The 144,179-nt window shown below is 32.5% G+C and overlaps 2 protein-coding genes across 2 annotated transcripts; one reads left to right on the forward strand and one right to left on the reverse strand.

The window, feature by feature from the left end:
- The first annotated feature begins 15,026 nt into the window (after positions 1-15,026).
- On the forward strand, positions 15,027-49,436 carry LOC129233419 (transmembrane channel-like protein 7). Its single transcript, XM_054867452.1, has 20 exons — positions 15,027-15,123; positions 17,376-17,424; positions 17,641-17,710; positions 19,188-19,429; positions 20,355-20,467; positions 21,941-22,001; positions 26,806-26,884; positions 27,631-27,854; positions 30,198-30,446; positions 31,390-31,541; positions 32,171-32,318; positions 32,409-32,570; positions 37,575-37,744; positions 39,614-39,734; positions 45,074-45,171; positions 46,084-46,191; positions 46,297-46,372; positions 46,471-46,601; positions 47,519-47,674; positions 49,209-49,436. Exons 2-20 carry the CDS (start codon positions 17,398-17,400, stop codon positions 49,351-49,353), a joined length of 2,532 nt encoding a protein of 843 aa, XP_054723427.1. The 5' UTR covers positions 15,027-15,123; positions 17,376-17,397; the 3' UTR covers positions 49,354-49,436.
- A 273-nt stretch (positions 49,437-49,709) lies between these two features.
- Positions 49,710-114,667, reverse strand: LOC129233431 (histone deacetylase complex subunit SAP130-like). Its single transcript, XM_054867462.1, has 22 exons — positions 114,477-114,667; positions 105,135-105,306; positions 102,214-102,313; positions 100,098-100,130; positions 98,561-98,815; positions 97,603-97,730; positions 94,284-94,363; positions 91,369-91,531; positions 90,650-91,028; positions 79,712-79,819; positions 76,749-76,944; positions 76,069-76,247; positions 73,789-73,929; positions 73,535-73,709; positions 72,358-72,480; positions 69,666-69,778; positions 61,088-61,172; positions 60,418-60,512; positions 57,125-57,250; positions 54,438-54,541; positions 53,459-53,602; positions 49,710-51,118 (listed from the first exon to the last, which is right to left on the reverse strand). Exons 1-22 carry the CDS (start codon positions 114,485-114,487, stop codon positions 50,969-50,971), a joined length of 3,060 nt encoding a protein of 1,019 aa, XP_054723437.1. The 5' UTR covers positions 114,488-114,667; the 3' UTR covers positions 49,710-50,968.
- Between the last annotated feature and the right edge of the window lie 29,512 nt (positions 114,668-144,179).

Raw genomic sequence — 144,179 nt, forward strand, 5'->3', positions numbered from 1 at the left:
CACACAGCTATTCCATTCACAGTTCGCACTTCTTTTGACTCCCCATTTTTTTGGTTCACCAGCCGTCTATGATTGAGAGTATTTTGGACTTGTACAGGAAGGAAAGGTAATGGACAACACTGTACTAGAGGCTTTTGGGAAGAAGGGGTTGAGTCTCTCTCTTCCCCTGCTTCATTTTTTAAATAACAGAATTGCAGAAATAACCACTTCACTCGCTAAAGGGTTTTTAAGAAACTCTAAATCTAATTTTAATGTTTTGGAAAATAGTTTTAAATTCTATGGAAACTTGAATAGGTTTTTTTAAAAAGTGGGTGCGCATTTTAGTTAAAAATGAAAATTTCGTATAGCGGAGGGGGGGGGGGGGGTGTCATTTATTTTATTCAACGGACTTCCCTTTTAGCACGGGCATCGCCGTGCGGGTACTGCTAGTTATTTATATTTATCATTAAAGTTCCACTAAATGGAATATTTTTTGTCCTAGCAACTTTAAACCACACCAATAGAGCATCATTGACTTCCGGAAATTCTTCCATTCTACTTCTCTTCCTTCACACCTCGAAATTTGAAAGTTTCCCATTCTTTCCGAATTTGAATTTTGTTTTTCAAAATTTTATTAATTTGCGTTTTTCTACAACCAAAAACATCTGCCAACTTCCTTTCTGAACTATCTTCTTCATAAGACTCTATAACATCTACTAGGGGGCTATCGCCCCCTGCTCGCTATCGCTCGCCAACCCCCGGAACTGCTTACGCAGTTCCCTGTGGATCGCTTCGCGATCCATGCTCGCTTCGCTCGCTCGCTGTATGCCAATACATTAGCCTAGCTAAAATTTTCCGTAAAAATTAAAGTTGGTAATTGCATTTAGGTCACCATCCATTTAACCAATATGAAAATTACGTTCATAATGTTAATTTGTCTGCTTTAGCCAGATTTTCGACAGTTTAACTTTGCTGTATGTAAGATGACTGCCTTGGCAATGTGCACAACTTTACCATTATAGATACAAAAGTGTCTGTCATTGCTTTCGAGAGATTGCACTTCTACCTGTTGGTCCGCGGAAGGTATTTTATTTCCCTTCTACCACCCATTGGAAAACCAATGAAGGCATTCCCCTATCCGCCACCTGGGGACGCGCCCTCTAGGGGTTACAGGCTCCCCCGAGGGATGTATTTACATTATTTACACTCTTATATATATTTACATATTTACACTCTTATATATTCTAATCTGAGAAAACTTCCTCATATACACAATTAAAAATGTCCCGTTTGGGAGCCACAACTGACACTGCTTCAAAAGATCTTGTTCTTGATAATGCCACATAGAGCTGGCCATGACTAAAAACAGGCTGAGAGAGCACCAAACATATTTTCTCAAACGTTTGTCCTTCTTGTTGTTATTCTGAATCCTTGCCACGTCACGAACAAAAAATGGTTTAACTAAAAACGCGAAAACTCGCCAAGGCTACTTTGCTTGCACAATACTAAAACTACTATAACCCTAAACAAATTTGGCGAAACCTTTCAGCTGAGAATAAAAGGAATAAAGTAAATTCTTTCTCGGTTATTCATTTTGAACTGAACTGTCGTACTGAAGCAGAGAATAGACGACGCTCAAAGCGCCTACGCGTTCAAAACAACATTGCCGATGAACATGATTGTGGAGCAATGTGTGAAGAATGCGAATTTTGTGGTGCTCTTTATTGGCAGAAAGAGCGTAATACTGCAAATAAATATACTAAATGTTGCCATGACGGAAAGGTGCGGTTACCGGCATTGTGTGACGCACCTGATCTGTTGAAGGAACTGCTGACTGAAAATTCCCCAGCCGCTAAAAATTATCGGCAGCGAATCAGAGAATACAACTCTGGAAATGGCTCGTCTTAAATTGGATTCAAGAACGGTTTCCTGCCTTCTTTGAGCTTTTCTTTGCTGATTAAGGTTGAAATGGGCCACAGCCCGACTCAAACTCATCTCAAAAAAAAAAAAAAGTTCGTTGAGTATTCTGTGATTCAAGATTTCAAAACAACGTAGAAGTTTGTTTACATGATTTATCGGCGAAGTGTTGCCAACAGAGGTTTAGAAATTCACCCCTTCATTTGCCGGCACGTAAGAGAATTATATATATAGATTCGCTGCTCTAACGTTAAAGTAACTCGCTTATTCGATATGTTTTAGCACCGGCATACACAAGACTAGTCACAGAAGTGAACAACAGATATTCCTCATACATGCTCCTTAAATTCACACCAAACCAGTGGCGGATTTACTAGGGGGCGGTGGGGGCAATCGCCCCCTCCATGACCGTCATTTGTTGAAACCAGTTACATTGATATTACTAGCAATCGATAGTATTTTAATGAAATAAATTCCATAGTTTTGCTATAAACTTGTTTTAGGCAGTTTTGTAGTCCAGGATGTGCGGCATTACCCATTTTTTCACGTTCGCCGAGCTCGCACCCTCCCTGTTTAAAGTTTAATAATTTTTATATTTGTATATGTAAGTCCACTTTTCCATCATCATCTTCCAGGACCAAACTATACATGTACAATAAGGCGTTGCTATGATTTAAAATGTAATGTGAGTAGTGTGGGGCAAAACTAGTAGATTCAGACTGGGGGGGGGGGCAAACCCGTCATTTCGAATTTCTTCGGGGGGGGGGCATTTCAAATTTTATCGGAAAACAACAAAATCCACGCTCAATTACATGAAAAAACATTAATTTTTCAAATGCCGAGGTGAAGAGGGGGGGGGGAGCAATATACTCCCTACCCTACTGTGTGACGGATTTGGGAGAATGACTTTAGCAGTTTTCAACCGCCACCCCCTTGAATAGACTCTAAATCCGCCTCTGCACCAGACGTGCTTATCTTGGGACAGAGAAGACCAGGGGGACTTAGCTATTATCATCTCTTCCTCACACCTGTTGTCCATCGGGAAACAAAGCATGAAGGTCGACTGACCGGTTTGGAATGTGGATTTTTCTTCTTTCTACTTTTTGAAGGGAAAAGAATCCAGAAAAATTTTCGGACAACGGGTGAGTTAGTGGTCGTTTGTGCGCGAAGAGTGAAGGAAAGATTTTCGACTGGTTTAGTGAACAGTAATCAAGTTGATTCCAATGATTTATTATTATTTTTTTTTTATAGCATCAAACATTTCACACCTCCCAGAAATTTCAGGAAGGTGGGGGGGGGGGGTCACACTCACTGACCATCCGACGTTTTTTTTTAAAGCATTTAAAATTTTGAAATTTTTTTGGGGGGGGGTTCTGACCCCCGGACCCCCCCTCCCCCCGCTGGCTACGGCCTTGGGAATATTGCTTCCTCGTCAAGCATGGAGAGGGATCAGAAAAAAAAAAGAAAAATATAGAAGAAAGTTTCGTGATGGCCACAACATACTAGTTTTTAATAATACATCTATATATATAAAAATCTCGTGTCACGATGTTTGTTCGGGGTAAACTCCAAAACTACTCAACCGATTTTTCTCAAATTTCATATCTATGTGTCATTTGGTCCAACTTAAAAGATAGGATAGTTTTTATAATTTTTTACTGCAAATTTCATATTAATTATGCAATAATAGTGTGAATTAATTGTTTAGTTCTAAAAATTCTTAATAGATGGCGGTGTAAGTTAATTAATCGATATAACTCTAACATCGTATGACTTACTGCTAAAAACACCATGATAAAAAAAACTCAGAAATGTTGCTTAGAATTTCCATATAACGTTTCGGGATATTGCAGGTTATTATTTACTTCCTGAGAAAATCAACTATATTTTTCAAAACGTTTCCTTGAATTGCTACAAATTGCAGATTTCACACCGTTGTGAAAAGTATTTTTCTCCACCAGTATCAAGATTAACTAAACGTATTTAATAGGTGTATCGGTTTCGGAGTGGTTGCGGTTTGTCCAGATTGACTCAACACCCAATAAGTGCGAAAAGTTATCTGGATCACGAAGGTTTGCAAGAGTTGCAGGGGAACCACATTCGAGCTACTTGCTTGAGAGTCTGTCTTCGCGTTGGCAATGCGTGTATTAATGCTTTGAGAGCTTTCTTAGAAAAGCAGGAAGGTTCCAGGCTATTATAGTAATCCTGCGTTAGGCTTCTCTGCAGGTGCCAGAATCATAACTGCCCTTTTAACCAAGAAGACTACTGAATTCTTCAAAAATATTCCAGGTTTATTTCAGGATATAAAATGAATTTAAGCGGAAAACAATTATTTTCTTTATTTTGTTCCGCAGGAAATTTTTAATATCATTAATTCTTGCAAAGATACATTCGCAACAGAAAATTGCAGTGACAATTGCATCGTCAGGCATTGCTGCTACATTTTTTAGATGGTACACGAACAGCACATTCAGCTTTAAAGTTGCCTGTTAGATATTCATAACAAACAAAACGCAATGTGTACAATAAAGAAAAAAAAGACGTGGTAAGGCTGTAGTGTTGCAAGAGAGTGAAATTATAATTTGGGATAAGTGTACTATGGCTCATGAGTAAAAGCATTCATTCGAAGCACATCATAGGATTATGCAAGATTTGAACGGCAACGATAAACTTTTAGGCGAAATAGTCTAGATACTGTCTGGAGACTTCCGGCAGACATTGCCAGTTATTCCGATGAAATCAACGCATGTTTAAAAAAAAACGTTTTTTATAGCGTAATGACGAGATAATGCGATTGGCCATGAACATGCGAGTGTAAACGCAAAATAATCTAATCGCACAAGTATTTTCTAAGCAATTGCTGAGTATTGGAAACGGTGAAATTGAACTGTATCAAAATATACAGTACAACAAATAGCCAGACAATTTCTGCACTGCCGTTGAGACGAAAAGTGAACTAATTGAGAGTCTCTTTCCAGATAAATTTAATTTTTTAAAAATCATAATTGCCTCTGTAATCGCGCTGGTTTTGTAGCAGTTTTGTTTTCGGTAAACATTCCCGAACAGACAGGAATATTTGTGGATCATCAATTGTCGACTGTCAAATACATATTCTGATGCATGTCGCAAATTGTATTTATTGGTAGCACAAAGTCATTGGGAGTTGACACTTTCTAATGCAGGTTTGACATAAGGAGAAACAGTATTCGTCAACTGTTTAAAACAATTTTGACGACATACTATCCAACACAATCATTATTTTTTAAGGAGAAACTATATTACTTTCACGTTTGAAGACGTATTTCATAAAGTTTAACAAACACACAAATGTCCAAATCCAGATTTTACACCAGAGATGAATATGAAGCTTTAGTTTTTAACTGAAGGTTTTTGCGTTTCAATTTAAAATTTGCCACTTAGTTATTATGATATGCCGTCACTTGATAGTTGGGCCACCGACTTAGTTAACACTGATTTGCAACGTATAACAACAGAGCAATGACTCTGTCTTAGCTACAATTATTGCGAATAATGAGCCATTACTGACGGCTTTAAAAAAAAGCTTCCCATTGATGCTGAAAAAGCCTATACAGTTGTCGATGAAAACAAAGCAGTAAACACTCCAAATGAATTTTTAAATTCCCTGGATACACCAGGAATGCGTCTACACGATTTCCGGTTAAAAATTGGCTCAAGAATTTATTCTTTTTCGCGATTTAAACCCACCTAAATTACGCAACGGTACACGTTTCTACATTAAAAGTCAACAATATTTGTCGGAAAAGTTTAAAAGAGAAATGTTTGTGTTGCCACGTAATCCATTATTAGCGTCATAATTTTCAAACACATTTGAAAGGCTTCAATTTTTGATTCGTTTAGCTTTTGCAAAGACCATAAATAGATTTAAAGAACAAAAAATGTCTTCTTTCGGTTTGTACTTGAAACATAAATATTTCTCTTATGGGCAACGAAATATTGCCTACTCACACGTGGAAAGTTATCATACTTTTCGTATTAGCAAAAGACTGGGTGATCAAGAACATTGTGCACAACTTAGTGCTTAGACAGTTTTCAGTTTTCAAATAATAGAAACAATAGTTCGAAGTCAACGTTATCTACTTCATTGAAAAAATTTAATTTTTATACGTTTTTAATTTAGTTAGTGTATTTTGTAAAGAAGTTATTGATTACAAACTATAGAGAAAGCTAATGTGAATAAAATGTAGTGTAGAATCTAAAAGTGTATGGTGGTTTACGCTTAGTTTCTACATTCGGTTATTTTACAATCAGTTTCGATATTTACTATCACTTTCAAGTTTTTTTTTTTTTTTTTTTTTTTTTTTTTTTTTTTTTTTTGCGGAAGTTATACTTACAAAATTTACTAAGCGTAAGTATAGTGCTTTTTCCGTACTTTCTTCAGCCTGCACGGTAAAAAAAAAAAAAAAAAAATCCGAAACGTTACTGAGTAAAAATTTTCGATAATTGCTTGCAGTTCTGGCTAAGCTTTGGCTATGTTTGCATTACTGCTTATAGAAGTTCCTTAATAAATCAGAAAGGTGCTAGCTTTTTTTTGTATCCCTTCCTAATTTTACATTAAAGTTTCAGAAACACGACTAACTTCAAACGGGAAGATCTTCGAATTTTTCAAGAGGCTTCCAAGATGATTTCAGGAAGGTTATTAACTTTTATCGGAAAACTTTCCGGGTTTTGGATTGACATGATACTGGCAGAAATTGGCCACATCAGCTGCCCATAATTTTCCAGGAACATTTAGGAATCGTTTTTACATTGAATAACGCCCATTATCAATCTCATATGTTATAAAATCGGCTATACTATTTTAAGCTCTATTAAAAATATTTATTTGATTCTATCAAAATAATGAGTTCAAGTTTATTTTAATCCATTTTCTTTGCCACAGCAACGCGTGGCTGGGTCAGCTAGTATAGTATAAAAAGAGGTGAAGCAAAAGTAGAACAATATGACAACATTTGAACTAAAAACAAAAAGCTTATCTCCTGAAGGAAGAGGAACTATCTGAGATGGAGTATACCCAATAACAACCCCTTTAACGATCTATTAAATTGATTGAAGTATTTAAAACGAGAATGATAAAATTTGGACAAAATAGCAATCGCAGAGGATATCGTCGGCTTTCTGGCAAAAGTCATTAAGTCGTCAAAAAGAAAGAAACAAAACTTATGAATCAGATTTCGCACTTTTAGATTTCATGATGTAAACCAATCGTACAGTTTAAAAGTTACTCGAATAAGCTTACTGTAAGCAGTATGGGTCTATTAAATGATTTCTGCTATTTTTCATAGCGATTTGAAAGTTTCAGTTGGATATGTCTCAAGTTTTGGACTGTTGCGACTTCAGCCTGAAAGTTGGCGATATGCAACACTGTCTGGATCAGATGCAGAAAAGTACAGACGATTCCGGTTAATAGGATCATATTTTGGGACTGGGACATTTTGGTCCTAGTAACTGGCTGGTCTGATTCATGGATGTAGGACCTGTGTAGCTTGACCGAATATTCTATACACAAAACATTGAAATGCCTTTATGCTTATTGTGAGCCCCATATGTGTGGAGACTGAGAGCATACAAAGAAGAAAAATTGCTGTTTGCGAAATTTTTCCATTAAAAAATAAATTAAAATATAGCAAATAATATTTTTCTACTCGTTTAACAGCGTGTTCAAACTGATACGGTTTTAGTTAATCCATTCAGTCAGTATCGATTCAATTCAATAACCAGAAGTAACTAAAAATGTGATAGTGGAAATATAAGTGATAAAAAGTACTAATTTGTCATTAAAAATTTCAATGAAATGTAAATTACGTATTTTACAACTAAACTTTTTTTTCGATAAACAATTCATATCTTTGAATGTGCTAATTGAACTGAAGGAGTTTAAAATTTCACTAAAATTGTGATTTCTACTAGAACAGTGTCACCATGCAATGGGAGTCTCTTTAACCCTTTTTTTCCTTCAAATATTTCTGAATTTAATTCGAAGTTACAAGGAATCGGTTTAAATTTTTATTGTCCTAATTATTAAGTTCATTGACCCACTTGGAACTCACTTCAAGCGGGCGATTTTTTATTTTTTTCTAATGTGTTCTCATGTTCCTTGGTCCGAATAAACAGATTTTTGGTCCCAATAAGCGAATAATATTATGCTTGTGAAATGGGGTTCGTTTCGGGTCCTCAAAATTTGGTACGAATAAGTGGCTGGTCCGATTAACCGGTAGTCCAACTAAGCGAATTCCACTGTATAATGTCCAACCACGGATTGTATGGAATTTTCAAACGTCCAGATAAGACGAATCGATCTGAAGGAGGTTGAAAAGTAAAAATTTGATACGCGTATTCCGCTCATTTGAATGAAACTCTGCTTCTGCAAAAGCTGACATTGCTAAAAAAATAATAGATTCGTCCATTTCCGGCAGTAAAATGGATATTTGTCTTTCCATACAATCCGTGGTCAGACAGTAGGTTATTGTATTTAATTATTTCTCACCTGATTTTTGCAGAGCTCCAGGTAATTCGTTGAACCCTGCTCCGATTATAGCCGCTAACGAAAGAATAGACGCTTTGACTGCACTAAGTTTTTCCTCTCTGCTTACATCTTCCACTTTCTTTTGATCATCAAATTCGTCCACGGGTCGAGACACAGATAATTTTTGAAAAAATGTATCAGATTTGATTTTCTCTTCGTATGATATCAGTCGTCCTACCGTATCTGAAAAGTCAATGTTATTTCTTTCCTCTCTGGCCTCCTTTTCGTACAGTTCACTTTCTGATACACTGCTTTTCCTTTGATCACCTTCTGTGCTTTCATTTACGTCTCTCTCCCTTAAATTACACTTTGATTCTGATTTCGATGTCTTTCTTTCATTTTTCTTCGAATTTTCCTTAGTAACCTGATCCGTATTTTCATCATCATTTGACAAAATACCAGCATGAGGGGAAAATGGGGATGCATCCGTCTCTTGAATTTTATCACTTGAGTTGCTATTCTGAAACTCCTCTTCCCACGGTATTTTAATTTCCTTCAAATCACTTTTAGTCTTTTCCTTCGACTCTTTTTCATTTTCTACTTCTTCTTTCTTAAATCCAACTTTTTTTTCTGTAGAAGAAGTATTTTTTGATCTTTCTACCTTTTCACTCTCAGGACCCTCTTTTTCATGATCATTTAATGAAGAACTCATTTTTTAAGCTTGTTTTCTGATGGGAAACAAATTACAACGCATAAGCTTTTGTCACTTCCCAACACACGCACACACACACACACACACACAACCCTGCGAACGCACGTACACTCATGCATATTAGGTAAAATTTCATTGCTCCCACACTCTTATCTTTCCAATGAACAAAAATGCAGTCTACAAAATCGTCCTTCATTTGGACAATTTCTAGGCAGGGGTGCCTAAATGCCTTAAAGTTCAATCAGTTCTAGAAATCTCATAAAATATTTTAAATGATTACATTAAAAAAAAAAAAAAAAAAAAAACTCAGTAATTTATAGAGAATAATATATTTTACTATTAGAAATGAGACAGTGAAAAGCAAAGGAATGTAAGTTTTTTTTTTTTTTTTTTTTTTTTTTTTAAGTTTTGAGTAAAACAAGCTTAAAGATAAGATCCTAGGTAGGCTTTCATTGAAAAGTTTGTCCAACGTAAATCATGGTGTATAACAGAACCTATCAGAGCTACTAGTACAGTAAAACCTGTGAAGTTGATCACCCTTGTAAGTTGACCACCTGTCAAAGTTGACCGCTTTTTTCAGGCACGGAATTAGCCCTTATCATATAAATTTTAGACAATGATCGAAATGTGACTACTACCTTTGAACAATAGTTTGTTTTCCACTAGCATTCTAAATATTTACCCTGTATCAGCTTATATATAAATGTCCTTCCGTTACCATATTTTTTGTCCTTCCGTTACTATTAAAAACCATGTAAATTAAATCTATATTAAAACTCTTACTGAGCCTCCTTGATAAGGAACATAATTCTGCTTTGAATAAAAAAAACATGAGTTTCTATACCCAATAGGTTCTTGGTGAACTAACTGAGATGTGGTACTTTGGTAAAAGAAGGACATCAAACTATCACCTTAGTAATGAACTTATTTCACGGTTGAAAAAAAAAAAAAAAAAAAAGAAATTTACAATTATTTACCGAAAAGTTTAACGAGACATTCAAAAGGTAAAAGTTAACCTAAATATTATATGCTGAGATAAGTATATTGAAATTACAGTACGTAACAAAAAAGAGATTTTTTGTTCTATAAAAACACAAAGAGAAAACTTGATTTTGCACTTGATTTTCTGAAAGTCATCAAACTATTGGGAAAAAACAGGTTAAAATTCAAGAAATTCAGTCATTTCTGAAGAGAATGTTACATGGCAAGTGACAGAATATTAATTTTTAAAATTCAAGTGTCATGTCCCCCTTTTCCCGGAATTCACCAGCTTGGTCGCTTGATGACAAATAATGGAGTTTTAATTTATCTTACATTTCGATTGAGCATATGTTACATATTGGCTTTTTAGTAATTTGGAGAAGAATGTTACATCGCGATGAAACTTTGAGTAGTCTTATATGGCTTAATTTTTTTAAGTGGCGGAATTTATGCATTGTAACTTTAAAAATGACTGTGGTGCCAAAATGTTTGAAAAGTTGCCACGACAAACTAAACTCTAACTCAATTGTAACTATGATTTTTGAGCAATCACATTGCTTATTGTTCTCATTTGACTGTTTTGAATTCTTATGATTTTATTTTCCCCCGCCTCCCTCTGCAGCACCACCGTCGATCGGCCTCACGATGCTCCTCCAGCGAAAACCGTCACCAGGTTACGTGCATATCCTACACACACACGCATACATACACACACACATACATACATACACACACACACCTACACACACACACCTACACACATACATACATACATACACACCTACATACACATACATACACACACATACGTACACGCACATACGTACACACACACACCTACGCACACACAACACACACCGACACACACATGCATACACTATCACACACACATACCTACACACACGCACACACACACACTCATGCCTGCTCGCAGACACAAACACACTCGTCTACACACACACACTAATGCCTTCACACAGACACAAACACACATGCCTACACACACACACAAAACACACACAACACACAGCACACACGTACTCGTGATTGCGAAAAACATAATTTGAATTCAATAAGACGTCAAAATTCAAATTATTATCATTATTATTTTTTTTTTCAGATTTCAATAACTCATCTTTAATATAATCCCCGGGTTGGCTACTTTTCAGCTTGGCTACAAAAAAAAAAAAAACTAAACGCAGAATGGCAATAAAGGAGGAAGGACTGTAAATAACAACCTTTGCACCAGCACACCACAAACATACTTGACGAGTAACCACCGAAAAAACTCACTAAAAAAAAAAAAAAAAGAAAAGAAAAGAAAAGAAAGAAATTTTGAATTTTTGACATCTTGAATTCAAATTATGCTTTTCGCTGTCACGGGTGTGTGGCTGTGTGAGTATGTGCAGGCGTGAGTGTATGTGTGCGTGCGAGCAGGCGTGTTTGAATGTGCAGCAGTGTGTGTGCAGGCCTAGAGAGGCATGTGTATGCGTGTAGGATATGAACGCCACCGCCCAGCAGCTCTCTGGAGGAGACAGTGTTCGCCCGTGGAGCTGGTCGATGGTGGTGCTGCAGAGGGAGGTGGGGGCAAAAACAAAATCAAAGGACGGACGGACTGCTAAAACGGGGATATTTCGATAATTGGGAATCTGGCGCGGTCGTCTTATTTTTGGCGAAAATTTTTTATTTTGGTAACCCTGCCTATTTATAGTAACCCTATGTGAATAGATGTTTCCTTTCTCTTTGTTTAGATTTGTAATGAAAAATACCTCTCATGCAGGTGCTGGAGCCAAAAATTGACGCCAAGGAAGAAAGATCGCCAGCTTCCCAATTATCGAAATCTTCCCGCTAAAACGGTCAAGTGAGAACAATAATCAATTCGTGATTGCTCAAAAAAAAAAAAAAAAAAAAAAAAAATGGTGCCAACGCGGAGATTATATTTAAGCAGTACCAAAGTCAATATAGATGTAATGAAAAACGAAAAAAGAAATCTGGAAATGAGAATAAATATTTTGAATCTTTAAACTATATACGAACATTTACTTCTCGAAACTCAAGTCAGAAACAAATCATTCTTCCAGTTCAATACTAAAATTGAAAACAGTGGCGAAAACTGACAAAATAACCGACAAATAACTTTTGTGTCAAAAACCACAAAAACATTTCTAAAAAAGACAGCACGTGATGTTTCTCTTGGGAATTATCATAACGTGGAACGTGCTAAATTGGAGAAAAAGTTTGCCATTGCTGAAATTACTGTTGCCAACTTTTGGTCTTCATGAACTTTATATTTCAATAAAATTTTCATTGCTTTTTAATGAATTGATTAGGACATGACGGTCTGAGGCCCCATCTCTGCAAAATTGGAATCGCTGATTCTCCCAATGTACTCTGTGATTTCGATCAGGCTATAACCGCTGATCATTTGGTCGTGTGCAAAAAGCACTGAGTGATTTTAGTGTTGCTATTGAAAAGTATTGGAGAGCATTTGCACATATGGCATTCGAGCTATTTTTAATGTGGTATATTTCCAAAAAAAAGGACCCAAAATCTCCATGTTGTATAATCATTCTGCAATTAATATTCGCATGGCATCCGAGTACCCCCCCCCCCACACACCAATCCATTTAATTGGTTTATCGGGATTAAATGCCACATCAAGCGGTGGCACATGGGTCTCAGAGATCTCCATAATTTTGTCATGGTACTGAAGGAAGGGGTGTGGTGGAGAAGTCCAAGGTAACTGCTTGTGACCGACAGTAGGACTTTTAGGCACATATTTTAGTGGTCCGAATGTGGCCATGGACGAACAAGATTATTATTGGGTTTCAAAACACGGTGTTGAGAGACATACACCCTACAAAGCAAAGACAAGTAAAAACTTAAATTTATCCAAACAGTTTTGGTAACTTAAGCTACTAGATCTCGTTCAGTCTTGTGCCAAGAAAATACATACATTATACTTTCGTAAGAGAAGGCGTAGTCCGCATTTTTTTTTTTTTTTTTTTTGCATTTTTGTCAATGCTGTTGTTGTCAACCACAAAAAAACTGAGTTTGAAAGTTTCTGCCCGAGCACATCCTTCACTTCATTTTAAAAGCTTTCTAATTTATAAAAATGTTCAAAGTGAAGTCTTTTTTTTTCTGGTTATTTTGGTTTTTATGTTTCTTCCAGTAATTCCAATAATTTCTAACAGCAAGTTGTATGGAAAAGCAAAACTAACATCTAATGTAGATGCATATTTTTAAATTTCTGAAAAAAAAAAAAAAAAAACTTGTTTGAATTTTGAGATTTTGAATCCTCAAAAGTTATGTTTCTCGCAATCACAAATTGCGATCGGACCCTACTCGTTGGGTTTCTTGTTTCTGTCTACCAATGGCTTTTATCGCAACCACAATTTAAATTCAATACGTCAAAACTCAAATGAGTGCCAGGGGCTGGATCTGGATGTTGCGTGCTGTTCTGCCGGTCCAGATCTGCATACCCGCAAATCCCACAGTGCAGGAAGGTGGGAGGGCACGTCCTTAAAGAGCCCAACGGCCCAAAAAAACTATCACTATATTTATAAAAGTTACAAATCTGGCCTCTGGGGAGGGACCCTACAGATTTTGTTGCAGAGGGGAGGGGGGAATTTATAGATCCGCCCTATGGTGTGCTCGATACTGTTTTTGCGTAAAGAGGACTGTGTAAAGTCGAGAAGGTATTTTTTAATAATTTGATTCCGAGGCTCATGAACTTATGGACATGGTAAGCAAAAAATAAAAGTAGTTTGCAAAATACAGTGGAACCTGTGTAATAAGTTGATCATTTGCGGTGCACTACTTAGTGGTCAACTTAAACAGGTGGTCAACTTACAAAGGTTAATTTATATGATAAGGTTTAATTCCGTGCCTGAAAAAAGTGGTCAACTTCACAGGTTTTAACTGTAATCCGATTTCGAGTCACTTGGACGATTGCATTAAGCATTAAAAAATAAAATCAAATGACGTTTACGTGGACGTCATTCAACGGTCTGGTGAACACGATAAGCAATTCGTTATTGCTCAACAATAAGCATTTCGTGATTGCTCAAAAAAAAAAAAAAATTGAATTTTGAAATTTTGAATTCAAATTATGTTTTTCGCAATCACAAACTGTGACAAGACCCTACTCATTCGAGTTATTGCTTCTTGAAACCGCTCCTGTCCCCCCAAACCTGCCCCTCCTCCTGGGCGGTTTCGTGTGCATGGTTGTGTGTGTGTGTGTGTGTGTGTATGCATAGACCTGTGTGTATGTACGTAGGCGTGTGTGATTGTATGTGTGTGAAGTCGTGAGTATGTGTGTGAGCGTGCGTGTAGGATATGGACACCTCCGACCGGGAGAAGCGGATAGCTCAGGAACGGAGGAACCGTGCCTGCAGAGGACGGTGGGTAGTGGTGCTGCATAGGCCCCTGGTCCAAGCTGAAAAAGGAACCAGACGCCAAGAATGGTCAAGTGAGGACAATAAGCAATCATGATTGCTCAAAAAAAAAAAAAAATCACGTGCTTAAATTTGAGGACTTTTGCTTTGCATACAAGGAGGACCACGAACAAAGCGCCTTTACTACCAGATATAAAAGAGAATTAAAGAACACCCAGGGATAGGGATCCACAGCGAATCAAACGGTGTTTGTTTGTTTGAGGGAGCGGGTAGTATTTATTTCTTTATTTATTTATACAGAAAGCTTATAACAGCTTCAATAGAGGACTGCGTACAAAGCACCTTGCCTCTGGACGCACACAGCAAAGATTTTCAACACAAGAGAAGGAAATAATTTCCCATAGCACCAGCGAGAATCAAACACACTACATCCGCCACTTGAAGGATGGAGGGTAGTAGTTTCACTAATTTGGTTTCATTAATTGAAGAGGAGGAGCTTGAGCTTGATACCTCTTACTTCTTTTCCCCTGACGCTTAGAAGCCTAATATAGTGTAGTGCAATATGCTATAAAAGAAAATAAATCACAAAGCTGTAAAAAATAATGTTCTTGTCATGATTTAAATATAGCCTGGTGAGTCACTTTTCTATTCATGTCTTGTTTCGGCACTATAACCATTTTCATGAAAAAGGAAAAATATTTTTGTCCTTAGTTGGCAAATTGCTTTTGAATCGTCTAAAATTGTTTGAGCCATCTTGATATTTTAAAAGTTGGTTTCCATAATACATCAAGGACTTTGAAATGTCACTTTACAAGGAAAATTTTTACCATATGTGACAGAAAGAAAGAGAGAGAGAGAAACCGTTTATTTTGGTTGCTTTGAATATTTTTAATAATAAAATTAAAAAAAAAAGTGTAAAAGTAAAGGTTTCCGCAAAGTGCTACATCGAGCACTTTTCGGTGCAGACAAATGTTTCGATGCAGACGAACATCGAATGTTTCAGATGAAAATTTCTATGCTTTTCTCCAGAAAATTTCAAACTTTGCGCAATTTTAAGCCTTTTTCAAAATTAAATAACCTAAATGTCATAATTTGTTATAATGCTTTTCAAAATATCCTTCTAGTTTATAGAAATGTAATTGTATTCAGAAATACACATTAGCTCACACCACCATATGAAAATGACGTAAGCCCCCTTTGAAATTTGTTTTTTTTTTTTCCAATTTTGAACTAGTTACAGGTATGTTAAAAAATAGACTAACCAATGACTAACCAGGCATGTTCTAATACAGGGGTTCCCAACCTGTGGGTCGCGACCCCTTTGGGGCGCGACCCAATGCTTCGCGACCCCTTTGGGGTCGCGAAGCATTTCTTGGGGGGTCGTGACATTATCCCTAAATTAAAAAATATATCATTGCATAGTTTAAAAATTAAAATACACAGGGAAAAAATAGCATCATTTTGGAGTAGTATTAATACTTGAGCGGGCAGTGGTGAATCCAGGAGAGGAACTGTGGGGCTGCACCCTCTCCCCTCATACTAGAGTAGCAATGTCGTCCAGAGTAGAGTTGTCAACATCCTCTAATATTATCTTGAATTTTAGTTTAAACACTGTAAAAAAATTCTGAAATGTTGCTGAGTATTTGCGTGTAACGTTTTGGGATTTCAATGGTTCTTATCCACACTCTGGAAATATCAAGTATCATTATGAAAAAGTTTTCTGAATTGCTGCAAGTTGTCCGAATACAGACTTCTCTCTGTTGTAAAAAATATTTTAAGCTCCCAGTTTAAAGATTAACTGAGAGTATGTATAAGATATATCGGTTTCAGTTTGATTACGGCTCGTGCATGCTGATTAAAGTCCCAAAGGGAGCAAATAAGTATGGACTATGTAGCGTTGCAAGAATTGCTATTAAGTGAGATGCTTGATACTTGCTTGCAATTCTGGCTTAGCTTTGGCCATGGTTGCAATACTGCTTTTGGAACTGTCTTGATGAATCAGAATGGTGTCAAGCTGTTATATTATCCCTCCCTAAGATTACTCTGAAGTTTTACAGACACGACTGGCTTTAAATGAGAATATTTCTGGATATTTCAGAAAGATTACTGAATTTTAGTAGAAAACGTTCCTGATTTTTGCGAGATATGTTACTGGTAGAAATCGGGCAAATCAGCTGCCTACTATTTTCCAAGAACGTTTCTGAATCATTTTTACAGTGAAGACTGAAGACTTCAATATCTACAAATTTCCCCGAAAGAGTACTAAATTTTTCTCCCTCTAACATCATCTAAAATCATCTAAAACTTCCTTTATGGAACTTCAATTCCGAATAATTTCTTTAAGAGATTTTCTTCAACACCCTTATCCTGAAAAATGTCCTGTAATTGCGTTTTTAGAACTTAATTTTGGAAATATTCTGGGGAAGAGCCCCAAACCCCATACTGTCCCCTAACTTCATCAGAAATAACCAAGAAATTGGTTTTATGGATTTTGATATTGAAAACGATTCTAGGAGATTGCCTACTGTTCACTTTCAGCCTTCACATCACTAATCATTGTATAAATTTTTGCTTTTATAGGCCTTAAATTTCAAAAGAAAAAAAAATTCAAGTAAGGGTCTCCAAACATTTCTTTTTGCTAACAAAAAATACTATTCTGTTTTTTTGGACTTAAATTTCGAAAAATTTCTGTGGAAGTACTACCCCTAAACCTCAAACATGCTCATTTTTTAGTAACTTAAAATGAATTTCATTTTAATTAGCAAATATTTAGTCATGGCTTTTTGTCTTTTGATGTTGCTTGCTAATATGATTTTAAAATAATATGCGTAAAATAATTTCTTCTATCAAAAAGTTTAATTTTTATTTTTTAAACCCTTTTAAGCTTATGTTCTGCTTGGATAATAATGGAAGAAAACCATCATAGGAAAAAAGTAAGACATGTTCTTTTTATTTTTAAATCCTGTTATAAGAATTTTTTTTAAAATTCATTCTTTAAAAGCTTAGTTTTATTAATGTTATAATATTTATGTTGTTTAGTTATTTTGAAAGAATGTACATCTTTTCATATTTCTTTGTAAAAAGTTTATTCTTTTAGTTGCTTAATGTATTAAAACTTTGGTGCATACATCATTGTTATGTTTTTGTAGGGCGTTGTAAAATCCAAGAGCATTTGCTTTGTTCCTGCAAATCATAGTGCAATCGATGAACCCACAGATGGTATGCTTTTCATAATAAAACATTTCCAATGTGTTCTCTTCTTGATAATTTTTCACATTTAATTATTTATGTGGAAATGTCACTTGTTTTATTTAAACTAAATCAGTGAATAATTTTGTGACAAAATATTATTTCTATCATTTAATAAGCATGATTCATTGATTTGTGATTTTATTAAAATTTTTTAAAATGACTTTTGTCAATAAAAAGGATTGAGGCTATTCTTTTAGGCATTTGCTCTGAAAAAGTTTGACTAATTCAGATGTTATTTTTGCTGTTGGAGTGCACTTTTAGTGATATAAAATTAACTTTCAATACTTTCTTTACTTAAACTATATCAATAGCTTTAAATAATTTTATGACGAGAAATTATTGCTATAATTTAATTAGCATGATTCATTGATTTATGATTTTATTAAAATTTACATTAATGACTTTTGTCAATAAAAATGATAGCTATTCTTTTAGGCAGTTGCTCTGAAAAAGTTTGACTAATTCCGATTTTTTTTTTTGCTTTGCTGTTGAAGTGCACTTTTAAGGATATAAACTTAACTTTCAATACTTTGAAGTTCAAGTACTATAAAAAAAATTTGAACTGTAAAATTTTTAAGAGATTGTGGTGGAAATAAAAAATAGAATTGTAAAAACATGAAATATATACCCTGGAACCAGTGGCATAGCCAGGATTTCATTTCGGAGGGGGTTCAATCTGTGGTGTAGCCATGAAGTTTTTTTTTTTTTTTTGGGGGGGGGGGGAGCTAAGAAAATTTAACAAATTGATATGGAGATCTTTTTAAAGATAAGCAAAATAAATTTTAGAGAGAGAAATTTATTTAACTGTCAATAATGACAAGTAATGATTTTGAATGCATTTGAATGTAAAAAACAAACATCAAACTTGAATCCAAAATAGATTCCCCACTTCGCCAGGAAGCTCATGCAGGGACTAAATTCCAAGAAACTTGGAGCAAACTAGACAAAGGAGAAGTGCCTTTTGTTAGATTCTAAACAGGTATATTCTCAGAATTTGCATCTACTTCAATGATGCAAGGGAAACCAATGTTTTGGAGACTGCAGAGAGAAATATTTTCACACACTAGGGAAAAATTGAGAATCATTGCAATAAAGCACTAAGCCTTACAGCGCCCCCTCATTTCGTACCTCTCCCTTCCCCCGCACATTTTAGTTTATCAATTTTCTCTTCATAATATTTTTGCATGTTATATATTGTACAAGAGCAATATATATACATATTTTTTCTTGTTCCATTTTTTTACTTGTGTAAAATGCTTGTTTTCAACACAATGCATTTTTTCTTCAATCATATATTTACACTTAGTCATTTCAGAGAAGGTCCGGACGCCCTGGACCCCCCTTGGCTACGCCACTGCCTGGAAAAATTCAATTTAAACATTAGTTTCAGAGTTTTATTTCTGCTGCTAAAAACTAATAAGGTTTTTTTTTCTCTTGAAAATAGAATCCAGCCTACGAAATAATTTAACTTTAAAAAATGAGATATACAGCTACTTACCTAGTCAAACACTTTATCGTAGAAAACATCCCAAAGTAACAGCTCAAGTTAACAAAGGTCTTACATTGCCCAGAGCATCCACCTCTTCTGAAACATCGCTGGATACCTTCAGAAGAAAACTTTCATCAATTCAGCGAAAGACAAGTTCTTTAGATGGACACCAAAGAGCTCCCCAAGAAAATGCTGATGTAAAACATTTTTTTTTTACCATCAAAATGTTTAGTTAATTTTGTTGCTTTGCATTAATTATGGGCTAGAATTGGTATCTAAAATTTTCTTTTAAAATCTAGCCAAGATCTTTTTACTTACCACCTTTGATTTTATTAATCTGTATGTGTAAAAAAACCTGTACTTTTGGTGCTATATTGACTGCATTAGTGATATTTTCACAAAATCTCCAAATCTACTGCTGAAGCTGTAATTTTGGTTCTTTACTTTGTTTTCGGCTATAACCTGCCTAAGACTGCAGGACAAATTGATGCAAGGGAAATCCACTGATGCTTGATGCATGATGTTTGATGCATAAGGTTATTCCTATGAATTATTATATATATTATTCTATTGCATTTTAGTTCTACTACAATTTTTTTTTTCGATGATAATATATTTAAAAATTAAGCATTTAATTCAAGCAGAACAATTGTGTGTTGATCATAATCAAGAATGATTCGTAAAGAAAGTGTTAGTTACTCATCGGTATGAATAATATTTGGAAATCTGTTTTTATAAATGTAATCAATTTTTACAAATATTAATAGAATGTTGAATTTATTGTATTGCATATTAATAGCAGAAAAAGAAAAAAGGTTGTTTGCTTATGATATAAATATTTCGGAATAAATAATCATAATGTTAATAATAAGAAATAAATACACAAATTACAATAATAATAATAGTTATAAATAATTTAATTAAAGGCAAATACTGTCACAGCTTTTTAATAAAGCACATTGTAGTCAAATATATTATGTAAAAGTATTAAGCATTTTTACCACTAAATGTTTTTAACAAATTATACAATTAAATATTAATTTTAGTTTTTTATATTTAGACTCATTGTACATAATTTTTTATTTGCAACATTTTTTTTCTGAGTAAAATACTTTTTAACAGGGGATTGAAATGTTTGGAGATCAGGAGTTGTGTCTTACTCTTGAGGAAAAAAATGAAGAACTAAAAAATTTGCGAAATCTACCTATCACAATGAAAGAAAAAAGGAAATATAGGTAAAAGACCTCAACGTTTTTTCAAATTTTCTAGGTATTTTCAATGACAAAAAAAAAAGGGGGGGGGGGGAGGTTTGGTTGTTCTTAAGTAATCTTAGCATTTGGAATAGTATACATTAGCCTAGGCTAAAAAAAGGTTTTACTTTGACATCACATTCTCATTCAGTGAAAGTTGTCTCATGCAATGAAACTAATGGGCAAAAAATGTTCCATGCAGCAGCAGATTGATATCTTTTGCCTCATTAAAGGAGTGCAAATGCACGAAAACTGTAAAAATTTGGTATTTTTAACTAAAAACTTAATAAAAATGTGTGCACTATAACAGTGTGTGCAAAAGTGTAATGTGTTCAATTTTAATGGTAAAAGAAAGAAGGATTCAGATCAGTAGATATCTTCTGCATCCCGAAGTAATCAAATTAAAATAAAAAATGCAAGTAATGATTTTGAAAAATACCAGTTCTTCCAAATATTCTGAAAACATTTTTGGAACTTGTACTTTGTGGGGAAACTGTTGATCTACATCTGAATATCAGAGTTTGGGTCAAAGCTTCATAAGCTTTCAGAGCTTAATCAAAAGCAATATTCTTTAGATATGGCAAGAACTGCATCTTGATGACTCAAATATGTTCTAAATACTGATAGAATTTTCAGAAAGCTGAAAATTTTCAATTGTGGATCAACATTTGTTTTATTTTATTGAACTGCAACTTTTCAGTTTATTGTGAAACAGTTTGTTTTTCCTCCGTTATTTTTTGACTAATACTGTTTGATTGATGCATAAAAAGGAAGTAAATCAAGTATGTAAAGATGACCTACTCGGAATGTTTTTTTTTCTTTTTCATATCAGTCATATTTACTTTTGTATTTTCACCTATATACTCTCTGCATAGTTTTAATATATTTGGAACATTTAAAAAAATATTGGTGAATAATTTATGATTTCTTCATAGAATTACTAATTATTATGCTTATTAGATTCTGATTATCAGGGATCAATACTGGATACATGGTCAGTTCACCTATTCACACTTTGAGGTTGATAGAGGTATTACCAATTTGCTTCAATAATTAATTGGGGGGTTGGCACTGTACTACTTATCCTAAACAATTGTGACTGACCACAGTACGAACTCAAAGTTAGAAATATGTTTGTATGGGGAATTGTATTTCAGATATTTTTGACGTTGGTGGATCTTTTTAAAAAAATATAGCAGTTACATGGTCAAATTTCATATAAGTTTTCCTTAGTGTCATTTTTGTAACTAATGTCCAACCATTAGTTGTTAAAGTATACTGTGTAAAGTTTTCTTCAAATTTATTTTACTTCTTTTGCCCACATGGATTCAATCAGTTTTGAGTGTTTAGAAAGTTCATGCAAAGATAAACAAAAAGGTTGTTTGCTATTTGAAAATAAAGAAGTTAATAATGTTTTTGTTTCTTAGTTGCCAATATATATTTTTTTTTAACTTTCAGGAAAGCGTTATTTGAAACTTTTCCTACTGGTGCTGAAAGTCCTGCATCTTTGAGGACGCGAGTAAGCATTAAAATTCAGTGTTTTAAACAATTAAAAGTTAAAAAAACTCTTTAGCAATTCACTTTCTGGTTATTGCAAGCTGTTGTTTAGTGTATTGTACCCAGGGGTCTGGCCAGAGGATATTTGGGTCCGTTAACGGACCCTTCACAAAAATCCGATCAACCAAAACGGACCTTTCACAAAATCCCGATTAAACAAAACGGACCTTTCACAAAATCCCGATCAAACAAAACGGACCTTTCACAAAATTCTGATAAACAAGATCGGATGTCAAATTGTTTATTGAAAGAGCAAATCTGAAAGCAAAATAACGCATAATTCTGTGTATAAACCGATAATTTTTGGAACCTTTTTTTAAGTCAAATTAGAGGGATCAGCTTATACAAAATCGGCTAATTTTGAAAAAAAAAAAAAAAATAAATCGGCACTCTTGGGATGCTCCTGCAAGCGATAAATAATTGCTACTGCCAAATAAATATAATGGTTGTTTGTTTTATCACAGCTAATTAGCAGCGGTGTTTTTGTTAACTTTTCTGAAAAGGCATTGGTAAGCACTTTTCTCCGCTCATGATTTAATAAACAATAATAATATATATCTGCGAAATGAACTTAGAACTGCAAAGGGATAGTAAAGGTGAGGAAAAAATACGATCGCTTCAGATAGTGTTACCAACTTCAAAATTATCACCACTTAGCGTCTGGCGTTGAACCTTTATAATGACTTGATTAGAAAATATTCTCGTCATTTTGCCAGCTTGTCAATATTTGCGTTTTTATGGTGCGGTGCGATGTTTAATTGTTATTTTGGGAGAAAATTATATGGGTTTTGATTTTTCGATGCTAACACAAGGATGATTAACTTTAAGTAAACTCTTTTAATTACCTTTTTTTTTTTCTTTAGATGTCTACATTTTGAAAAATGCAATCTTTTAACATCCGATATGAGAATCATATTTTGTTCTTTTTTCAAGCTAACTTAGCTTTATTAGGATTCAAATAAATGAAAAGTCTCTTTATTTCTGTTAGAACTCTCATTTCAAGTTTTTAAAGCAGAATTCCATTTTCTGTTATGAGTCAAAAATTAAAATGCTAAGTAGATGGTTTATTTAATTTTATTTTTTGGGTCAACTGTGTCCACAGATATTAATGATATGTTTATCATAGGACTCTAAAATGCAATTTTAAAATAATTTTATCAAAAATATTTCTTTTACAAGCCGTTTTTATACTTTTGATGCCTTCACTTTGAGAATTGCGATCTCTTTGCATCCGCTATGGGAATCCGATTTTTCGAATTTTTAATGATTATTACGCTTTGTTAAGAGGTAAACAATTGAAATATCTTTTTATTTTTGTTTAAATCACGGAATTTATAAGTTTTAAACGAAATTCTGTGCTTTTTAAGAGTGTCTTGGGTCAAAAAGTTGAATGCTGATCCCTATTCTGAATTTTATTTTATTTATTTATATTTTTGTTACAATTATTTTAAGTACTGTACAGAAATATATCTAGTATAATTTAACGTAATGTAGAATGGTAGATAAATATTGATACTTGAAAGAGCAATGCCCCCCCCGCCAAATATTAGTAAAAAAAATCCATAATGATTTTCTCGATGTAGAAGAGGAAAACACTCAACTTTAAGTTTAATTGATGCAGTTTGTGCCATCTCTAAATTCTAAAATTTCGTTTTAACAAAAAAAAATTTTTTTTTTTTTTTTTTTTTTTGCGAAATTTTTTGATTTTTCACAAAATTAATTCACTTTTCACAAAATTATTTGATTTTTCACAAAAAACGGACCCTGTGAAAAATCCTGGACAGACCCCTGGGACCTTATATTAAGCACTATATATAAAGGTATGAATAAAAAAAATACAGACACCTATTTAAAAATAAGCTGCAATTTGACCATCCAATAAACCCTGCCACGTATTGCTACAGTGTGCCTCCTAGTGGCCATGAAAGATGAGGTATCAGTTGAACATTTCGCAATGGGAGAAATGCGTGAGAAAATTCCAGTGACGTGCGGTCTGCCCAAGCAGAGCTGGAGCACTCCAAAAATAAATTTTAATAACTGTCATGTGTGCTTGTGGGTAAACCAAAGCGTTAAAGTTTAAAAAGCATTTCAAATGCCAACTAGTATTGGCAAGGAATTTAAATAGCATGAAAATTATCTTTTGAAACTAGTATGGTAACGGCACCATTAAGTCATTGCTCTCAGGTTAACTCAATTTTCTGAGCTTTTCAATGTATTTAGACTTTTAAAACTATTTTTCTCTCATGCAACTACATCTCATCTAACATTTGACTGCTTCTGGATCCTCTGAAGTAGTTAATTCCATTTTTATTTGTTTAATTTCAAATGAAGGTCCGACTCCCCAGTAATAGACACCAGCAATTCTGATGATACCCAGGGCAGAAGTCCCTTTTTCTCTTCAAAATGTGCTAAAGTTCTTAATTTTTAGAACTTAAGCCTTATCAAATTCAAATGAACGTAAAACACCAGCTGATCTTGTGGTGGCTGTTCATTACCTTCCACCACTGCCTTGTAAATACCAACTGGCTCATAAAAGCCACTCTGATAACACTAAATAGTTTCACCGTATTCATGGGCCAGAGCAACATCAGTTTAACCCACCTAAAATTCTTATTATTTAAATTCAAACTTGTGACTGTATGTGACTGGACCCCTGTCTGTTACTGGTGCTGTTACCCTAGTACACTGCCGTGCTAAGCGCAAAAGTCGTATCTGCAGCTGAGGTCAAACCGAAAAACTACTATTTAAAGTTTTACGCCTCCATGTATTTGATCCAGATTTCACTTTTTTAGATTTTTTTAAAAAATAGTTCCAGTTCACAAATGACAATAAAACATTGCATAGGGGTAAAACATGTTATAAAGAACCACCTCGTGACAATAACTCAATTTTGACAAAAAGTGTAGATACCACTTTTGTGCTTAGTACGGCAGTACATGTGTATTTTACTTATTGAAATGTAAAACCTGATAGCTCAACATCCGCTTGAATCAGTTTGTTTGGTCGCCTCAAGATAACAAAGTTTTACTCTATTTTGGCCTTTCCCAAGAATTACTGTTGAAATCTGTTGTTATGCCCTTTACAGAGGATACATAATCATATAAAATAAATGATAGAATAGTTTTATGTTCTTTCATGGGCATGTCCAGAAATAGGCAATAAAGGTTGCCCTCTTTCAAAAATAGCAAATATTTCAGATGAAACAACAACAGAAATTAGAAAGATAACTGCTTCAGTTTCTAAGCTTATCCAAGAGTTTGGCTCTGGTAATTTGGTGCCTGATTTTGAAAGCGTACATTTTTTCTTTGGGAGCTCAATGAAAAAAAAAACGTTACTAGGATTAAGTTGGGTTACTGTCACAATATGGCTATGCAGCCAACGTAGTGTAAGGTTAAAAAAAAAAAAAAAAAAGAAAAAAATTCTTTTTTCACTAACTCAAAGTGAAAAAGTTCTTCTGGCTGCAAATTTGTGTTATTACACCTCCTCATACACAGTGAAAAAGTTTAAAAAAAAGCCTCCCTCCAGGTCTTTTCTAATTTTTCAGGGGGAGGGAAGAAAACTTAATGCATTTTATGGGGAAAAACAATAAAATACTTACAGAATTGCACAATTAAATTGTTTTCAAAATCAGCATGGAAGGGGGGGGGGATTTATCCCCTGGTTTTGTCCCCCCCTTCTATTTTTCTCTGGATTATGTCCTTGATCTCTCTAACACAATCATGCATATTGCTATCTGTTGTACAAATAAGTTGTAAAGGATTTTTAAGACATGGGGTCACTGGTACTAAATCGAAATGGACAAAGTTGCTTCCAACTTCATTTTATAACCTCATTATTAGGTTTTCATTTTCAGTATGTGACATTTCACTGAAGTGGAAACAATGCAGTTTTTGTGTGCTCCGAATATGTCAACTTTTGTGCCAACAAAGCACAATTTGCAGGAAAGTTCATTTTTCTGCTTCCATTTGAAGAAAAGTGCGGCTGAAAACAATCGAATGCTACAAGGAGCTTTCGGGGAACATGCTTCATCGATTTCTATTTGTGAGTTTTGGTATAGGCGTTTTAGAAGTTGCAATTTTGATAAAAATGACAAAGAGCACGATGGACAGCCACAAAAGTTTGAAGATGCCAAATCGGAGGCAATATTGGACGAAGACTGGTGCCAAACATTATTACGGAACTCAATTGATGCGTTTGAGCCGAGCACTGCAGAAAAAACGGCCACAGTATAAGGAGAGACACGACAAGGTAATTTCGCAATATGATAACTCTCGGCCACGTGTTGCGCCGCCGGTCAAAACATACCTCAATACCCTGAAATGGGCAATCCTACCCCACCCGTTATATAACCCAGACATTGCCCCTTCCGACTACTATTTGTTTTCATCGATGACACATGCTCTTAAGGATCAGCACTTCTGCTCTTTTGAAGAAGCCCAAATTTTGATTGATTCATGGATTGCATCAAGACTTGTTGTTTTTTCGAGTAGGCATCCGAAAATTGCCAAAAAGATAGGAAAGGGTAGTGGCCAACGATGGACAATAGTTCAAAAGCTGAACATGAAACTTATCTTAGAACAATAAAGTGTCAAACTTGTGAAGAGAATCCTTTAAAACTTATTTGTACACCAGATGATTTATATAATTTAAAATTTTAATAATATTTTCTAAATAAAGGAATTTATATACAACTTTAGCCTTTGTTAAATAATGGAAGTAGGAACTATGTTTGAGACATTGAAAACTTTAAATTTATTGTAATTTAGGTTTCAAATGCATTTTCGCATCAGAAGAAATATCTTTCAGACCTGGATTTGTGGAATGAGTCTTTGAAGCAAATTGAAGGTATTCAGCAGGATAATTACTATTTTAAAGTAATGAAAAATATTTTAAAGTTGAAATTTATATGAAGCACTATTGAGCTGCATGTGTGTATCATACTTATAGATTCTAAAAGGTATTCTGGCGAGAACTATAACTTTTAAAATCTTGTGTACAATTTCTTAAATTGTACATACTTTTGTTGTAAAATTTATCTGTATAAACATAAGCGTTTTTTTGAACGATACAAAATAGTAGATTTTTGTGATGTAGTTGATCTTCTTCATACAGATTACAGCAGTACCTCCAAATAGCAGACAGTTATGGAACTGAATGTTTTGTCTGTTATTCAGCAAAGTCGACTATTAGGGAGGATTACTTTAAAATTTTTGTTTTTTTGAGCTTATTGCAATTAACTTAAAAAATTGCAATATAAATGAAAAGAGTACTATTGTCGCTGTGCTCTGACAGACTTTTCATGATTACGTCTTATTTACTATTGCTTTATTTTCAAAGCATAAAAAAATCATTTTGTCTTGCATAAAATTTCATTAGGAACTAATTTAAACAACTTAAATATTCATTTATCAGTATATATATATATTTTTCGTTAGTTTGACATAGAGTGACATTTTTTTCTTACAGAAGTGTCATGCCATAGTTGTTGTAACATAGTTATTGTTCTTCAGAGAGTAAAAAATTCAAATTAAATATTAAAATTATTTACATTTGTATAGTAATTTGTACAGTTATTTATTTATTTTTTGCAGGTCATTTTGGGACTAGTGTGGTATCTTATTTTGTTTTCTTGCGTTGGCTGATATTCTTGAATCTGTTGACGCTTTTAATCTTCCTCCTCATTGTAGTTATACCTCGTGTCGTATTTACTACATTACCACATTTGGATCTGCATGTGGTCCCAAAAGAAAGTAGAATAAATGACAAATTTTTGAGTCAGTTTCCTCAGCATGACAGTGGAAAGCATATTCCAAAGGTAATTAATTATTCTATTGTTAGTAACTTATGTTTTAATTGTTAGAGTTTTTAACTGTGCAACTTTTCTTAACTAAACAAAACTAGTGGTTTGTTCCCCAAATCACTTACAGAGTGATTGTAATTTATATGAATAAAACAGCATTTTTGAGTCTGATCTTTCACAAGTTTTGCATGGAGGTACTTTGGCACCAAAGAGCACTGTAAGAGTTTTTCTATGTAATTAACATCAATCTAAACATAAATATTAAAGAAATAACTGTGATTATGTGTAGAATAATTTTCTTTTGCTTAGACCTTTTGAGTTAGTTATTTCTCAAACTGCAAATCATTTCATGCAAGTATGCCCCAACAGAGCATTTTTTTCCTTTTTGCATTATACATTGGATGCTTTCTGAACATTTTATGCTAGAGGATTTCATCAGCATTACCCGAGAAAATTTGTATATAACTTATTCTAATATTCATAAATTTTTATGCAGTGACTTTGTAAAATAGTTGTTGTGTATGCTCTGAGGAGAAAAGAGGCAGACATTAGCTATAACTGGCCTTTTAAGGTTTAGGCCTTTTTCTTTACTAATTGTTCTCCTATTTGGACTTATGTTTTGCATTTATGATCCAAGCAGAGCTGAGTGCTGCAACTAGAACTTTTATAGGCAGAATATATTACATGATCTGCACAATTTTAGCTAAGACAAAACCTATTTGATGCATTGAACGCTACTGTCTGTTACCATCTAAAATTATAGCATCCTGTGTTAGGTAGTAAAAAGTTGTGCATGAGCACCTATAGATGTGGTGTGCCATTCTGTCTTTAAGATCTACCTGATATTTTATGGCATCGTAGTTTAGTCCTTTAGTCCATAGAGCTTGATTTCAAATTTATATGAATATGATATTCATTTCATTCTCTTACATGTCAGTAATACATCTTAAAAGACGTACTGTGTGGGTGATTTTTAGGACTAATATTTTAAATACAGCTAGCTTACTGTACGTAATTAAATAAGTAAGTGAAGAAATGCATTCATTAATTAAATTTAACTAATTAATTAATTCCAGTTAAAAAAGTCTTAATAGTATTAAGCAAAGGAAAAGGGTTTTGATTGGTGCTAAAGTTTACTGGAATGAAACATGTTGATATGTCGAAAGTTTTGCACCAAAGGAAGGGCAAAAAATGTTTAGAGCTACTGTAGAACCTCATTAATCAGGACTAATAGGGGATCCAGGTCGTCTTCATTAATAAATGTACGGATTATACAAACTAACCTATAAATTGGGCCGAAATGCATACAAGAACTACCATGCACTATAAAAATTGAATTTTGTATTCAAGACGGTCAAACATAAAACTACATAAGAGAAAATTACAAAAGTTCATTGCAAGAATACAAAATGCAGTTTACAAAAATTTATTATTGTGCTAACTCACCTTTTATTTATACACTATGTACATCTAAATAGCTGTCCAACTTAAGCAGACTCTGGTTTACTAAGATCCAGATTAATGAAGGGTTTTTGTATTCAAACGTGTCTCTCCAGCAACTCCCTACCTTTGATCATGAAGCCTAGATTGCCATGTAGCATGAGAGAAGCAGCGAATAGCAGAACATGCTGGAGACAAAGCCTAGACCACCTCAGCAAAAGATAGCAGCCCTAACCACTGAACTACATGGGACTATTTAAATCCTAAATTAATCTTAAATTTAAGAGAAATTATTACTTCTGGTGTATTGTAAGTATTTGGAATTGCCTACTAGAAGCAGTTATTTGCTGTAGGGTAAGTAGTTGGGAATACTTTTTTCTTTCTGTGGTTGAGAAATTTACTAGGATGATGGTAATTAGGTAAACAAACTGTTTAGTAATCTTTTTTTGTAATTGAATATCTTGGTGCAACAAATAGGCAGCTTTATTTTAAAATTTCAAGGATCACAAAATAAATAAATAAATTAATTAAAAAGGAAAGTATTTAATAAAAAAAATGGCCTGTACATTTAATATGTTAGAATTTTCCTCTGTTAAACCAATTTTAATGAGATTTTTTTAAAATATAATGTTGCCTATGTATAATTAATTGTTATGTATTTATACTTTCTTTCCTGTCATCAAGAAGTAGAGCTGTTCCCTTCTTACATCAAGGTCGTTAATTGTGTTTGAAATTTGTTCAGTTATTTTTCCAAGATTTTTATTATATTGACTGAAACAAGCTTTCAATGCATTTATTTTAGTGTGAGATTGTGAAGGAAAAAATGTCACTTTCATATTCCGCTGAAACTCTATCTGCAATTTAATTTTTATTATTGAATTATGTTAAGATAACTAACTGAACTTTTCTTTTTAACAGGACATACAATTGAAGAATTGGTCTTCATCTTTTATGAAAAATGATGATTTATTGTCAAGTGTTGGCCAACTTTTTGATCAATATTTACCAGATGATATATTAGATTTAACTGTAAATTATGGTCGGAAAAACTTTACTTTTGAAGAGCGTAGCAATTTATCTGCATACTGCAATGCAAAGTATGTAAAAGAAGCACAAAATGTTACGTCAGGGCTCTTAAGCTTTGCTCAAGATCTTCTTCAAGGAACGGTAACTAACCTAAATCATTAAAATAATTTTTTTTTCAATTAATTTTCAGTTTTTATAAAGTTTACGAATATGAAAATACCTGTAACATTATGTTGAAGATTTGTTGAATTAAGTAAGCATGTTTGACTTTAAAACTTCATGTACTTTTAAAATTAAAATTTGTTTAGTTTATTTTTAATCCCTATAAAAGCTCAAAAGTCAAATGACACTTTTTTTCCTTTAAAATGCATGAAGTATGTCTTTGTTACAGCTTTATGATCATACACATGAAAACACTAAATTTAGCATAAACATTTGCTGCAATTTTGTATTTGCAGAAAATGATGAAGCATCTATTGTTAGGGCAAACCTAACCTGGCACATTGGAAAGGCTACGCAGAGTCTAATCGCAGCATTACGATGCTGCCGGATTAATTTTGTCCAAACTATAGTCCAGTTAAAAATGGTTTTGGATCAGAAACCATTTCAAATCTTTACAGGGGGGGGGGCAACCTGCTTAATACAAGTTACATTAAAAAATTAAAAAAAAAGAGCTGAAACTAAAAACATTCACACATATATGTTAATACCATTAATTTTAAAAGCCAGAGATTTCAAAACTAGAGATTCAAGTTTGGCCTAGAATAAAAACTCCAATATTTGAATGTTGAACCTAATAAACCTGCTGGTTTATAATTAAAAACTGATATATTCGCTACTATTACTAGCACATTACTTTTGTTTGCGTAAAAAATTAAGGAAAAAATAATTTTTGTTTTTACTTGGAGCTGTCCTAGGGAGTTGTGCTTTTGAGGTAAGATCCTTTTACTTGTAATTGTATATAAATTTAGTTGTATCTGTTAAGTAATTTGCTTAATTTAATTCCTTTTCATTGTTTACAATGTGTTATCATATTATGAGTAATGCTTTCTTTGATTTATTAAATATTTCTTTACTTTTTCAGGGTTGGTTGGAATCAACGATTCTTTTTTTGGGATATTATCCTCCTGAAGAAATTAAGTTACCATTTATAGGATTGAAGTTTGATTTGCCTGCAGCTCTGCTTTTTGCCATTATAATATCATTCTTCTTATGCTTATGGATGATGATTCGATAGTAAGTATTTTTATATTGTGTTTTGAAAGATTTGTAAAGGTGATATCAAAATGAAAACTTTCCCCATTGGGGAGGGGTCCCATCCCACAAATGGTTAATGCATGTAGTATGACAAAAACTGAAGCTGGTTTGGATTACAAGGTAATTTCACACACAAAGCTTAACGTTACTGCACAAAACTTTATTTTTGAGCTTAGTTTTATTAGAATTAAAGAAATCCAAGAAGCAAAGGAATTGGAAAAAAAAGAGAGGTAATTTAGGATCTAGGAGAGGTTGACATGTACGTCAGTCACTTTCAAACATTAATGAGAGAGGGCTGTCATAGTTATTTCATATTCATATGGGACCACAAAATTTAATCCATTAATTTTTCTTTTACTTTTATTTATTTCATCTTTTATATTCTCATGCTTTCCATGAAATTTTTCTATGCTAAAATGGGGGGGGGGGGGGGAGGGCAGGTTTGGATTACAAGATAATGTCCCATACAAAGCTTAATATTACTACAAAAAAATGAACTGTTGCATTAAATCAAGATAAATAATCATTTTGATCCATAAATGTTATTTGTTTGTTAAATATTCTACTTTCAGTTGATTAAAATATTTTAATCACTTGTGTTTTTTCAGTTCCTCCCAAGGTATTCAAGAACATCTATTATCTCGTAAAAATAACTACCTCGTATATTCAAATATATTATTTTGTTCTTGGGATTACTGTATTAGAGATGAAAAAACTGCTAAAGTTACACACAAGAGCATCCTTCGCGAAATAAAGGTTTGTATCTGTAAAAGATATTTATTTTTTAATTTAAAGAAATCAATTTTTTATTGTAAGTCTAGAGCTATGTTTTATTTTAAATAACAGAGTAGCTTAGCTGAGGAGCAAAGGAAAGAGGAAGTTGCTGGTTGGTCTGCTGCTGAAAAACTGAAATTATATTTCATTCGAGTTTCTGTACACGTTTTCACTTTTTTGTCATTATTTGGCTGTTACTACCTGATATATACAGTTGTCTCTATTCAACTTGAGGTAAGATATTAAAAGACCATATCTATTTAAATATTTTTTGTTGCTTTACTCAAATAAAAAATACTTTGTTCTAAATAAAAAAAAGAAAGAAGCTGCATGCAAAAAATTTTTCTTGTGCCATTACAAGTTTATTTCTATTTTGTTTTAAAAAAATGTTTTACAGTAAAACGTCTTTTTGTATTACTTTAAAATACTTTGATTTTACTAAATAAAAAGAATTAAGATTTTTATTTTGTTTTCTTTTCGGACTGCGTGTGAGCGACGCAAAGGAGGGTAATGTATTTGTATATATATATATATATATATATATGAGTCTTATGTATGTATGTTTGTTCCTATGTGGCATTGTACAGGCTAAACCTCTTGGCCGATTTTGATAAATGTTACGTCAATCGATTTGTCTTAACCTTTCGAGTGTCACTAAACACATGACAGTAATCAGAATTCACCATATCAACAACCAGTTGGCATATTGTCAGCTTGGGATCGTGTTGCATGCTACCTGAGTGCTACACAGCATGCGACAAATGCAGGTAGCGTTTTTACTGCCTGAATTTTTTGTTTACCAAGTCTACTAATTCAATTTTCGTCTCTAACATGTTGCATTTGTTTTTGTAGTGATTCAGGGGACTGAGTTTCGTGATGTGTACTCTCTGGGCGGGCTTTTTTAGTTTTGGGAGAAAGATTTGACTGACGACTTTTCTGCTCTTTTAATGTAGCTGAGGTTGGCTTAAGTTTGAGCATTTTTGCTAAAGGTCAAGCATATGTAGCTGTGAGCCAAGTAAGGTCCCTAGAGGGACTAATAATCTGTAGTTTAGACCACCGCAAGTTACTGAATAATCCTCACAATATAAACTTTCTCAATAAGATGACAAGATTGCAAAATTTGCCTTCTTATGATCATAATGACTAAGTCAATGAAAATTGACTAAAAAGGGTAAAATAAAAAATAAGTATTAAATCAAAACAAAAAACCTGACTAGGTACCTGACCAAAAAAACTAAAAAGAAAAAAATATAAGCCCAGTGGTTTGGAATTTTATTAAGTACTAGCTGCGTGCCTGGCTTTGCACAGGCTAATTAAAAAATGAAAGAGATGTCCAATTGATGTTTTTGTATTACTTTGACATCAGTTTCTAAAGCGCTAAGGAGTAAATAAATACGCGTAATGCAAGGTTTGCAAAACACCAGTAGAGCATATTTTTGGCAAAAATCTCTTTAACGCTAATCATAGTTATCAATGATACAAGTTATGAGTAATTTCAATTAGCACAAAAGATGAAAATATGTGCGTTATTAACTATAATCTGTGCTCACTTTAAACTGAATAAAATCTGATAGACTATATCTGAAATATTTATGTACAACTACGATCAGCTTTTTACATAAAATGACACATACTTTTTGGTTGCTGACGTGAAACTAAAGTACCAAGACTGAATAAATACCAAAAAGCTTTAATTTAATACCAAGTCATCAGATTCGAATTAAGCTTTAGTTAAAATCCTTAAAAACAATCTTTTTTGTTCAACTCTGTTTCACTTAAAGAAATCCAAACAGTCTTAATTTAACGTGTTCTTTTAACAATACAAACTGCATTTCAAAAATAGAAATAGAAAGGAAAAAGAGAGTTATTACAATTCGAAAACTCACCCATGTGACGGGAAAAAGTACAACAAAATAAACATAATTAGTCGCACATCTTAAATGTACCAAAATATGAGGCCGGTGAATGATAAACTTACACTACAATCAATAAACATGTCTAAAGAAACAACTTTCATATGCTGAAAAGAGTTAAGAACGTTGAGTGTAAAAAAAATAAAAAAGGGACAGACGATAAAATAAAGGCTATGTCCGAAAAGAGTAACCAATTTTAAACTAATTTAAAATGAAATTCTAGATGGAAACGTTGTTTTAAGATTTGGACAGCAGTTAAAAAATCTCTTTTAAAGCAATTATTAGAATTTTATTTGCTTACCCATACGCAAAATGGCAACAGGAAAGAAATAACTCCTGAATAATGTTATGTTAATTAACGTTTTAATTAATATCTCTGCTAATTAAAGTCGTACAGTTACGACATTGGTTCTATTGTTTTCTTTGGAAAATTTCAAATTGATCGGTATCTCGTTTGACTCTCGATTCGCAACGGTTCTCGAGAAGATCGATCTTCAGACAGACAGACAGACGGACGCGAACAGATTTTAATATTATAGTGGATTACTGAATAACTATTCCATTCAAATAGCTTTATAATCGATACACACATAAGACAAATCATAAATTCAAAAGTAGAATAGAAGGATCAACAATCGGGCCCATTCAAATTTTACGGGGTTCCTTGACTGGTCAAAAGGAATGAGCCCTGACTGTATTTATTAACCTTTATGTAACTTTTAATTACTTTGAAGACAAAGAAAATCACTTTTCAAGTTGTACTCAATCTTCAAAGATTAAAAAATTGTTTTGTTGTCGATTTTTATGTGCATGCTTAAAATGTACTAGGGTATATAATTAGTTATGGCCATGATTAAGGATGTTTTATTTTTGGGTTGTTGTTTATCTGTAATGTTGAGGTTTTTGTTCATGGAAAACAACTCATTCACATGGTGTTGCACTTTGGAACTTGGAAATTGCACTTTTATAGCTTGAAATTCACATTAGTTTTTCACTATGATTTACACTTTTTTTTTTGACTTAAGTTAGAATACACTGGTTTGACCAACTAATAATGGTCATGAAAGCTAAATTCAATTATTTTCCGAAAATGCCCACAAATACAGGGGTAGAAGTAGTCCTATGTATCCTATCTTTCCTATATTTTCAAAAAAGCATCAAAAGTGTCCTATATTTCCTATATTTTTGAAATTGTCCTATATTTCCTATATTCTTCTAGTTTGTTATAAAAAGTGTAGAAAATTACCATTGAAAAGCCTTTTGGTCACTTGATTCGCACTTTCTTTCCCAACTTGACAATTCAAGACTGCTTAAAAACAAGATGCTTGTTTATAATTTTTTTTTTTTTTTTTGGAATCTCTGCCAGCATTGGTCTCTTTCAATTTTGTAGAGTGTTTTTGACCAAATTTTCAATTTGTTTTAAGAGAAAGCTTCAATGATCTATATTTTATAACAAGTTTTCCAAACTATTGATGAAGCACTTTGCCAATGAATTTTCACTAACAACAAAATGTGAGAAGATTCAACCACTATTAATGTTTAAAAAAAAGGTCTATTTGAAATATTTAAATGCAGGTAATTATGCAAAAAAATAAAAAAGATAAATTAACCCTGCCTGGATTCAAAATTTGAACTTCTTACTAAAATCAGAATTTTACATTATTTGAACACTATATTTTTAGCAGAATTGATTATTGAAAAAAAGGCTTTTCAGAAAATTAAAAAAAGAAATAAAATTTTTACAGGATCCTTTCATTGATACGTCACCATCTTGTTAAAAATTTTGAGGAATGGGGATTGGATGTTACTTGGATGTAAATTAATTCATTTTGGAAAAATACTTCGTAATGATAAAAATTGATCAGCTTTCTAGATGCAAATACTTAGTTTTTTTTAGTAGTGAAAATCTTAAGCACCTTTCATAAGATGTAGCATCATTTGAAAGAGGTTTTTCTTGCAAACAAAAAGATACTGACATAAGAAAGATCATCTTAAAGCATTGACTCTATAATATGAGTTTTAAGGTTAATTAAGGTACTGCTATTGGGAAACGAATAAATAATGCATGCATTACCAATAAAAAAAGTTCTGTTTTATCATGATTTATTATGGTACTAAATACAAAATTCATAAAGAAATGGGAAATACTTGTAGAGATGCATAACAATCAGAGGCAAAAGAAAAGGTTCATGTACCTTCCAAAAAAAAAAAAAAAATAGTGAAACTTAGGGAAAAAATTGATTTTGCAGTCTGATTAACATAGGCAGTCAAGGTATACAAAATGGCCTTAAACATAAATACATATGCATGTATAAACTTTTTTTTTTTTTTTTTGAAGCTATTCATTCAAGAACTGCATACCCATTCTAAGTAAAAGTTATAACTTTTATTTGGGTTTTTTTTAACTGTATGCAATATGATTAATTGAAGTCATTGATAATAATTTATGCAAGAATATCTAGATTATATATACTATGTATCGTTTATTTTTTCATATCAGTATTATTCATAAAACGTGTCCTATATTTGTCCTATATTTTTGGTGGAAAATGTCCTATGTATTAAAAGTTGACCACTTCTACCCCTGCAAATAGTATTTAGGCTTATCAAATCATTTATTTTTCTTACAATATAATCAAATTTCACCCTTACCAACTTGAGCAACGTTGAAATTAAAAAATGGATAACTGGCAAATTGCTTCTGGAAGGTTCTTCCGAACATCAAGAGCAAAAATAAATAGAAATGTCACCACATTTTTAAATTATCATCTGCCAAACATAACTTTTGCTTTTTCATCAATTTTAATTAATTTTGAGTAAGGATGGCCAAAAAATCAGTTATGGTCATATATGCCCCTAACTGAAATACTTAATTTTTTTTGACTAGTAGCTTAATTAATAGCAAAAATATACAAGCTAAGGACTACGTATATATCAATAAAACAGAACCGATAAGAAACAGCAACGCGAGGTCTTTAAGAAAAAACCCCTTCAAAAAATTAAATGCAAAGAAAATTGCATTTTTCTTTTTGAATATTTTTTTCAAACTTAAATGAAACTTATATTTGGGAAAAAAATGTAGTGGGGGAGTTCTTAAAAGATACTGTTTTGAAAATCCACTGATGGTGTTCCTGCAATGCCAACTGCAAACTTTATTTTGACAATACAAACCTGTCCATTACTGGTTTGGTGCCCGTAACTAGTCATTTACCCTAGTTGTAAATAACATTTACAAAAGAAAGTTAACTGCAAATATCGATTTGTAATTTTTGACTTAATAATGAAATTCATGTTACACTTAAACTACACACTATTCATCTTCTAGGAACTAAGGCTGCATCGATTACACGATCCTGGGATTAGTACTTTATTTGTACAATTTTTATCTCCTATAACTATCACAGGATTGAACATCTTTATGCCAATTATTTTTTACAATGTTGTCCGGTTTGAACGTTATAACCCTCGTACAGAGATAAATATGGCACTTGTTAGGTAATGTTATTTTTTATGTTTGCATGCTATTTTTAATTACATATTGAACTAATTATTTTATAGCAGCTATAACAATTCATATATATTTGTTGTTCATTGTTTAGTATTATTTTTAAACTAAAAATATTTATTTATGTTTTAGATGCTAGTCAAAAGAAATTAAATTTTTAAAAATGTTATTTAAAATTTTAACATATTTGTATCATTCCTAATGTGATTTAAAAACCTGCCCATTATAAAAATTAAGGTAGTAACTCCATGATTTTATTTAAACTTTTAAAATTTTTAGACACTTTTGCAAATATGAAATTGCTATTTGTTTTGATTTAATTACACAACTGTTCTACTGCACCGTGTAGAGAACTTCATGCATATACAAAATGATAAATGTACATTTAGCTTGCAAATATAGTTAATAAATGTAGTTAAAAGTTTTGCGCTTTATTTCCAGAATAGTATGTTTTAACAAAGACTTATATATTTTTAACCTTTTTAATATCTTGTGTTTTAAATTATTAGTTTTGATAATACCTAGTTTGTAAGTTGTAGCATGTGTGTTAAAGGGGGTGGTGAACGTGAGCTCCTTTAAAAGCATTAAAATGTTTTTTAAGATTTTATTTTATAATTTGAATGTGTAAAAAAGGATACCTGCACATTTAAGGGCTTGACATTGCCCTTGAGTTATTGATTGGCTCAAAGTCATAGTCAGAAATTACTTAAAGTTTCAGTACCAATGACTGGCATCTATTTTTGAGAAAATGAAAATATTAATAATCAATACAATTTTAAGCAAAAAAGAGGAGAAAGAAAGAATATTTAAAATTTAACAAAAAGGAAACATTTATTAAATTTCAGGTATGTTTGATGGATCCTCACAACATCAGTATAGTTGTGACTTTCTACTGATATTTTTTGGAAACTGCCATTTGTATTTTTTTTTTTTTTTTTGCTTTAAAGGCAGTTTTTATTACTTTTTTGTTTTTAAATGTGTATTCAACTTCTGCCCGAAGATAAATGTTTAATGTGTATTAGTTATTGTACATAATTTAATTTAAAGCATAATATAGCCTCAAACATGGAATCTAGATCGCTCACTCCTTTCAACAACATCATATCTCAAAAAACATGATTTTTCAGAAGAGCCATTTTACAAATTAAAAGTGAGAGATCATGTAGTAAAACTATATTTCAAGCCACTGATTGAACTTTTTCTTACGTATAAGTTTTTTTTCAAAAAAAATCTGGTGTTTCTTTGTTTCATGAAGAAGTGTAAAAAGTAAGTTGTTTTATTTGTGACGTTTTCGCACCAAATTTCAGAGATACTATTTGAAGTTTCTCAAAATATGTCATCATTGTTACTAATTGTTGTCCTTACAATACCGACAATTCGAACATCAATGCAAATAGTGTGTTCTTGATTAAAAAATAAGACTGAAAAATGCTCTTTTTTGTCTTTTCACTAAACGACACAAATGTTTCATGCGTAATGGATTATGCACAACCCAAGATATGACATTCTTGAAAAGAACATTCCAAAATACTTGAAAATGCAAATACGGCTCCTTTGCTTCCTAACGGCAAAATATTAAGTTATAGAAATGCAAGTCTAGCAGAGATATGTCACCCATTCATTGCAGTTCAATTAAAGGCATAACTCAAAATCGCCAATTTTTGAGAGATGAGGCTTTTGAAAGGAGTGAGCGGTTTGAGATCCAGTTAATTTAATCTCTGCATCCCTCAACGTATTTAATATATTAAAATCTTCAGATTATAAATAGATAAAAAGTTATGAATATCTGAATCTGTCATCTATTTATGTTCTAAACCCAGCTTTTTATAAATTTAATACAGAAAAAATTGTTCTTATAGAATTGTGTTTCTAAGATTATCTTCACTTTTTGTACTGGTTGGATTGCTTCATAAAGAAATAACTTGTGAACCTAAAGATATGTGCAAGGCTGGTATGAACAATGATTGCCGTTCTCCTTTGGTAAGTTTTCAAGACTTTTTTTTTAAATTAAGAATTTATAACAAAGTTGCAGTGATTATATTATTGAATTAGTTATACAAGGTGATCCAAAGGTCGTACAACCTGTCATAAAATATTTTGTTTTTAAGATATTAAGGTAAAAGACTTCAGCCATGTGCTTGCAGACATCACATTATGGAGTTAAAACACTGTACAACACAAAAAGAAAAAACTCTCTAAGTGTTTTTGACACCAATTTTGCTGATTCTTACATAAAACAACCCCCTGAATCCAAATTAGACCGCAGTTCCCCCCCCCCCTCACCCACCCCTTTTTGGAGATTTCTCCAGAAGTTTGGACCAGGGATTTAATTTCATGCTGTTGCAAAGCTAGTAGAAGATATAAAGACAGGAGACAATTAAATGCTCAGAAAATTAAAGCTGAGAGGATAACCAAGAGAATTTTTAGTAGTCGTAACTCCTTCTTGGTGCTGTTACAGCAAGAGGAGTAAGAACTTGGATTAATTTGCTATGCCCAGTGAATGTCTTAAGACTTGGATTTCAAATTTCAGTTTAAACTTCAAGAAGGAGTAAGTGATGTGTGCATTTTTGTAGTTTGTCTATACATGGAAACTTGGGTTTCACCCAGGGATGAGAGTGGTCAGAGAGCAAAAAGGAGGAAATCCAAAAGAATTTTGTAACAGGGATGATATTCAAAACCTCATCACAATAGAACCTGAAAGCCATGACATTCAAAAAATTCAACAAAAAATGGCTAATTTACCAGTTTTAAAAGTCATGTTTATTTAATTAAGTATAAGTAATAATTTTGTACAATTTGCTGCATTTGTACCATTTCTTGCAAGTGTTCATTTCTAAATAAATCTAAATTTTTGAAGAAGAGGCAACAATTTCTAACCTCTGAGATCTTGAACAAAGGGTTGGGGGAGCCATAGGTCAATCTAGGCTGCATCACACAATAGTGTCAACTTTTCATATTTTTTAGGAAAAAACATTTTTTCATTAAAAACATTTGAGTTTATAGTGTTACACGAGTGAGAACATGCATTTTAAAATTAGGTCTATTGGTTTCGTAAAAATTTACAACAGAGAGAAAAATCTAAAATTTCTTTACGTGGTAAAACATACTTTTCATAGTAAGAATCGAAAGTATATATGTATATAAACAATTTGTTATCTTTTTCCTTGCATTGGAACCCAAAATTTGTTTTTAAAAACTTCCTAATAGGATTTTGGAATCAAAAGAACAACTTGCAGGCTCCTTAATTAATCATGAAATCTCAAAACATTTACCAGGCTGTAAAGCCTAATTAATTTGAGATTCACCATAAATATTTTTTACACTTTTTTAAATACACAAAAAAGTTACCATGCCAAGTTTCAATAAAATTCGAGACTGTGGGTGCTAAGCCATTTCTTGATTGACTTTTGCATTTTTTCTAAAATAAATTAAAGAAATAAAATATTATTGAAATGATGGATAAAAGAAGCAGATATAAGGAAGCATGAAGTAAAAACTCACCCAACATTAAAAATAATTGAAATACTTGCAGGATGCAAAAAGATTGAAATCTCAAACGAGGCACACAACTTTCGGCCCAGCACGTGTTTGACGTCGTTGGCATGATTCCAAAACTTACGTTTTTGGCAGATATCGCTTAGGATGACGTTTCGAGGGGAAAAAATAGAAGGAATAAGAAATTGGGGACCGAAAATTTTTAAAAAATCGTAATTTTTCCGATTTTTGAGAAAAATAAGGCCTAAAAGAGGCAAAAAAAGGAGGAAAAGGAGGAAAGGTTTTAAAAACCGACAGAAAAAGCCGGAATTCCGGCAAAAGCCGGAAAAATCTCATCCCTGGTTTCACCACAAGCTTCCTGCTTTCCTAGTAATGAATTGTTGCTGAAATTGCAGATCGAATATTGATTGATACATTTAGCTATTTCAAAATCAACATCATTTAATTTTCTTAAACATTTGTGCTATTTACCAGAAGGAATTGTTTGTTTTATAATGAAGTCAATATATCAACTAAAATACAGATGGTAAGACGAATGCTATGCAGAATGAATTTTCTGCTAGAAAAGGTAGAAATTACTCTTAGAAAATCACTAAAGAGTAAGAACATGGAAGATTTCATTGCAGCTTAGCAGGGTTGGGTTTGGACTGTCCAAAACTGGTTTAGGACAGGACAGGTGGTTTTTACTGTCCAAAACTGTTCTAAAGTGTCCAAAACTGTCTTAAACTGTCCAAAACTATGCTGAAGCTAAAGGGGTGTAATCTAATCAATTTGTATTTGCTGCAATATTCATAATGCATTAATGAGGTTTAATTAATGAGTATTTGATATTTCTCCCCAAAATGTAGTTTAAAAACATTTTACTTAAAAAAATTGCCAATAACTATTACATAAAAACTTCCTTATGTAAAAACTGGTAAGAGTTTTGAAAGGAAATTCACAACACTACCGAGACAGCTAATTTCAGTTCCACTTATAACTCAAAGGAATGTTATTAAATGTGCAATATTTAAGTGGGGGGGGGGGGGAGGAACTTAATTTTTTTAAAAATGATTTTTGCAAATAATGAAAATTATTTTTTAAATCATAGGCTAAAGAACAAGAAATTGATGATTAAATACTTATTTTATAAAACTTGTACTATTTTTTTTTAAAATTCATATTTTTAGCCTACTTTCCCAGTAAAAGTCAGAAAAAGGAGAAAAAAGCATGAAAGAAGGCTTAATGCATCTTTAAAATATCGCAAAAACCAAAAAAAAAAAAATCAAAAACAAATAAAATAATTAAATAAACATCGAAAAATTAAAAATTGGAAAGTAGGGTATTGAGATGGAGAAAAATATCTGTCGGTCTGTCTGTCTGTCACCCCCCTAATAACTTTTGAATGAATAGTCCAATTCAAACAAACTTTTTTTTGTTCGAAAGATCTCGGTGAGGACACCTCATTCCCATATTTTACTTTTTGATTTGAACTATTTTTTGTTCAATTTTGAACAGTTCAAAGAAACTTAACATTAGCGCCTACGGGGAAATTCAAGGCAATTCCCAAACTGTGAGGCGAATTTGCTTCAAATTAACTTTGTAGGAAAAAGCTTTTGATGAAAAACTTGTATCTGAAATATCTTTTTGATTTGAACAATTTTCCATTTAATTTTGAACAGTTCAAGTCCCTTAACATTAGCGCCTACGAGGAAACTGAAAGTCAATGTAGATTCCATACTTGAAGGCGGATTTACTTCAAACAAATTTTGTTGGAAATAGCTCTTGACACCAGACTCCGACTCCGAGAATTTAGTGGCACTTGACTCCGACTCCTGTGCTCGATAATTATTTGGACTCTGACTCCCCGACTTCGTAGCTTTGGCAAAAATTTATACATGGAGGACAAATGACTGACTCCGATTCTTGGATATTCGACTCCGACTCCTTTATCCCAAAATGAGATTGACTGCGATTCCGATTCTGCAGCTATGGTTTTAACTGTGAAATAATTATTGTTGATATGACTTGTTTTTATTTTCACGCCAAAATTTTAATTTACGTATTCAGTTTTCGGCGAATAAACTCGAAGTCATTTATGTTTCTACATAAAGATATGTGCAGACGATTTTTTTTTTTTTTTGACAATGAAAATTATTTCTTTAAGTTGACATTTCATTGTTTTTATTTATTTTGGTAAGTGCATTAATTCATTTAAAAAATTATTTTTGGCAACAGGGTAAAAAAGAAGAAGGGTAAAGAAGAAATTTTTGATATGATGTATTTATTTTAATTATTATTTTTTCGTTTTGAAAGCTGCTAAAGCACTTTTTTTTAAATGAAAAAAAGTGTATTAGCTGCTTTGTTCCGGATCCGTTACAATATTTAAAAAATATGTCTGAAACAATTTGCGATTTTAGCTATTTTTGAGAATATTGATCAGGTACTAGAAAGTAGTATGGGTATACAGGAAAGTAGGCTCATTTAGTTCTAGACCGAACTTCTTGTTAATAATAATACATTCTGTAACTGAAAAAAATTGTAATTTATGGCATTTAAGTCAATTATTGCACTGTGTTTTGATCACTTTCTTTTGCTCACATGCATAAATGTCAAAAAATTGGGTTAATTAAAAAAAAAAAAAAAACTCTTGCATACAAATTGAAATTTTTAATGAAGAATTTAATTTCTATGTAACTAATTAAAATCAGCTGCATAAATAAGTTACATGTATATTTATACTTAAATGTTCACATTGAATAAATATATTAAATAGTATAAAAAATAATTTTGATACAATTTGTTCTGTTTTTGATATTTTCTCACAAAATATAATTTCTCAAAAAATAGTTTTTGACACTTTCAGGCACAAAAGTTTTGAACAGGATGGTAAAAACTTTGCCGACCCTGCTTTCATTTGCACACATGCATAAACATAGGGAAATTTGGTTACCATTATCCAAAAATAAAAAATAAAATAACTCATGCAAGTTGCATACAAGATTGAAATTTTAATCAAGGATTCAACTTCTATGTAACTAAATTAAAATCAGCTGCATAAATAAGTTGAATGTTCTCATTGAATAAATGTTTAATATAAAACATTACTTTGATACATTTTAATGGGTTTTTAATGTTTTCTCCCAAAATACAATTTTTCCAAAAATATAGTTTTGGACACTTTCGCACTCAAGGGTTTCGGACAGGACGGTAAAAACCAGAGTTTTTATTGCCGTGTCCAAAACCTATATAACCCTGCAGCTCAGTCAATGATATTATTTTAATTGTTAAAACATCCAATAAGGTAAGATGTTACCCAGATTTGTGGGAGTTAAGAGATGGTTATAAACAGCCTAGGGAGGTAATTAAGACCTTAGGAGTTGAAAATGATCATGCCATATGCAACTGTTCTTATTGAGGAGAATAGTAGGAAAGTAATCCATTATAAAACCAAGCTGCAATTATTGTTAGAAGCTGTTGAAAATCCATGGAAAAAGTTGCATGGCAGCAGGAAAAAGGCTCTTAATTTTTTTCCAAACCAATATAGTTTTAGTGTAAAATAAAAAGTTAAAGTCAATCTGTATAACATAGTAAATAAATTGCTTGAAATTAGTGCACTAATTTTTTGAGCATGTTCATTACAACTAATCAATTTTTTGAGACCTTTTTAAAAATTAATTAACAAATCTTACTACCACATTAATAGAAATAAATTTTCCTGCTGGTGTTTGTAAAATGTTTCACAAGTTTGTTGTTGGTTAAATTATAACTAAAAAACTATTTCACTTGTATTTGCTAAACATTTTACCTACTTTTGATATAATTTTATATCTTTCCTTTTTTAGTGCTGGGAAACCTATGTTGGCCAACAAATGTACAAGCTCGTCATTACTGACCTATTTGTATACATTTGCATTTATTTTGCAGTTGATTTATTTAGAGAGTAAGTTTATTGTTGTTGATATTGATATCCATGTGCAGTTTTATGTTCAAATTTCCAGCACATAAGTGGAAAATATGAAAAATCATAAAAAATTAAACTGTGAACAAGGTAAGTATAAAGGGTGTGAACCCCTTTATATTGTGCAAAATCAGTTTTACAACTTAATAAAAGAAAAGCTTGTTTTTGATGCAGATGTTACCTTTTGTACAATATTTAAAAATAGGTTAATTGATATGTTGTTTATACTAATTTAAGATATATAATTATTAATGAAATTATATTAAAAAATTGCAAGTAAATTGTTCAAAAAACCTCCTATTCTGGTAACGTGAGAGCAGTAGAGCAAATTCCTTGAAAGAGGGGGGGGGGGGCACTCCTTTAACGACATATATTGCAAAGGGGTTGGGGAGACTTTTTCACCCCCACTTAGTAAATTAAGAAATTTTTGCTTAAAAAATGAATTTAAAAAAAGAAAAAAAAACTAATTTGAGATCCAATAAAAAAACGCTTCGAGGAGCAGACCTCCAGGGTACGAATTTTGCGCCAAATTTCAAACTGAGGTCACCTGGGCATCACAGACAAAGGAACTAACATTGTCTCTTTTATATAGCATTCCCAGGACTTAGTGACAAAAGGGTAGTTGTCGAGTTATTGTGGGGAACTGTATTTTGAAAATTGAATGATGTACTATAAATTAAATCTTTTGTATTCTTAAAAGTTTGAAGTGTAGTTTTAAAATTCTTATAGTCTGCATTTCTCTCCACCCTCCCCCTTTTTTTGCACTTTTAGTTTAAATCACACATACTATTCAATCCAATTCTTTTGCAAGTCTTCCATTATTGTTTTTCCTTTTATCTTTATCAAAACAAGAATTTAATAGATATTTTTTAAAATAAAATGTTTATTTTCTAGCTGTATAGTCCAAAAATTTCGAAACAAAGTAACTGAATTGGTTGGTAGACAAGTTTTTGATATCCCCAGTCAAGTGTTATCTTTAGTTTATTCTCAGACTTTATGTTGGTAAGTTCAATATTTAAATAAAAATATTGATGTTAACAAAATATTCAATTTTTTTCTAAAAATTGTCGTTTGACTTCTGTGTTAATTTAATAATTGTTATTTCAGGCTTGGAATCATATATTCACCACTCATTGTTGTTTTCACTATTATAAAGTTCATAATAATATTTTATTTAAAACGAGTAAGTGAACTTTTTTGTATGTGACTTTATGATAAATTATTGAAGTTTTTATGTTTAGTTTTATGCAGTAATGTTTTATTTTATTTATCATCTTATAGAATGCTGTTTTGAATCATACAGTTCCTGCACCTACAGCTTATAAAGCAGCCCGCATTAATGCTATCTTTATGATAATTTTAAAATTGTCATTTTTTGTTGTTACTGTTGTCCATGGATATGCTCTTACAAGGTATAAGTATTATAAGGAATTTAAAAACAATATTAATAGTTTAGAATTTATTTCACTTACTCCGTGAAATTTTATTTAGCTGTATTAAAGTTTAAGTTGAATTCATTGAAACACAATTTCAAATATCAGTTATCATTAATTATTTTAATTTTTTTGAAATCTGACAAGAGTATTTTCTTCTGTATTATTATAGTTTTCTTAGACTGATTAGTATAAAAAAAATAGTTGGTAAAGTCATATTTCCGATGTCCGTCATCTTTCATTTTGTGACTAAACTAATTATTACTTTTTGCTTACTCATTTATAACCACTCTTATTGTTACAGACTTTTAATTCGGAAACCAAATACTTCAGACACATTTTGTACTTTTGATCAAATTAACTTGTGTTTTACAAGCATTCTTTAATTGAATTTAAACTAGCGTACTGAATACAACAGATCTCATGTTTTTATCATTTAATTATCCAGTTGGGGGGGGGGGCTGAAATCCTTTTTCTATTAAAAAAAAAGGTAGAAAACGAACTTTAAAAAAAAACCAAGTTAAAACAGCTTATTTCTTTTGAACTTCAGAGAAAAGAAAAAAAAAACTTATGATGGTTGCCAATAAAATTTGCTGTAATAATGGAATTAGAAATGTGTTGTGTTCTTTTTTCTCGGTAAAGGTTTAAAACTAAAACAAAATATTGTAAGTTTAGAAATGCACAATTGGTAAAGCAGAATATTTTACATTTTTTTTCACATTTGTTTTAATTTATAGTGTATTAGTAGATTTATTATAGTTGACTATGTATTTTAAACCTCTTTCCCATTGCATTGTCTTGAATTTTTCAAAATGAAAAAATATTTTGCCTACTAGATTTTAAACTAATCATGAATTTTTGGAGTTGAACATTCATGTTGTATTACATATTTGCAGCATTGAAACATCTCCTGGATGCAGCCCTTTTCGGTATTATAATGTCATGATGGATGCAATTACAAACCTATTACATCAGTGGTCACCATCATTTGCTGATTTTACTTGTTTTTTGTTTAGTGCATTCTTCTTCATACCAGCCTTCATCTTATTGAGGTAACATATTTTCTACAGTTTTAATAGAGCCTTTCCTTTCTTTTTTTTTTTTTTAAGCAAGGAAGTAAAATGTAATGAACATATTCACAATCATAAAAATATAATGTTCATACTTCAGTACAAAACCTTTCGTTTTTGTATTCACGATTTTCATAAGGGTGTAGGTTTTGTGATCGTAATTTTTGCAAACTTTGCTTGCACTTCTTCTATTTTTGTTTACTGTTGTATGTATTCCAAATGAATGTAAGTAAATTTTTGTTTCTTTACTTTTTGTAGACTTATTACATTTATTTTTTGAAAACAGATGCTATTTTCTACATGATCAGAAACATTACAAATGTGGCGTTTCGGGAACTTTTTATGCAGTCAGTCTTTTACTTATATTTTTTATTAACAGTGAGATAATGTGATATTATACCAGAATTTGTAATCGTTTGTTTCTTTTGAGTTCAGTGTTTATTTAAAAGTGTTGGACTAAAGTCTGACAGCATTTTTTCAAGTTTTTAAATTCTTCGTAGGGTTGCTTAGGGACACTTTTCTGGAAATGTACCCCACACATAGGTATAGCCCCCCGTTTTGAGTGCTCCCCCTTACATAACACACAGCAAAGATGTCTGTTTATCAAAGTATTATGACATAATTTTTTTTTAAATAAGAGCATCTTTCAAAAACTTTTCTGCATCTGGCGACTATTTTACACTATTTTTCATATTTGGGGCTACAAAAGCAACTGTTTTAGTGGTAGAACTCAGTGTTAGTCCTGAACCCATGTCAGAAACACATTTTTACTTATGCAACATTCAAACAGCGGCCGCACATCACGTTCGCCACGTAAAGCGGACAGAGTAACGTTTTCCGAAAAGGGAGAAGCATTCATACTTTGCGGAACGCGGAAAAGGCACATGTCAGTCTCTCATCCAATAGAGAGAGCGGGCTCATCTCGTAGAGACCAATGCAATGCGACGCCCAACTCTACGGACGTCAGAGCCGTCAGAAATCTGGCTTCTCGTCCCGTCAACAGGTCCCGTACAATACGGCTTGCTGTCATGGCAACGCCGGTCGAAAACTGGTTTTAGGGGGAAAAGCATACGTCGGTGACGGATCTGCGGACGTAGTGTGAATGTTGCATTACTCTTAAATGTTCATAACTCAACCCTCCGATTTAGAATACATTGATTCTAAATTTTACAAGAAATGTCTTAAATGTTCTCTTTCTTTGTAATTTATTTCACCAATTGTTTTCGAGACTTGTTACTAAAAGCCGTAGGAATTAAGTTTATGTTTTGGAATTTGTTGATAATTTGCAAATTTTTAAGTTGCTGTTGTTACTATAATATCCAAATTTTATTAGAAAAGTCAATTATTTATCTTATTTAGAAAGCAGCTTTAAGAAAGAAGTCCTGTTTGTCAGCTAACATAGTAACTTTTCAATGCATTTTGATAAGTTCATTTTCTGAATTGATTGAGTGTGAATGTTAATGGTCATATAAATTTCTTATTTTAGATTTTGATCTGTAACTTGATTTTATTGCAGCTTATCTATTTATTACTACTGGACTGTAGCTGTCACTCACCGAAAAATGACCAAAATAATAAGAGCACAAATTGCTCTTGAAGCTCGTGACAAAGACTTTTTATTGAACAAATTAGTTGAATCTGCACAAAAGAATATAGATTAAAATCTCTCTCGAATTGGAAATCGTTACATTTCAATGGAGAAATATTCATATATTTTTCAATAAAGATGAAATCATTCTTTGTAGCATTCTTAAATTTGTGGTTAATATACACTAATTTTATCTTCTTTTGTACCATCTTTCATATGCAACCCAATTTAGATAAAACATATCAAGTAAATGCAAGCAATTTTTGAATATTTAGAGAGCTTGTTCTTTAAGTTAAATGTGTCATGCTTTTAACTGTTCAATTAAAATTTTCTATACAAATGCAAGAATAAATTGTGTATTTTTATTTTAAGGATACGATCTTTAGTGTAAACTATCAATACAACAGCATTATACGAAGGACCTTTTGAGTGTAGGTTTCGTTTTGAAATAAAAGAAAAAGTACAAATACAGTAAAGAAATTTATAACAGAAAAATATACCACCTTTAACACTTCCTTTATTAGTAACTTATAAGACATTCTATAAAATTTCTTTTCTGTAATAAATTTAAAAAAAAAAAGTTAATTCCCCCCCCCCCATTAGATTGAATGGGATTGACAGTAATACATATTTCAGAAAAAGCGTAAATTAGTAATTGTGTCTCATATGCTTAGAGTTCAGTAAAAAGTTTCAAAGTCGATTTCTAAGGAATTGTAAATGTACTTAGAAGAATGATAAATTTAACTAGTTATTTAATAAACTTCTACACGTACACGACTAAGTGCTGGTTTTATTATTAATTTGTTATTGCAACTAAAATTAGCAATATTTAAAGTGTAAATCCAATTTTTATTGATTGCATTTATCAGTTAAGATTTTAAAAAAATGTTGAGCACTATTTGATTTTAAAATGAAATAAAAGTTTTCAAAAGGTACAATATCATTCAAAAGAAAAGAAAAATGAATCATGGGTTGATGATCATTTACACTGCATTTATTTTGTTACAAATAAGACAAATATTTACAACAGGCTTTCCACATTTATGTTAAAAATATATACACTGCTAGGATTATTGTGGAAAATGCATATAAATTGTCATTATTTAAAATGTTAAGATCTTTGACATGATCTAAAAGATAGTTTACAAAAAGCAATTGAAATTTGACACAGGCAATGAATAATGACAATTAAAATTCATATATACATTTTAAAGCCAATATGTGTACATTAAACATAATTCTTTTAAATTAAGCTTTCTTTGTTATTCAAAAATTAATAATTATTACTTTTTTATTTTAGAAAATTAAAATAAATTGAATATATAATTTGTTCATATATATTTATGCGATAAAATCTCCAATGTACAATAAACCAATATTGCATTTTTCTTGCCAATAAATTTTATGTACAACATTTCATTAAAACACCCTTTTTATATATTCACATTGATTTTATATTTTACAGATATAAACCTATCAGATATTGAAGGGCTATACAGGGCTAGAAAATAGAAACTGATTAAAACAATTACAGTAAAATACAAACATCTCAATCTGACAAAAATCAAGTATTTAAAATATGAAATGCCTCAAAGTAGAATAAAGAATTTCTATACAAATATTCATGCATATAAAAAGCATGATGTAAAATAAAATCTTTGTGAGAAGAAAAAATGTTAATGTCATAGTCATGTCTTTTCCTTTTTCTTCAAAGGACGCTTACTGATATACTTGTTTATCATTTCAACAATGTTCATTTTATGGTCCAGAACTTTTATTGCCTGTTGTTTTGATTCGGACACTTGTTCTTGAACAATTTTACTTCTTTGCAAATTACCCTAAAATAGTTTAAAAAAAAATAACGATTTGCATCTTTATTTATTCAATACAATAAATGCAGACATTAATTAAAAAATACCTTCACCATAGTTATTGTAAAAAAATGAAAAATGTTTTTACTTACCATTCAGGATGTGTCACAATTCCCTCTGAGGATTGGGAGGTTTATTAAAACAAACATATTACCAATACAACAACAACATTGACTTTACTAGAGAAAGAAGCTGTACAAGTTGTGTTACCCTAATTGTTCGATATGGGAACCTTTTACAATGCAGGCAGACATCAAATCTCATGTTTTAATTGTTTCATTTGCAGTAACATGTCTCAATCAATGGTCATTCATTTTCCAACAATGTGGAGCACTACTCCGTTATATAACAGAATCCTCAATAATGAGCTTCCTGGTTGCTGGATTGGACGAGTATCTAGTGACAATAGTCACCTTCTTCCCTGGCCACCTCGTTCTTGGCCTAACTCAATACAATTTTTTTTATGGGGTTACATCAAAGATCGCATATTTGTGCCACAGGGTTTACACGATTTACACCAAAATATCACAACTGCATTTGTTACCATTAATAGTAATATGTCACAGTGAGTGAAACAAGATATAAACTTGACTTGATATCTGCCAAATTAGGAAAATTCGGGAAACAAAATTTATACTCTTTGTCCAATAAAGTCAACGTTGGTGCTGTATTGGTAACATGCTTCGTTTTGGTTGGCCTTCCAAATTCGGGAGAGAATTTCGACACACCGTACATATTAAAGTCGATTAAATACAATTTACTATAAGTTTTCGTACAATATTTTGAAGCACTTTAAACAATAATGTGTGTTATCGTAGTCCTAATTCTTTTTCAGGTTCAATAATAGCTTATATATATTTACCTCATATAAGATTTTAAATGTTTGCATGAATTATTTTTTCTTTACCTGGGATGAAGGGTAAAATTTTAACAACTTGATGAAAATTTCATTTACAAAACTATCTGAAGGTATAACGAGCTGTCCTTCGTCAATGATAGAAGAAGATTTGGTTTATCGAAATCCATTCAGAAAAAACCTTGAAAAGGGTCAGGCAATGATAGAACAAAACTGCTAAAAAACGAACAAAAGAGCTCAAAATAGGGAAGCAACCAATGTTAAACATTCTGGAAAAAAAAAAAAAAAAAAAAAAAAAAAAATCTAGGGTGCAAAGTTAATAGAAAAATCAAATTTTCGAGTTTCAGACTCTACTATGATGAATAGGAAGCAGAGGGTGGAAGAAAAACTTTTTTGGGACGTTAAGAATGATTTTCTTTTAATGAGAGAAACTATTCATAAAACAGTAGAGGTTCATCCCCCAAAATGATAAAACATGGTCAGTATCTAGTTAACTGTTGATAACATGTCTGAGAGCCAGCATTATGTTCCCTATTATCAAAATGCTTCGCCTGTACTGGTTTGCGGGTCTATTTCAACTCTGGTTAATTTTCATTGAAAAGGGGGTAAAAATCAATGCTCATTATTATAAAGACTAAGACTTTACTCCCCAATATCCATTGCATTCATGGGACAGAATAATGCTAATTCCAACAATACAGTGTCCCTTTTCATAGCACATGTTTCCTTTAGAAGTGGTGCCGCAAAAATTAGCTTTTTGCTCAAGAATGGATGCCACAACCACTCAACTTCCCTGACCTGAACGTGCTTGATTATTTTGTGTAATCAAATATCACAGCTATAAATCCAAAAATTGAGCAAATTCAAAAGTAATGCAAAAGATAAAGCAGGAAATCCGAATGGAAGGGTACATGCCACTTGTGATGGATCTGATAAGAATCCAAAGCTTATTAAGAAAGTAAAAAGCAGAACTATTCTAATAATCTATTGTAAAAATACAATGAATGATATTTCAACTAGCTGCAAAAACTTTTGGTGTGCTTTATTTTGTCTTACTGAAATAAAAATTTCAAAGTGTGAGAATTTATTCACCCCAAGGGCGCCCATATGCAAAATTGTAAGGGAAAGCTCAGATATTTTCCCCATGGTTTAACAGGATTGTTTTCCCATGGAAACTGATTTTAGTGCAGATTAGAGTTATTAAAAAATTTGATGTATTTAATAACTTATTCATTAACGGCTGGAGAAGAAATGTTTTCACATTTTTACAATGAAAAAAGTACTAAAAGCAAGGAAGTTCAAATTTCAAAGTGGGGGGGGGGGGGATTGAGCCCTCTGTTGCTCCCCTATACGGGCGCCTTTTGTTCACCCTACAATATTTGTTTGTTTTGGGATGTTTAGAGTTAAACTAAGATCTATGTTTTTTCTTAAATGATTATTAAAAAGCTTACCTTAATTAAATCTGTTAGTTTATTCAAGATTTTATCTTCATCTGAGTTTGACAAACTCCTGGTTCTGAGTGCTGCTGGTGGGTCATTTTCTACAAAGTCTAATAAATCAGTCAACCGAGAGTACACAGATTCTTCTACATTGATCTTTTAAAGAAAATATATATTTTTAAGTTACATAGTTTCATATTTGATGCAATAATATTTACATTATGAAATAAAAGTTATACCAGAGATGCCACTCTCATATTAAAGCTTTCAGTAGCAATCTTGGCAATTTTCAGTAGTTTTCAGAATGAATCAGTAGTTTTACCAGACAAATACAGATGCAACAACTATTCAACATTCGAGTAAACAAGATCCAAAGAAAAAATAATTTAATTAAACTAAGCTCTACAGTTTTCATTAATTCAATCATTTATTTCTTCATTCTTTCCATTTGGATAGAAATACAGTCCCTGAAAGTTTCTATTTATTTGCATGTTCCTAAAGTTTTTCATAGGATCCTACAACATTCAACACAGATCCTAAATCATATTGTGATACCTATGTGATGACACATAGGGACAATGGTAAAAGCTATCGTGCCAACTATGCAGCAAGATACAAGAGCAAAGGTCTAATGTTCAAAGTTGGCTCAACCTTATTTTTACCCTCTTGATGCAAAATTCAAGGAAAGGGATAAAAATTTAAAAAAAGCATTAAAGAAGGCTTAATATCTTATGAAAATATTGTTAAAGCAAAAACTCTGCAAGTAGTCTTATGAGATGGGGGAATGTCTGTCACTTGACTACCTCCCCTCCCAGAGAAACTTTTGACCTCTGAGCAGGAAACAATGTCCATCTTTTTTTTTTTTTGAAAGGTCTTGGCTAACATATTCCTTTTCATGTATCACTGAAAAAATGGGCAATCTTCCTGAAAGGGAATTTATTTTTCCTTCAATCCCCGGAAAATATTAAAATATAGATTTCAAAAAACTTACAACTTCATCCATCTGAGCTGTTAAATGATATACTTTCCATCCATTTACATGCTGCAATACACCTTTCTGATTAGCTAATTCATTCACTGTAGGCTTCTTTTCTTCTAGTAAGAAATATTAAGGCTAATTAAAGTAACTTTTTAACAGTAGTTAAAAGCATTTAAAAAAATCTATGTTGGAGGAATTGGTCAACAAGTTGGAGTTTTTCCCCATACAAAATTGACTTTTAATTTCATTTTAGATTTAACTGATAAATGTAGTTAGACTTTTTCTTATCAAGCACACAACAATAAATTCAAAGCTTAAAGTACAACTTCTTACCACATTGCTTGTATATCATAGCAATAAATCAATAAAGTAACTATTAAAAATATAGTTGAAATGTAATTTTATTGGATTATTGAGTTCATTTTAAAAGTTTTCTACTACTGAAACTAAATATCAACTTTTTTAGCACATTGGAAGGTGCAGTAAGTGTCATTAAATACAACAAAGGAAATTTTCAAATTTTTTGCAATATTAATTAAAGTAGTAGTTTGCTAAAAAAAATATTGTAAACTGGTATTTCTAACTAGTGATACTTACTTTTTGCAGTTAATTTTGAAACTAATACCAGGTTGAGTTAAAAGTTTTTTCGTATTTTCCCTGTCCTGGATTGGCAGGCCTGAATGTAACATATGCAAATTACAGTTCCTGCACAGCTGATCTAAAATGGTAGAGCGGAGTTTGTCCTTGATAATCCTTATCAGTTGCTGTGATTTCTTGTACCTGTGTAGACATTGCAGTCTCTCAAATGGCAGATGATAAGCTAGCAATGTGTTATTTTGTGTTTCCTCTCGAAAAAAGGTCTTAACACAAGGGTAGCGGCAAAAGAAATGAATGATGTTGAGGGTCCAGGTTCTGTGAATGAGTGCACTGCTCATAATTGGTTTAAGTGTTTCAAGGAAGGTGATACGACCCTTGAAGAGAAACCAAGATCTGTAGTCGATAACAAAAGGAAGCTATCCAACACCAGCTGAGTTCTAGCACCCGAGCATTAATTATCAGCAGAACTTGGTCCTTCCCAAAGTACCATCAATCGACACCTCCACCAACTGGGGCTCGTTGTGCATTTCTTTTGTAGGTGAAAATATGAAAAAACTTTTGACTCAATCTAGTACTAGTTAGCAATACCTGTTTAGGAAATTTCCTGAGCAAAATAGAACCCTCAGACACATTTAGTTTTACAACAGTAGTGGTTCAATAATTTTATTACTCATATTTCAGTCTTCTTAAATTTTAGATAAAAAAATTCTTTAAAAAAGTTTTATCTCTTCGTACATAAAAATGTTTTGCCAAAGTATTCCTGCTGAAACCTAGTATACATAAACTTGTATCAAATCCACTACTCTCTTTTTCCAATAGGGTTAAAAAAAACAATGAATAATAAAAATAGTATGTTTAGACATTGTTTAAAATGTTAACTTATAATGATGTGCATTCAATTTGAACTAGATTCAACAATCAAAAAACTGAAACGGGTGTATAGTAGACTTCCAATTAACCATCTTAAACGGGACTAGGGGGTAATCCGGTTGAAGTGGAGAATGAATAAAATAATCATCTATTTGATGAAAATACACTATTTAAAACAATATTAAACAATTAAACCAGCATCAAGTTGCATTAAACAAGCATAAAAATAAGCATTTATTAAGTGACTAAATTAAATTAAGAAGCTTTTTGTTTAAAAAAATTCTTTTTTTTTTCTGCTGAAGGTTTGAATCTTGACGACTTGCTGCATAATTTTGCCATTTTTTAAGTAGCATGATATCAATAGAGGAAGCCAATGCTTGTTGTTCCACATAGCATAATGCCATTCCCAATGTATTTGTTCCTTCTATATGTGTTGGGATATGATGGGAGTCATTTTCATTGATGGTGGAGTCATGGTGATCGTGAAATATGTCAGCAACTGCTAATATCAGGATTTCCCCCCAACTAACCCAGGACAGCACTTAGTGCAGGAGGAGTTATACTCTCTTCTGATTGGCCTATGCACTTGCCAATCGCACATATTAGAGGAGCTACTAAACTCGCAATAACTTTGAGGCATGAAGTAAAAACGTTCAATGTTTACCAAAATAAAATATTCATACACTGTTTTTTAAAGTAATTTTATGTATTCATCTACAAAATCTCACTCCAAGTGTTAGTAATATTTCTCTCTTACATCACGGCATAAAGGCGCTCAAAGGACATTTGCACGACAGCGCCGCTCAGGCTTGGAGTGGGCGTAATCATATATGCAACATAGTTAATGAGAATCGCTTTTAATAAATCAGTGAAGTATAACTCACAGCTTCATCATTGAGAGCAGTTCATGATCATCTCTATAATTTATCTGAATACTAATCATTCCATTCCTGTACACATATTCTGGAGCCTATTTATTAAAAAAATTAACAATTCCCTTTTTTCAAGTTTATTTTTTATTTTATAATTATTATACATTTTGTCTTTTTTTGCTAACTTGTTTTTTGATTTTCCTTCTAAAGTGAAATACGGCTGGTCAAACCGGAGATCTGCTTAAATGGAGGCCGGTTAAGTGGGAGTCTACTGTACAAAGTAACCAACGTAACATATAATGAAAAATTAAATTTTGTAGGAAAAGTTACATATTATAATGTTAATTACTATGCAATTACCTTTCGGTTTGACATCCGAGTATCTAGCAAAATGATTATGTCTAGCCTTCCATGATTGTCGGTAACTACTCAAAAGTGACATAGATGGCCTTTTGTAGTAAGTTACATATTTTGATTTTTCATCATCTGAAAAGGAAAATAATTTGTAATATCAAATGGCCAATTACCTGGTAAACTTATTAATAGCTATCATCCAGGGTTTACTTTTGTAACTTGTACCAGATTTTAGATCACATAAAATTGGTAGCTCCAACAGCTAAGTCAATTCTATTAATCAAGTTAAATTTAATTACTGAGCTGCCAACCTAGCAAGTTGAATATTAGTACAATTTCATCTCATATATTCTAGGATGATTAGCTATTAATTGTATACATCAGGAAAATAATATATTCCCCAATAAATATATTTCCCTTTTTTTACTTCCTAAAAATAAAAATGTAGACCATTTTTTACTGAGCACTAATGAGTTTACTTCAACATTTAAAGAAGTTTCAGACTGCAGATTATCCCTAGTCAGGGGTCTGGCCAGAGGATATTTGGGTCCGTTAACGGACCCTTCACAAAAATCCGATCAACCAAAACGGACCTTTCACAAAATCCCGATCAAACAAAACGGACCCTTCACAAAATTCTGATATACAAGATCGGATCTGTCACAAATTGTTTATTGCAAGAGCAGATCTGAAAGCAAAATAACGCATATTTCTGTGTATAAACCGATAATTTTTGGAACCTTTTTTTAAAGTCAAATTAGAGGGATCAGCTTAAACTAAATCGGCTAATTTTGAAAAAAAAGAAAAAAAAAAATCGGCACTCTTGGGATACTCCTGCAAGGGATAAATAATTGCTACTGCCAAATAAATATAATGGTTGTTTGTTTTATCACAGCTAATTAGCAGCGGTGTTGTTGTAAACTTTTCTGAAAAGGCATTGGTAAGCACTTTTCTCCGCTCATGATTTAATGAACAATAATAATATATGTCTGCGAAATGAACTTAGAACTGCAAAGGGATAGTAAGGGTGAGGAAAAAATATGATCACTTCAGATAGGGTTACCAACTTCAAAATTATCACCACTTAGCGTCTGGCGTTGAACCTTTATAATGACTTGATTAGAAAATATTCTCATCATTTTGCCAGCTTTTCAATATTTGCGTTTTTACGGTGCGGTGCGATGTTTAATTGTTATTTTGGGAGAAAATTATATGGGTTTTGATTTTTCGATGCTAACAAGGATGATTAACTTTAAATAAACTCTTTTAATTACCGTTTTTTTTCTTTAGATGTCTACATTTGGAAAAATGCAATCTTTTAACATCCGATATGAGAATCATATTTTGTTCTTTTTTCAAGCTAACTTCACTTTATTAGGATTCAAATAGATGAAAAGACTCTTTATTTCTGTTAGAACTCCCATTTCAAGTTTTTAAAGCAAAATTCCATTTTCTGTTATGAGTCAAAAATTAAAATGCTGAATAGATGGTTTTATTTTTTGGGTCAACTGTGTCCACATATATTAACGATATGTTTATCATAGGACTCTGAAATGCTATTTTAAAATAATTTTATCAAAAATATTTCTTTTACAAGCCTTTTTTATACTTTTGATGCCTTCACTTTGAGAATTGCGATCTCTTTGCATCGCTATGGGAATCGGATTTTTCGAATTTTTGATGATTATTACGCTTTGTTAAGAGGTAAACAATTGAAATATCTTTTTATTTTTGTTAAAATCACGGAATTCATAAGTTTTAAACGAAATTTTCTGCCTTTTAAGAGTGTCTTGGGTAAAAAAGTTGATTGCTGAACCCTATTCTGAATTTTATTTTATTTATTTATATTTTTGTTACAATTATTTTAAGTACTGTACACAAATATATCTAGCATAATTCAACATAATGTAGAATGGTAGATAAATATTGATACTTGAAAGAGCGATACCCCCCTCCCCCTTGCCAAATATCAGAAAAAAAATTCAGAATGATTTTCTCGACGTAGAAGAGGAAAACGCTCAACTTTAAGTTTAATTGATGCAGTTTGTGCCATCTCTAAATTCGAAAATTTCGTTTTAACAAAAAAAAAAAAAATTTTTTTTTTGCAAAATTTTTTGATTTTTCACAAAATTAATTCATTTTTCACAAAATTATTTTATTTTTCACAAAAAACGGACCCTGTGAAAAATCCTGGACAGACCCCTGCTAGTTTAAACTACCTTTTTAATCATATTAGGTTCAAAGAAAAAAAAATTGCAAAGCTACATGGCAAACTTAAAAATTGCTACATACATGGAAAAATAAAATAACTAATTAACAAAGGGGAGGGGGAGATTCTACAGCAATAAGTTTCAAGTAAAATAAAATTGTATTGTCGCTTGATAGGCTTTGTAATGTGCAGAATTCAAAACATTATTAGGAGGACAAAACAGAAGTAAATGCCATAAGTTTGCTCATTCATTACAGACAATGTGTGAAAATTACATAAGCCTGTTCACACAAAAAGGAAAAAGAAAATAAATAAATGAAACGATTTAACTAATAACAAAATAGTTGAACTCGCAGGTTTTTTGCATTTAATTAGTTAACATTTTCATTTCCAAAACCAATTTTGCTTCAAGCAGGGTAATAAACTCTTTTTTAATAATACATTTTGCCAAAATAGCAATTTTTAAAAATCTTTGCGATCATACAGATATTGCTAGCACTATTTTTGTGAAAAATAAACCACCAATAAAGGACAGCAACATCAAAATGTATTGAGGCCTGGTGTATTTGACGTCCCAAAAGCGAAATACTACTAAATTTGTGACATATCTCGCATAACAGATGTTCAAATGTGAAAGGAAAACTTCGACAAATTTTCTGCAGAAATCTGTAGAATTTCTGCAGTTTTTTTTTTGCAAATATCTTCAAACCAAAGATATTTAGCAGATATTTTGCAATTTCTGCAGATTCTTTCAAATAAGAAAATTTAAATATGCTATAAATTACACTCATTCGGCGGAAAATTCGTTCAAAATGTCGAATTTTATGCATCATTTGCATCAACTTTAGATTTTCTTTGAACTTACAGAAATCTACAGAGTTTGCAAAATAGGGATATTTGTGGTAATTCTAGACTTCAACAGAAAATCATCTTTGACTGCCCTTGAGGGGTCCAGGGCATCCGGATCCTCTCCCTTGTGTGCGCCACTGCATGGCATGAATAGAACAATATACACAAAGTGTATGGTGTAATGCAAGACAAAATTTACTGTAATAATAATAAATAAAACAGAAATTAAATGAAAAAGTACCTTTCAAGCCAAGTTCTTCCTTAATTCTCATTTTTACATCAAAATTATTTTCTTCACCATCAGAGGAATGTGTCTCCATCAGCTCATTAGCAGCGCTAAAGGGAAAAGGTTTAATAAAAATTTTCCAACAAATAAATTTGTAATTTTGGCATAAATTATTAAAAGAAACAATGTTCATGAAACAACACCTAAACTTTTCACTTTCAGTGGGTTTAAATCAAAAGGTAGACTAATTTTAAAAAGGTGATTTGAAACTAATTCATTTTAAATTTGCATTATTGTTACAATAAAAAACCAAATGTTTTGGAGAACGGTGAACCCGGCGTTCTTCCCCAACTACAGCACTGACTGACCTACATATGAACAATTTCATGCATAGGACTACATATCTGTACCTCAGAGCGAAACTAATGTAAGCACGACTTTAGAGGAGAGGGAAAAAACAAATTATTGGACTCTCGCTCTTTTAACACTGTTAAATAATTGCAAAGAATTTTATTTTAAGGATTACATTCACATGGCTTGATGCAGAATAATGTTCCACATACAACGCACTAAAAAACAGAAAATCGCAATTTTTGGACTTATGTTAGTCCAGCTCTGAGGTACAGATATTATAAATCAGTTAAACAGTTTAGAAACTGCATGAAAGTTCAAAGAAGTTTCTTACAGAAGTTGCTTTCTGGGCTTTTTACGGGGTGATGCTTCCATTAGCTTTGAATCTTTAGTGGAAGATTCCGACATAGGACAAGAATCTAAAAGAAAAAAAAATGGATTTAGTCAATAAAAGTTTAATTACTTTCCAAAAATCAAAGATCCCCCCCCCCTCCAATAAAAAAATGATTTTTATTTTAATCCATACATACTAATAAGTGCTTTTGTTATTTTTGAATATGTCCAGAAAAATTTCATTATGCACTAATCCGTACAAAAAACTTCCAAACATTGGGAAGATCACGTGCATAATGCGGTGATAATGTACATAATTTTGAAAGAAATCAATCAAACTTTTATTCACTGCCCCTCCTCCTTTTGAATAACAATGGAAAATAATTGAAATTTGATTATGGATACTAAGCGTTTGGTATTATTTTTTGCAGCAGGTCAAGACTTTTTGAAAAATTAAAAACACTGCTTTCAGTGTTTTTCTACAGTTGAGTTTAATTCTGTTTTGGGCAGAAATTTTGCGAGTCAATGTTTGACTCATAGTTTCAAAAAACAAGACAATCTTTTTTAAAAATATCAATTTACACGTGAAGCAGAAGAACCTATTTTTATTTGTACCTCAGAACAACAATGACAACCAAAGCTGAGCTGCCAGATCATATATTTAATGAAGAATTTCTTATATATAGCAAACAGAACCTGTTCATGTAGTTAAATTTAAAAAAAAAGCATGAAAACTGAATCAAGAAATCAGATATTAAGAACTTTTACTCTCAATTTCATTGGAATTTTATTATTTAATGAATTTAGAAATACAGTAAACCCTCGTTTTACGCGGGTTTATTTTACATGGTTTAAGATTTGACACTTTTATTTTATGCAGATGAATTTAGATTTTATGTGGATGCGGCAATGCAAACAGCCAAAATTTTCTCCTCTTTCAAAATCCAAACTCCTAAGGATTGCAGATTACGCTAATCAACTGCATTTTTGTGTGCTAATAATCGAGCTTGGGCCACTGGAGACATTTTATGCAATTGGTTCCAGAGCTCCTTCCAGAAGTAAAGTTATTAAACTCACACAGTTCAGAACACACTGGAAGAAGAGCTTTTAGGAGTGACAAAGGAAGCCAAAACCAACGATGATACGGACGTTGGTGACGCACAACCAAAAACGTTCACATTGAAAACTTTGAGCCATTCCCAGACAATAGAAATGATCTTTCTGATTTGTTAGTGAAAGAAGATTCTATCATGGAAATGACGCAAGTGATCATGGATGTGTGTGCTCTGCAAAGAATTAGAGAAAAATTCTTTATGACTGCCGAAAGACTAGCATAGCCAGCTCCTCTTTATAAACTGAACACAAAATTAATTTATTTTTCTTTATTTCATGTTGTGCATAAAAGTCGATATAAGTACACATTAAGCTTATTATACAATTAGTCATCACTAGAATGAAGTATTTTGTTATCAATGGAACCAAACCCCTATTTTAACACTAGTATTAGGTCTCAATTTATGCAGCATTTCCGAGGAACATAAGCCCCGCGTAAAAGAAGGTTCTACTGTATTCAGTTTTTCACCTTCATTTTGTAACTTGAGTAGAACCTATTATGAAAAACTACCAGAGAGATTTATTTCTGACATCTCAAATTCTGGGACTCATTGTTACACAAAGTATATCAAAGATGATATTCCCTCTTTTCTATAGGTAGCTTCAAAAATCTTCTGCCTACAAAGTTGTACACAAAGTGTACTTACTGGTTGTGTACTGTGTACAAAGTGTATTGGTTCTTTTTTACACATGCTTGCTACTTGATGAAGTCATTTTTAGTGCTGATAAAACAGTTCCTTGAACAGCTGTTTGCAGATTTTTAGAAACTATTTGGTACAATAGTGTTCTGTTTAATTTACTGTGTGTACACATTTGATGACTCTTGAAATTTATCCAGCCAAAATCAATCCCTACCTCAGGGGTGCCATAACTATTTTGATTTGCAGCACTTTTGAAGCAATTTTCTCACGGCACCCTAGGCAATCACTGTGATATGAATATATCGATACCATGGAGATTTTGCAGTACCCCTTGCCTCTTGTTACGGCATCCTAGGGTACCAGGGCATCCACTTTAGAAACCCCCGTCCTACCCCATTCAACTTCAGAAGTAAAACTTGCAGTCTTTTCTTTTGGAAAAAAACTCTGTCAAGGCTAGATTTTTCTTTTTATTTTTTAATCTTAAAAAAGAAACAAAGCTTATTAGAAAAGGATATTATATAGTTCTGGAGAATTTCATAATCCTCGGACTAAAATCCAGAGAGAAACATTCAAGTTTAATTTATATTTACAGACATAAAAAAAAAACCCCTTCAATAATGAGAAGCTAAAAAGGCTTTAATATTTCAAGAGTTATCATGAAATATTAAAGCCTTCTTTCCTTTAATTCCCCTTAAATTATTTTCTTTCCTTTAAATATATATTAATTATGAAATATTAATGAATATCAAACTGCCAAAGAAATATTAAAGGTTCAGTCACAAATATTAACTTATAAAACTACTTGTTTTCTAGTAAAATGTCTTTATACAAATCATTACCCAATTACATTCTTACTTAGTTTTAACATATAATTTTAAAGATAGCTAAAACCTTCCTCTAAATCTCTCCAATAAATCAGCATTAAAACGGATTGCAAACTCGGAAAGAGAAATCTCAAATACAGTTAACACTTGAAGAACTGTTATGCCAGAACCAAAATTCCTACCTTATTACTTAGAAGAGCAGTCTCTGGTTTCTGTGATAAGTGACGTTTAAGTCAGATGTCTCCAAGAGGATCTCACAGAAAGCCAGGCAGTACAAAATGAAGAGGCTGCTGCCTAGAAGGACACTCACTGTTTAGTAGTGTCGTGCAGCCATCACATTTCAATGATGACTATTTCAAAAATGTTCTGTCATTTATTAAGATGCGTGTGCCAGAATTTCAAATGAACACTTTGATCCCACAACAGCACTCAAATAAGCAGAAAGTAGAAAATAATGATACACAGCTACTCCTCTATTATTGTACAGCCCAGTTGTGTAATAAGAAAGAAAAAAAAACCTTCTGGGTCAAACCAATAAGACATTCAACATGACCATTGCAGGTTTCATGGAGTTCCGAGAACTCTTTTAACATTTTAAATTTATACATACAGTGAAGCACCGTTTATATGTTTTTGAAGGACTGTATGAAAAAAACCTATAAAGGGAAAAACTTACAATAGGTACACTTTAATATGTATTGGACTCTGCAGGATCAATTTAAGGAACGCAAATGTATATATAAAGGTGACGGTGTTTCTTTGTTTGTACCCAATGTCCAGAAGACCCCATAGCACCTACAGCCGTGAAACATGGCACAAAAAAAAAATCGAACGTACCCCAGGCCCGTGCACCTTGAAGCCGAAATTCTAAATTTTGAATTAGTTTTTTCTAATTCACTAATTAAGTTAAATTTCGGCTAATTAAGGGATAAAAAATCCCCTCACCCCAAACATTATATATCGTTGGAAAGGGTTTTCCTTCCCAAACAAGATGATGTTTGTTCCATTTTTCTCAATCAACTAGAACAGGAGATATAAGCGATTCTAATTGAGCCAATTTTGAAGGCTTCTCTTTCGAGAAATTGCTATAACACTAGGTTCACTTTCGAGACAATTTTCAACTATAACGCTAGGTCCATTTTCCAAACAATTTTTCAATTACGTTCTTTTAAAACATTTTGGAGGAAGATGCCTTTGTTGCTTATGAATATTTTACTGTTATTACTTTATTTTAAATTCATTGTGCCTATGTTAATTGATTTTCTTTTTAATTAGAAAGTCGCTTGGCGAATTTGGCGATGAATTACGGAGTTTTTTACATTTGAAATGTAATTTTGATGTAACTTGTTTTTCTTTAATTCAATGGATTTTCTTTAGATTTTTAGTACAGGCATTGCTGTGCGGGTACTGCTAGTAAATGATAAAAATGCATAAAAGAGAAACGCATAAACGATGCTTACTGTAATTTAAAATGTTAAAGAGAGTTCAAACACAGGGGCACTCTGATAGGAGGCCACTGTGACATTCCAAAAAGTTTCTTTATTAAGCAAATTTGAAGACAGCCAAAAGAGAAAAGCATGTTTTTTAATGCTTTAATTACAAAAATTGCATTATTATTTTTTTTTCATAATGATGCTTTAATGTCTCCTCATCAAATGCAACACAATCTATGTGTGTATGCTGAAAGTGGAAGTTTCATTAGGCAAATTGAAGATTGTCGCTCTCCCAAAAATTGAGATTTGAGATGCCTCTGTTCAAACACACATTTTTGAGCTATCATGAACATTTTAAAATTGAAATTACAGGAGAAAAAGGAAAAATGACTATAAATTACAATATGGAATATAAAATAAAGATATGGTAGAAATACAAATGAGGCTTTTTGGAAATATGAGCTTGACTGCATATTCAACGGCACTTAGCAAATCACACACATCTAATGTGCGCTACAGTTCTTTTTTCTTTTTTTGTGCTACACATGATATACATCTGACTGGAATGTGCTCAGCAAGTTTTAGCCCTTTTTTTTTGAAGTGTAGTGAAACTTTGGTAAGTCGAACTTCAATGAGAACTTTGAGAACTGAGTCGAACTTTGATAAGCGGAAGTGAATATTTATTCCCGTCTAACTGTATGGAGAACTAATGTTATTTATTTTCGATAAAACGAATTTCGTCCAGTCGAAATATTCGCTAAGTCAAATTTTATTTCATGACTGTCGTCAAAGTTTCCTTGTTAACCTAACTCATATAACTCGAAATCTTTTCTCTTTTTTCTTCTCCCCAAAAAGTGTGAACAAAAAGAAAGAAATTGGCGCTGTTGCGTCTAGACAAAGTGGATCAAATAAGTCTCTGAAGCCGATTATTACAGCATAAATTGGCCAGGGTTTTTTTCATTTTGTTTTAAATTATTGTTTACTTCATTTCCTTCCATAGAAAAGAAAAAACAGCTCATAGGGGAAATCAAGGCTTTGATTAAGGACAGCCCGAAAATGGGATTTAATAAATGATCAAGAGGAGTGCGTTTATTCGGGATTGTGGAATAATTCCACTTTTAGTGAAAATGGGGAGGGAGGTTTATGAACTATTTTTGGGAGATTTTGTGGTATTCTATGAAGCTGCTGGTTTTTGCAAGACTGGCTTTTTTCTTTCATTTTTACAGAAAGTTAATGTTTATTGCACTGTTTCATTAATTCCTGAACAATTAGAATTGAACTTAAATAATTGCCTAAGAGAATATTTAAAATTTTAAACTACCAAGAAAAAGTTGAATTTATTCGATTGTACCGCAGCAAAGAAGAGGAACATTTCATTAAATTTTGATGTCCCTCTAAATTTTCATCAATTTTAAAAAATCCCAAAAAAAAAAAAAAAAAAAAGCCTTTTGATCGGCGGTGCTCCCTCTTTGATGTTTTTCCTCCTTCTCTGATGGTTTAAAAGTATCCAAGGACTATTTAACGAAAGAACGAATTTCTGCTTAAAGTAATGTTTGATAGCAGAAATATGTTTTTTCCCTGGTAGTAAAAACTCTTGAATTCATATTCTACATTAATTATGTCAAGTATGTATTGTCGCCTCAGAACAAGAGTAAGACATCTAATCCCAGGAATAGATATCAGGAATAGACAGTAAGATATCCTATACAGTTGCTTTGAGGTGATGATTTTTTATCTTTGATACATTATTCTATCGCTATTTTGCTCATATATTATAAATTTAACGAGTGTCAGTGGTGGAATTTGTATTACTCTACAGTTTTGTTTTCGTATTCGATAAGATGAATTTTCGATAACTCCAATTATTTTCGCATTCCCTGCATCTTCGACTTATTGAAGTTTCACTGTAATAAAGGCTTGAGTAATTTTATAGAATTTGCTTTTTCTATTTGACACTTCCTCACACTAATCTAAATATGTTGATGCTGTGACAATATCTCTACCAAACTTTTTGGGACATTTTTTTTGCTACATATTTTGAATACTTATTTTTAAAATAAGAGTTATGCCACCATTTTTTACTTTCTCAAACTGATTCAGTTATCTTTATAAAAGGTCAAAGTGATCTGCTAGCCTTTTTTGTACATGCCATAGTTTTAGGGCAAGGAAGTGTTTGACTAGTTCCATTTTGTTTCTTTTCTAGCCACCTAATATACCCAAAGTTTCACAAAAATCAGAACTCCTCCCCAACAGCTGTGAAAGCATTTAGTGAAACAGAGAAAAATACTCAATGAAAACTAAACACTAGCAGTTATACTGCCATTAAGACCTCTCTAGGGGTGCTGGTATATAATTTATATTGGCTTTTGAAGTTATTATGTTATCTATCTTTATAAATAATTCTGATAAAACAAAACTTCAAAATATTTGTAAACTAAATGCAGAACTAAAAACTAGTGCACTTAATGTATGATTTAATTACAGAGTTGTTTAAGCATAAAACAGAGGGGTATTGTAATAGAAACACAATAAACTGAGTAGTAAGAAATAGAGTGTCTCAAGACTGCTGCTGCCACTTTGTATTAAAAAAAAAAAGTTTAAGGGGGGAGTGGATTGATTTTTAACAAATTTCAATCATCAACAAAAAAAAAGATGAAACTTGGGGTTGGGGGGGGGGGATACATTTAAGAGTCATAGATTACTTTCTGAGAGTTCCATAAAAATCTGAAATGGTCACGTTAAAAAAAAAAAAAACTTTTTGTTTCATTTGACATTGGAATGAAAATGAACCTTGTGAAGAAATAGGAAAAATATATTTCAATACCTGTTTTTGAAAAATCTTAGGAAAAAAAAAAGTCAGGGCAAGAGGAATATAAATGCATGATTATTTTCTTTATAGACAATTCTAAGTTTATAGGATAGTAAACAGAGTCATTTAGACAAATTTTTAAATTAAACAGCATCCCGATAAAGCAAAATGGTAAATGTGTAAGCAAAACATCTAGCTTTAACATGTATAAACATCCAACTGTTGAATATTAATAAAAAGCAAATTCAACAGCAACAATTTACTTCTGTGCAAAGTAGCATCTTTATTAGCGTTTTATTAATCAGATTACATTTAAAAGAAAAAATTTATTTTCAAAAAATCTTTAAGTGCCTGAACATACATTTATATAGACTTTTAATAGTGATTTTAAATTCAAATCAAACTTTTCCCTCAGTTTTAAACTTTGTTGAACTGTCATCTATTCTCTTTTCTAAAAATGCTCAAAAAATTTTGAAACTAAATTTACTCATTTATTTAATAGTAGTAATGAAATGCAATGCATAATTTTAATAAAATGCTACATTAATCTCTACTTATTAAAGGCAGTATCTGCATGTATTCTATGTTCGCACTACATGATCATGCTTATAGCCATAAAATTTGGTTCTGTGCCTAAAGGTGGCTTCGTGCATCTCAAATGCTGATATGTAAAATTCCATTTAGAATTTTTTAAAACTATGTTTTGTGCAATGTACATGTGTTCTTCAAGCATAGCTTCTGATGATTGCAGAAGAAAAAAAAATGAAAGTGGCATTTTAGATGGGGAAAGGGGGGGGAGGCATTATTATAATAATGTTTATTTTGAACTTCTGACATAATTTACCACATTTTGGGAAGAGAAAAAGTCATTTTAAATAAAAATTAAAACTAAAGTTTTGCATCAATGATTAATGTTTCTAAGAGTTTTAGAGATAACTATTTCATTATTCACCCTACATGTAAATCAAAAATGCTCAAATTAACTTCTTTTCATAATTTTCAAATTATTTTTTCTGAGTTGAAATATTTAATTAGTTACCAAGGACAAATTCCCTATACCTGTGTTTTGCTTTTTTACTGGCTGAGTGCATTACATAATATGAATTCTGCTTTGTTTTCTTTGACTAGAGCCTTTTATTTATTTATTATTCTTATTTCAAATTTTCTTTCTGCTAAACATTATTTTAACATTAAACCAAAATGATGGTTTACTTTACTCATTTTTAAGGCTGCAACCGTTTTCCATTACTGTTTCATTATTACGGACTCTGCAGATATGGATAGCTATTATACATAGAGGTGAGACTGACTGCTGAAGGATGCTATTGAACAATAGAAATTGTAACACTGACATTAGCTAACTTTAAAACGTTATTGAAATGAACAAAAGTTTATCAAGGTTCTTAAAGTACAAAATTTCAAAACTGTAGAGCACATGTGTTTACATGTTTCAGGGTTACAATATCCCTTTCTGAAAGCAGTTTTTTCCTCATTTTTATTTACTAAAACTAAACATTGTTCATCAAAGTTTTTTTTTTTTTTTTGGAGGGTACTGTTTAGTATTTCTCCAAAAAGGAACCATAACAACTTTAAGGCATTGAACATATATAGTGTATTTGAGATTAAAAAGATAAATAAATCCCAAACAATAAACATGTTTTTCTGTAATAAACTAAACACATTTGATGCATTTGAAAAAATGTTCACTCCTAAATACATTAAAAAATAAATGCTCAAAGATAATAAGAAAAAAACAAACTTTCAACAAGGCCTGGTTCTTTTTTGATAGCTGAGGGTGGCATAACAGGTATTACTAAGTTTTGACTTTCAGATGCAGGAATCAGTGGAGGTAGAACTTCCTTTATTTTGTCGCTGCAATTAAAAATATAAATAATTAATTCAAGGTAATACAAAGTCTACAAAGAAATATACAATTGTCAACTTAATGCTATAACTAGTGTTTAGCTGCCACATTCATGTAAGAAATGCAGCACAACATGCAATAGATTAAAAAAAAAAAACTAGTATTGGATCGGCATTTAACTTCCCCTTTTTGGAGAGGGTACTGTGTGAGTTGTGGTCCGGATACAGTGGAGGAAGGGGCATCAAGAGTCATCATGTGTGCACCCCCGGTAGCAGAAACAGTTTGATGCTGTGATGCCCATTGCAGATTGTTGGGCAAATCTAATAAATTACTACAACTGCCCCCTCATTTCCAAAAGTTAAGGGGACCTAGCCTCCTCACTTTTCAGAGTTAAACATTAATGATTGACTGGAAAATGATTTTGTACAGGGTAGATTAATCCATTTCATGAAAATAAAAACTCAAAATTCCAAATAAATGAACTTGTTATTTCATTAGAATGGAACTTTGATTGGAAGGGCTACAGTAGCCACTACCCCCCAACCCTTCTTTTAACAGCACTTTTTTTTGGGGGGGGGGGGGCTCAGCTGCCTATGCTTGTGGTCACAAAACCCTCCAAGTTCCCATTCCAAATCAATACTGTCGAGTGTGTTGGATCAGGGGTTGCTCAGTCTCAATCAAAACACAGAGCTACCTCCAGGGCCCCATCCAACTTGCTAAACTAGGTATATTGCCGTGCTAAGTGCAAAAGTCATATCTGCAGTGGAGCTCAAAATGAGAAATTCATGATTAAAGTTTTACAACTCGTTTCTTTAATTTGTGACTTATCTTACTGTTCAACTCCCAGTAATTGTTTCGTAAACGATTGATCTAACCCAAGCAAGTGCGTATTTTTGTAAAAGTCTTTATTTAAAATTAATGTAGTTACGGCAAATTCACTCTTCAATAATTAATTCTTCAATAATATGCGGTTAAATACCATGCTTTGCCATCAATATTTGAGTTGAACCGCACCATTGCTGCAGCCGCTCATCTGGTTTGCTAATTCTGCATTAGCTACCAGTTTGTTTGGCTCTCTTGGCTCCCTTAAGAGGTTTTTGGCCTCTAGCTCATGTGATTCCTATTCCGGGCTGATGAGTGCTAAAAAGCATGAAACTGCAGTCTTCAGATGGAATAACTGAGCTGGTGGTGTATTTTAAGTATATATCTGTTCCCGAATCGTCCGGTCTTTCGACAGGTTATCGAGTCCAATTTAAATCTTTTACTTTTTCAACTTTAGAGGTAGACGTGTGTTTGATTTCTGAACTTTCACTACTACGTTCTTGCCCCTTTTCGTCTTCCGATTCACTATTTTCAAATTCCGAATCGTCTACATGAAAGTTAATAACTGTTTTTGGGCACAGGACCACTTTCACAACTTTAGGATTTTCACTAAATTTTATGTTACATGTTTCAATTACTCTATTTTCATTAGGTATCAACAGGCGATAACCTTTTGTGTTGCTAACATAACCGATCATTATGCCCTCCTTAGTTCTCATTTGCAATTTATTTCTTAACTGTTTCGGGGTTCCAACATAAGCTTTACATCCAAATACTTTAAAATATGCTACAGAAGGTTTTTGATTATAAAACATTTTGTACGGAGTTTTTACAATTTTATGACATACCCTATTCCAAACATGTACAAAACAATTTAATGCTTCAGCCCACCAAGAATTTTTCATTTTACTAGAGTTTAAAGTCACTTTAATCCCATTTAAAGCGGTTCTGTTGAATCTCTCACAGGCTGAGTTTTCTTCAAGTGTGTAAGTGTTTGTGCGTTCGGCATGAATTCCATGTTCTTCTAAATATTTCTCAAAATCACTATTACGAAATTCTTCACCATTGTCTGTGTGTATGTTTATAATTTTGTTCCCTGTTAAATTTTCAGCTCTTCTATGAAAGTTTTTGAAATGTTCGAAAGCTTCATTCTTTCTTTTCATCAAATGTACTGTCACAAACTGACTGTAATCATCTATAATAGATAAGAAATATCTACTTCCCCCTTTAGATGGTTCAGGTAAAGGACCCATCCATATAACATAATTGCAAACATTTATCTGACCTTTTGAAAGATTGTGATTTAAATGATATTCTGTGTTGTTTTTAAGCTGAGCTCGGCCGAGCACCCGTCCTGTCTGTTCATGGTACCAAATAAATGAATCTTGACAAAAAATGAGGTAATTCATTTCTACAAGTCACACACTAACCAGGGGTAAGCCATTCCTTTTCGCATTACTTCACAGTTCGCATCAAGACTGTGGTCTTTCTTCGACGTGCTGCGAGAAAACTTTCCTGTTAACTTCCACTACGATTTTTGGCCATGCGTTCTAATATGTTATTAGCAGGGGAAGGTTGTAAACTTTATGGGGTATAACATTTTACCTCAAAATCATTAACAATGCATTTAAAGTTTAAGCTCATTTACTTCATTTCTGACCACAAAGTTGCTGGAAAACTTCAAACATTTGAATGATGTTTTAAAAGTACTTGAAATTAAATGAACAAAAGTTATGAAACAAAAAATTATTAATAAATTTCGTACTTAATTGGTTTCGGAGATAAGACTGAAGTAAAGTTGATATTGTTGCTCACATCTGAACGAGGGCTAGCCGGTTCAGCAGCACACAGTCTATCAGTCAGGTTCTTTTTAGCAACTGAACAAACACTAAAAAAATATCAATGAATAAATCAAATCAGTTAAATGAACCAAAAAAAAAAATAATTTAGATATTGAAAACAACTATACCAAAATTACATTTTATTAAACAATTATTCCTAAACCTAAAACTAAAAGAAAATAATAATAAATAATACAAAGTGTTGGCTATTTTATTCAGCATAATGTTTCAAAATTGTTGATAAATACTAAAGGAAGGAGGTGATAAGAACATATGTCGAGCGCAAATCAACAGATACCCTGGTCCATCTCTAATTGCTCTCTAGTTATTGGAGATAGGCCAAAAAATGTCTAAATATTTTTTTTAAAATGTTAAATTAAGTGAGCTGAAAGCCTTGGTGATCATTTTCAGGTGACATCTTGGTGATCAGCCTTACCAATTGTAAAAAAGACTTCCTTGCGAGGATTGCTGTTGATGCTGAAGTTATCCAAGAAATGACAGGTTTTCTGCAAATGCACACAGTTCGCTATTGTGCAGATGTGAGGCCTGTATCACAACTGTTGGTCCATCTTGTTAAGCTATTTCATATCAATAACCTTGTGTATTCGCCAATTTTGATAACTTCAACACACTTCAAGCATTCTAGTTTTGTATCGTGTTTTAATAACTTTAGAAAATAAGAATTTTTATGAATTACAAATTTATTGATCTAACGTCTATAATTTGAGAACGATTCGAGAAAATCAGGTTATCTGTATTGATTTGTGCTCCAAATGAGTTAAGAAAATGAGCCTTGATGTCATTTCATATCTTGTTAAAAATAACACTGTGAGCTCACTTTACATGAATTAAATTTGTATTTGAAAGAAAATAGTTTAATATAAAGGAATAAGTTAATGCAAGCAATTGATAGGAGCTATAGGAGATTTTTGAAAAATTACCTTAAAGTTACTTAACAAGTAAAGATTGTTACAGCATAACTGATGACTAGGAAAATGTATGCCAAATATAATAACTCAAACAATGTAATAATAAAAGTAATAATAAAATAGAACATAAATAAGGATATATTTTCAAAACTAAAGATTAATCATAACATACTTTTCACTTGTTCTTTTTCTTAAAATGCTAGGTCGTGGTGAAGTATGGTTATTTTGTGCTTGTAAAGAATTAAAGGTAGTGGTGACTGCATTTGTTGCAGAGGTAGCAGCAGAAGAGCTGGTGCTACTAGAAGGCATAGACACAGGAGCAGATAACTCAGAACCTTTGGGGCCTCCTTTGAACAAAAAGGAAAACATATATATTTTACACAAGAAAATTAAGAAGAAAAGAAAACAACTTGAGGGAATTCTTACCTGAATTCTGTGAAAAAGGCGAGTGTAAAGACACATGATGACGGGAATCCACAGCAACCATTACAGAATTCAAAGGCTGTGATGAATTGGAAACAGATATGGAAGGATGACTGGCTGTGTTACTTGTGCTATGATGAGCAACTAATAATAATAGAAAGATTAATGATGTACTGAACATTTTGAAAAGTTGAACACGTAGAAAAATAAATTTAACTTTAGTATATTTTCAAAATTCAATACAGTGTTTTCAACACAATATAATATTGTTGCCTCAAAGCAACAGTAGGATACCTTATTGTTATTCCTGGGACGAAATGTCTTACTGTTGCTCTGAGGCGACAATATGATGAATAAATAATAATCTGAACAAACGAGTTTCAGAGATACTGACTTTATGCCAGTCTTTAAGTAGTATACAACAAGGGTTTTGTAATAAATATACTTTTTACCAACTTTAAATAAAGCTCTTTAAAATAATAATAATAATGGTTTTAAGGAAATAGCATATTTCATAAATTAATACTCCACTCAAGCCTTTTGAGCTCACCAGCAAAAAACTCGCCTAGTTTTTACATGATATGTAATGCATGTATGTAATTACAATTGAACTCGCTTATAACAAGCACAAAAAGGATTGCAATACTTGCTCGTTATAACTAAGTGCTCGTAAAAAACGAGTTCATGAAAAAATCCTAAAACTTCATCAAAGTTGCTTTTTTTCTTCATTTTAATCACAGTTTTCTAAATGAGTTGGTTACTTTGCTTTGAACTGTCTTGAGTGTCTCTTTCTTTTATCATTGCTTTTGATGAATATGCATACACAGACAAATGTAATTTTTAAATTTTTCTTTACTCCATAAATGAAAAAAAAAAGTGCTGTAATTGCTTGGTCTCAGGATTTATGATTTATCACTAACTTAGGTTAACTTTGGAATGTTAAAGAAAATTCGCCAAAAAAGGCTAAGCTGAGCTGAAAGTCAAATTTTATGAATAGCAAAAATACTGCTCGCTTTAAGCAGGGTTTGCTCGTTAATAGCAAGTTATGCTCCTACAGACTTAAAATTGTACCAACCAAGTATTTCTGATTTCCTCGCTAAATCAAGGCTTGTTATAAGCGAGCTCGACTGTATTTATTTAAAAAGAGCTTTCTTTCTGTATTTTTTTTTTTTTTACTTTTTTGATATTTTAAAATAGAAATATTCAATTTACGTCAAACAAACTTGAACACTGAGTAAAATATTGAATTTTTGAAAAATTCTTTGCATCAGAATATTTTAATATTTACAGCTAGCTGCATTGCCCGACTTTGCGCGGTCTACCTAGAAAACAAAAGTTGTGTCAAGTGAAGCATGTTCAACAATCAGGTTTCAATTAGAGGGGGGAAAATCTAAAATTTCCTGTCCAAACAATCATTTTTTAGAGAAAAAAAAATCAAATAAAAAATTCGGAACAAATTAAATGCAACGTTCCTGATTATCTTCTGCTGGCGATACAAAAAAAAAAAAAAAAGATAAATTGCCAAATAATAATCAAAAGGAGAAAATTTTCCTTCAAAACAAAAACAAACTTTTATTAATCACAGCCAAGAAAAAAAAGTGGCAACCTTCTGAACGCTAATTTAAAATAGGATCCAGCAAACAATCATTTTCAGATTTAAAGTTTCTGTTCCATAAGGCTTAGCAGTGCTTTTTAATTTTTTCCTGGTGATTTTACAGTCTTTTTTTTTTAATTTGGAGGAAATGAATGAACTCTATGGGTGTTTTTTGCACGCTTTCGAATGGTCTAAAAATTGAACTGATTGGATAATTATTTCTCGTAGAAAGAGCCATTTAATACCATTTTCGGACCCTAAAATTAAAATTTGGACGGTTCGGTACTTTTTGGGGTTTGAAAACCCCCTACGTTTTTTTCTCAGGTGCCCCAAGTACCTCCCTGCCAAATTTGGTCGCGATCCGACGTAAACTGTGGATTTGTATAGGGAACATACATATATATATATATATATACACACACAGTCTTTGTTTCATTTACATAGATGTAAATTATAAATTGCACAATTACTATATGCATGAAGGGAAGCTGAGGCAGGGGAGATTCATACAACTTCCTCCTCAATTAATGCAGAATTGCTTAGTAGTTGATATAAGAGTTGTATATTTTTCTAGTTCATGTGGAATCTGGTGTTGGAGGTTTGGTGTGCCAGGTATGTTAATAACACTAAAAAAGAGCATCATTGGTTTAACTTTTCGGATTCCATAATAGTTTCAAAACAGAACTTACATGAAACAGGTCTGAGGTGGGTTGTTGTAAATCCTTGATTAGGACTTGAAGTATAAGGATGCATAGCTAAATTTGTAGCATACTGATCATGATACAAATATGTCGTAGGAGATGGTGCATATGATGTCGGATTCCCAACTTGAGGCTTTGTAAGAGAAGTAAACCGAACCGAAGAACCACTAAAAAGGCAAAAAGTAGTTTTACTCACAAAAATTAAAGAATAAAACTTAACAACAAATTAATAAAATTATTAAAATTTTCAAAAATAAGGAAAAATTTTAGGGAACTTTCCCACAAACACTATTTTATTAAGAATGACTTTTTATTTATTTATCAAGCATGGCATAAAATATCACATTGTGCCTCAGAAAAATTTCTAGTCAATTTTCAATAACTCAAAAACACTGATGTTTCATCTAATAATTTCTTAAATAATACCAATGATGAAAAACTAAATAAATAAAAATTTTAAACTCTGAATAAAACCCATGTTTCATAGGAATTTTTTATAAAATATTATCTTTGAGTAAATTCTAAAAATAAAACAGTTTGCAATTTTTTTTAAAATCTTATTTTATTTCTTTGTGTTTATTTTAAAATAGGCAGAACAGCAAAGGGAAAGAAAGAACTTGTTTATCTAAATAAAACCCTATGCATAACTAAAGGTTCTTGCACATTACCTATCAACTTTATTTTCAGATAACATAACAGTTTGTGGCATAGATGAAGATGACGTTGTTGGAGTAGCAACTCGAGCAGAATTTGAAACAACAGGCTGAGGAGTAAAGTTGGTGGATCGATTATTTTCCTGAGTATTAGTGCTTGTGGAATCATTGTTGGAGCGGGCACCTGTTGTGGACTGAGGATATACTTTTGCTGAAACAAAAACACGTAGGATATATTAGCTTATTAATTTGTTTCATTTAAAAAATCTTTCTTTTTCATACATTTAAAATTTTTTTCTGCTTTGTGATTCATTTTTCACGGGTTTCTCTTTACATTAGCCAAAAGTACTCAATTCTTGTCAATAGTTATAATACAAGTTGAATATCTGGTGCTGTGATGGCTTTTTTGAGTACCTCAATACATTCATGACACACGCTTGTAGCCAGGAGTGCATTGCATTTGTAACATGTTTTATTACAGACTTGCATGCTTTTCTTTCCCTTTTTTTGAAGGGGAAAAAAAAGGAGAGAGAGCATCACTACCGTTTAGGCACCCTGGGTGTTACTCCTTTGGGGAATGATGCCCAAAATTAATTTGCAAATTAATAAATAATAATAATAATAAACAAAATAAATAAAAACTTCAATTCTGAAATTTTTTTTTGACGAGTTCAAATATTTTCATTTATGCAGAATTTATCAAATGTCGCAGCATTACTGGGGGGAGAGAAAGGGCGTTTGAGGGAGATAACCTTCCTTTTTTGGGAAGGGGGATGACGACACCCAAAATGGGTTTATTTTGTGAATACACAACTACTTTAATTTTCAATTTTTGTCACAATATTTCAAATTATATTTAATCCATGAAATGCAGTAGCATCACTAACTGTGTTTGCGCTGGGTGATTCTTCTGAGAAGCAACACAAAAATGGATTTTAGAGTTTATAAAAAATATAAATACTCCAATTCTGTAAATTTTCGGCTTTGTGGAAAGTTGCAGAACAATGGTTCTAAATCTGTTCTAAGACTGTATATTGTGAATTTCAGATGTTGTTAAATAAACTTTTGGTGGATCACGGCTTTAGATCAGATCATTATTTTCTAGGTTACTATAACATTTTATCGGGGTAGGAACTCCGGAGGTTGGTGTACAGCTTTTGAACATCTCAAAAATGCTCATGTAAGCACTCCTTCTGGCTGAAGTGTCTTGGAGTGCTCGAAACTAAATGATGAGCAAATTATCAACAGTTTAAAGTGTGGGAACAATGCTCCTGATTACAGCTTCACCTTCCAAATAATTTGTCAATATTCAGCTTAATATTCTACTAATGAAGACATAAAGATTAACATCGAAAAATCATTGCGAATTAGGTGTTTGAATATATTGACAGCAATTTAACATCTTCCTAGTTGGTCCAAAATAATTTTTTGTTGCTTGGTGCAGCTTTTTTTGTCTTAAGTATTTTTTTTTTTTTTTTTTTTTGGTCTTAAATTCTCTACAAATGCAGCAAATAAAATTCAGCAGTAACAAGGCGCATAGTCTTAGAAAAAAATGTACTCTTTTCTTTTAAGTAAACTAAAATTATAAAAATTAATGCTAGAATTTTAAAAATAAGTTTTGGAGTAACATTAAAATAAGTAATGATGAATTATTGAGCTTTTGTGCAAACAGTATTAGTTGTCTCCCTCATATGCCATATTAAATGTAAGAGAGAGGGGCAATAAGTTAAGAAATCAAAGGCACCTTCTGAAAAAGAATGGGTTTCCCAGCAAATAATTTGAGGAAATCAATATCAATGAAATCAAAACCACAATAACATTAAATTTACTCTTGAAAATCAAACATACTCTGAAAAAAAAAAGAAAAGAAAACTTGAATGAGATTGATAGGAATAAAGCTGCTTTTTCGAAAGCCATTCTCCAATAGATGCATTCCAAATGCATATATGATTTGCTTACATAAGAAAAGGTTGCTAATGAATAATGCTTTCAGATCATTTAAAAAAAAAAAAGAAAGAAAGAAAGAAAGAAATTAAAAAGAAATGAAAAGTTTCTTAAATCTTTCGAAAAAAATAGATTTTTTTTTCCAAAAAAAAGCAAGCAAATGTAAAATCATATAGCAAGCATTAACAAATCAAAGATCAAAGCTACTTGCATATATGAATGAAATTTTTAAATGTATTAAAAAAGAGATAGATTAAAAAACAATTTAAAACTATTTTTAACTAAAAAAGAGCACACAAGCACCTACGACAAGTTTAACATAAAATGTGTTGACAAAATACTTTTTTTTTTGTCTTTTGTATATTAACAAGCTTAAACTTTTGTTACACCACGATAATAAAAACAAGTTGTCGCTGAAAATTGTATGAATTTCATGATTTTTTTTTTTTAATTTAATTTTTTTTATTGGTGGTGATGGTAGAGTGTCACCTGTACAAGGTATGCTACTGCTGTAGTCAAATATTTACTACATCACTACAAATTTTGCTTAATAGGAATCAGGGCCCACTTATGTTTTCAAAATGATTTTCCATCATTTACCAGTTAAAGGTTTAAACAAGGAATACATAAACAATTAAGGAAATTTTTAACATGGCTGAAAAATATTCGTCTTTTTTTTCCTTCTAATAGAAAATCTGAGAAATAGATCCATTTTTAGATGCATGGTTCAAAACTAAGGAATTTTAACCAGGTCAATTACGAGTCAAAACTAATACATAAAAGAAATAGCTAAACTAAAAGCATGGTGGCTGACTAGCACTTAAAAAATAGTGACTTTGTATACCTCTTGACACTTTAGATTAGTTAGTCATAGACACTCAAAAATTATACTGTGTCAATTCTTAAACAATAACACACAGGCATCCATTTCCCTTACCACTCTTGGGGTAGGGGAAGAAAGAAAGATAAAGCTTTAATTTTAAAAATACTTTTGAAAGATTTGAAATAAACTTTCCTCTGAAAATTATACTTACCAACAGGAATTGTAGAAGGGCTGATTGTATTTGAAATGTTCAGAGGTCTAATGGGACCTGGCATAATAGAACTACTCCCTGAAGTTGATACAGTTGTTGCTGGAACAGCTTGAAAAAATAAATAAAATGTAAGAAAAAGCAAAAAAACATTGTGACACTAAAAAAAAAAATCAAAATAAAGTTTAAAAAAATTAATTTAAAAAACAGAAAAATTATATAAAATACTAATGCACAGTCTTTTCAACAAAAGAGGTTAAAAAAAATCCTTAACTCTAAATGATAAAATATTGATTAAAAAAATGAACTTCTAGAAAATAAATAGGAGTATAATCAAAGGACATTGCAACTAAAAACTATTGAAAAAGAGAAATTCACTCTTTTGAGAATGTTTTAATGCTAAAGCATAAAAAAAAGGAATAACTTTTGCTATTAGTGGAAAATTTTTGCTTCATACTTCATGAAGATTAACTTTGTATTTTAAAATATTACACTTTGAATGCAATTCCTTAAAGTTGAATGCTGATTTAAAAACTAAGGTAAAGTGAAACAGTATCAATTTGCTGAAATAAGCAGTTCATTAAAATATTTGTAACAAAAGAAACAAGGGTTGGCAAGTTTCTGCCGAGACGGTTAAAACCACTGGTAGAAACCGGTTAAAATGGCATGGCAGAAACTGGCAAAATTCACAAAATCAAAAAAAAATAAATAAATAAATAAATAAATAAATAAAATAAATAAATAAATAAAATAAATTATTGACATGCAATAGGAAGTGCATGGAAAAAATAATTATTAACCAAAGCACAATTTAATTACGATATTACCACAATTTAAAATCAAATGTTACATTGTTTGGACCCCGCAGTTGCTTCTTAGAAAAGGTGGTTTCTAAAAGCTGCTTCTCAATCTAATATGTACAAATGAGAAACTTTAGAATATTCCTGCAACAGAAGAGCTAGCAGGCAATGCATGAAGAAACAAGCAATGTTCGTGAAACTTTCATCTATTGTATTTTTTTTTAACTGGTCCACCATGTAGTAACTGGGGTAGTGGGAGAAATTCAACTGGAAAAACAAGTTTCGAGAAATAGGGCCAATTTGTTTTGCAAAACTGTGACATTAGGTACAAAATCTATGTTAATATTGGAAAGTAAAATTCTGGAACTTTCTTCTTGAAGCATGTGAAAATTTCGATCACAAACAATTTAGATGAAGCATATAAGTGAGCAAGTTAAAATCAGAAATGCCTTTTAATTTTGTATGTCGCTCCTCTTTCCTGAACACCTATACGATTTTTCGTCCTTTGTTAAATTAATCCAAACATTACGAGCATCTGCAATTGAAAAGTTCACTTCTCAAACTAAATCAAGGGCATTAGCATAGGATTTTATTTTTTTAAATGATAAAATGAAGTTTAATTTTTTAGTTTACCTAAACAAATATCATTTAGCAATCACTTAAGTAATTAAATATGCTTTTAAGTTTTTGCCAGTTTCTGCCGTTTTTTTTTCGGTTACAACCAGTTTCTGCTACTGGCACGGCAAAAACTAGTTTCTGCCGGCAAAAAGCCAACCCTGAAAGAAACTAAACTTTTTAAATCAAATAATAAAAATTCATGAAAATTTTATTATATAACTAGCTGCCTGGGGCCTTGGCCTTGCAGCCTACAGCGGCTCACACAATCCCCCTCTAGTGGGTTAGTATACAACTCCGTTTGTCCAAAGTACTGAAGTACAGTGCCTTCAGCGCTGGCTTTCCTTTGGCTTCGGTGAAGGAAATTTAAATGACATTTTTGGTATGTAAATTACATTCCTTCGAAGGAAAAGATGGAAAAATAATTGCATCAAAATACACATCGCCTGTGTCGTTATATTAATTAATAAATACAGGTTTTTTTTCTTCCCTGTGGGGCAGCTCAAGAGTAATTCAATTCATTCTCTAGAACTATTCAACAATTTCTGCTTTGAGCAGAAAAAAAGAGAAATTACCAATGCAGGATAACATGGCCTTGAGAAAAAGAAAAACCTTCGCTCTGTGAGTCACTCCCCATAGCCCCTTGGGGGAATGAAGGAAAATATCATAGAGATAAGTGTTCTGAAGAACAGATAGAAAATAATGTTAGGTTTTAAATCGTTTTTAATTAATATCTCCGCTAATCAAAGTCAAACAGCTATGCCACATAGCTAAACATGTAGCCAAGAAAATTACAAACCTATTCATACCTGGTTCAATGCTTAGTTTTTTGTTGTTCACCAGGAGTAGCAATGGCATAGATAGATAGATGGTCACATAGAACAAAGTTTATAATGTAAGATAAAAACCCAACAATAGTATCTCAGCAGCTATTGTAATTGTTAAAACGAAATGACGTAGAAAAGTCCAGCTGAATTTCAAAATCAATATCAAAAATTTCACGGAAAGGCCTTTTGAGCACACAAGTTCAAGATGCAAGGAATCTTGGGGAAAATGATGAAGTTTAAATACACAAACGACAATAAATGTTTTGAATATAATTTTTAATTGTAAGTGACAGCACTGTACAAAGAATTAAAAATAAAAAAAAACCTTTACATGTGGGGAGGGGGGGAGCTCTCAGGGGGGAGCTCTCATAAAGTGTTTGCAGCTAGTAATCTGTGAGTTAGGTTCACACAGTTAGGGGTAAACTCCAAGCAGTTGAATTATTTTCAAAAGCTTGCTTAAATGAAACATCATTTTTTTTAAATCTTTATATGCTTGGCATGACTAATTGAAAGAAATAATTATTAATACTATGCATTGTAAAATTTAGAAATACAGTAAAACCTGTGTATAAAGATACTGTCCATAAAGATGAACCTGACTACAATGATATTTTCATTTGGTCCCTGCGAATTTCCTATTTACTCAATGTATTTTAAACCTATCAATAACGATCATCATTTTCCAACAAAATTTGTCTACAACAATATTTTTTTCTCTCTAGTAAGCTTATTGAAGAACCTGATTTTTTTTTCTTCTGTCACAAAAACAACTTAATGTCTGGAATGTGAGGTAAGAAAAGAACAGATTATTTTTCTCATGTTAATTTACAATTTTGTAACTAAGGGATCAAAAGAGGGGAGGGGGGGAAGAAGCCATGACTGAATGTACAGCTGTTTATTTCTTTTGGAAATTTCGCCCAACTAGGAACGAGGGAGTATTCTTTCTCAGTCAGAGTCGAACCATTTTATTTTTAGAGGATAGATTCCACGTGTTTTGGAAAGACCATGTTTTAAGCAAAATTGGTTTCTGAACATTATTTGCATTAAAATGTATTAAAAAAATAACCTTTCTTTTTTGAAAAAAAAAAAAAATCTTTAATTTCTTACGAAATGAACTAGTACTTCGATACAGTTTTATACCTTTTACTTCGCAAAACTTTCATTTAAAACTCTATCTTATGCTGTAAAACAATATTTTTGAATTTCAAATTTTTTTATTCAAACTGTCTACAATGATAATCTGTCTATAACGATATTTTTTCTCGGTCCCCAGAGTATTGTTGTAGACAGGTTTGACTGTATATGTAAATAAAAGGTCTTTCAATTGAGGAGCGTAGATGTTGGCGACCTGTGGGGTAGGGTGGGCCGAAAAAACTTTTTTGGAAATCTGTTTTTGGATAGTGCGGAAAAGTTGCTATATGGGCCCGTTATTACCCATAAAAAATTTCGCTAAATTTGTTTAATATTTAGCCGGCGGTATTTGACCTTGAAAAACTGAAAAAAAAGGGCAAAAATGCACTTATTTCAAAAAAAAAAAAAGGTGGGGGTCGAAAATAAAAGTTTGAAGCTAGTTTCAGCAAACATTAGAAGTATCTGTCAGTGAATTAGTTGAAATCCTCAAAGACTTTTATACATTTCATAGAATATTTAGCTACGCTCCTTTAAGACTAAAACACTGGAAAAATGAAAAAAAAAAAAGAATTAAAAGTAGTTTCGAAATAAGTAAGTACTGAAATGTTACGCAATACGTTACTTAGAAAAAACAGTGAAAATTCAATCAATTTTATGCGACATTTGTACGCCAATTTTAAAAAATGCACACACTCAAATAAAAAATAGTTACTTAAGATGCTAATTTTTTAATCTTCGGTTCCAATTGTTTCTCCTGGATAATAAACGGCACTCAACTACTTCTATTATTCCTAAGATTATTTTATAACTATTTTATATATATTTGACAAATAGAGCCCTTGAGTATTAAAAAAATGTGAATCCTCTGAAGTCCTTTAAACTGATTAATGAATTGAAAGCAAGTATTCTTCTTTTTCTCAAGCCATTTCTTCCTCTCGACTTTATAACCCACTTAAGAGACAAAACCCCCCGACAAGAAATGCTGTAATTCTACACCTCCACAGCTGGGAATTAAGCAATTAAAGGGGTTCTCTCTTGTGTGCAATGTCCCCAATGAGTTGCCACTGAGGCATCTTATTCTGGAATTGGACGGTTGCTCAAAGTGGCCACATTCATATTCTGGAGCTATCGAACAACTTCTTAGAGATTGTGAAAAAAATCCGGTGGTCAAATTTGATAAAATTGACTGCAATCTTCTGGTTTTGAACATGGAAAATATAAAAAAATTAAGTACTGAACAACAATATTTGTACAGAATCTGTCTTGCCGTAAAAGATGGTAGTTGTCCTTCAAGCGTGGCTGACAGTAGCCCAGGCAAACTCAGTCAGTCATGCGCGATGACTAACAACTACAAACCGTTTGTTACGCTTGCATATAGGCACTCCAACTCCATCAGAAAACTTTACAATGCTTGTAAAGTATGTAATTTTAGTTTATGCTCCAATGTGGTTTGAAATAAAAATGAAACCGAACTGCCAGTACCGCGCCCAACATTTTTGGAAAATGATTTCTCTTGCAAGGCAGTTTCCAGACAACGTTATGGAGATAATTTTTAAAGTTCTGCATATTTCGCTCATCCTGAACAGCTACTGTTGACAATGTTGTTTGACTCAAGAAAATACATTTGATAATTAGCGGTTAGGCGCATTCTGAACTCCAGAAATAAGAAGACGAAGAGCTCGGATGATGTACGATTTTTTGAGCGTCCTAAACTCAATTTTGAAGCCGTTGATTATGTTGATTTAGTTGATTGGGCAAACTGTGTTGTAACAGAGCCACCTCTTACAATGCATCTAAAAGACCAACAATGGAAAGAAATGTGCAAAGAACATTCTACAGAGTTTACTTTTGAGAAATTTCCCTGTCACACGCAAGCTGTGAAACGTTGTGTGAAACTAATAACCGAAGCTGCAATAAAAGTTCGTGGTGAAACTGCACGAGATGGATACATTCGTGCTAAACTTCAAGCTAGGAAAGAACTTCCATCATTTGATGACAAGGGACAATATTATTCCAAAAAATAATATTCATTATGCATGAGGTATTATAAATCAAATTTGAAGATTTCTTTTTTAAAATTTTATTATCTATATATGTAGTTCTCGAAAATGTATGATACTATTGCGTGATAATATTTACTATGATTAATGGCGCTATTTAATTCATTAGTCTATGATTTAATTTTGAAAAATGATTTCCACATTGGTTTTTAAAGAAATTCAATATTTTTTCATTTTTTTCCAATTTTTGATGTCGGAAAGGAGCGGTTAAGTGCTCATTAAAATCAATGAAACATTTTATGGGCTCGAACTGGCTCATTATATAACATTCTCGGTGCATTCCAGCAAAATATTTGAAATTTATTTTTTAAAAAAAATTTCGACAAAAATTCATTTTTCTCTTTTTTTTCGGTTTTTCAGTGTCAAATAGCGCAGGCTAGATATTTTTTAATATCCAAGAAATTTTTTGTGAGTGCTAACTAGCTCACTACGCAACTTTTGCGCGCTATCCAAAAATTGATTTCGAAAAAAAAAAATTTTCGGCTTATTTTGGCCCACCCTACTGTGGGGGCTATGTTGTTTTTGGTGACATCTGTCTAATATGTTGTTTATTATTCAATTTCTGATGCAAAATCAACCATGGCAAGTTACATGATTGAGTAGCACATTTAAATGATAAAACTTTATCATCAAAATGATTGTTCCTTTGTGCAAGTGCTGAGGGCCTTGCAGCTATTTTATGGTAGCAGAGCTAGATAATGTAGACGCACGCTGTGCGCGGATACATCCGCTGACGTGCGGATACATTCGCCGCAGAGTTGCACGTCGTCCGATAATCGTGTAAGTTCTTAAATACAAGATAGAGATTAGATCAATTTGAAATGAATAAGAAGTAAAGATAATATCTTTACTTCTAATTCGTTTTAAATTAAAATTTATATTATTTATTTAGACTAAAAATTATTACAAGATAGTATATACACTCGCGCGTTCGGTGGATGTATTGGTTGCTGGGCGGATACATTCGCTGCAGGCACGGCATCTCGTGATAATCGTTCAAATTCTTACTTTTCACTTTTAATTTTCTTTAAACTGATATTATTTAATTATTTTGTAAAAAATATTAATAGATAGTATATACGCAAGCACGTAAGGTGGATATATTCGCTGCTGTGCGGATACATTCGTTGCGAGCACGCGCATCTCGCGACAATCATTCAAGTTCTCCTTCTTTACTTCTAATTTGTTTAAAATTAATATTGCTAATCTAAAACATAGTAATCATTTCTAGATAATATAGACGGACGCAGATACATTCGCTGCTGTAAGAAAATATTTGCTGCTTTGCGGATATATTCATTGCGGACATGCGCATATCGCCATAGTCGCGAGTAATATTCTAGTTTTCCACCCGTCCTTTTTTTCCAATTGTTAAAAAATTACTGAAATGTTATTGATCCTTTTTCTCCTATGCATCAAGAGGTGATAACTGAGCAATTCTTTTCATGTGACTTAGCATTTCCTTCTTCCTCTTTTTTTTTCCTTTTTCTTTTTTTTTTTTGTGCTCATATCAAATCACAAAAGCACCTCTGTGGCTTTAAAGCTAATCATATGGGGGTGGCAAGTTTGCATTTGCCGTATTTTTGGAAATTAGCACCGCACCTGACGTAAGTGCTACGCTTTCAGTTTAACAAATAATGTGGGGAAAAAATTGTTTCTTTTCGTTTTTTTTTTTTTTTTTGAAGATATCTGGAACGCAATTTAAACAGATTACATATTTAAAAAAAAAATCCTAATTACTTACTGACAGTTAATTACCCTAAATCCGACAACCACGTACTTTGCCGAATTTCGGATCGCTGCCAAAAATGTTTACATTGCGCATGAAAAAAACTTTGAACGATCGCCTTTATGGATGTTTAAAAAAGTTATGAACTTAATTTAAAATAATTACAGGATAAACTCAGCTTAAATTTCAGCACCTTAGTCCAAAGAACGATGCTTAAAGCAGAAGATTCGGACTTGACAGCGAAATAAGAATTCCGCAAATTTTCCATATCATTACTCATATTTTTTCCGATTTTAGCTCAATCGTTTTAACTAAAAACTTAAGACATAAAACACATTCTGGCATAATTTTATATTATCTTCCCGCTAATTACAAAAGACTTAAATTACATTGGAAGCTAAATTGTGCGAAAAAGGCGGGACACGCTGATAATGAATTCATCAATTTTTTGCACAGTTGACCGCTTGGGGGAAAAAAGCGTGTTTAATAATACCACCAGAAAATCAAAAGAAAAATTTTGTTATCTTTTATTCAAAACACATTTTAAAGTGCATTTCCTATCATTTTGAAGAAACTTCCAAGCTTCCTTCTTTTCAAAATAGTTTATTTTCTGTAAAATGCTGTAAACTATTTTTTTTAAAAAAAACGCACCTTATGCGCCACATCTGCTGTATCTGCCTCATCGGCAATGTATAAACTTTTTTTCTCAGAAGTGCTGCGGTGCTTACTTTCGAAAATACGGCATAGTTTTGGAATCCTTGTGTGTATTGGACTATTAAGGGACCAAAGGCAGATGGGGGACTTGCTCCTTGCGGTATCTCTCATCTTCATAAATAACACTTATGCTACTTGATTTATTGCTATTGTTTTTTTCCCCTTCCTCATCAAAACATTTCCAAGTTGCAGTGAATTGCTAGTTTTTCCTTCGTTCTCAGAATTTTGGGCATCCTTTTGATTTTTTGACTCCACAGCCTAACCCCCTTGCGGTTGGCCAGTCCCAGAGTTACATGTTAAATGGACGAGATATCTAGTCAAGAACTGCAAGGTGGTTAAGAAAAAAAAAGGTCTCGTCAATGTATGATTTGCAGTGGAGATATAATTCCTAAAAATATGTGAGCTTACGCATGCAAAGATATCTGCTAAAAGAAACTTAGTTTTAAATTTTTGAAATTTATCTTAGGTTTTTGCATTTATAGGATCACATAATTGGCACGGAAATTAGTTCTAATTATACCTGCAAGTATTTATTTCTTATGATTAAAAATTTTTTTTCTTTTTTTATTTTGAAATCCGGACTATCCCCTCCCCTCGTTTTTTTTTTCTTTTTTTACGTGATACACAATGATTAGCTTGAAGATACTTTTGAGTTGCGTGCGCAGATACTTAATATTTTTATCTGACTCTGTATGGCAGATGCTGTGGCCCTTCACAGCCTCATACAGGACGATGGCAATAGACACAAGGTTCATCAGGTGACAATGAATCCATAGAGCTACTCTTTGGTGCGGATTTTGGGCTGGTGGCGTCATTGGTCCGTACTTTTTTGAAAAAGAAGTAAAACGCCTATCGCTGTCAACAGAAAGCATTGAAGCATGATGAAAACTGATTTCTTTTAGCCCAAACTGAATGATATAGACCAGCAGCTCCCAACCTTTTTAGTTGTGCAGCGGCCCACCAGTTTTGCAGAAAACACCATTGAGGCAGACTAACTACTATATGTTACTTGCACAGTCAAAATTAACTTTCTGCGGGGGGGGGGGGGGGGGAGTGGCATTTGCTACTAACTGTCCTTAAGTGTCAATAATATACCATTTTAGAATTGAAAGTGGGTTAAAAGCAAAAGTTCTGGATATGTTAACTCCCTTCTCCACTCATGCTGCCCCACTGACATAGATATACTGTAGAAGAACAATTTTGAAAAATATTTTTAAGAAAGAAAATAACTTTATTGCATTCTCTTAGCTGTAATATCTGTAAGAAAACTCAAAATCAAGTCAACAAAGCTAAAACTCCATGGGATTTTTAACGCTGTTTTCCTTTGCGAGGGGGTTGATATCTGGATTGAAACTGTATAGTTTAGTTTTAGTCTCAAATAATTAGCAACATTCAATGCATTTTTATATTATTTTTCTTAAAAACTGTCTTAATCAAATAGGTAGGTTGCCGGAAAGCCCCTCAAGTGTCTCAACTCACTGGTTAGTCAAGCCAGTTCAACAAAGTAGGAGCATTTTTAACTTGAAACTTGAAGCTAATACTAGTATATAGAAATTTTCTATAAAGGAGTTTCTGATTCATTACATTTCATCTTCAATTATAGGGGAATGCTTCTGATGAAAAATCTTAATCCTAAAGTTCTTTACTGGCTATGAGCCAAGGAGAACTTTTGAGTGACAGTTCTTCTAAAAAGCGAATTTTTGCATATGTAAACGGTAAATAAAAACCCCCAAGATTTATCTTGATGGTTTAGATTCTCGACCAGTGTCCACCGCCCAGTAACACGCTGTTTGCGGCCCAGTTGTGGGCCGCAGCCCATGGGTTGGAAACCGCTGATATAGACACATAACATTTGGTTTCAGCAGGACAGTGCTATGTGCCACATAGTGAACACCACAATGTACATATTGCATGCATGGCTGGCTCTAGTAGCTTTGCTGCTCTAGGCGATGTCAACAAGAGCTGCACCCCTATCTTAATAATCTATATGTATGATTTAAATCATCTAGCATACTCTCACACATTGCTGCAATTTGAACTGCAAAGAAAAAACCCGTACAACTTTGAGTTTTTATTTTTTACTTTTTTGCCTCTTTACATTTTGCCATCATGAAATTTGTCGCCCTAGGTGGTGGCACAGGTCCCCTATGGCAGAAGCCGGGCTTGATTACATGAATGTTTTATCTCTTGCAGAGGTGATGTAACTTTGCCACTAAGATTGTGCATTTTGACCTAGCTTAGTTGTACTTTTACTAGTGGAGTCACTGAAGTCACAGGTCTATACAAATAAGCTGCAATACACCAATGCCCTTTAAGCCAAAATAACTAAGCTCATTGTTCAAATTCATCAGGTCTTATGCAGCAGTCATTGAAAATTGGACCACTTGGATCCCTTCCACCATGAGAAGCCACGGTAGATATTTAAACAATGTTATATGCCATACAAAATGACATGCATGGGTATTTTAAACAAAAAAAAAAAAAAAAAATGTTTGTTAATACCTGACACACAGTTTGTTTTATTCACTTTCAACATCTACCTGCTCTCATTTAAAGACCCTTTAGATACATTTTAGTTACTTAAAAACCCAAAGGGAAAAGATAAAAATGTTTTAAGAAAATAGCAGGAAGTTTTATAAGAAGATGAGGGGAATGCTCTAACGTCCTTTTGGAACACCTTGCTGCATTTTGGATGAATTTAAGGTGCCTTGAAATTGAAGATTTTTTTTTGGAGGGGGGGGGGGGGGATTTCCAGTGAGATCTGTCATGATTTTTTTTTTACCATTGTGACTTAATTAACAAATGAAGTAGTAAATTAATTAATTTTTTACATTCATTTAAAAAAATTTAAGAATCAATTGAAAGTTTCAAATATATTTAATGGATACTTAAACATGAAAAGAGAAGGGTAGCAATGCGACCAAAAAGGGGGGGGGGGGGGTAATTTAGGAATCAGGAGTTTCAATAAGAGACTTTTACTGAAAAATCTGATTTTAGTGTTTTAGGAATTAAATTATGGGAAAGAAAATAATATGTAAAATAAGAGTCAAACACAGGAATATTACTTGCACGTGGGGCAGATGTAGCTAAAGCAACTGAATGGTTAGCTGGCACCAAAGACTTAGCTGAAATAACAGTAAGAGTTTGATGAGGTGTAACTGATGAGTTGACATTACTCAATGTATGTATAGCTTGAGGCACATGAGTAGCTCTGAGTTGCTGTAACGGCTGTCCAACTGTAGCAGCCGAAGACAGTTGCATAATGCTTGTAGAGTATCCAGTTGAAACTGTTGCTCGGGATATGGTAGGAACAACACCAACACTTTCACTGACAGATGAAAAAGGACCAGGTACAACTGTTTGGTGTGCTGGAGAAGAATTTGTAGGTGCACTAGTTGAAGCAACTAAACTTGACATAGTTTTCAAATTACCCTTGTCATAAACCTAAATATTTACACAATTAAACATTAAAACAGAAGCATAATAAAATATTGAAGAAAATCAGAGATGAATAAAATGAAAGCTTTACTTTTATAATAAACACTACTTTGTTAAGTATTCAAGTTAATTTGCTATCATTTTCTTTTTCAGTCAAAGTGTGTACTTGATTAAAAACTATATATCTTTCATCAGCTCAATAAGACAGATTTACTTCCAAAATTTAGTCACTTAAATGCAGTGTTAATCCCTTAATCTACTATTAGTTTTTCTTCTTGCACAATATTGATTTCCTAACAAATTTTGTTGAATAACATGCGATTAGAGAAACTACAATAAACCTTACCTGCTGAAGATGTTGAACAATAGGTTGAGATATATTTATAGGTTTAGCAATAGTAATTGCTGAAGAATGAGCAGTTCCGGTTCTCACAATGGAGCCATCAATAGTACGAGATGCAAGTCCAACATGAGAAGTATTAGATGACATAGGATGGCCAATAGAAGATCTTTAAAAATTAAAGGAATAATTCAGTATAAATACAAATCAGAATCTTAAGTTATGCAAAGCAGTAAGGGTGGACAAATTTCTTCAACTCATTACATTAGTATGTTAGCATAAATTCAGCTTATTTAGCAAGTGAGCCAATTTTTTTACAATTGAAGAAAATAAAAATATTCACTTCGCTTAGACAATACACTCAAACCTCGTTAACATGAACTCAACAGGGAAGACAAAATATTTTGTGTTAATCGATTTCCACGTTTACCGTATTTTGTGTAAGCAGACAAGTTTTTTGTTTTTTTTTTTGAGACAAAAAATGTAAGAACCAAAGTTTATTTTCACAAAAATGTACACACAAGCATTTATAATTATAGTTTTAGTAAGAAACACAAAATTCGAAACAGGCAATGACTATTCGGGACATTTCTCTACGACAATGAAATTTCAAGCATCTGATCAAAAAACTAAATTTTTGCTGCAGTGGGGGCGGGTACAAAAACAAAATTTATCGCTTTTAGACCTTAAACCTCTACATCGGCAGAGCAGTTGTCCAGAATTAGACAAACGTTTCTTTTTCCACAATGAAATTATAAATCTAGGTTTACCAACCACTTGGTAAAGATTTCACTGTTCATACAAGCTTTTTTACCGTAAGCATAGTCTACAGCTAAAATTCGCTTTTTCTTGAAGCAACGAGATTTTTACGATTTTCCTACAACAAGGAGAGAAATTTTCTCGCTCCCGTTCAAGTCGCTTGCATCCAAGTGCAGATCTTTCAACTTTCGAAAGAAATTTCATGTAAAGGGATGGGGTTTTAATTTTTTCTTCAAGACCTTAAAGTTTTCTAATGTGGGAATTCATCTAAATCCTCTTTGTGTTAAGGGATTCATTTAACACTATTTTGTAGCTTTATCTGACGGGGAGAGGCATTTACTTCGCGCTAAGTGAAATTTTGCGTTAAGCGAGTTCGTGTTAATGGGGTTTGACTGTATTCAGTTTGTTTTTAACACACAGTGCGTCAGGGTTGCCAACATTAAAAGATGAAAATTAGGCAGATTTATTCGCAAAATTAGGGAGATTTTGTATTGATAAATTTAGAGACAAAAGTCTGCACGTAAAAGGAATTTTCTAAATATAAGTGGGGATTTCCTTAACTAAGTCTTTATAGGACTCGAAATTTGAAAATTGAGATTACTATTTTTATTTTTTGAAGAAAAACAAATGTTTGAAAAGTGGCATAAGTTTCTTTTTTCGTATAAGGGATTGTAAGCATTTCATGAAGTAGGTAAACATTCAGGAAGTACAGTGAAAAATCAGGAATATTTTACCTCACTTTTCGGAAAATAAAAGTTCCAAAGAAAAAAAATCAAATAAACATGTTTTACAAGATAGATACAATTTTCATACTCGCGTGAGATCTTTGCCGCAGTAGCCTTTGGTTTGAAGCCTGTAATACACGACACTAAAATCAGAGAGTTGAGTTTTGTTATTTTGCCGCATGTTTTTGCAATCACAGTTCAGAGCAATATAGCCCATATTTGCTATTGAGCAATGAAAACCAATTCAATCAACAACACTGAGTAAATAATGGGGTGGGGGAGGGGAAGCTGAAACCACTTCTTTCAATATAAATTATTCAAAATCATATGTTTATGTTAATTAAGCATTACTAAAATCAATCTACCTTCACAAGACTTTAGTTTAAAAAAAAATGTTTTTCATAAAGTTGCTTTAGACAGAAACTTGGGCTACTTATGAGAAACACTTCTTTAAAAGAATTTAAATGCAGCTCAGCAAGTCTTATATTAAATTAATAATTACTTTCCATGCATAAGCCAAGAATGTTTGGAATTTAAATTAGTGGGCTCAGTTTATATATAGATTCACTAACAGTACAAAAAAATGTCAGCACTTGTGTGATGAGAGTGTAAGTGATCAAGTACTATTTAATGCCAAATATTGCACTTCTTATTTGTGTAGTTTATACTCCTTAAAAAAGAAATCAACTCTAGATAAAGTGAGTTGTTTTAGTTTTGATTTTTTTAAAATATTGCTTGTGTGTTTCATCATAGCCAAAACAAAATGGGGAGCAGCCATGTTGTTGCTAGATTTCTCTGAAAGTGCAATCATCTGTAGTTTGAAATTTGCAGAATCATACCTCTATCATGATTCCCCTACCATCCTCCACTCATTATTCAAACAAAAAAATGAAAAATAAGGCTACCATTGATTAGTAAAATAACTGCAAATGGACTGAGAGGACGCATCAGACAGAGTTACATAAGTTAAAATTATTGCTCTTAGCGTCAGCTGTTTAGCTTGACAACAACATGATTAGGAAATTTACCACTGCTTTTAAGAGCTAGGCAATATTTTTACTAAAGACCAGCAACAAGATGTTTGATTTTTTTTTATTTTCACTGTTTTTAATTTTGTTTTGGCTTTATGTGAGTTTTGTACAATGTCATCATTAAGTTTTTTTTTCTTTTTCAGGGAGGAGGGCAAAGTTTATAAATTTATTACAAATTATATTGGAAGACAAGAACCAAGCCCACATAAATGTAAATACATTAATTTCTTGATGTTAATGCATCCTCCAGAACTTCCTGAATGACATCTTGGTTTTGTATTTTTGCAAGTTTTTAAAGAAAATACCCGCTTTTTGTTTATATACAGATCGGCTAATATTTGAAAATATATGCTACTGGCATACCACACAAAAATAAATGAATAGTAGACAATATCAAAGTTCTCACTTTTGTAGATCAACTACTTGAGGAAGAGATGTTGATGCAACAGGAGGAGTTGCAGTTCTAGTGACTGTGGGTGATTTAGCCTAAAATACAAATGGAAAAAGTAAACAAAAATTTATGAGTAGATAACGAGCATACAGATAACTAGAGCATTGAAAATATCATTTTACAGCTTAGTTTTATCTATCTTACTAGTGGTACTCGCATGGCTTTGCCCGTAGTAGAAAATTATAAGGTCATTTGGTTTGCCTGTATATTTACAGTTAACGTCTGCTATGTGATAAGTTTTTTTTTTTTGCTCTCTTTATATTTTTGGCACATTTGAAAACTTAGCATGTAGCTTAATAGAAACCAGCAAAAGCCTTACAAATATTTCCAAAGAGGAAGGAAGGTTCCCTTCCTTGCTCAAAACGCAAAATAAGACATTTTCCCAAAATTAAAGATTCTAGAAAGATGGTTGTAATTAAGTTTTTTAATAATTTACTGAACATAATTCCATAAAAACTAAGAAAATAAAAGCAGATGATTTTTCTCTTAACAGTTAAAATATTTAGGACATGGATGCAACCTGGAGACAGCTTTCGCTATAGGAGCAGCATTGTAAGGAGCCGGTCGACGGTGATGGTGCGGAGGGTGGCGGTGGGAAAATAAAATGATAGGACTCCAAAAACTGTCAAATGAAAGCAATAAGCAATCGTGATTGTTCAAAAAAAAAAAAAAAATGGTTGTTTGTAGCAATTTCTGGAAACTACTTTTAAATGAACTAAAAGAAAAGAATCAAGGTTCAAATGAATTTGACTGGCGCAAATTTTACACAAGTACATCAGCGGATGAAATGATAAATAAGACTCATAAAAATACTAGCTCACCTAAAGCATATCATTTTGACGCCATACGTTCCATCTGTTTGACGCCATTAGTTTGTTTGCCATCATAATTTTCATATTTCGACAATAGTTATATTGAAAAAAACTTATTTTGCAAAAAAGAAGACATTAGTGATTTTGAAAATTTTGTGAATTTTATATGAATAGACCAAAATTTGAAAAAAAAAATAAAAAAAAAAAATTGTGAGGCTTAAACTTTGGTGATTACAACGGGCATGCAAAACCCACGAAAATTATAGCCTCACGAAAATAATTTCTTCTACAGTAGTCACCTAATAGAGGAGCTACTGTAAATATTATAGAAGAGGATGATACTGAACTGTTCCTGGCGGGCTTACAATAAATACGAGCATCACAGTGTATGAGAGTATGATAACAGACATTTTTTGGAAAAAAAAAAGAAATAATAGACAATTCTTAGGTCTTCAGAGATGAGCTAATTTATCAATCTAAAACTTTTTTTGTTCAATGCTCTTACAGTGTGTGTGTGTTTGTATTAGGGTGTCCCAAATAAATTGAAAGTTGATTTTTTTAAGTTGCACTTCTATTTTTCCATTTACGTCAAAAAAAAAAAAAAAAAATTGTAAAAAAAAGATTCAAATAATTTGAACAACCGGCAAGCAGTGCCAACTTCTGTCTGAAAGTGTGAACCAGCACTTCTAATGCTAGGCCAAATTAAAAAACTCTTTAGAAACTCAAAATTTCCATTGCTAAAACGTTGCTCTTATATCCCACATACACCACAAAAACATTTATTCAAATTAAAAAACATTTAGGTATCCCACACTTGTGTGTGTGTGTGTGTGGCCTAAAGTTTATAATTTTTTTCTAATAAATTAATTTTTTGATACACATTTTTAAAAATGTAAGGTTAATATTACGAGATTATCAAGCTAAAAAATATAAACAGTTAAGTAGGTAATTAGCGTTAAATAGAAATTTTTGCTCTCCTGTAATATTTAAGTCTTTCACGTAGTACTCAAAGATATGGACTTTTTTCAGGTTAAGTTAAATTTTTCATTTCAAATACATATATATTTTTTCTTATTCATTCGCAATTGTTGATCTGTAAATGTGTTCACCAATAATTTTTGTACTTGATACATTCTATTTAAATTTATATGTAATGTTTCAAAATTTAACAAGAAAAAAAATCAATTTTTAAATAAAATTATAATTTTCAGGCCAAGTGTGGTATATCTAAATGTTTCTTAATTTGAATAAATGTTCTTGTGGTACATGTGGGTAGTGGGGTATAGGGGCAATGTTTTATCAACAAAAATGTAGAGTTTCTAAAAATAGTTTTTTTTTAAATTTGGCCTAATATACAAGTACTAGTTTACACTTTTGGACGCATGTCGGCACGGGTTGCCGTTGTTCACATTATGTGAAACTTTTTTTCAATTATTTTGGCATAAGAAGAAAAACATAAGAGGGTAGCGACTTTAAAAATCAATTTTCATTTTTTCAGGGACGCCCTATTGTATATGCTTTTTATTTACTTATTTTGAAAAGTAGCGAAGTAGCGACTACATTTCAAAAGTAGTTTGCAGTTGCTACATTAAAAAAAAAGTAGTTGTAGTTAACTACATTTGTAACAAAGTATTTGTAGTTCGCTACAAAAAAAAAATGTAGTTTTTCCAACCACTGGTTGAAATTACGTAGATGTTTAAAAATAATATTCCTCTTTTTCAGACATCAAAAGTTATCTGAATATAAGTAGAGAGAAAGAGATAAACCAATTGACTATCAAGGGCACTACTTCTGTGTACTAATAGCTAACAAATAAAAAATGAGCAGTGTTTTTTTTTTTTTGTCTGCAAAAGTCATTTTTAAATTTATTTTTATTTTTCTTTAAAAGTAAGTAGTTTTTATTCTAATTTTATTTTATTTTTAAAGTTATTTACAACCTTTTGCTATATTTATTCAGCTGCCATACAGTTGGAGTACAAGTAAAAACATTCGTCTTGTTTTTATTCCTAAAAATTTTCCTTCTTTTTATTCTCAATCTCAATTAGAAAAAATATGATTTGAATTTGCCAGAAAAGAGTTAAAGTCATTATTATTATTATTTGTTTTTACAAAATTCAGTGAAGAAAAGCAAAATGACTTCACTTCAAAGAACTTTTTAAATCATTTGTCTTACCAAAGTGTAATTTTGGAGCAGTTGGACAGCAATTTACATGCTTATTCCGTTTTGTATTGGACATTAAAACATTCGGACAATCTGGGTTATATTTTCCATCTCAGAGAAGGCTGAGGAATTTAACTAACAATAAATTTACAATAGATTTTACAGGGGGGAAAAAGTTTTTTTTTTATCATAATGACAATAAGGGACAGAAAATCAAAATTTATCTCAACTTAAAAATAAAAAAGAACTCAAAATGTATATAAAAATTTATTACACTTTTGTAAAAGATTTCTTTTCCTACCCTGACAGGTGTATGAAGAGCCATCATGGATGATGATGATATAGTGGCAGATGAATGAGGGGTTCGAAGAATTGGAGTTGCAACAGCAGATTTAGGTGCAGCACTAATGCTAGCCACTGCAGCAGGACCTTGAAGAAAAATATTGGCACTTAAAGGAGAGAAAAAAAAAGACAGTAAAATTTATAATAACAATGCTTAGCAGCCAGACTTATTCTTAAGATGTTATAGCAACAACTATTACTGGAAATATCTTATTGATGAATTATTACATGTGTTTGATGAGGCCTTTTTTTTTTGGACTTTTAAATGTGATTTTCTTAAACACTGGAAATATAGACATTTCGTCCTTCTTCATTATGTTCTGCATTTATATATGTCCTGCCTGCTGAGTATTTACAGTTTACATCATTACGTATATGTACTAAATTTTGTTTTATTTCATGCAGGTTTTGAACTAGAGTGGCTACAAAAAAAAAAAAAAAAAGCTCAGATACGAACCAGACGCATAAACCACAAACAGATATCCTCCAAAAATGATCAAAGTGGATTCAGAAACCTTAAAATTTCACCAATGACAGTTAAAATGCTAAATATATAGCGAGAATAAGAAAAATAAAATATTAAATTTTTTTAGCAATTTGAGAGGGAGAGATAAGTTTTTTTAAAAATCATAAATGAGAATATGCAGGTTTGAAAAATCTTGAACCTCAGTAAATATACAATTTTAAACATTTAAGGATAAGTATATTTTTGCACAACATAGGTCATGCAGTATTTTAAGATCTTTAAAAGATTAACCTACACTAAAAGTTAATTTTCTTAAATTAAACAGAATAATCAGATACAATAGTTAATAGCTTTAAAAACTTGAAAAAAAAAAAAAAAAAAACATGTAGGTAAAGAGGGGGGGGGGGGGGAGAAAAATCCTAATAAAAACAACTACAAGATCATATCTAACCTCTTGGTACGTGTGATGAAAATGGTGGATGTATGACATGTCCAGCTGGTGAAACTTGAGATCCTCGAATTATAGAAGCCATGGATGGTCCGGTGTTTCCGGCTGCAATCACTGGATGCACAGCAGGAATTATGTGTCTACTGCCACTCGAAGTCAAAGCAGAAGGAAGAATTCCTGGTGTGAGAGCTCCACAAGAACTTGCAGTGGTAGTACCGACTTGAGCTTGTGCAATATCACTTGCAGGCATTCTGATGACTGTAAAACATATGGCAAAAAATACATTAAGCGATAATTTTTCAATAAAGATTTCATCGATGAAACAAGCATTTTTTTTAAAAATATTTAGCTAAGTTGTTTGTTTAAGCTTAGCATAATACAACACATAAGCACATTCAGCAATTATTTCACGTAAACTATCTTGCACAAAACATCAAATAAAAATGAATTTTCACTTTCTTACAATTGTTTCTAGCTTTTTTCTAGTGAATTTAAGTCCTCCAAACACAGTTAAATCTTTTTTTTTTCTAATATATTTTTATGCTATTTTTTCTTTAATGCATTTATTCATTGTTCTGTATATTTTTCAGAGCTCTCGCCTGGTTTTCATTTCTTACCTTATGATTTTGAGTTATGGAAGTAAAATTCTATTGGAAATTCAATTAGGAATATAAATGTTATCACCAAATATCTACAACAAGTTTACTAATATAAATGATTTATTTAAGTTAGTGAACAAAGCACTGTTAGCCTAGTTTAAGTGTTTTAATGTTTCATACGAGTTGTATTTTTATGGCGTATTAGGATTCTAATTATTAACTATAGTTTGGGCAAACCTACCCTGGCAGCGTCGTAATGCTGTGATTAGGATCTGCGTTGCCTTCACAATCTGTGTTGCGTTTGCAAAAAGTTTTGTAGCAATATGAACTTCGTCATGTGCACAAAATTAATTAATGTATAGTGTGTTTATTTCGAAGAGGAGAGGGAGGCTGCTGTGCGCTGCATGTACTTAAGCAAGAACTTTTTTATTCCTCATAAATGAGCTTTCTTTTTATCAAAATTATCGTTACTCCTCCTGCAATCTCAATTATATTTAACGTTTTAGCTGGATAGCAACGCGGACCTCCTGGCATGGACTCGGGGACCCCCGGGGGTCTTCGGACCACAGTTTGGGATACTCTGCTGTACTTAATTTTTGTGTAAACAATGAAAAAGGATCACATTCAAAAATGATGAGTTTTGCTAACTAACCAAAGCTTATAGCATTTTTTCTAGTGAATTTAGGCTATTGGACCTTCTACGTTTTGTGAAAAACTTTGTTAGGGGTGTTTTTTTTAGGGATTTTCAATCATATCAAACTCGAAAAATTGGACAATCCATTTTATTAGAAAGAGCCATTTAGTGCGAGAATTCATCTCTCTGTTAATTAGCATCTCTTTTCAAAATTTTTTATTGATAACACTAAAACTCAGCAACAGCGACTGAACAAACAACAAATGAAGAAAATCGGTTGGCAAACAAAAGGAGAAAATAAACTTACCAGTAAAACTATGAGCATTCTTGAAATCTGTTCCTAAGGCATAAAAAGAAACAGTAAAATTAGTAATGTTAAAGAGGATTAACTTCTACTTCGATTTTTTTTTTCAAACGTATGAAATAAACTGAGAGAATGTTAGAACTTTGCATTTTATTGATTTCAAAACTGTTAGAGCTAGAGAAATATTGATTAATTCTTCAAGCACAAGTTCAAAGAAAAGAGAACTGGAAAAAATATTTTAAAAAAATAATAATAACAATAATAAGGAGAAGAAACCCTACACAAAACTACACATATCATTCATGAGTTCAGAAAGAAATATTTAAAAATGTTTATAAATCTTAACATTGTCCCCCCCCCCCTGATAAAAAGCATGAATATTTATTAGAAGATGCTCTATTCAAATGCTTTATAAATTTATGCAACCTTTTTTTTTGTCTAACAATAAAATTTCAATCAATAGTTTATTTAAAAAATCATCTGATTAAAAACAGTAATTACAAGACCCTGACATAACACCAGCATAAAGTTATAAATGCAACAGTGAAGCACCGTTTATATATTTTTGAAGGGACTGCACGAAAAAAGCGTATAAATGAAAAAACGTATAATAGGTTCACGTTAATATGTATTAGACTCTGCAGTGATCAATTAAAAAAACATTTTGGGTTAGGTGGGGTGGAATGGGTATGTGGGGTAGAATGGGTAGTTTATTAATCTTTGAGTTACAGAATTTTTTTTTTTTTTTTTAAATAAAAACACTCCTGTTAGTTACAATAGTTTGACTTTATTTTGGTCCAAGAAAAAACTGAATGCAAACTGTCAGTTTAGTGGCAAACTTCTTGAAAGTTACATTGTAAAAATCAAAACTAATATTTTTGAAGCTTTGTTTTCAGGATTTTGTTTGAATTTCGATAGCATTTAACAGAATGCTAATAGAACGCTGCTATTTTCATTTAAGGAAGTTTCCTTTGTCAACTGAAAAAAACCAGCACAGAAAAATTCCATACATTTTAAGAAATATGTTAAAAAACTTTAAGTGGGGTGGAATGGGTATAATATAGGCTGTGGAATTAACATTTTTTCTCATTAAAGGTTTTTCTCTGAAGTATGTTGTTCATTATATTGAACAATTTATATTCTGAAATCTTTATGTTATGTAGTTGTTAATAGTTACACTAAATCTGGTTGGATTGAAGACAATCTTTGAAACATGATTCAAACTTTTTGCAAGGCATCTGAAAAGACACGAAAGTCATCTGTCAAATGTAAAGCATGCTATTAATAATGAAATTATCATTTGCCTACCACTTAATATGAGTCATGCCCTGCAACCACTAGACAAATCCAGAACTGACTAAATAAACTGAAAACCTGCCTGATCAAACTTCCATTCCACTAAGCGTATGTACAAGTACAACAGGAGATTGAGTGCTAGTTGAATACATTGCCAAGATATTTAAAAAGTATTTTATTGCTCAAGTTCTAGAATCTTTAGATACTTGTGCTTATCTTGTAAAATTTCTTAAGAAGTCTTTGATGGGAAATTTTTTCACTTTTCCCGATAATGCAAAAATGGAGATTAAAGAAGAACAGATCATCAAAAATCCTAGTCAGCTAATCCTCAGTAATTGTGGACATTATACCCTTAATTGCAGTGAAATTACTGACTATTAATATATTGTTTAATAGATTTTTACCCTTTTATTAATATCTTTTTGTGAAAAAATAAAGTCACGTTTTCACTCTGAAATTTAATTTAAAATATCACTAACCATTTCAACCCACCCCATGGGGTGGAATGGGTATAAAAAGACTTTGAAATAATAGCTTTTTCACTAAACAAAAAATTTTTCAGTAATAATAACCATGAGTATATGAAGTGTATTGTTGAAATATAAAAACTCAGTTATGGCTTTTTAATTGTTGGATATCAGATTTGAATAGTTTGATAATCATTTCAAAAAATACCTGTTTTTATACCCATTCCACCCCACCTGACCCTAAATAATAAAAACATATAAAAAAGAAACATATAAACGGTGCTTCAGTGTAGCAATTTCAGTTAATGAAATTGGCTCACAACAAATAAAGAAAGAGTTATAATTATTATTTTCACCTGGTTTTGAAGTAAAATGTTGAGATGTAGAAACTTGTGCTCCAACAGGAGCCATTACTTGACCTTGTGGCCTAGGAGTAGGTGTACGGAAATACAAAGTCTAAAAAATGAATAAATAGAATAAAAAAGACAGAATGTGATCTTATGCTGAACAAAAATTAGACATGTGTAAAACCTGTAAAATGCTAACATAAATATGAATCAAATGCATTTTAAAATTTTTAAGATTAAACCAAAGTTTTTAAGTTAACACAATACTTATTTCAAAACAAGAATTATTTTCAAAAATGTGAAAATATTTTGATCAAACAGAAATTCTGCACCAAAAATATGAGGGTGGACAAATTAAAAGTGGCCCACAAAGCATGTAAATCCAACTCTTAAACTCTAAGACAAAAATGTAAAATTCTATTAAGGATTCAAACAAATTGTACACTTCAACACATTTTATGCTACATGTAATTCTACCATACTGCTAAATACATTTTATGCTGTCTATAGAAAAAAAAGAGAAAAAAGCGTAAAAAGCAAAATCTGATTATCAAAGGAAAAAAAAAAGGAAAAGAGAATTAAAAAAAGAGAAGAGTTGAAAAATACTAAGGGAGAAAAAAACTATAAAACATATGTTTGAAAAATTATATTGCAGAAATGTATGCTGGCTGCATAGGCATATCCAGTGGGGGCACAGGAGGGAGGGCAGCTACCCCAACCCCCTTCCAAAATAAAAAATATTCACAGTATAGCAAAAAAAAAAATTAAAAAAAAAATTAAAAAAATTGATCAACTAACATTTGCTTCAATTTCTAAAACTTGCCAATGAGTTTGGCTCTAGTAGCCCTGAATGATTTCGAAAATATGGGCCTCTCTAAAGTGAGAGAAACAATGGGCCTATAATACTTAATGCATTTTAAAGAGAAAAACAACAAAATACAAACTAATGCATAACAATTGTTCCCAAACCTGGGAGGGGGCAATTGAATGGCAGGCCTCTTTCCCTTCTACTATGAGTTGGATATGCCCTTGGATCAGAGTTCGTTGATTCTAATCAGCCTGATTTAAATCATGTCATTAAAAAAATCATTCATTTAAATCAATTTATTTGAATCAAGTAATTTTTTTAACAAAATCATTAATTAAAATCAGTTTATTTTATTTTTATAAATGAATTTTGCATTTTTTTAATGTGTTGCACTAAATTTAACTACACTGCATTATACAATTTTAACTTCAACAGGCAAAACTACATAGATCCTTCTTTATGTGTGCGAAAGAGATTTTCACTCTTGCAATATTGCTTTTACTCCAAAATTACAGTTCAATTCAGTACAGAACCAAATAAAAATTTGTACTTTTCTTGTGCAGCATCACTAATATAGTTAAGAAAAGTAATTGTTCAACATATTCTTTTACACTAAAACGTACACCCCCAAAGCAGAACCCTTGACGATGTTCTGCAACATAAAACCATTAGACCAAAATTGTTCTGCAAGTACTTCAAGCATTGCATACACAAGCAACGAACGTGACCTTTCTCACAAATGCTCTAAACCAAAATCATTTCATACAGGGTTTATTTTATTTTATTTATTATTATTTTTTTTTTTTGCAGTTTTTAATCCTACCCTAGCTATGCATTTCTGTGGAACCTAAACCAATTGAGATTCACCAAAAATATTTTATATACTTACTCAAATGCCTAGAAATAGCAGATACAAAATTTTATAAAAATCCGAACCTAGGTGTCAAACAATGTTTTTTTGATTAATTTTACATGTCATGAAGGAGGAATAAAATAATGCTAATAAATAAATAAATTACTAAAATAATTTATAGAATGAGTCGAGTTTGAGTTTGTGTTGACACTTCAAAACTTTTAAAATAATTGAAATATTTTCAAGATGCAAATGGATTGAAATCTCACACACACAATTTTCGGCAATGGACGTGTTTCAATGTTGGCATGTTTTCAAGTGATACGTTTATGAAGGAAATTGCAGTGCTGAAGATGGATTGGAAAAAATAAGGAAAAGGAGAACCAAAAACGCTAGAAAAATCAGATTTTTTAGAATATGAAATTTCTGCAGAAATTGCCTATTTTATATACATATCATCCAACTCACGATAGAATTTTGTACAAATTCTGCAGATTTCTTTAAGTTCAAAGTAAATCCAAAGTTCCTGCAGATGACTTATCGAATTCAACATTTTTGTGAGCTTTCCCCTAAATTAACGTAATTTCGGAGAATTTTAGATTTTTTTCTAATTTTTAAAGAAATCTGCAGAATTTGTGCAAAATTCTACCTTGAGTTGAAAGATATTTGCAAAAATTCTGCATTTTCTGCAGATTTCCTGCAGAAATTTCACTGAAATCTGCAGAATTTCTGCAAAAAATTTGTATGAATTTTCTTCTCACAATTGAATAGAATTGTTCTGCAGCTCAGGTATCTGTTCTGTGACGTAGGTCGCAAATTTAGTAGTATTCTGCTTTGGGGATGTACATGATGATGGAAACCTTATTTTTAAGCAAAGCATAAAACAAAATCACTTCTTATTTAAATATTACAATATATTTATAATTCTCAAAAATGTTTGAACAGTTATAGAACTTATCTTAGTTTTAAAAGTAAGCTGAATGGATTCATCTATTGTATGAAACATATTAGTTTATAAATGTAAAGTAATTAACTACTAATTTTTGTAAATTTAAAAATAAAATAAAATAAAAAAGGCTGATTTTAATCAAATTAATCTGATTTAAATTAAAAAAATCAGAATTTTTTGATTAAAAAAAATCACAAACCCTGTCTCAGATACAATATATTTTTTTCATCAACTTACTGATTGTGCAAGCTTAATTTTGCATCGCTAAGTAACTATTGGATCATTAATAAATATCATGTAAAAAACTAAGCAAAAATTACCATAACTCCTGGCTTTGGTTCTAAGTGTGTCCTCACTGGTTGAGTGACTGCAGCTGTGCCTGAACCAGAGAATGTTGTAACGGGTGTTCTTGCTGCAACCAAGTTAATAGGTTGAGTATGATCAGCATCTTCATGTTCCGTAGCTTTGTTTTCAGGCTTTTGATTATTCATACTAAAACAATAAAAATAATCATGAGAGGACCTTCTAATTAAATAGTACATATTTTTAGTGATATTAACAATGTGAAACAGCTAAATTAGTTCATTTTCATAATAACATACCAGATAAAATTCAAAACTAATAATTGCACAGCATACATTATTATATACGTAATAATGCTCTTTACAAAGAACATAGTGTTTTACCTAAAAATAACCTTAACTATGGCTTAAAAAAAATACAATTAAAAATTTGCGGAAAAATCTGTATAGCAAAAGTGTTTTAACTTTTGAACAATAGTTCATTCATGAGAAGATACTAATAATTAAAAATCCAGATTGAAGTAAGTCATTTCAAGTGACTTGATCTCATTTGAAAACAGAATGTAAAAACAACAACCTTGAAAGTTATTTTTTTTTTTTAATTTCTAGTTTTAGACCTCAAGATTCAGAAAATTTTCAAGTGACCAATGGCCACTAGACTCAAAAAATTTGGTGGCCACCAGTTTTTCGGGTTTTGAAAACAGCGCTCTAGTACAAGAATGGGGGGGGGGGGGGGGGGGGGCGATTTCAATTTGTATTTCTTGAAACAAATATTATGAAAGTGATGCTAAAGGAATGCTAACAAGAAATATAAAAAAATCATTAAACCAAAAATAAAGTAGTGTACACAGTGAAAAAAAAAGTATTTCCCATAAAAACAACAACAAATTCCTTTAAAATCTTTTTGTAAATCATTGCAAATGCTATGGTAGTAAAAATCAACATGCACTTTTCAGGTAACTAGTTTAATGAAAAGAATTAACTGTAAGAAAATTAGCACGAAGGAAATCGAAAAAATATTAGATAAACATATGATTTAATTTTTTTCAATAATTAAGATTTTTTTTTTTTTTTTTGGCATAAAAATAATTAACTACAAACCTCCTCCAGTAATATACAATTTGGCATTTACCAAGAATATATTTCCAAAAAAAAAACATTCTTTTTGCATTATTTGAACTAAAGGTATGACCAAACATAGCGACTACGTTCCATACGCAGCATCTCCATGTTAGGATGACTATGAAGGGAAAACGATCAAAGACTGGCTATTTGGATTATATTTTAATCTGATGCGATTGAAGATTAAAAAATTACAACAGTTATTCGAATAGAAACTAGCCCCCGTTGTTTAAACGATTTTCAATGGAACGTATTCCTAATCGATTGCGAGTATTAGCGTCCACATCACAGCAGAAATATAAGATATAGTTTATAGAAATATAGTTTTTTTTCTTTCTATTTTTAATGATATATAGGATTTTTAATGAAATACATTATTTATGGGACAACATGGAACATTGTTTATGGCAAAGGAATGATAAAACGGGGCTCACAGGGGAGGGGGGACTTTCTGCGGTCAAAAACAAGTTGCCTTTTCAAGTTTTAAATTAAATAATTTGTCTTCCTATTTTGACGATTGTTTCAGAATAAAGGCTGTTTGAGTTAATTGGGAATCAAATAGGATCGGAACGACCTTCGAGGGTTTATGCAAAAAAACATACAATATGATTTTTTTTTTTTTTTCACTTTTAAAGAATCGAAATTTGCAAAATATGTTCATACTTTTAGAACAAGATTTAAAGCAAAACATAAACTGTTTTAGAAAAAGATCAATAATTAATCCTTAAGAAACTACAATTAAGACAAAATAGTCGGTTTTTAGCACAAAAGCGTCTAAATCAATTAGAATTTTAAAAAAATGTTCTGAAGATAAAATTTCGCATTTTTCCAGAAAATATTTACGAATTACCCGGGAAAAAAGAGCACATTTTGCGTTGTTATCAATAGTTTGCACTGCAATGAACATCCAATGCCATTTTTGGAAACTTAGGCTCTTAAAAAGTCTTGTGCACTGCCATCTGGGAATGACCAAATATGGTGGCTACGACAAAAATTAAGAAATAATTTTTTGAATTTGTGGCGTGAAAACAATTTACAAACAATAAATCTTCGTGAAACTACAATTCAGTTGAAAAGTTTCTGGCACATTTGCGTCCAAGGCAATGAGGATAAGATTAAGTTTTAAGAACAAAATTTTTCATTTCTCAAGAAAATTACATATTTAAAATAAATTTTAAGAAAAAAACAACAAGTTGCAGCACATTTTGCGTTGTTTTCATTAGTTTGCAGTTAAAGAAAACATCCAATTCTGCTTTGTTTTTGGAAACTTAGACATTTAAGCATCGTGTCTACTTCCATCTTATAAATGACCAAAAATGGCGACTACGTTTCATTCGTAGCTGAAAAGACTTTTCGATTAAAAAACGATTTTCCCAATTGACCCTACCATCCGCAGGCTTGTGCTTTAGATGCAAGAAAATGTTTCTCTCCCGTTAAATTTGTGCATAATTGCTGTTCACCCTAGGAATTTTTTTCTTTGGAACTATTGAGGGGCAAAAATGGCGTCCGCGGTCCTTTTTTATTTTATTGCCAGCGTCATTTTGCCTCAAAACTTTTATATATTTTTTTTCAGGAAACATCGATAAAAACGAAGATTAGAACTCAAGGTACAAAATTCCCTGGGAAAAAAATTGCAAAAAAAAAATTTTGGGGGGGGAGGGGGGGCAAAATTTTAAATTTCCCTGACATTTTTAACTATGTCGTTTTCCATGACGATTCCAGGTTCTCCGGAGCGTACAAACCCCGTTTAATAACCGTATTTTCCTGTGCATTATCCGCGGACGGCCTATAATCTGCAGGTTCTAAAATGGGCCTGAAGAAAAAAAAAGTTTTGCATAATCAGAGGAGGTGTAAAAAAAGAAAAAAATTTAATATACCATTTGAGCAACTAAACGTGAAAAGCTTATTACTTTGAAGAAATAATCAAAATTAATCTGAAATATAATCTAAAATACAATGATTTCTTCTTGAAATCATGATTATAGTACGCTAATTACTTGAAAAACAAAGAGTCAAGACAAAGGAGCAAACGCTCTAATCTTGAGCAAATGGCTTCCTAATTCACTGTATTCTTGCTTTTTTTACATGGCCTAAATCGCGTAAGAGGAGCATTCAAGCATCGTAAAATAACCAACATACAGGCAGGCAGTGAGAAAGAACATGCAAGCTTTGTAAAATAAACAACATTTAGTCGGAGTACGATCTCTATCGGTGAACCCTTATAGTACTGATGCACTGAAATTCTGTTCTTGGGATCTAAATTAAAAATAACCCCCCAAAAAAGTTGGCGACTGTAGAAATTTTTTGGGGTCGCCAATTTTGAAAACTGAGTCGCCACGTGGCGAGTGGCGACCGTAAATCTTGACCTTTATCTAGTTTTATAACCTTATTGTTCAAATTGTAAAAATAGCATTTAATATCAAGCTCAGAGTTACCCTCCTGTGGTAAGAAAAGCGAAGAACTATGAACAAGTACCAAGCAGCTTATTCTGTAGCATTCCAAGACGGATGCTATAGGGTCTGGTGGGGGAAAGTGGTCAATGGGGTAAAGTGGTCATACGTCAAATAAATGGCTATGGCTTGGAAATAAATGTTCGAATGAATGTGAAAATTTTATTTTAGAGTAGGACAGTTAGAAACTACATTTCGAATACAAAATTTTACAACTGGCAAAATTTTATTTAGTAAAAAAAAATATTTTGCATGAATATGAAAAACTTTAAAATCTAAACACTTCTTTCAACTTCCTTGGAAAATTTTGTTTGTTAGAATTTTGAACAGATTGACTGCACATGAAGCTTCCTACATGTCTCAAGAACTATTACTCATTAGCAGTTAGCTGAATCTATTTTATTTAATTTTTTAGAACAATTTATGTAAGATGGGGTAAAGTGGTCAGAATATTAGGCTTAATGAATATTGTTCTTCTGATGTTATACTTTACGTATAAGGCAGATTCACATTAAATATTAATCTTACCAGTCTTGCATAATATAGACGAACGCGCGAACAGTGTTCGCAGAAAATGTTTGGCTCTGCAGAAATTTTTTAAAAACTGCTAACGTTAATTTAAAGAAAAACCAATTTTTTTAAAGGGAAATTAAAAAAAATCCCAGTTTATTTCTGTTGAAGCCTTTTAAAGCACATGTGTCAAAAAAATAATGGTTTTGGCAGTTTTCTTCAGTTGGTGAAAAATAAACAAACTAGTTATTGTAAAAAAGAAAAAAAGTTTTAAAAACTGTTTTTTTTTTTTTTTGTCTCTATCATATTTGAATATAAATTTAATTCTTTATTCACAAGGGTGAATTAGGCAAAATAATTATTTGCAGAAAATTTTCCAGTTAGGATTTCTGTTTGCAGAAAGCTTTTCATTTTATCTAAGTCTGAATCTTACTTAATATGTATTGTTTTTATAGTAAACGGGGTTAATTAAACGACTGTCTGAGTATATATACGCATATATACTCGTGTAGGCACGTACGTAGACGTATTCACATAAATGCACCAATAAATACGTATATGGGTATCTGCAAGTAATTTTTATCCATACAGCTATGCATTCTACTATAAACGTATACACTCGCTTATACTCATTTATACACACACTTATATACTCAGGTAGACACGTATATCCGCGTATGTACTCGAGTAAACGATACATACAAACATAATAAATGCAGGTATACAGGGTGAGTTTAAACTCTTGAGGAAATTATTAAAATGTGTTCGAGGGGAGGATACAAAGCAAAAATTATAAGGAACATATGGTAACAAACACAATGCTCATGCACTACATGCACGCAATGCCAGAAACTGATGGATGCAAAAAAGGTCACAAATTTATTACTCAAGGACAATTTTACGCAACATTTTAGGTCTTAAGGAAGTTTTAAAGTGAATGATGAAATTTGCGGCCTGCAGCTGTAATACAGGCGTCGCATTCACAGATCACTCTCAGTTGCAATAACGAGACTTTTGAAAAACTTTCATCAGCCGCTGCGCCTTTGTTGCGATGCGTGTATTAGAGCTACTACAGGCCGTAACTTTTAACAACTGCTCTAAACAGTTCTTAAAAACTAAAATGTTAGGTAAAATTATCTTTGTGCAACAAATTTGTGCCCTGTTTTGCATCCGTCAGTTTGTGGCTTTGTGTACATGTAGGGCGTCAATGATTATAACTTCCTTATGATTCTTTGTTTCTTATCCTCCTCTCTCACACTCCTTCGATTTTTTCCGAAGAGCTTAGATTCACTCTGTAGGCCAACATTTATATAAGCTTATATTCTCGTGTATACATACTGGTGTACACACGTAAATGTACGTATACACGTCTATACAGGTATATAATCGTGTTTACACGTATACATGCGTATATACTCGTCCTTCCATATTATATATACTACAAAGATGCACTGGATGTATTCACGAATTAATTCGTGTATACCCGCATATGTATGGTATGTACACTTATATATGCTTATATATGTCTACTTTACACGTATATACTCAGGCATGCACGTCTGGTGATACAAAAGCATATGCGCAAAAGATGTTCGTTTATACGCGTATATACTCGTATAGACACGTGACAAGTATATATTTGACAAGTATATACACGTGACACGTATGTACTTGTATATACTTGAGTGGGCACGTGCATGCATGTATCTGATGTATACATGTATCTACTCATATAGGAACGTGTTATATTCGTGTAGAACACGACACGTATACCTTCGTGTATGCACGCATTTACTCGTAAATACACTTGTAACTACAAAAAAAACCAAAATATACAAGTATTAGGGTTATTTATTATGGTTTTGTATCTATTTTTAACTATGACCACTTTAAAGTAAGGCAAAACAACATTAGAAGAAGCACAAATTCGCAAATTTGTCTTACTTTACTGTTCAGCACAAAGGTATTTATCTTATGACCACTTTACCCCATGCTATGACCACTTTCCTCCACCCCATGGGATAAAGTGGTCACAAAAACATAGGGAAAAGAAAGTTCTATAAAACTACTAAAATCAATATTTTTCTTCCAAAAATTCAATCTACCATGTTCTTTACTATTGCAATGTAAAATAACAATAGAAAAAGTTGAAGTGTTTAAAGAATTTATTGTATTTGTTATCCACCTAAGTTGAAAACCTACGATTTTATGACCACATTACCCCACCAGACCCTAATAAGTGTTTTATCCTAATTTGGGGTCATCTGTCCGGAATAGCCAGCCATTACAGTTGGAGGTAGTAAGACCCTTATTAAAGCTGAGATTATCTTCAAACAGGTAGCTAAATTTATTTTATAACACCAGCAAGGGCCCACAAATCTGGTATTACTCCTCACCTTGTTAAATTGGAGGTAAAAGTTTCGGTAGTAAGCTGAGAGTATCCTACTTACTATCCTTCATTATTAAGTATTATCAAATGAAATAATCAACTTACATCTTTCAAACCTTTTCTTAAAATAAAAAACTAATAATAATAAATAAATAAATAAAAATAATTATAATAATAAGAGAGAGAAGGAGGAAATTGAGTTTAATTGTATATCATGCATTGATTGGTATCATTTGGCTTTGTCTAGGAAATAATAAGGAAAATGATGAACGAAAATCAGATATACAGCATAAAAACAGTGCTGTATGTCCCATATGCAAGTGGCAGAAACCTTAAACATTACTTGAAAATACTACATTTCAAAACATAAAATCTATATTAAGCATTTAAGCAAAACGTTTAGCATCCAAAAAAAAACAACATAAAAATACAATCTTTAAAACTTCAGGCATTATAAAATACAGAAAAATATTGAATGAGAAAGTAAAAAGTTTATTTAGAAGTAACAGTGGGTAAAACTTTTAACGTGACTTCCAAGTTGTTTTGATATTAATGAGTAAAAATACGATGCTAGAATAAAAACAACAGATATATTAAATTCCTATGAATAAGTAAATTTATTGTGCAGATGGTAGAATTACAATAACTGATGCCAATGTGAATTTCAAAAACAATTTCTAAAGTCATACAAAACCAGGGGTCTGGCCAGAGGATATTTGGGTCCGTTAACGGACCCTTCACAAAAATCCGATCAACCAAAACGGACCTTTCACAAAATCCTGATCAGCCAAAACGGACCCTTCACAAAATTCTGATAAACAAGAACGGATCTTTCACAAATTATTTATTGAAAGAGCAAATCTGAAAGCAAAATAACGCACATTAAACCTAAACCGCACATTAAACCTAAACCGATAAGATTTGGAACCTTTTTTAAAGTCAAATCAGAGAGATCAGCTTATACAAAATCTACTAATTTTGCAAAGAAAAAAAAATCGGCACTCTTGTGATGCTCCTGCAAGCGCAAATTGCTACTGCCAAATGAATATAATGCTTGTTTGTTTATTGGAAAGAAATTAACAGCTGAAAATAAGTTTGGTTTTATCACAGCTAATTAGCAGCGGTGTTGTTGTAAACTTTTCTGAAAAGGCGTTGGTAAGCGCTTTTCTGCTTTTCTCCCCACTCATGATTTAATAAACAATAATAATAATATATATCAGCGAAATGAACTTAGAACTGCAAAAGGGATAGTAAAGGGTGAGGGGAAAAATATGATCCCTTCAGATAGTGTTACCAACTTCAAAATTATCACCATTTAGAGTCTGGCATTAAACCTTTATAATGACTTGATTAGAAAATATTATCATTTTACCAGCTTGTCAATATTTGTGTTTTTATGGTGCAGTGTGATGTTTAACTGTTATTTTGGGGAGAAAATTATATAGGTTTGATTTTTCGATGCTAACAAGGATGATTAACTTTAAATAAACTCTTTTACTTGCAGTTTTTTTCTCTTTAGATGTCTACATTTTTAAAAATACAATCTTTTTAACATCCGATATGAGAATCATATTTTGTTCTTTTTTCAAGCTAACTTCGCTTTATTAGGATGCAAATAAATGAAAAGGCTCTATTTTTGTTTGAACACTCATTTCAAGTTTTTAAAGCAAAATTCCATTTTCTTTTATGAGTCAATTAAAATGCTGAATCGATGAGGGTTTTTTTTTTTGTTTTGTTTTTTGCTTCCTGTGTCCACAGATATTAATGATATGTTTATCATAGCACTCTAAAATGCAATTTTAAAATAATTTTACCAAAAATATTTCTTTTACAAGCCGTTTTTTATACTTTTGATGCCTTCACTTTGAGAATAGCGATCTCTTTGCATCTGCTATGGGAATCCGATTTTTTGAATTTTTGAAGTTTAGAACGCTTTGTTAAGTGGTAAACAAAAAAAATATGTTTTTATTTTTGTTAAAATCACGAAATTTATAATTTTTAAACAAATTTTGTGTTTTTTTAAGAGTGTTTTGGGTCAAAAAGTTAAATGCTGAACCCTTGTCTGATTTTTTTTTTTATTTATTGTTACAATTATTTTAATTGCTGTACAGAAATATTTCTAGTATAATTTAACATAACGTAGAATGGTAGATAAAATATTGCTACTTGAGAGAGCGATGCCCTTCCCCCCCCCCCCCCCCCCGCCAAATACTAGAAAAACACCCCAGAATGATATTCTCAACATAGAAGAGGAAAACACTGAACTTGAAATTTAAATGATGCAGTTTGTGCCCTCTCTAAATTCTAAAAATTCGTTTTAACAAAATTTTTTGGTGAGGGGGGGGGGGGGATTATTCGATTTTTCATGGAGAGACCCCTGAAAACGCTTACTGCTCAAAATAGATCGATTTTTCGATTTCAAAAGAAAAGGCAAATTTCAGAAAATAATCAACATATGGAATAATCTATTTCGTACCAACTCATTAAAAAGTAATTAATAAACGTTTCTCAACTATCTTAATCATCATTAAATAATAAAATAAATAGCATAAAAGCTCGATTTCCTACTGAGTTGTTTCTAACTATATCGTGCATCAGATAAGTTTTAAATGCGTTATAAAATCAGTTGACGCGTGTTTATACATTAAATTCAAGGGGGAGGGGGGAAGTGACATGAAGAATATCTGCAATGAAACACTTCTTAAAAATATTTCAGAAAAGCAAAAACCTGAGCACTGAACATTAGCTAAAAATACATAGAGTGAATATTTTAATTTCAGGGAAAATTCATTATTAATGAAATATAAGATGGAAATAGACGTAACATATTTAAACACGGAGCACACACCAATTATTCAAGCTTTACGAATCAACAAACAAAAATCTTACTTCTTAAACATTTGAAATCGTGTTATTTGACACAGAATGTTATTTTACTTAATTACACCAACAGCACCGTCAACTGCACAAATATTGTTGAAGATGTTGTTTTCCATCCAGTAAGAATAAGTAGAAAACACTTTCATGAAGAAGAAATATCAGGGCATGTTCGTTTACTTATGAACGTAACAGATCAAACAGTAAACGATCCCCCAATAGTTACAAAATAAAAATAAAATCTAGAAGACATCCAAAATTCCTCCCCGAAGGAAGAGTTGTTTTTTTTAACCGCTGTGCCACTGTCTGCGCAAGCGTTACCTCATGATTAGTGATGCCACTTCTTACCAACAACGCATATTTTTATTTTTATTCATAATTTTAATCCAGTAATGGATTAGAAAGTAGATAAACGTGAAAAAAAATAGGAATTTCAAACTAATAACGGAAAATTCATGTTTTAAATATTACATTTACATCTTGATAAGTTGAAATCTTTGCTATTGGTGGCGCTGTTAAGCAAACAGGTGGAGAGGAGTTCGAGTATTCGCTGTTAGAGGGAGCCACATGGCTCGAAAACTGTCATATGAGGTAATGCATTTCATTTTCATCAAGAAAAATAGAAAAAAAATTAATTTGAATTTTGACATCTTGAATTCAAATTATGTTTTTCGCAATCACGAGTTTGTGTATGTAGGCGTGTGTTTTTGTGTGTGGGGGTATGTGTGTTTTTGTGTAGGGGGTATATGTGTGTAGGCATATGTGTTTGTGTCTGTGTGCAGGCATGAATATGTGGGTAGTTGTGAGTGTGTGTGTGTATGTGTGTGTAGGTGTATGTGTTTGTGTATGTGTGCGTGTGTTTGTGTGTGTGTGTATGTATGCGCGCGTGTGTAGGACATGGATGCAACCTGGAGACGGCTTTCGCTAGAGTAGCAGCATCGTGAGGACCCGGTCGACGGTGATGGTGCGGAGGGTGGGGGTGGCGGTGGGAAAATAAAATGATAGGACGCCAAAAACAGTCAAATAAAAGTAATAAGCAATCGTGATTGCTCAAAAAAAAAAAATAAAAAAAAAAAAATACTTTGAATTTTGACATCTAGAATTCAAGTTATGCTTTTCGCAATCACGAGTGTGTGTGTGTGTATGTAGGCGTGTGCGTTTGTGTCTGTGAGCAGGCATGAGTGTGTATGTAGGTGTGTATGTATGCGTGTGTTTGTGTATGTGTAGGTGTGTATGTATGTGTGTATTTATGCGTGTGTGTGTGTGTGTGTGTGTATAATATGGACGCAACCTGGAGACGGTTTTCGCTGGAGGAGCAGCATCGTGATAGTAAGCAAAATATCTTGCCTCAGTATTGCATAAAGGTTGACATGCAAGAAAAATCATCTTTCATTAATGCTGCCTCAATATTGTTATGTTACTCCATTTATGCAGTCAGCAGGCTGCCACAATATTGACTGACAAGGTGTATGCAGCATAATATCAGGAAAATATCAAGGGTAGGCTGCTTTTGTAATATTGCATACGTATTGATATGACAGGATAATATCAAGATGTTGTCATGACAGCATAAAATCAAGGTCTAGGCAAGATGATCTTGCTTTTGTAATCTTGCATACGTATTGATATGACAGGATAATATCAAGATGTTGTCATGACAGCATGAAATCAAGGTCTAGGCAAGATGATCTTGCTTTTGTAATATTGCATACGTACTGATATGACAGGAAAATGTCAGGATACATTGACATGACAGTATGAAATCAGCACGTTTGCAAGGTGTTTTGTCCATTTATTTATTTGTATTAATTTCACTTTAAACTCGAGAATTAAATTTCATTCTTTAATTATTTCTGTTATTCTTCAAGATAGTTTTCTAGCCTAAGAATATTTTCAAAGCTGACATCTGATCGGAAATTCATATAAAGGTATTAATATTACTCGCAATTTAATTTAAAAAATAAATGTTTCTTCATTTTGCGTAATACTTGACTTATTTTTTAAATTCATGCTTCTAATTGTTTTTTAAAGACATACAATGCCTAGTTAGGAATAATTGCGGAAGTTTTTATAGCACATTTAAGAGTAAAGATTGCAAAATAATAAATAAATAAATACAATAAAGTGCATTTTCAAATGGATGTCAGCATTGAAAATATCCCATGGACAAAACATATGAATTTATCTTAAAGAATAACATAAATAACCATTGAATAAAATTAATCTTACGTGAGATTGAAGTGATAATACGAAATTCTGGGCTTCATCTCCTTTGTTTCAAAGTCTAGGGACGAAAAAAGTTATTTTCGGCCATTTCTAACATTGATCGCACATCGTCTGCGATATGACTTGTTTAGTACTATATTAATAAACAAATGCAGTTATCCGTGATTCATAAGTTTTTCCTAAAACAATACTATTCCACACTAGTAACTAAGCAACCAACTTAACGAAGCCTAAGGAATGCAAGGCCACGTGCAGCTCCTCTGAACCGACTGAATCGCAGGTCGAAGCAGGAAGATGTGCCAGCAATGCGACGTACGCTGGGTAGAAAGAACTGTGCGCATGCGCAAGTATCAACGAAGGTCCACCTGTTCTATTGTGTACTAATTACCTTGACGGCGACAGCATGAAATCAATATCATCTTGACGGCGTCAACATGTATGCAATGTTGTTATTTTAAGGTAATACCAATATTGATATTTTAAGATGAATGCAATGTTGCATACGTGTTGTTATTGTAATATTGCTTCTTTATGCAAGCTTTATGCAGTATGAAACACGTCAATATTGACGCCGTCAGTATAATATCAAGATCTGTCAAGGTTACTTAAAATACACCGCCAGCTCAGTTATTCCATCCGAGGACTGCAGTTTCGTGCTTTTTAGCACTCATCAGCCCGGAATAGGAATCACATGAGCTGGAGGCGAAAAATCGCCTCCAGCTCATGTGATTCCTATTCCGGGCTGATGAGTGCTAAAAAGCACGAAACTGCAGTCCTCGGATGGAATAACTGAGCTGGCGGTGTATTTTAAGTATTTCTGCCTTAGCCCTGGCTTTAGGGCGGTAACTTACTATGAAATATCTGTCAAGGTTGATGCAAGAAATTTTGCTAGTAGGGAGGACTGTCGACGGTGGTGCTGCAAAGAGAGGCGGGGGGAAAATAAAATCATAGGAATTGAAAACAGTCAAATGAGAACAATAAGCAATGTGATCAAAAAAAAAAAAGCATTAACAATTGAACATGATCAACGCAAGAAATGAATACTGTATCGAGCCACAGAGGGTAATAAGAAAATTATATATTACTATGCATATTCAAAGATATATACGGATACAAAGACGCGGTCTAGGAACATTGGGCGCCGGGCATATTGGGTACCGGGAACATTGGGCGCAGAGCTCTGGTGCCTGGCATACTGAGAGGCGGGAGCATTGGGCGCCTGGCATATTGGGCAGATGGAACGTTGGGCGTTGGGAAAGTTGGGCGCCGTCGATTGAACGCACTGTCTTTGGGCACCGAAAATGTTAAACAGCGCCCAAAACCGGGGCGCCCTATGCCCTGCGCCCAAATTTCCTTTAGCCCAATCTGCTCGGCGTCCAATGTTCTCTGTGTCCAATCGAACGCGCCCTATCGAAGGCGCCCAATCTTCCCATTTCGACAAGGACGAGGCGATGGGAGAGATCTTTTGAGGGATTCTCCACCGGTAAAATGGGACACATGTACAAAAAAAAAAAAAAAAAAAAAAAAAAAAAAAAAAAACAAAGAGGGCCGTTTGGGAGGTCAAAAACTGGGAGAGGTTGTGTTTGAATTTTCATTCTTCGCATATTTTTCGAACATATATAATCTATGCATTAGAGGATAAAACTGGTTAAGAAGGATCTGTCATTGCTCGAATATAAAAAACCGGAAGAAAATTAGAAACCGGAAAACTTTTGGAAATTGCAGGTCTAAAAACGCAATTTTAGATGAACTTTGCTAATGCTAAGGAAAGCAGAGGTTTCGGGACATTCCCCAGAAATTTTTCGGAATTTCTGTCGACTGCATTTGCTGACGATTAAGAAAGTGGTGGGGCTTAGGAAATTTCTCCCATCGATTTTCGAGTTGATTTACCATCCCACACAATATGCTTCAAAAATGGAACTCCAAAAGCGAAAATTTTGACAATCCGAAGATATTAAGGAAATAAGAGTTCTGGGACTCTTCTCGGGAAGTTGTTCAACATTGAAGTCCTTAAAAAGAAGTTTTTAGACGGTTTTAAGTGATGTAAGAGGGCAACGTTCAGATTGTCTTTCCTTTAAATTTGGCGAGATTGTTGATTTAAAAACACAATTTTTGTCGTTTTTGATATTAGTAAAATGGGTTTCGATGGTCCTTCTCCAGAAATTTTTCGAAATTGAAGTCATAAAAATGCGGTTGCTGGCATTTTTGCAGGGCCGGGTAATGAAGCTCTAAATCGCTATTTGGACATCTTCAGCGCGTCTGATGGTGAGATGTTCGGCGACTTTTCCTTCGGAGATATCTACAAATTGAAGACTAGAAAACAAAATAAGTTTTCCAAATATCTTTCTTTCTTTTGTACCCAATTCCAAAACGTTTCCCTATAATTCGGAGGGAAAACTTAAAGTTTGCGGATATTGCGCCACCAGGGGACGCGAAAGCGCCCCACTCTCCAGAGGTTATGAGAACCTGTGAATGAGACAAATAAATTTTCCAAACTTTCTTTCCCTTGTCCCTGATTCCAAAACCTTACCCCTAAATTTAGTGGGAAAACTAATTGGTTGCGGATATTGCGCCACCTTGGGAGGATGCGAACTCGCCCCACAGATTGACAACTGGTGAATGAGACAAATAATGTTTCCAAATAGTTTTCTTTCTCTCTTTTCTTTTGTTCTTTAATATTTCGTTTACAAGTAGTATTGCATGATGCAAACACAGCGTTGCATCACGCATTACTACATCGTATATGAACTATTTTCAAAATTGAGTGAAAATACTATTGAAACATCTGCAAAGCAAAAACAATTTAAAAAGTACACTAGCGGAAAACAGAAAAACGAAGTTAAAACGAATAGGAGCAGTTAACTATCATTGATGTGATTGAATACCGCGGGAAATATTTTGCTGCTTGCTCATAGATTATACAAAGGGCTCAAAGATAAGATGTTTTTTCCCTTCGTGGTGGGATCGGTGGGGGGGGGGGGGGAACTAATTGCAGTTTTTTTTTTGGCTGTGCTTGTGCATAATGTTTCTTATCAACATAATTGTTTTGTAAAACTATTTCTGAGTAATGATTTATGGTAGCTTAAGGCAGAAGTCGCCGGTGGTGCCTACGACGCCCCCTTCTTATTGGCGCCCTTGATTTTTTCAGGGAGGTGCAATAGCCCCTGTTGCCCCCCTCCCCTCCTCTGGATCCGCGGCTGACGTGGATCAACGATGGATGTCTTCTGCTATGTTTTTAAGTGTGATCTAAAAATTAGTTTTTAAGTACTTTTTTTTTCTTCAAAGAGAGCATGGTAAGTATTGCAATTTATTAATGGTTTAAGAATATGCTAAATAAGCTTACTTGTGTATAATTAAATACATCAACTGCAATGCATCAGACAAAAAAAAAAAAAAAGTTAGTTTCCGCATTAGAAGGGGTAAGATGAATCGTTCCCGTCTTGATCTTTGATACCCCTCCCCAATAAATGTTTATCTGACAAAATAATAGTACAAGACAAAATAATAATAATATTAATAATGAAGGAAAAGTTAAGGATATTTCAATATCGATTTTAAAGTTCATAATCGTATTTATTTTTTTTTACAAATTTAGAAATTCACAATTTGAGCAAACTTCAAATAATGTGTTGGTGGAAAATGCGGGTGGTTTTCCGATAAAATGTGAGAAAATACATAGGAATCAATTATCAAAACTATAAAGATATGGGCACGGGAAATAAAAGAATTGCTTGGGGGCTCCGTCTCTGCTCGCTGATGGCTCTACCAACCATTGCGATGAAATAAAATTTAAGAAAGAACTTATCATAATTTGAACAATATTAAAACCCACCCCAATAAAAGCTTCTTCCAACATTAGCTTTCACCTGAAGAAAAATTAGTGAACTTAATGAGAATACGCTTTACAAAATTATTAATAAGTATTAAGAAATGAACTTCCAGCATCCAGTATTCATATGAATTTTGGTGTCTTGAATTAAAATTAGGTTTTTTTTTGTTTTTTCCAAACAAGAATACTAATAGGACCCTACTCGTTGAGTTTCTTGTTTCTACAAATGTGTAGTGATTTAGAGGATGCGGCATTAAAAATAAAGATTTTATGGCCGATATGTTAAAGTTATTTATTTTAACTCAATTTGGCAGAAAATAATGTTATAATTACAGATGTATTTAAAAAAAAAAAAAAAAAAAGAAAAGAAAAGAAAAGAAAATGTCAATATTATAACAATTTGCTTAAAACATCGTTGGAAATATAATTACCTCTACGCACTAGCGCAGCCTGAATATACCTTCTGGAGGTGGGTTTAAGAAGTCCTTACATGGTATAAATTACTGTATAGGATCAGCGGTAATGTTAAAACCAAGGTCTTTTTGGTGGAGGTTCTTACTAAAGCCGTGTCATTGCCTCTTGTTGCCTCTTTTACAATAGCTACACATTTTATTTACGATGAACCGTTACTTATAGTAACTTCATCTCATTTTCAATCCGAACAGGACACGCCTCCCCCCCCCCTTCCCCGACTGGAACGTGGGACATTAAAATAACTTTTGTGCGATAGAGAAACATAAGTGATTATATTCTTCTGTTGATCAATATTTTCCTTTCTTCACATAGAAATCACCTACTTCAATTTGAAAAAATTATACGGACCCTCAAAACGGAAGAAAAATTGATTTTTTAGCATACCATAAAAACTACTGAATATTTTGAGCTCAAATAAAAAAAATTAACAGTATAAATTTTTTCTAGATTGTTTTTCCAATTAAAATATAATATGGTTCCAGGTCATAGTTTTGAAATATATATATATATATATATATATATATATATAATTTCATAATTCATAAAAAAATCAGAATTTATTTTTGTAAGTAAATATAAGTTTTGTAAAGTAAATGACAATTTTATTTTTGGGTTGATTCATACTAAAAAAAAAAATCTATTTCACTTACCCAAGGTGGTTTAGATATTGTATGCAAAACTATGAACATTCTTTTTAACATTACGAAATGTTTTTTTTTTTCAATCAAATTGTGAATCAATGGCAAAAGCAACTGAACAAAATTTTGTATACAACATTCTTTCGGTAGGGGCGGACTGGCCGAGACCCACGTGATAACAGGCCAGACAACTCCTCTCCCCCCCCGCTTCGTTACGCCACCAGTCGTCGATCTTTGAACTTGGCGCGAAACTTTGAAAGCAGTGCAGTTTCAAGCAAATAGTGCTCTGGTTGAAATAGATGAAATAGGAAATATGTAACTTCGGATGCACATTCTTGAACGCAATACTCTTGAATTTATCTCATCCTTTAAACGTACCGGAATGTAGAGGCAATTAAATATATATATATATATATATAATTAGTCTTGTAAGTGTCTGAGTGTCTGCTGAGTGAGTCAGCGATTTGCGCTACCGAACAACCTGCATGCGAAGAAAAAAATCGGGCGCCTCATGGAATAAATTTTAAAGTTCGGAGGTAAGTACTTTTCTCAAATAAAGAAATTAACATTTTATCCAATAGAATTCATGCAGTTAAGGTTACTTAACTTTTCCTCCATTACACAAACAATTGTCAGTTTCCTTTCTGATATCTTTGTCTGTAATTTGTAATTTCAGCATACTGCTTTAATATTTGAAACGGTTAACTTGCAACTTTTTATTTCTTTATTTTTTCAACCTTGTACACGCATTTATTCGAAATGGATTTTCCAAGCTAATATACATGTGTCAAAATTTTCTGCGAATATACTTGTTGCTATCAGAAGCAACGCAACTTGGTGTTGATATTCAGTTAATATGTAAACAAGTTTTTTGAAACAGGCTTTTAACTGAACTAATCTTACATTTTCTGTTTCGATTAAATTGTTTCATACGCTAGCATGTGTTATTTTGATCAAAAAACATTCCTTGATGGGCTTCCGTAGTTCTGAGGTAAGAAGATTAGCTTTGAACGCCGGAGGTCGTGGGTTCGATACTTAAACATTTTCTCCCAACTACGCCCCTGCAATGTTATTCAAACAAGCTGGTTCTGTGCGCAAACTAAAAAAAAATATGTTTTTTTTTTGCACTGTTGTCTTTAAGTTTTAAGATATTATGTACAAATTGTGGTTGAGTTAACGGTATTCATGATTTCTGGGCTTGCGAAAGATTACTTTTGAGCAGTGGATACATAACGTGTTTTTGCCAAATGCTCTATGATTGTTTGTTATGCTTAAAAAAGGCAAAATGTCTTGAACTATATAATTTTGAACTCCTTGGGTTTTCTGTTAATAAGCTTTCAGGAACTCTGAAATTGTAATATAAATTGAATTAAGGGGCTGTCCATAAAGGATGTTGCAAAATTTTGAACAAATCCCCCCCCCTCCCTCCTTGTTACATGTAACGCTGTTCAACATGAGCATATTGTTATAAACAACGCGTGATGTCACACTTCTTGTTATCCTTTCCCTTCCCCCTGTCACAATTATGTCACACCGAATTCCTAAAAGAGCCTACTCAGAAAAATGTTGATCTAAATTTAACATATATGAAGTTTTAAGTATTGAAGAAAGTTGCTAAAATGGTCATTCTATGAGAAGTTTTTTGAAAAAGGTTACTTTGTCATCAATTAATGCTCTTTAAAATAATTTTTCAAAAGCCTAAAATGATGAACTATTAAAGCCCCCCCCCCCCCCACACACAAGAATCATTAGCATCAGAAAAAGCTAAAAATGGAAAAGTAGCCAAATTCCAAAAAAAAAAAAAGGCTGCTTTGATATTGAATACATTTTTTGATGTACAACATACAGTATTCATGATCTTGTATAATTCATTCTTTACTTAACGTTTTTAAAGTTGAATTCCTGTGTAACTTTTCGAGAGTGCCCACCGAAGGGGGGAGGGGTAGGAATCATAGTCTCATAATAATGATAGCTTTTCAACGGCTATAGTTATAAATAACTGTGCCCTTGAAATTTTAAGGGAGATGGGGGAGATGTTTATGGGGTATTTTTCTTGAAGTTTTCATAATTGAAGGAGGTAGGGCACCGTTTACTTTGGGGGATGGCACCCAAACATTCATGTCTTTTTAAAAGTATAAATTTGCTAAGCTAAGTTAACATTAATAATCTGGTATTATGTATTTTAATTTGATGTTATGTCTTTGAAACGTATTGCACTTATATTTCCCGTTCACTTTAGTAAAAATGTTTATTTATATTTTAAAATTTCATTTTATTGTTATTCAAATACAATGGTAAAAGTATTTTTTATTTTGATGTAATTGTAAAATGAAAGTTCATCTATTTATTTGAATACTTCTTAAGACTTAATGTTTCAATACAATATACGAGTAGTTAAAATGCGATTAGTGTTAAAAAAATTTTCAAATGAAAAATAAAACTGTTTATTTATCACTTCGTTTTTACAAGATTGTAAAATAAAATCGTGTTTAGTTATTTGAATACTTTGTAAGACTTAGAAATGTTTTTATGTGAAATACTATGAATTAAGCTCAGTGTATTTTTTAATGTATGATTATTGGTTCCTTTTTATGTTTTCTAATGAAAAAGTAGAAGTTTTAATGCTACTAAAATAATAGAAGACAATAATAAATAAACCAAATAGTTTAATTGAACCAAAATACTAATCGAAAAGCTCACTTCCCAATATCATTGTGGATCGACTAACGATGACGTCATTTGCTAGTTGGATGGCCTTCCTATCTCGAAGGCCTCGGACTGGCCCGCTGGCTCATCGGCCAGCGGGCTGATGTGCTCTCCCGACTTGTGCACTCTCGAACGCTGTCTGTGCGCCTTCCATTTTTTTTTAAAATCTTTTTTTTTTTTTTTTTGCGCCCTCAAACCTGTGCGATTTTGGTTTTTTTTTCTTTCTTTTTTTTGTTCCCTTGAACCTGTGCGCCCTCGCTTTTTTTTTTCGCCCTCGAACCTGGGCACCTTTGTTTATTATTATCATTATTATTATTTTCATTTTTATTTTTACAATCACGATTGCTTATTGTTCTCATTTGACCGTCTTTGGTGTCCGTGCCTTTTTCAGCTTGGACCAGGGACACAAGCACCACCGCCCATCACCGTCCTCTGCAGGCGCGGCTCCGAGCACTGCCTCCTGGAATCCGTTTCTCCTGGTCGGTAGCGTCCATGTCCTACACACACGCACGCTCATATACACACTCACACACGCTCATACACAAGCTTTTACACACATACACACATCCCTACGTGCATATACACAGTTCTATACACACACACAAGCCTACACATGCACGTACGCGCGCCTACACACACACACAAACACACAACTATACACACGTAACCGCCCAGGAGGAGGGGCAGGCTTCGGGGGGCAGAAGCCGTTTCTAGAAACAATGAAGAGGGTCCTGTCGCAACTCGTGATTGCGAAAAACGTAATTTGAATTCAAAATTTAAGAATTCAAGTTAATTTTCAATTTTTTATTTTTTTTTTCTTTTTTTCTTTTTTAAATTTATTTTATTTATTTATTTTTTTGCGCTTTTTTCGCACTCAAACCTGAGTGCCTTCGGTTTTCTTGTGTCCTTGAATCTGTGTGCCTTCTTTTTACTTTCTTCTATATCTAATACATAGAAGAAAGTATTAGATTCGTGCAAATTTTCGAATTTCGAATTTTGACGGATTCGAACGTTTTGAGGTGTGCTGAGTCCATTTCGACTATTTTTGGAAAATGTCTGTCTGTCTGTGTGTGTGTATGTATGTATGTGTGTGTGTGTGTCACGTCTGTGTGTGACCAGTTTTTTGTGGCCGCTCTACAGCAAAAACTACCGCATGAAATCGAACGAAATTTGGTACACATATGTGCCCCTATGTGAACTTGTGCCCATTGGTTTTTGACGCGAATTCCTCCAAGGGGGGTGGAGCAATGGGACGTTTTTTGAGTTACGCGTGCTTGCTATTCCTCAGGAACTAACTGGCGGAATCAGACAAAATTTGGTCCATATGTTGCCATTAACAGGAACAGGTGCTGATTCAATTTTGGTGTCAATAACTCAAAGGGGGGTTGAGCTATAGAACGTTTTTTGTCGTCAATTGTGACTGCTGTATCTCAAGAAATAATGAACAGAATGAAAGAAAAATTTATCGGCAAGTAGTCCTTAGTGGGTATAAGAGCTGATTTTATTTTGGGCCATGCTCAATGATTTAAAATTTTTAACTGTTGCCATCTTATGTTTGTTAACAAATAAAATATTTGTAATTAATTCAAGCAAGGCTTTTAAAATAACTTTCAATTTTCGCTCTTTGCTTTGCTTTTGCAATAATTCAGACATTGGGATGGTAGTCAAGTTTTTGCATGTGTAATTTTGTTTTTGTTGGGAATATTGCTTCCTCGTCAAGCATGGGGAGGGATCAGAAAAAAAAAGAAAAATATAGAAGAAAGTTTCGTGATGGCCACAACATACTAGTTTCTTTTTGCTTCCTCGGATTTCATTTGCATCGTCCTTTGCTATGTAAAAGGAAGTAAAAAAATAAAATGGCAGTAGCAATTTGAGCAACAAATTCAGAAACCGTTTCAGAATATAATAAGCATGAGAAGTTTGGGAAAAAGAGAAACCTTTAGTTAGATATTAAATTGAACCATTTTTCATCTGCATGAATGGCATCATGTAGCAAATATTTAAATTAAAACAAGTAAAATTATGAGTCATTTATTTTGTTTTTAAGCAAGATTTTTAACTGAAAACGCTTTGAATGGAAAGATTTGCTTTGAATGATTGAAAATAATCAAAGTTTGTAGTTTTAACATTTTCAATTATTCTTTTGATGTTGGAAAACAAATATTAAAATATTTTATAGGGAAGAAATAGGATGAACTTTTACCACAACCCTGAAAATGCCCTAAGGAGGGCTAATGAATTTATTGAGGTGCAGAGAAATGAAGAAGCGATGGATATTTTGTTTGATGCTCTTAAAAATAGAAAAAACCGTGTGAATACAAAACCATACGAGCCGATTATACTCAAGTTTTTGGAGCTATGTGTCAGTTTAAAAAAATATCAAGCTGCGAAATATGGCTTGTTTATGTACCGCACTATATGTCATGGAGTGAACTGCAAGTCGTGGGAAGACGCTGTGACTAGTCTTTTGAACCAAGTTGAGCAAAATGTCAACTTGGCGCAAGAAGAACTTGAGCACAACTCATCTGCAGTCGAAAATTTTGTTCAAGAACTTACCCCTGAATATTTGCTCAAGTTCGTTACTTGTGAAGATACACATGACAGAACGGAGAAGTTGTTTCTTTTTCCTTGGATTAAGTTTCTATATGAATGCTATCGTATTAGTTTAGAGCTGTTACGAAACTACCAAACAAGTCAATTTTATCACGAAATAGCTACAAAGGCTTTAAAGTTTTGCGTAAAGTATTCCCGCAAAAATGAACTAAGGAAAATATGCAATTTGATAAGAATTCATTTGGATTACATGTTCAAACGGCAAACGCAAATATTAGATCATGAAAACGAGTTGGAGATTCAGATGCTGTACCTACAAACTGGTATCACCCAACTGGAAAGTGCAATGAGCCTAGAATTATGGCAAGAAGCCTTTAAAGCAATTGAAGATATCTATCTTTTTCTTAGTATTTCTAAAAAAAGTCTTAACTCTAGAATATTTGCGAATTACTATGACAAGTTGGCTTTTGTCTTTTTTAAATCTCAAGACTTTTTGTTTCACGCTGCAGCCCTTTTACGTTATTATTTGTTACTTAAAGATTTGAAGAAATGTGTAACAGTTCAAGAGTTATCCAAAGTTTCAGCTCAAGTTGTAGTTGCTGCGCTTGTGATTCCGTTCAAAGTCATTAATAAAAGTGTTAATCTAATTGCTGAAATAGACGAATCAGTCATTGATAAAAAACACAGACTTCTAGCAACATTGTTGGATTTACCAAATATTCCGTCACGAGCAACTTTGATTAAAGATTTAGAACGGTTTGGAGTGGTTCAAAATGCCCCACAAGAAATACAAACATTTTTCCAGCACTTTGAGCTTGGGATATCTCCATTTGAGTTAAGTGCTCATGTTAATTATATCGTTAATTTTTTTAATACAACAGCGTGTTATTATAACTTAACCCAATACATTAGTCCACTACAAAATATAGCTGGGGTGAGATTAGTGTTACAGTTATCCGAAGTTTATCAAACTGTTGCCTTTAAGAAACTTAATGCTCTGATGCCCTTTGCTGATAACCTTTTTATCGAAACTTTTACTGTGCATACTGCAAGGCGATATCGCATTCCATTATCGGTAGATCACATTAATCAATGTGTTCGCTTCAATTCAAAGGCAAGTTTGTTCAAAAGGGAATCAATAGAAGCAAATTACGCTAAAGATGCGATATTACTCGACAAAAGCTTTGAACCACTTTCTTTAATTCACTCGTCGCTGAAGAATATTGTTCGATTGCTTGATGATAAAAACGTAACCTTCAACAAGTCAAGAGCATATTCCCGAATGGCCCGAGAATACTTTGCTACTCGAGACATCCATCACCGTCAAATATTTGAACGCAAGAAAATCATTGCGAAACAAAAAGAGGAAATTGAAATTATAAAGCAAAGGAAGAGTGAAGATGAAAAGAAGATCCAGATTGATACTTTAGAAAAGTATGCTAAAATTGAGAAAGAAAGATTAAAGAAAGAGGCTGAAGAGAGACAACTGCAACAAATTCAGCGCCAACAGTTGGAACGTAAGCAGAATATAATTATGGAAAAGGTAGCACTTTTACGAAATACTGAAGTTGGTAGCCAATTGATCGAAATCTTGCAACTGGATGGGGTAAAGAACTTGGATCCAGATATTTTGTGGAATAAACAAATAGAGCATATATTGAAAGAAAAGAGAGAATTTGTTGCTCGTTTGAAAAGACAAGAAAGAGTTGTTGACCATTTTGAAAGAGCAAAAAGACTCGAAGAAATCCCACTGTTGGCAACTAATTACAACGAGTTCAAAATTCACGACTTGAAGGTTTGGGAAGATCTCGAAAAAGAAAAAATGCAGATTGTTCACGAAGAACGGGCATATTTTCTTAACTATCGAAATAGAATCACCGACATGAAGTCAGATTTGAGTAAATTTATCAGGAAGATTAAGAAGCGTAAAAATATTGAATGTAAGAAACAACTAAAAGACTTTGAAAAAATGCTCAAATCAGAGAAAGAAATTCGTCTTGAAGCTAGAGCCAACGCGAGAAAAGTTGGTAGAAAAAACATTTGGAAGGAAAGTCAGCAAACCTTTGTCAAAAGATCCAATACTGTTGCTCAAGCAACTAACAAAAGATGGGAAAATATTCCAGAAAAATCAGGAGGGACGGAGCAGCGACAACAAGAATACTATCGTTTTGTGCCGGGCGTCAAAAAAGAGTCTTCAAGGTATCCAAATAAAAATACAAGTATGGAAAAAAACTTTAAATCTGAAAGCAGACAAAGTACTTCACGCCATGAAAATTATTCCAATAGTGAGCGTACGTATCACCATGTTGGAAACATTCAGAATATTTCTTCACCGTACTCGTTGTCTGGTGCAAAAAACGATGACTGTATAGTAACACTAAAGTGGAATGAAGAATCAGAAACCAGATCTTTAAAACAAAAAGCTTCTCCTGACCTATCCAGTCCTAGCTCACCATCAGCACAATATACTCGAGGTCAGCGGGAATCAACCGTGGATATGTGCGAACGAAAACGGCAGTACATGGATAAAGGACTATCTTGGAGAAATCATAGTGGTCAAACTTCTCCTCAGGGAAGCAAAAGTCGTTGTGAAGGACTAACTTGGCGAAAGAAACCCGATGCACTAAAATCAACTGCGCCTCGAGACGAAGACACTAAAAAAGAAATTCCTGCAAGGTATTCAGATGCTGAAAGAACACACTCATGCACACCGTGGGCTAAATATAATCGGGCTAAGAAATGATAGGACTATTTCGGTTTGAATATGCTGTAAATTACAGAACTGTTTCGGTTAAAAAATGCTATAAATTTTTGATCCTAAAATAAATCCAATTGTAGAAAAATATTGCTTCTACACGTAAGTATCTTGCATAACTCAAAAACGTAATACGGCAGGTGGGTGAAAATTCGCATATAGATTTTGTGTGGGGTCAGGGCCGTCGCTAGGTCAAAAAACTGGAGGGAGGGGGGGGGGGGAGTACGCATTTGGCGGCCCCTTAATTGTTTCAAATGTATGTTCCAATATGCAGAGGGAGGGATTTAGCTTCTGGTTTAGCAGGGATAGTGATATTACTAGACCTTATACGCAAGTACCAATAACGTTTGAGACCAAAAAAATTTAGAACAGGATAAAACCAGTTAGGAAGGTAAGAAAATATAATAAAATTAATAGGAAAAATAATTTACGGGCGATCTGAGTTCGGGAAGGGGGGAGTAGGGTAGGGGGTTTAAGGGGGGAAAACCGTTTATGACGATTTCCGGCAAAATTACGAGTCCTATCAAAAAAACTGAATGACAAAGTTGTCGGTAATATAAAGAGATACAACTTTTGTGTATTTGCACTTTTTTTGCATAACCTCAAAATTTATGCGAAAAATTCAAAAAACCGACTTTTTAGTTTTTTCTTTTTATTCCCCCCCCCCCAAAAAAAAACTTTTTTTTTTCACGAAACTTGGTGAAAAGTTACCTTTTCTTGTCTCAAATACACTGCAATTTTTTTATTTAAAATATTTTTTTTTCTTCTTTTTTTGATTTACTAATAAAAAAGCATTATAATTTTCAATCGAAAAATCTCACGTCAAAATATCTGATTTTTTTAAAAAATAGGTGCGTGTGATTTTCGTTGAAATATCTACTTTTTAATGGTATAAGAAAATATAGACAATAGTATGGGAAAATTTCGCTGAAATGAAAAGAAAAACGAAAAAGTTCGAATTTGAAAATAGAAAAATCACCCTTACGTAAAATTTTAAGCTATTTATTAAAAGTTTCACTTTTATTTTTAAAAAATGTAAGCTTACATGTTAAATTCCTAAATTAAAAAATTGAAAATTCATGGAACGTAGGGATTGCAAAGAACACGCGAAAATCGTTATGAAAAGTCGACATACTAGCAGTATGATAATGCGCTCTTACTGCAACTAAATCAGGCACATCACAAACGAGCTATAATGTTTTTATCGAAATTATTCTGTGTGTTTTGTTTTTGAATATGCTGTAATATATTATATCTTCTATTGTACTTTTCACCGATCGTATTTTTTCTTTTGAAATATTACCAAAAAGACCGCCGAAAAAACATAATGAGATGGGAAAGTAAACGTGAGAGAGAGAGCGTTTTTATTTATTTCTTTTTCTTCCTTTGATTCTCTCTGTCTTGAAGTATGAAACGTAGCTATTAATTGCTGTCTCATCATTATATTGACTTTGACAAGTTCGATGAATTAAAGCTGATGTTAAATTCTCAATTTTTTTTGTGTTTATTACTGGCACTTTTCTTCATGGTGACGTCAGAGAATTACTCAATCAGTGATATTCGCGATTCTGCATGTGAGGATAACTTATATGCTTGAATGGTCTATAGAACATTGTAGCCCTCGGAAAATATTTTGCACAGAAGTGGAAAATGGTCTAGAAAGGTCTTGTCCTTACTACCTGTTGATAATTTGGTAGCAGCTGTTAAGATCGTTCGAGCAATGAACAACATCATTTATAAACATAAACGTGCAGGCTAAGTTACTTAAAGAAAATCATGACAAATTTACTTGTTTAAAATAATCTTTTGGAATCAACATGGTAAGGTAAATACTACGTGTATTTTAATTTGAATCAAACAAGGATAATTTAAAAATATTATTATTTTTTTCATAAATAGTATGCTTAACGTGACAAAACGTAATTAAAAAAAATGAATAATTCAAATAAATGGTCGTTTTTTAATCAAAAATTTCTTTCATACTTTCCTTTTTAATGTACCCGGACATTGAATATGTGAAGCTGATATTTTATTCATAATACATTTTTTTTTAATTGTGAAGTTTCATCAGGAAATTCAATTGAAACAACGATTTACGTAACAATTGGATATTATGGATATGTGTTTATTAATAGATTTGAAATTTTTTAGCCTTCTGGTTAGAAAATATTTTCATAAAACGTTAAAAAATTATAATTTCGTTTTTGCACAAACAAATTTAACTTATGATAAAACAATACGAATATAATTAAAATGATTTCGTCTTTTCAGCTTATCAGTATTGATGAATTTGTTTGCATAATCTGCAATAAGGCAGATGAGAAACAAGTGTATGAAATAAAAACTAGTATGTTGCGGCCATCACGAAACTTTCTTCTGTATCTTTCTTATAATTCTGATCCCTCCCCATGCTTGACGAGGAAGCAATGTTCCCAACAAAAACAAAATTACACATGCTAAAATTTGATTACAATCCTAATGTCTGAATTATCGCAAAACGAAGCAAAGAGCGAAAATTGAAAGTTATTTTAAAAGCCTTGCTTGAATTAATTACAAATATTTTATTTGTTAACAAACATAAGATGGCAACAGTTAAAAATTTTAAATCATTGAGATGATGTTTCCGATCATTTCCATACAATTAAAATCACGAGAAATACGCAGACGACAGTTTATCACGATTTATCTTTCTTATTGTTGCATTACCAAAGCTATATTTATTCGCAAAAAAATAAATCAGCACCTTTTGGAGCGATTGGCGCCAAAATTGAACGTGAAAGGGGAGTTCAGGCGAGGCCTTCGAGATGGGAAGGCCATCCAACTAGGAAATGAAGTCATCGTTCGTCGATCCACAATGATATTGGGAAGTGAGCTTTTCGATTAGTATTTTGGTTTAATTAAACTATTTGGTTTATTTATTATTGTCTTCTATTATTTTAGTAACATTAAAAGTTCTACTCTTTCATTTGAAAACATAAAAAGGAACCGATAATCATACACTAAAAAATACATTGAGCTTAATTCATAGTATTTTACATAAAAACATTTATAAGTCTTACAAAGTATTCAAATAACTAAACACGATTTTATTTTACAATCATGTTAAAACGAAGTGATAAATAAACACAGTTTTATTTTTCATTTGATTTTTTTTTTTTAACCTAATCGCATTTTAACTACTTGTATATTGTATTGAAACATTAACTCTTAAGAAGTAGTCAAATAAATACATGAACTTTCATTTTACAATTACATCAAAACAAAAAATAATTTTACCATTGTATTTGAATAAGAATTACATAAAATTTTAAAAAATAAATAAACATTTTTACTTAAGTAAATGGGAAACATGACTGCAATATGTTTCAAAAACATAACATCAAATTAAAGTACATAATACCAGATTATTAATATTAACTTAGCTGAGCAAATTTATGCTTTTAAAAAGACATGAATGCTTGGGTGCCAGCCCCCAAAGTAAACACTGCCCTACCCCCTTCAATTATGAAAACTTCAAGAAAAATACCCCGAAAACATCTCCCCCATCTTCCTTAAAATTTCAAGGGCACAGTTATTTAACTATAGCCGTTGAAAAGCTACCATTACTATGAGACTATGATTCCGACCCAACCCCCTTCGGTGGGCACCCTCGAAAAATTACACAGGAATTCAACTTGAAAAACGTTAATTAAAGAAGGAATTATACAACATCATGAATACAGTATGTTGTACATCAAAAAAATGTATTCAATATCTAAGCAGACTTTTTTTTTTTTTGGAATTTGGCTACTTTTCCATTTTTAGCTTTTTCTGCTGCTAATGATTCTTGTGTGTGTGTGGGGGGGGGGCTTCAATAGTTCATCATTTTCGGCTTTTGAAAAATTATTTTAAAAAGCATTAATTGATGACAAAGTAACCTTTTTTCAAAAAACTTTTCATAGAATGACCATTTCAACAACTTTCTTCAATACTTAAAACCTCTTATATGTTATATTTAGATCAACATTTTGCTGAGTATGCTCTTTTAAGAATACAGTGTGACAGTTTTGTGACAGGGGGAAGGGAGGGGATAACAAGAAGTATCACATCACGCGTTGTTTATAACAATATGCTCATGTTGAACAGCGTTACGTGTAACAAGGAGGGGGGGGGGGGGCATTTGCTCAAAATTTTGCAACATACTTTATGGACAGCCCCTTAATTCATGTTACAGTTTCAGAGTTCCTGAAAGCTTATTAACAGAAAACCCAAGGAGTTCAAAAAATATTTAGTTCAAGACATTTTGCCCTTTTTAAGCATAAACAAACAAGCATAGAGCATTTGGCAAAAACTCGTTGCGTATCCACTGTTCAAAAGTAATCTTTCATAAGCTCAGAGATTATGAATACCTTTAACTCACCCACAATTTGTGCATAAATATCATAAAACTTAAAGACAACAGTGGAAAAAAACATATATTTTTTTTTTAATTTACGCACAGAACCAGCTTGTTTGAATAACATTGCAGGGGCGTAGTTGGGGGGAAATGTTTGAGTATCGAACCCACGACCTCCGGCGTTCAAAGCTAATCTTCTACCTCAGAACTACGGAAGCCCATCAAGGAATGTTTTTTGATCAAAATAACACATGCTAGCGTATGAAACAATTTAATCGAAACCGAAACTATAAGATTAGTTCAGTTAAAAGCCTGTTTCAATAAACTTGTTGATATACATATTAACTAAATATCAACACCAAGTTACGTTGCTTCTGATAGCAACAAGTATATTTGCAGAAAATTTTGACATATGTATATTGTCAGCTTGGAAAATTCATTTCGAAAAAATGCGTGCACAAGGTTGAAAAAATAAAGAAATAAAAAGTTGCAAGTTAACCATTTCAAATATTAAAAGCAATACGCTGAAATTACAAATTACAGACAAAGATATCAGAAAGGAGACTGACAATTGTTTGTGTAATAGAGGAAAAATTTAGCAACCTTAACTGCATGAACTTAAAAGCATAAAATGTAAATTTGTTTATCTGAGAAAAGTACTTACCTCCGAACTTTAAAATTTATTCCATGAGAAGCCCAACTTTTTTCTTCGCATGCAAGTTGTTCGGAAGCTGAAATCGCTGACTCACTTGCATTCGGCAGACAGTTGCAATACTTAATTATGTATATTTTTAATTGCCTCTACATTCCGGTACGAGGAAAGGATGAGATAAATACAACAGTATTGTACTCAAAAATGTGCATTCGAAGTTACATATTTCCTATTTCATCTATTTCAGCCAGAGCACTACTGTTTACTGGTAAAACGCACTGCTTTCAAAGTTTCGCGCCAAGTTCATAGATCGACGACTGGTGGCGTAACGAAGCGGGGGGGGGGGGAGGAGTTGTCTGGCCTGTTATCACGTGGGTCTCGGTCCAGCCCCCCCCCCCGGGCAAAATTTGAAAATAGTAGTTCGAAAAATGCAGTTTTAGACGATTTATGGTGATATTAAGGGAAAGAGAGATGCGGGGTCCACCTCCTAGAAATGCAATTTTTATGCAATTACAACTCAAAAGCACTCGGAACCTTTTTTTTTTTTTGGGAGAGAAAAATTTTAATTTTTCCGGATAAAACTCCAAATTTTACCGAATGTGAAAAAAAAAAAAAAGCAAATTTAAATTTTTGACATCTTGAACTCAAATTATGTTTTTTTTTTTTTAACTTACGAGTGTGTGTGTTTGTGTAGACGTTTGTGTATGTATTTGTGAAGGCGTGTGTGGGTGTGTGTAGGCGTGTTTGTGTGTGTTAGTGTGGGAAGGGCAAAGACGCCACCGGTCAGGAGTGGTTCCGCTCACGAAGACCGGAGCTCACAGGAGTGGGCAAACTCGAAGTGCGCACCGAGCAACCCTAAAACAGGGTTGGCAAAAGAGAAAAGTTATCGCCAAGCATGAACTGCGCTCTTTCCTCCCCCCGAATGTCGAACGATCTCAATTTCATCGAGGTTGACATCTCTGTCGCTTTATCAGTAAAAGTTTTGTTGGCGAAAAGAAATGAAACATAAGTGGAATTTATTTGAAGCTCGTTATCTTGCAATACATGCACAGGATGTCATATTAATTTTGAAAAAAATTAAAAATACATGCCCTTCTAGTATGTAGTATATCGGTTCTGTAAAAAATAATTAATTGACTTTTATTGCTCTTTTTCCACATTTTCTTGATTTCGTTTTTTTAATTTGACATTTTTTGAAAAATTTAGGAATATGCAAATATTACAGAATTAAAGCTGTGTATTGTGAATTAAACTATTAATTAAAAGTTTAGTTTAAATTAAAATTTGATAAAGCGGTAAAATAATAATTTTAGCGCTATTAATATGGTGTACATATAAAACATAACAATTTTCACCTAACATCACTGATGCGTTTTCTTTAACAATTAACAAATTGTATCTCAAGATCTAATTATGTAGGGGGGTGGGGGGTTCTGTTCCCTGGGTCTTCTTATACCCAGGGAACAGAAGTGACACATTTTGAAAATTTGAAAAAATATTCTCATCATTAATTTAAAATCTAAATTCAATGCTCTTTCCTGCCACAAAATTCGCAAGGTATCTGGTGACGTATAAACGGTATCAGCAGTGACGAACTATTAAAATTTCGTAGTCTAGGAGAAGACTGTTCGTACTTTAACTATACACTATTAATTTAGACTATAAAAAAAACCCGTAAATGCGCATATTTCAGTATTTAAGAATAAATCAGTTAAAAGTAGCATTACGTACAACCTAATTGGTTTTCTCCTAAGCTGATCCCCCCCCCCATTATGTCAATTTTGTTTTCGGAAAGCGATATAAGTAAAAGTATGAATGTTTGTGTGTATAACATATAGCTTTTTCCCCCTTGATCTTCACAATATTGAAGGAACATGTGGTTACTAATCCAGTTCTGAATAATATAGCATAGGACAAGCAAGTTGAATTAGAAACAATTATGATGGACCAGGTGGTGCATCTAATTCCCACAATTCTCGTATGTACATACATTCTTTAAAAGATTTTTCGAGTAGGAAAAAGGTTTGTGCTCGGAAACTATACGTTGCTTCCTGGAAATGTTTTTACAAAGAGCTTCATGCATTTTCATCTGTCTTTTAGAAGCATTCCAGCTTAATCTCTAAGTAAGACTGTTGAATAAAGCTACCTCCCCTTTGGTGGCATTGATAAGGCGCCCATGCCCCTACTTACAAAAGAAACACTCTTTCACAAGTCTTAAGAATATTTTTGAATGACATTTAAGAAAATAAGGTTAGCCTGTTAACAATTGAAAATGTGAAAGTATAGGTGACTTTTCTGATCTTTGAATATTTAGAGGTCACAGGCACGATCACTAGTACACTAAAACACTAAAACCACAGCAAATATCATTATCAGTGTCGAGAAAAATAGCTGTATTTTTTTAAAAATTGTTTTATTTATTTTTTTTTTTGATTTGAGCTTAAATCCTTTCTATACCCCCTCCCCCCTCTTCAGCTTCAGCCGTCCTGAAGACACAACAGCGCCCGAGCGAAAATTACCTGCCGTCAGCTACCAAAAAAAAAAGCTTATAATACGCAAAATATTTAGGCAATTTATAATTAACCATTGAGCACTGTTCAACTTAGTTTTTTGCCTATTTTCCCAGTAAAAGTTGAAAAGAAGAAAAAAGGCAGGAAAGAAGGCTGGCTTATGCATCTTAAAAATATTGCAAAAAAAAAAAAAAAAAAGTCAAAAATAAATAAAATAATTAAATAAATATTAAAAAATTAAAAATTGAAAAGTAGGGTACTGAGACGAGTAAAAATTTCTGTCGCTCCGTCGGTCTGTCTGCCCCCCCCCCCCAATAACTTTTGAAGGAATCTGTCTGTCTCCCCCTAATAACTTTTGAGGGAATAGTCCGATTCAAAAAAATTTTTTGTTCGAAAGATCTCGGCGAAGACACCTCTTTCCCATGTTTCATTTTTTGATTTGAACAGTTTTTCGTTCAATTTTGAACAGCTCAATAAAACTTAACATTAGTGCCCACGGGGAAATTCAAAGCAAATATAAATTCCGAATTTAGAGACAAATTTGCTTCAAACAAACTTCGCAGGAAAAAGTTTTTGAAGAGGAGCATGTATAGATAACAACTTTTTGATTTGAACATTTTCCCGTTCAATTTTGAACAGTTCAAATCCTTTTGCATTAGCGCCTACGGCGAAACTAAAAGTCAATATAGATCCCAAACTTAAAGGCGGATTTACTTCAAACAAATTTTGATTTAAATAACTCTCGATGAACTACTCCAGACACCGACTCCTAGAATTTTAAGGCAGACAACTCCGAATCCGACTCCTTTGGAAAAAATTTCTATACGGAGGGAAAATGACTGACTACGAATTTCGGAAATTTCAAGTCTTTCACATCGTCTCCAACTCCTTTATCAAAAAAAAAAAAAAAGTCCGACTCCACAAACAATGGCAGAGTTGCGGACTTTTAGGGAGAATGACCGATTCCGAGTCTTTGAATCGAAAACCTTCGACTCCTGAATCTGACTCTTTTACCCCAAAATGAGATTGACTCCGACTCCGCAGCCATGGTTTTCACTGAAATAATTATCATCGATAAGATTTGTTTTGATTTTCACCAAAAGTTAAAAAGTGTTTGGTGGAGGAATTCGGAGTCTTTTATACTTCTACATAAAATTATGCGCAGACGATTTATTTATTTATAAGTACATTTACTCATTTGTTTAAACAATTTTTTTGGCAACAGGGGAAAAACAAACGATTTTTCTTTTCTTTTTTTTTTTTTTTTGTTTTCATAATATCTTATACATATAAAATCTGAGTATCTATCTATCTATGTCCAAGCTTCTTCTCTCGAACGACAGTGAACTGACCATCGAACCAGGTATCGATGGATTCGTCATCTTCCCGTCTTCATGTTTGGCTATTTAACATAATCCTCCGATAATAATTAGCGGAGATATCAATTAAAAATTATTAATTATGACTCTTAGATTTCAAAATAAAATCCATATTTTTCGAAGGCTTTCCTCCATTTAAATTATTTTTAAGTGCTTCATCTCAACTTTCGGCAACAATGCTTTTATTAAAATTTATAGCGGGGGTAAAGAAAATCATTCAGACGAAAGATATGTTGCCATTTTCTTTCTCGAATATGAAGAAGTAACATTCTTGATTTTGTTTTAAAGGCTTTTCCTGTATTCGTGAGATTTAAAATGTTTACTTTTTGGTTGTTTTCCCGCAAACTGCCGCAAAACTTTACTGATTTTTTTTTTCTTTTCTTTTTGTTCAAGCCTGAGGGTTGAACAGGCGTCACTTGACATAACTTTTATTTTCGAGGTAGACCGTGCAAAGCCGGGCGACGCAGCTAGTATTTGTTTAAATGTTGCCGTAATAATGCTGTTTTTATGTATTTATATGCATTAACGACAAAAGAGTAAAAATGTGCGACTGCATATGCACATATGCATATGCATTAACATATAATCCGTATTTCGAGTTTCGAATTATAACGAAGTAAAAAAAAAAAAAATCACGAATATTGCAGATGTAAGTTTGTGTGATTAATTAAAATTTACTGATACAAATAGGGAAAATTTCCAAGTATACCAGAGTGTTACTTAATTGCCGTTGCGTACGGAAATGGCAATTTTGCATATATTACGTGCATTTTTCTTCGGAGCATTGTCGCATATTGTAATTATTAGTACCAGATTTTGCTTACTATCAGATCAGTACATAATTGGTACCTTAAGTTTAGTTTACATTAATTTGTAAGAGAATGACGAGTCACAGTTATTGTAGTCATTGTCAGGTAAATAATATTTTGAATATTTGTTCTTTAATCTTTAACCATGTATGTTTATAGAAGAAGACTTTCTCTGTTTTAGAAAATGTCGTATGCAATAGTTATTAATAATAAGCCTTTCGCATATATTCTTTTAGCTTCTAATATAATGCAATTGTTGAAACGAACATTTGTTAAACTTTCTTATTCAAAAATGATATGTATGCTGTAGTGTCATATCAGTTTTGTGTTCCTTTATTTTTTAGCTTAATTTGCAATTTTATTGATCTTTCTCCACAAAACAAGAACGTTATTAGAATCATTCGTTTTTTCAGCAATTCAAGAATATAAGTGTAGGTATCAATTTAATTTTAATTTATGACTTTTATCCTTGGAAGTAAAAGAAATAAGAAAAACGTAATACACTCCTACGAGATTTTATCTTTAAAATAGCTCTTTTTTCAAACTGTTTCGCCAAAGTATTTAAATTTATAAGTAATATATAAATAAACATAAACAAACATTTTTTAATACTTTAAAGTAGTAAAATTAACTAAACGAGTTTTAAAAATTTTGTATTTTGGCTGAACTAATTCTAAATTCATATTGGCAACTTTTTCTCTGTCCAAGTCATTCGGTCAAGAAATCCTCGCCAAACAGGGAAAGGGTTACAAAAACGTTCCATGCAGATTTAAGCTCCGACGGGGGGAAACCAATTTTCTGTTTCGCTGATCTTGGTTAGGGAAGAGCTTCCTCCCCACTTCCTCCCCCACTGGTGCGCATCTCAGGTGAGCCCACAGGGGGCAGCAGAGGCTCAGGTTCAAAAATCTTTGTTAAACCTCGGTCGTTGAACTTAACTGAAAAAAACTGAAAAAAAAAAAAAAACTTAAACTGAAAAAAAAAAAAAAAAACACCTTAAAATTGTAATGAATTTTTTTATGTTTCTTTGTAGACTAGTTTGTTTACACGATGGAATTTTGACACATTTAAGATATTTTGGATTGGCTGCGGCACCAAATTTTTCAAAACTCACTCCGACCAAACTCTGCGAAGAGTCGTTATGAAGCTATTTAAAGTGGGACAGGCTTTCTCCTCTCAGGAACAAATGCTGTTGCCCCTCTGTTGAGATATTTTCGCTATAGGGGAGGGGGGCTTTTGCGTGATATCATAGAAGTCGACGAATTTTCATTACAGGGTTTCTTGATTCACATGTTCAAAATAGAAATGAATTTGGATTCATGCAAAAAACAAATATAAATTCAGCATCTAGCATTTATTTGAATCTTGACATTTTGAATTCAAATTATGTTTTTCACAGTCACGAATTGCGATAGGACCCAACTCGTTAGATTTTTTGTTTCGACAAATGGAATGGAAATGGCAAAGAAATTTTCACCCGTCGTATTATGACTGGCGATTTTCTGGAATAGGAAAAAAGAGGAACATCCATAAAAAAAGAAAATGGTGATTAGGATGCGGTGATAAAGATAAAGATTTAATGCATTTATCATAAAGATTATTTACAACGTATAACGTTTTATATTTTTATTTCTTATAAATTTTAAATCATGGGAATTAGTAATCTGGAAATTTGGTGTGAAGATGAAGTTTTGATGCTTAAGTTCATCTACATATATATATATTTTTTTTAAATTAAAAAACGTAATTTTATACAAAAATCCCTTTTTTAATGTAAAGTCTGCTTGAGTTCAACCCTGAAAAAAGTATGGAAAAACTCAAAGCGCAGACGATTTGTACCTACGACGACGAAAATTTCGCTCGCTAAATAAATATCAAAAACAACCGTCCCCATGGTAATCTGAAAAATGAGAGCAACATGAACTTTGGTCAAGTCAAGACACTAAGCAACTCGTGATTGCTCAAAAAAAAAAAAAAAGGAAGATTCTACTTGTTGCAACAACACATACAATTAAACGTTTTCCTTATGATATTACAGAACGTACTTATAACGATTTCAAAAAGAGAGAGTTGTACCCTTTTTCCAATTTAATTTGATCATTTCAAAACTTCGTTGACAAAGTGAGAAATTGGCTTTGAAAACGTGTTTATGGAAGTTCAGATGGACAAGTTGGAAGTACAAAATTTGAAGAAGGGTAAAGTGTTTCTTTTTCCTCGAACTCGAAGCCCTCATGACTATGCATAAAAATGTCATCATATGATGGTGGAGGTTCTATGTAATCATTACTTTCATCGTCTTTGACGCATTTTGTTTTGCAAAAATTCAAAGCTGCTGTACTGTTTTTGAAAGGATCATTCCAATCACAATCGTTAAAGCCCACGGTACAATCCCAAGCACCATTATCTGATTTTAACTCATTTTTTTCGGAGTCCTTTTCTGTCAGCGTATCGATATTTTCGCTCATTAACTTTAAGTGTAAAGATGTGTTGATTGCACTAATCGTTGTCTCACAGTGACAGTTACGTCTACAGTTTTCTTCATGTACATTTGTTGTGATGCTTAAATTTTCTATGATAGGAGGCGTTTTCTCAGCCTCAAAGGGCGACTGACTTTCCGACTTGGTGTCTGCTTTTTTGGATTTAGATTTTAATTTTAGAAAACTGAAGGCTTTTTTGCTCGAAAGCGATATATCTACAGAGCTCGTTCCATACGCTTGAAATTCTGAATTCGTATTTCGGCTGTAAACGTCTGAAACAGTTTTAGAGACCTTTTTTGTATTTTCAAATGTTTCATTTTCAGGTTCTTTTTCTCTGGATTTCCTAGTCTTCGGTTTCAGTATCTCAGTAACTGGTTGGAATGGTACATTGTATTTCGAAGATATTTCTTGAAGACATTGATTAATTTTTTCTTCTGATTGTGTTTTTAATCGCATTCTTTCAATAAGCTCAGGATTAACGGTGCCATATTTGTTGTTTAAACAAGATCTGCTGTATCGATTTCCATACTTGACCGTCAACTGCTTTGATATAACTTTTAACTCATCAACTTGTTCTCTCATAAATGGTGTGACCCATAACAAACTTGATATTGCATGCACAAGACACTGATCTGGCTCTTTCGTTTGTTGAAATAATTGATATTGGGACACAAGCAGTTCGCAGAACATTTCCACTAATTCCATAGCTTCAACTGCAGCTTCCTCTTGAAGTACTCTCTGAATTTTAATATATGCATTCACATATTTTCCATTCTCCATGTGATTCGCAATCTCTTTTTTCAATCTTACGGTCTGCTCCCGCTTTTTAGCTTGAAGAATCCTCAGCCGATGACAAGCATTCTGCAAAGCCGTTTTCAATTTTACATACATTGGGCCAGTGTTAATCATATTATGAAAACGTAAAGGTAATTTCTTTTATCGTTACGTACAATATACAATGGTATAAAAAAGGTATAGTAGAGTCTATTGTCTTACTTCGGCTTCAAAATTGTCTTGATTAGTCTATGTTTTAAAAAATTCTGAGCTGTGATCAAGCTATGTGAATTTAAATAAATTGATTTTGATTATCTGCTGACCTTTTTGTTAACACAATAAGAGACAGCCAGTATAGCTCCTAAATCTTTTAAAAATGAATGATGCTGGTAAGCCTTTACCTCTAGAGTTAGTATATATAAGTTAAGCCATTTTATGAAAAACTGCTGTCAACATGTCTCAGCTCTGCAGTCGTAATTAGTATCACGGTGGCAGTGGTCTTAGCAACATAAATAATCTATTTAAAACACTTTTAAACCACAAATTCTATGTGTCTTATCACATCACATAAATCTTTTCAAATATTACATTGCACTGGTTTTGTTCGAAATCGATTAAAACTCATCTCGGAATCGATATTCCTAACACCCAATTAAAACTCAAGTGTAATTTAAATACACCACTTTATTACACATAACTCACACATTTGTTGGTTGGTTGACTGTATTTAATTTATTGGCGCAAGAGCCTTAACAGGCTATTCTGCGCTAAACAATTGTCGATAAATAGAAAAAATGCCAAAAAAAAAAAAAAAAGAGAAATATCATTGATAGTAAAGAACACACATTTGCAGGTAAAACACATCTATAACTGCGACTAACATAATGAACTTGCGAAAACTATCACTTTGTTCTATCAATATCAAATAACTCCACTGTTTCTAGATACAGAAATAAAAAGTTAAGCAAATGTGCTAATACATTATTTGCAGCTCAGAATCAACATCATCCCTCCTTGAATTGGTAGGCTTCACAACTCAACAAATAGACATGTCACAAATCAAGTCTTTCTAGTCTTTTGACATTTCTTCTAAACCAAAAATCCAGTCAATCATGTGTACAATTTTTCCGTACTTTGAAAAGCAACTGTAGTACCAATTAGCATCTATATTTCCTCTCTGAGCAGTTAAACAGGTAATTCAAGATAAATCAGCAGTTTTTTCTCTTCCTTTGAGAGTTTCATCCTCATTCACAGCCGATTCTGTAGGACGTTTTTCAGCAGAAGAATGCAACCAATCTGTGCTCTCCCACCAACTTGACTGTATCACTGGTTCTCTCACTTTACTGTTTCTGTGAAGAGTGGAAGAGTTATGCTTTTGTGAAAAGTTCTGCACAAAAATAAATGATGCTTTTCCCTGCAAAATTGGCATTTCATCTTTGAACGGCATATTTTTACCCCATGACCATCTCTTAAACATAGAAAACAGCAACGGGAGTTTTCAACAGCTTTCCGTCTCTCGTGCAAGTTAATTTAGAAGCTCTTCTACAGCTCAGATTTATGC

This window comes from Uloborus diversus, chromosome 1, assembly GCF_026930045.1.
Source record: "Uloborus diversus isolate 005 chromosome 1, Udiv.v.3.1, whole genome shotgun sequence".
Lineage (NCBI taxonomy): Eukaryota > Metazoa > Arthropoda > Arachnida > Araneae > Uloboridae > Uloborus > Uloborus diversus.

Excerpts from the sequence above, each read along its gene's own strand:
- LOC129233419 (XM_054867452.1), top strand. The coding sequence starts at position 17,398 with ATGGAAGAAAACCATCATAGGAAAAAA. Across the intron at positions 45,172-46,083 it reads GCAGTTGATTTATTTAGAGA|CTGTATAGTCCAAAAATTTC; the intron begins GTAAGTTTATTG and ends TTTATTTTCTAG. Across the intron at positions 47,675-49,208 it reads CCAGCCTTCATCTTATTGAG|CTTATCTATTTATTACTACT; the intron begins GTAACATATTTT and ends ATTTTATTGCAG.
- LOC129233431 (XM_054867462.1), bottom strand. Across the intron at positions 73,930-76,068 it reads CCACCTCAGACCTGTTTCAT|TTGCTCATCATAGCACAAGT; the intron begins GTAAGTTCTGTT and ends TATTATTATTAG. Across the intron at positions 57,251-60,417 it reads GGAAGAACTTGGCTTGAAAG|ATGATGAAAAATCAAAATAT; the intron begins GTACTTTTTCAT and ends TTTCCTTTTCAG.